This window comes from Phaenicophaeus curvirostris, chromosome 2 (genome assembly GCF_032191515.1).
Source record: "Phaenicophaeus curvirostris isolate KB17595 chromosome 2, BPBGC_Pcur_1.0, whole genome shotgun sequence".
Taxonomy (NCBI): domain Eukaryota; kingdom Metazoa; phylum Chordata; class Aves; order Cuculiformes; family Cuculidae; genus Phaenicophaeus; species Phaenicophaeus curvirostris.
This window is the reverse complement of record NC_091393.1, coordinates 47,936,702-48,080,880: the sequence shown is the minus strand read 5'-3', so window position 1 is coordinate 48,080,880 and position 144,179 is coordinate 47,936,702. Positions and strand designations below refer to the sequence as shown.

The 144,179-nt window shown below is 37.7% G+C and overlaps 1 protein-coding gene across 2 annotated transcripts; it reads left to right on the top strand.

Annotated features, from left to right (window-relative positions):
• Window positions 1-39,909: 39,909 nt before the first annotated feature.
• Window positions 39,910-121,356, top strand: AHI1 (Abelson helper integration site 1). 2 transcript variants are annotated; one of them, XM_069851947.1, is made up of 24 exons: window positions 39,910-39,981; window positions 40,797-40,918; window positions 47,398-48,008; window positions 48,587-48,744; window positions 49,771-49,978; window positions 50,693-50,885; window positions 52,521-52,616; window positions 53,954-54,139; window positions 54,710-54,862; window positions 56,766-56,898; window positions 57,473-57,596; window positions 59,841-60,070; window positions 61,040-61,143; window positions 61,748-61,866; window positions 64,022-64,152; window positions 65,402-65,542; window positions 68,119-68,321; window positions 76,211-76,328; window positions 96,618-96,676; window positions 102,086-102,151; window positions 104,394-104,556; window positions 105,991-106,088; window positions 115,220-115,299; window positions 119,041-121,356. In XM_069851947.1, exons 1-24 carry the CDS (start codon window positions 39,972-39,974, stop codon window positions 119,267-119,269), a joined length of 3,735 nt encoding a protein of 1,244 aa, XP_069708048.1. In that variant the 5' UTR covers window positions 39,910-39,971; the 3' UTR covers window positions 119,270-121,356. The 2 variants fall into 2 exon arrangements, with proteins under 2 accessions (XP_069708048.1, XP_069708047.1); XM_069851946.1 differs by having other exon boundaries at window positions 105,988-106,088.
• The last annotated feature ends 22,823 nt before the right edge of the window (window positions 121,357-144,179 follow it).

Below are 144,179 nucleotides of genomic sequence, written 5' to 3'. Positions count from 1 at the left end.
CAGTGGAATCCTCCCACAACTGTGAAAACTTACTCATCTTTTAATGTAATTTATCCTTGAAAGGATATTTTTTCATTTTTCCTGTAGAAGTTTGGCCTTTTCACAAATGATTGTGAAGGACTTTGTGAAAAGTTTTTGGAAATTCATGTACACTCAGCTCACTAGATCACTCATTCACATGCTGTTGTCTCTAAGAACCACAATACACAAGTAAGAGTGGTTTCCCTCTGTAAAATCTATGTCACTTTTTCATCTGTGTATTTGGTTATTATTTCTATTCATTATTATAATTCATACAGTTTTGGCTGGAAATGGAGTCAGACTTTTAGTCTGTAGGCTGCCAGAGCACCCATGGACTTCTAAAGTTTGGCATCACATTTACCTCTTTCACCTTCTCAGATACAACAACTGCTAAGATAGGCATGTTACACACATTTCTTAACTTGCTATTGTCATAGCTGAGCTCTTTTAAAACTTCAGGGTGGCTCTGGGAATCCAATTATTCTTATTCATCATTCTAAAAAAACCTATTTTACAATACCATAACAGATTGGCATAAAAAAACCAAAGGAATATATCCCATATGTTTCCTGTGTAATCCTATAGATACCTGTACTATTCTCCTACAGAACTGTATCTTCCCATGGCTTCTTGATGGCTACCATGGTCCCATGGCTAGGGACTGGATTTGGTATAGGTAGTTCAGTAAAACTGTTTTCTAAGATTGTAAAATGTGAACATGAAATCCCTTCGAAAAGCAACTAGCCTAGGTCTTAAGAGAGCTATGTCTCTTTAAGAAAAAGACTAAGCTGATCTTGAATCACTGACTAAAGAAGCTAGAAAAGGCTGTTGTGAACTGCAGTGAAACAGCAGGTATGGGCAAAAGCTTCTATCCTGTCCACATCCCACTGAAAGCAAAAGAACTGCTAAGGATAGATAGCACCAGCAGATTAATACACTTTTAAAGGTAGCACCTTAAAATTCTTAAGAGCTTTGTCATTGTGGCTAAATTTCAAATAATTTTTTTTAGCCATAAAGAGGTTTTAGAGGAGGAACATAGAGCATGGGAACTGACAAAACAGATGAGAGAAGATGATCAGACAAGAAGCTGTGATCACTACGCTGTTTGCAGCAGTGCTCAGTAGACCTGCCACAGATTCAGTTAAAAATTATAGCAAAGTGCAGAAATTGTATCTCTTCTTAGCTTTCTAAATCTTATCCTTTTTTTTTAATATTCTCATTTTATACTGTCTTTAATCCTCATTATTTCTAAGCTCTTTGCCTTGTGGAAATCCATTCCACATATTAAATTTCAGTTTCACAAGTTTTTAAAATCTATTTTAAAAATATCACCTTAAAATGCCATTAGCATACCCTAGGGTCTGTATCGTGAACAAATATATATAAAGACGTAGCTATCTCACTTACCACTTTAATTTAAAATCTCTTAAATGTAATCAGTTTGCATGCTAAATTTCAATAAATCATTATATATTTCATATAATTTTAATTTCACTCCACTCATACCTTTTTTTAGCTCTGGTCAGAACTAGACATGTCAGTACAGCAGCAACTTGTATTCCCCAGAAATTCTAATGAGTACATATTAGTATAAATTAAAAGAAAGCCTATAAACATTTCTGCCTCAATGTTTTAGTGTCCACATTTTCAGATATTTTTGACCAGATTTAGCAAAGTGTGGGATCTTGACTATGATTTGCAAATTAGGTTTCTGAAACGTTCACCTCCATTTCCATGTAGGAACTTGCTCTTCTCTCTACTCTCCCACTGGTCCAATTCCTTCATTTCTCTCTTGTTCATGTTCACGTTTGACATTTTCACTCCACAAGCATGCATTCAGATTTTCACAATGTACTTTTTTTTTGTCACTTTATAAAAATCCTAGACAAAACCGCAACTGTAAAGACCTTTATGTAACACTGTAATAGACACCCATACTAACAGCATCATCTGTCATCTTAATAATGGCCCTAGTGCAAGACTGCAGCAGCGCACATCACAGCCTGTAACAAATCCTGTCAGACAGTCCTGATAAGGTTCTTTCAGCTGGAGACCATTCAGACTCATTTAGAATCAGTCACACTGTGCCTGCATACTGTCAATTTTCCCTGGCTCCTGTAGGCGGTGAAACTGCAGGCAGACTTCCCATGCCTGCTCTAGAATATTTCCTGTACCTAGATTTTCTATCTGTTCTCCAGATCAGTCTTCCCAAGCTTTCCAGGAAGGGGAAAGCTTCCCTTTGCCCCCTGAGGACTCTAGTGTTACGATTTATCCTTCAAGGAGTTGTAAGGTTGAGGAATTATCTGCAAGCATCTCCTTGTTGTAGGTGAATTTTAAATAAATTTTAGGCATTCTTTCAGGTGACGTCATAGGACTCTCAGGACACAAGAAATCTGGTTCAAACCCACCCTGAATTCTGCCATGGGCTTTGCTTCCAAGTCATGGGATCTGACTTCCATGCAGCATGTTTCCTCTTTATTGGCTGTCTCCGCAATGAGTCCTTATCATAATAAAAATATTGTCCCTGTTTTTCTGCCTTTCCTATCTTAAAGCCCAAGAGCTTCTCTGAATAAGTTAACATAAGGTGTGACAGGCTTCTGCAATTATGGCCTTAATCATGACATACTCTGCATCTTGTCCACCTTCTACTTACACAGCTGTTTGCAAGTGGTCTGTTGGTTGTGCCACTTAATACAGGGACATATCTAACAGCCTCCTGTACCTCCACTGAATTTAGAATTGCATTTGGAGTTCTGCTGTTCTTAATGAACAAACATTTAGGTTTGAGGGCGACTGTCTAAAGGCAGTGTAGATAAAACCCCCATCTACTGAAGTTGTCACCAGCGCTGTTTGTAGGGTTCAGCATTAGACTGTAACTTCTTTGTCTTCCTTTCTGGGGAATTTCCACATTCAAACCACCATCCCAGCATTGCTGCTGGAGGAGACTGACTTCATGAAGGATGTGGCTGTCTCATTGTTATAAGTCAGGACAACTCAGCCTTTCATCACTGTAGACAAAACTCAAAGCTGAGCAGAAAGGAGGCAGAGCAAATGCCCTCGGCTCTACACCCCACGCCATCACCACTCTGTTAGCTCACCAGCAACACAACTTCTCCTTTTGGCTGCAACAAGTGAGGATTTTGCTTGAGCTACTAGGTGAGAACCCTGCCTATGAGAACTGTTCTGCCGCTATCACCACTTAAAAGTAATGTGGTTTCAGAGCTGAACAGCAACTGCAGTCCAAGAAGATGAGAATCCCTCTCAGTCTTTTATTTAAGGACATGATGTGGCCGCTTCACTCAGTTTATCTCTGCAGACACCAACTTTAATTTGGCTATGCTTATACTTAGTCAGAGCTTCAATGTCCTCCCATCTGCATCTGAGAGACTGAAGCCCAATGATCCTGCACTGTCTACCTCCAACACAGGAGCCTGGAAGCTCCTGGCTGACGCCACACACATGGAATTGTTCCCCTATACAGTGATTCACAAATGGTAGTTCCCCAAATTGCAACAGCACTTCTTACAACAGATAAAATGTAAAATCCAGAGCTAAAAGCAACAAGACACTGAGTATAATGCTATTTATTATTTTATACAGTACATGTATGGTACTATATTGCGTATTCTTAATACACCAATGGAATGAGAAGCAGGCAGAATATGTGCTTAGGCAGAAAAAATGTAAGTTTTGGAATTTAAATCCATAATCTTTAAATCTTAATTTAAATCCCAGAAGTCTTTTTCCTAAAATTGAACAGAGCTAAGCACAGCAGCCTCAGGTTTTATTTTTTAAGTTGATAATAAAACAGTAGAAGTTGGATGGCAAAGAAAAAATGTCAGTCTCACTCCACAGAACCTCTCAACAATCCACACATCTGCCTCTAAAAATACCTATTTATCATCATCTTGTATATTACACTGAGATCAAGGGACGATAATGACAGAAGACTAGAAAAATGCAGGCCATATTATCTGTAATTTATTTGGTGGATAAAAGACAATCAGAAAAAAAGACATACGAAGTGCAGTTTCTTATCTTTTGTATATCAACCCACTTTCTGTCAGAAGGCTAAGTTCTGTGGAAAGTGTATTAGAAGCAATTCCATAAAAGATCATAATTGTAACAACAGCTAACATTTCTTAACTAAACTTGGGGACTCTTCAGTAAATTATAACATCCAGTAGATGACATCTCTCTATTAATAGATACAAAAAAATGTCCTGCTCTTCCTATTACATCTGTATGCCACATATGGAAGTAATTTCCTGTTACAGTATTATCTGAACTATGAAAAAGAAGGCATTCACTTCCACAAGACCTGACTGACAACTTTTCTTGTCTTTTCCAGCAGGCCTGGATACAGGACATGAAAGCTCTGAGGTACAGAGATTTTACATCCTATTTATTATGTCTTTAACAGGAACAGATTTGTAGCATGATAAGAAGTATTAGCATGGTCATATATGCGTTTCCTTAGTAGAAGACAAATATTGTTTTCCACTGCAACTACACATGTAACAGCCAGTACTTTCATTCTTTCAAAGAACTTTTGTTAATGAATATTGATTAATTAATATGTGAACAGTCTTTCAGTTTGTGAATATAATTGCTCTAGTTTGTAAACAAAGTGTAATAAATTAATCTAAGGTCATTTAAAGCAGAGCACCAGTCAGAAATAGATTGGGGAATCTTGATGTATCTCACACTGCCATAACGTTAAATACTATCAGCCTTTCAGATCAGGTTGTGTCTGCTGTTTTGCTTGTGTCATACTTTTTAAAAGAAAACAAAACCTGGAGATTCAAAAAACAAGGTACGTTGAGAATATTACCCTTTCAAACATAAATATGTGGGAGAAGTATGTTCCTCCCCTTCCTAGGAGGGAACTTAGTTAGAACAAGCCATACACTGGTTGGAAACTGTTACAATCACATTTAATAATGATTTATTTATACAGAATAAGGTACTTGAAAGACTTTATAAAACCACACAGCAGAATAAACAGTAACTATTCTGAGAAAAGAGGTGGATAGTTCTGACCAAGTCTCCACTTCACTCATGCTGGCCAGGCTGTGTCTGTCAAGGGAGCAGTTTCCAATACTACAGCTGCACAAGGCAAGAGTCTCACTTCAGGTGCAGTTACACAGGCAAACCTGGACCTGGGCTTGAAGATCTTATTTGCCTGGAAGTAGGAGGAAAGCAGGACAGAGCACCACGTGGAACAAAGCTGCATTCACACTTAGCACAACTAACGTAATATGTAGCTGCAGTAAATAAGCTAGCAAAGCATGCCCAGTATAAATCCAGATGAGATGATGCTCATGCTTCCAAGTGTCAACCACACAGTAACAGTAAAGCACTACATATACCCTTAAAAGATGGATAAATTATTGAAAATAGGAAACTGAGAGAGATAACTCTAGCTGCAAAGGAAGTGATTGTATGCATTTAATCACCTAATAATAAAGAAAAAAAAATTACAGGACTTCAAAGAGTTCTATGGTCTCTTCTGTGAGTATACTTATGGATTATTAAATAGCATATAAATAGGAAGGAGGTCATTGGAGTACTTTTCAAAATCAACAAATGCTAAGTCTAGGACACACTGTCTATAAAACTAATTACAAGCAGGCTGTACCATATTCTCTCTCATAAACTTGCACATTACAGAGCCAAATTTAGGCTATTTGTGAAGCTGGAGGCAAATGTTAAAGTATTTAAGTTGCTGAGAAACGTTTCCTTTTACTAAAAAAAAAAAAAAAGAAGAGGAGAGGAAAAAAAGAAGCATCTCCGGAGGTTCACTGCTAGCTTAGTTTCTGGTTTGTGTCAACTTGTTTATATCAGCTGCTGATTTGCGTCACTGGCTTGGCTTTGTGGTTGTATCTGGGGCCTGATGGACACCCTGGTGCATTAAGAAACTCACCACAACAGTACAGCATGTTGAGATCAGATAGCACAACTTAATGTTGTTTTCTTAAGCACACACACCACACACAACCCTAGTAAAAAAATTACTGGAGCAAACTAAGAGAGGTAGACTATCAGTTTAATGCAAACCATGTTTAAATTCAGATAATGAGGAAAATGTTCATGTGGCACCAAAAAAGTACAGGCCAAATATTTTTAAGTGTAACAAAAAGCTATACATGTATTTTTAAAAAGCTTTGTGTTTCTAGGAATCAAGATATATCACTTCTGCTAGGTTTTTAGTACAAGCAATTTGAATCACTGCATATTCACTGTGTTGTGCAGAGGAATATTTTAATTTGAGATGTAAAGTGTTATTTTAGCTTCATCTTTAATTAGATCCTTGGAAATTAAAATCCCAAATCCTGAATATTTAAGCTTGAGCATCTATCTAATCTTATCACTTGGAATAATGAGCATGGCATAACTTAGACGCTCTGCTTAAAACACACATATCTAATAACTTTATTCATGCTATATAGGGTGCCCATGCAGAAATCAATGTTACATTTGAAGTTTTGTGCCCATGATTAGGCGACACATGTTCACACATAGAGAAGTGCTTAATGAAAATGCCTATCTAACTCAGCATTCCAGATATGACTAAAAAGTAGTGCATGATGCCTACCAGATGTATATAGCTGAAAATGCCAGGCAGGGACTACCACAGTTCTGAGGGCAGACTTCAGTAAAACTAATAACTTTTTGCTTCAGCTGATGTTTGCTTCACATTTTCTGTGCAAGTTTCCACAAAAAAAGCCTTACAATTCTTTATAGTTTTGTGATAGTTCATAGATAGTCAGTGAATAAATGAAGAGTACATATCTGTAATCTTAATCGATATATTTCATAAGAGAAAATAAGATGTATCCAAAACCACATTTGTTTTATGCATCCTTCCTTTAAGAAACACTGAAAGTAGTTCCAAGAGCCTCAAAATCTTTGATGAACGTGTTCCTGAAATAAAACATGGATATTCTGTTTGTAAATTATGAATTTGATCAAATTTGTGTTCAAGACATTAACATTGCTGTAGAAAGATAAACATTACAGTTGAAATGTTTTGATCAATCTGGTTTACTTCACTTTTTCTTTCTGAGAATTTCAAAATACTTGGCTATTGCACAGTTTGAAATGAAGTCAGATTTTGAAATCTCAAATTCTTGAGTAAAGTAGAATGATTATCCCCTAGGTTGTTCTGATAATATCCCATATTTTAGATGGAGGAGCTGAAGTTGTAGAGAGTAACCAATGAATCCAGGAAGGCGCACATAAGCAAAAAAGACCTTACAAAGAACAATAATCCAATTTTAAAGCAACAGGTCCAGGACTAATCCAGGAAAAAAGTATGTCCCATTCTGTATAGTGCGGATCTGATTCTCAGAAGTATATGGTTCATTCCAGCAGAATGTGATAACAGCTTGCCTGCACCTTCTTTTTCTTGTCTTGGTTCTCACGAGGAGAAACAGAAATGGTGCTGAGGCCTGCACAGAAAATGGAAACGAAGGTCAGGAAAGTTGCTATAGTACTTTTACACTTCCCAAAAAATTCTATGGTGCATGAGTAAGGAATAAAGCCTTTAACAGAGAGTACAATTTCATGGAGGCTGGTGGTGCAGTATTGCCCCTGTGAAGTAAGAAAGCTGACGTGCATATCTGGCCAAATACACAAGCCTCATCCACATGCTAAGGATCTTCCCTCTTTCTCCCCTCTCCTGAGTGTTAATATTAACACAGACCACCATATGGCATCCTGACTGAAAGATATTAACCTACAGACATCACTCTCATTGGTTACTGAGAGCTTCAAGAGGTGCTGGAATGTACAGTGTCAAACAGAAATGTATCACTTGGCAGCCTGGTTTGCTGTGTTTGACCTGCAGTAGGAAGTAAACTGCAGATTCTGTGCAGGGTTGTTATGATTTACCCTTTCAGAAGTATAATGAGAAAGCAAGTATTAGAGAAAATTTTCATTGTTGTTTTGGGGTTTTTTTTTATTTTAATGTGTCAAAACACAGTTGAAAGAAGAAAAGGAGTTTTTATTTCATTCAACACCTTTTGTAAACATTTCCACATCTCTATCTGTATCAGAACTCCTCAGCTCTGGAACTGGGGGCTTCCAAAAACATTGTGAAGTGTTAGCACAGCTGGCAGAGTCCACCACACCAGCTAGAAGAGGCACACTGAGGCTCTGACTACTATGAGTGAGGCAGAAAACTGAGCTGGAGTAGCTCTGTGGTTTCAGGGCTGTGGCACAGACCTTGGGCTTTAAGGTGTTCTGGACCTGGCAGCTCCAGCAGAGGAGGGAAGGAACAATAAGGAGCAGTTTGCCTACAGCTTGGAGTGTGAAGCCTATACTGAGGATACCAGCACTCCCTGGATGCCCAATTCCAGCAAACAAAAGAGAGAAATACAAAAGGCATGAGCAGTGGTCTCCAGTGCCAAGATCAATAGGTCTGTGCACCAAAGAGCACCATCACCTCATCCATAGGGAAGCTGCTTCCCTTGGGGGCTCCTTTGTTCTCCACCACTACAGTAAGTCAGGAGTTTTGCCTTGCCCATGTTCTCAGGTCTTTTGCTCCTCATTCAGCCATCCCAGACAGCTTCCCAAATTCCATCCTTTCAGGCCTCCTTAAAAACAGCAGAAGGCCCCTGAAGTTTGCCATTATGACAGTCAGAGAAACTTGGAAAGAAGAGTTTGCAAAAATATTTACTATGTGAACTCCCTTCTGCCTGTCTTCATAGGAACTGAACTAAGTGACCAAGGGGGAAATTTGAAACCAAAAGCTTCTAACTGAACCCATAATTAAACAGAAAATCAACATGACCTGAAATAACTACTGAAGAACTATGTCAAAAGCTCAAGTCTTCACTGCCTTCATAGCTCTATGATCATTTTTTCCAATTTAAGTATGTACTAATTGGATAAGAAACACAGGAAGATGACTCTCTGGTGTTTTGCTGACAGCTTGAAGTACTTCTGTTTTGTTCAGAGGTTTGACTAACAGCTTACTGTCAGTTCTGACTGTTAGTCACTTGCTTTAATGTAGCAAAGTTTGAAAATCAGAAGTTAAGTCAGTCCTGTAGTCCGACAATCCTCTCTAGATGAGATCATAATAATATGGAATTTTGGCGGTAATAGTTACATTTTATTTCTTCAGCCACTTCAGTATTACGAGATAATTGTTTTGTTGTAGGAAGAAGGTGTTCTTTAAAAAAACATACAAGTAACCACTTTTGAAATTAACGATTGTGAAGCAAACAGTATACATAAAGTTGTTCAAATATTTTCACTTAGTTTTTCACACTCCTACTTAATTTTCTGTATGATACCACAGGAAGACAGAGTTAGCACAGTTAGATATTGTGATAGACATGGTATTGAATTGCAACTATTCCTCTTAAAAATGCCATGCTTAGTTACAGATTTATATACTAATTAATAGACACATTTTTCCCCAAGGCTGTATTTTTTTTCCACACTCATTTTTTTTCCATATTCATAAGGTATACAGCCAACCTGACCTTCCCAGCATGCTACACCACCTGGTCTAAAAGGATGAGCTACAGCCCATGCCTGCTGTGCTTCTCAGCCTCAGAACTAGAAAACTCTTGAGTAATCTGATGGGGAGGGCTAGAAGGGTGATTGTGAGTGTACGTATAGATGAAATATCTTAAAGAACCATAGATGGCCACCTTTCTCCCATGAGTGCTTGTTTACCAGTATTTTCACACCATGTGACTCCATGAAAAACACTTAAAAATTTATTATTAAACTCAAGAAAGATTCCAGATTTTGAAAACAAATAGAATGTCTTCTTAAGATGAACTTCAGGGATGGAGATAGATTGCAGAGAGGTCAGTGATGGTCACTTCAAGAAGAAAATTGTTCTCAGCCAAGAGTCACTGCTTGGGATCAATGAAAGCTGCTCTGATGATAAATGAAAAGCCACTTCAGTGGTTACAGGCACACAGATTGTCCAGGAGAAAGAATGTTAGGTATTGTTCAGAACAGACTTCTGAAGCCAAATGTTAGAAAGAGAATCAGATAATTTCAAAGAGAAACAACTAAACTTTCACCAAAAACAATGAGTGATACAGATGTAAAAGGTAAGACTTAAGAGGTTGTGGAGAGTAAAAAATATGGAGTACTTACTCCTTTACTCCAAAGGGTGTGAAGTGGGGAAGAGCTTGTGGGCATGGTTTATCAAACAAAAAGTTCTACCATGGCAAATGTTTGGCCACATGTATAGAGGTAGTGTGAATGCAGATGGGAGAGGGATAATATGAAGGAAAATATGGTTTTGCTAAATGGCCTGCCAAAGACTGGGCTCTCTAGGGAAACTTGTCAAAAAATTAATGTTTTTAAGCTGTTGCAGATCAGAGAAAATACAGTTTTGCGAGAAATATGTAAACAGGCCAATATTACACTCATCATATGAATGGATAACTCATTTTAAGACAGAGTCAAAAGCTGTAATACAGATATTGCTCAACTTACGTGTTTAACTGGTGCCAGTATCACAGAATGAAAACAAAGTTTAATTTTTTACAATATCCAACTACTGGCTCAGTGACCACTTCATGTCAAAGATTCAGTTTGTTTTCTTGCTACAGTTTAACAGAACACAAGAGCAGAATTCTTTTTCTCAGACTGCCAGGTGACCTTCAACACATGACATCAGCATGCCACAGTTTCCATACAAATTAAATAAAACACAATACTTGTGATGCTTAGCAAAGTCATTTCAAAGCAATTGAGCATAGAATCATAGAATCGTTAGGTTGAAAAAGACCTTAGAGATCATCAACTCCAACCATACCTATCTAGTACTGAATTGTGTCCCCAAGCACCTCACCTACTTGCTTTTTAAACACCTACAGGGATGGTGACTCAACCACCTCCCTGGTCAGCCTGTCCCAGGGCTTGATAACCCTTTCGGTGAAGAATTTTTTCCTACTGTCCAATCTAAACTTCCCCTGATGCAGCTTGACGCCATTCCCTCTTGTCCTATCACCTATCACTTGGGAAAAGAGACCAACACCCACCTCTCTGCAACCTCCTTTTAGGTAGTTGTAGAGAGCACTAAGATCTCCCCTTCTTCAGGCTAAACAACCCCAGTTACCTCAGTTGCTCCTCGTAAGGCCTTCTTAAGCTTCATCCTATTGGCCTCAGCCCATCAATCCAGCCTGTTCAGATCCCTCTGTAGATCGAAGTTCTATAAACTGTTCAAGTGCCATTACTTGTGCAGGTTTATTTGAATGTACCTCTGGTGTGTTAGTAATATTTAGCCCAATATTTTTGTGTAAACAGATACCTGCTTTCACACAATTTATTAATTTAATGAATACATTCATATAAGTTACCACAGTTGCCTTTCTGGTAACTTTTAAACTCCTTCATGACACAGATTGGGGCTGCTCTCCTCTATCACTGTTTTTCAAGCAATCTCTATTTCTCCATTTAATCTTCATTTAAACTTGTTTTCCTAAGACAAGGGGAAAGTATCTAACAGAGAAATACTGGTACAGCTAGAATAGGCCATTTAATATGCTAACCCTTTCACCCATCCCTCTCACAACCCCACTGGAAGCCTAACAGACTTGGTAAATTGGAACAGTCATGTACTTTTCAACTATTGCTGTGCACAATCCACCAACTCAGAGCAAATCTCCCTCCCTGCTGTTAAAACCAAGTCTCCAGGCAGAATCTGAACAGCTAATACCTTCATGTCTTGTTCCATTAACTCTGCAACAAGATGTTCCAAGAAAGCAAAGGCACAACATATAAATATTCTGGTGTTCATCAGTGAGTTTACTGGCTCATTATTTACATTCATTGCATCATAGGATGTTCATATTATAACAAGAGAACTTAGGCTGGAATGGACCTCAAGAAATTCCTACTCCAGCCTCCTGCTCGAAGCAGGATCAGCTGTGAGATCAGACAAGGTTTCTCAGAGCTTTATCTGTTCAGGCTATGGAGAATGCACAGAACCACTGGGTACATTGTTCCAGTGCTTGATTGTCCTCATGGTGAAAAAGTTTTTCTTTACATCCTGTCTGAAACTCTCTTGCTTCAGCTTATACTTGCTGTCTTTTTTTCTCCACTGTAAAGCACTGTGAAAGAACCTAACTCCGTTTTCTCGATAACCTCATCATGGCCAGGACAAGGCTGCCATTAGGTCACGCCAAAGCTTGCTTTCTTGTAGACTGAACAAGCCCAGTTCCTTCAGCCTTCCTTTGCAAGAAAAGTGCTCCAGCCTCCTGACCATCTTGGTTGTCCTCTGCTGAACACAATCTAGTTTATCAATGTCTTTCCTAAAATAGAGGGGCTTGAAACTGGACGCAGCCTTCCAGCTCCCATCTCACTAGTAGTGATGTCATGAGCAAAGGGGAATAGTTCCTTCTCCTGATCCTGTTAGTATAGTTCAAGAGGATGTTGGTTCTCTTTACTGATAGGGCATGATGCTGCTCATGTTCAGATTGCTGTCTGACAGGACACCCATTTTGCAGAACTCTTTCACCATCTCTGTCTAGCAGTTCCTACTGTCCAAAGTGGGTCTTAGGCTCATATAAGACAAATTCCTGTCAAAGATATCAGCTGTGCAGCCAGACTTTGGCCCATGAAATCTGTCTGCTCCTTCTCAACCCTTTCTTCTGCCTTGACAGGACTCAAGAGAACATTGCCTGGGCCTCCATGCTTTTGACCCTCATTCCCAAAGCCATCCAGTCACATACGCTCAAGGTTCCTGCCCCAGAGTATTAATGCTGCCACTGTAATTAAGTAGTAAGAAAAATGCTACAGGGGCCAGACAAGCTTTGGCAGTTTTGTTACAACATGCTGGCTTGGAGCTCCCAGCAGGCAACAGACTTCCCCAGACAGTAAGTCAGATTTTCAGACTGAGTCTTCTGTATCCCTGCTGCTATCACTCGTGGCTTCCTCTTGGTGCTGATGAACGGCTCAGCAGGCAGATCGTTTGCTTCTCCAGGGACGGCTGTCTCTCTTTTTCCTGCTACCAGAATGCTGAACCAGTTCTGGAATTGCGTATCTGTCATTCTCCTCTTGCCAGGAGTCAGAACCTTTCTACTTTTCCCTATCTGTACTCTCTACTTGCCCCAAAACAGACCATAGTCGCTGGCTGTCTTTCTTCTGTCAGTCATAGTTCCAGGCTTTTGTCTGTGCAGGATCCCTATAAAGATGCCATCAACATCTTTTTTTATATTCCCTGGCTGTGCAGTTTGCCCTTTTGCTCCCATAGCTCCTTACCTTGGCAAAATATCTCCTCACCGAGTGCACACCTTATCCAGGCAAGGACACTATTTTCTCCTGTTCCAGTCTTTGAGAGGTACTGGGTACTCTCTGCAGTCTGAGATTTGGAATGCTTTACGCTCCCACTGGAGCTGTGACTTGAGGAGGGGCCTCTGCTCCATTTGGTGCTGCAAACTGCGCCCTGTGGTACAACACTATTGTTGATGAGTCCCAAATTGCCTTCAGCAGGTTTCTGGCCTCCTACCACATACCTTTCTAAGCAAACCACTGCTTCTGAGAGTTGTGCCCTGGGACCTGTGCTCGGGAACTCCTAACACTAGCTGAATGGGTACCTGACCCTCCCTAATCAAGATAAGCCTTTCCTAGCAAGAGAGGCTGGATCTGAGCATGCCATAAAAGAACCTCCCAGAAGATCTAGAAGCAAAGCCCAGAGCTACTCAGCAAGCAGCAAGCACTGGCAGAGAACAAGAGCCCAAGAAGCACCCCAGCTCCTCAGCACGTGCCCAGTCCCATGAATTGCCAGTCTGAGTGTCACGTCCCTCTTCACAGTTCCCAGGCACTGCTTTCTCTTAGGGACACTACTGCTGCAGGATTAGGCTGGCTCCACCACAAAGTCCCTTCTCATGACACTGGAAGCCCACCTGAATGCTTCCTGACACCAAATCATTGTGCTTACGAACTCAATCCCACTGCCCCAAGCAGCGAGAAGCCGGGCAGAGGCAGCAGCTGCTCCAGGATAAGACACTCCCCTTGCCTCCTCTGGTTGTGCTGCTTGAAAGACTACAAACCTGTCAGAGAGCACTGGTCACTCCTGGAGGCCATCACCACTCACCCAAGTCACCTTACATGCACACCGAAAGGTAGGCTTTAGGTTAAAAGACTGATATCCTGCTTAGACTAAGACAGATATTGTCAGAAATGATAGGGTAAAATGTGACCAAATATTTTTCTTGTATCTTTTTACAGTGTCCATGTAATTCTCTGGGCAGGAGGGTCAAAACAAAATAAAACTCAACATTTCAAAGCTCTATGTAGACTAATAAAATAAAACAAATGCCAACAATCATACGCTGTAACAAACTACTATGAAATAGACAAATTCTGGTATGAAAAATATTTCTAATGGAATATGTCAAATAGACTTTCATAGATGGTGATGGGGAAAAAAAGACTAAGTACAAGAAGAATGTGCTTTAAAATAAAGTAGAATAATAAACTGAAATATATAAAATAGAAATATAAAATATAAAGCAAGCAAGAACTAAGATTAACTAAATACGCCATGTGAAAGGTTATGAAAAGACTGTGAAGGAGGAACGGTCTTTCACAGGGGTATGTGTGGTTCTCATGTTTGTACATATCTATCAGTTCATTGTATACAGCAGAATTCATAAATAATGAGAAAAGCTCCACAATGTGGAGCAAAGACTTAACCATTACCGTTCCTACAGTCCTCTGACCTTACCTTATCCAGTTTGCATGAAACTGGAGGTGTGTGTGGTGAGACTGAGCTCATAGTCTTTGCATACCACGAGGAGGTAGGTCTGGAGTCATTAATTGCCTATGACAGATAAAACTATTGCCACTGCATCCTTTCAGGTTTAAGACTTAATGGAAAGATTTGCAGAAAAAGTACTTTCTTAAAACTAGGCATTCTCTCAGGCAAAAAAAGCAGTGAGTATTTGCTATCGACTTGCCACTAAAGGACTGAAGACTTGAATTTGAACATCCAACAGTTTTGAACACACCACACTCTGTCCAAAAGCAAAGTATTTGGGGATTTTAGTGGGGTTTTCACAAATGGGTATGTTATTGACATTTTGTCCCAGTGTGGGATTAAAAATATTTCTAAATCTTGAAAATTTCCATAGAATTGAAATTAGGTTTGCCAGCTTGCACTAGTTGGAACAAAAGCCATTTACAAAGGAAAAGGCAGTAATTTCATGCAAGTTAGGACAAGAACACATATTTTAGAACACAAAGAGCTAAAGTAAACTTAAGCTGTTTTTTTTAACAACAAACAAATATTTCTGTAGCTACAGGGAGCGAGCCAGAGGACCCTGGCCACTCTGCATGTACTGGATGCAGTGTTTGGAATTGCCTCCACTTGCAGATTCATCAAATCCATATCTCTCCAATTTAGAGAGAAGGATGTTGTGGAGGACCATGTCAAAGGCTTTACAGAAGTCCAGATAGATCACATCCATCGGTTTACCTGTGTCCACTGCTGTGGTTACCCCATCATAGAAAGCCACTAAGTTGGTCATACAGGACTTGCCCCTGGTGAAGCCATGCTGGCTGCCATTAATCACCTCCATGTCCTCCATGGGCTTTAGCATAACTTCTAGGAGGATCTGTATCATCATCTTCCCAGGCACAGAGCAAAGGCTGACAGAATAGTAGTTCCCAGGGTCATCTTTTCTACCCTTTTTAAAAATGGGCACAATGTTGCCCTTCTTCCAGTCACCAGGGCCTTCTCCTGACTGACATGACTTTTCAAATATCATGGAGAGTGGCTTGGCAACCGTGGCCACCAATTCCCTCAGGACTCTGGGATGCATCTCATCAAGTCCCATAGATTTATAGATGTTCAATTTCCTCAGGTGGTCATGAACCTGATCCTCCCCTACAGTGGGAGGGGTTTTACCCCCTTGATCCCCTTCTTGTTGTCCATTGACCCAGGAGGGGTGAGGGTGTTAGGTACCTCAGCCTTCTCCTTGTCTGTTGATACAAACTCACCATTTTCATCTGGGGGGGGCGGGGGGGGTCACCACATACACTTTCTTTAACCTTCCTTTTCTAATTGACCTACCTATAGAAGCCCTTCTTGTTAGTCTTCACTGACTCCATCTCTACACAACTTGGCAGCATCCCTATACTCTTCCTAGGTTCCCTGCCCCTGAGCAAAGACCCTCTTTCCCTTTTGAGAAATGTGGCTCCCATCTGATACCTGTAAACCTGGTGCCATGTAGGCCAACCCAAAGTTATTGCAATGACACCAGCCATGGAGCCATGTATTAATAGACTGGGCCCATCTGATTCTTCCAGTGCCATGAAAAAAAATCTCCTGGGCCCGAGATTCCCTCACTACCTGTCCCAAGCCCCTACAAGTTCTTTTGATCACCCTTGGGCTAAGAACTGTAGCTTCATCACCTCCTACATGGAAAAGCAGTAACGGGTAGTAGTCTGAAGGCCTAGGAGTAAGAACAAAATTTCCACTAAACTTTTTATTCAGCTTCTCTATTTAGCACAGTCAGAAAGTAGTAAGTAGAAATCAATGTGATAATCATGAGAAAACAGGACAAAAAATTATTCAGGAACTTAATAAACCCATCAATACACTTTTGTTCAGAAAATAATGTAGCACTTCATGAATAGGGCTGTCATTGAAACAAAAGCTGTACGCATATGAAGCAATGTTTTAAATTTACAAAAAGGTGGTAATCCTTTCGGTTTGACTGTCACATATGGAAGTTGGAAATATATATATATATTATTTTTTTTAACAAAACAGCATTGTGTTTTTAATTACTGCTCATACAGAACTCCAGGTACACAAGAGTAGCAATGTTGTTTCCTTGGCTTAGACTTTGAAAACGAGCATTACTTCTAAGATTTTTAGCTGCCATTCAGAGTATAACACTTACACAGAATTTGTTTGTTTTCAAGTAAAGATAGGTGGTTGGGGTTTTTTTTTACCAGTGCATCATGCATTTTAGTACAAGATACAGCTGTACAAAGTTGTCATAAATTCGAAATAAAACTCTTGGCCTCATTCCTCTGAGAAAAGGAACATGGAGAAGATCCAAAGCACAGGTGAGATCAAAGCTCTACTAACAGTAAATATGAGCATATCTTATTCAGTTTCTGTTCAAAACTGTAGCAGTTTTAAACAAAAACTACATAAGAAATGTTGGCTTAGCATTCTCCTCACCCAAGAGGAAAATTGGTACCTTTATGGTTTAATATTTTTGTGAACACATAGCTCAGCTTACCTTCCTGTGTTTGTGTTACGTGACAAATCTGAAGAGCAAAGCTTCTGCAAAACAACTGAAAGAGATGAAGTTAAAAGCCTTTACGTGATCCTCATGCATGGAAGGAAAGTGAACTACCAGCAAAATGTTCTCTCTGCACCCTGAAGAATACCTTAATATCTTAACATCTTAACTAAGGAGGTATTACAAGGGTTCTGGTGAAAACTTGCTTCATCTCCCAATACCAGGTGGACATGGAAGCTAGGAACAAATGAAAATTATTCTTCCTCCTGTTATATCTTCCCATTCTGCAAAAAATCTTCATACAGTAACAACACCCACTCAGCCAATTTCTAGACCATTCCTAGCCTCAGAGAAACCTACATGAATCCCTGACTTTTCCATTCTGAAAGCAATCACTCCTTCGCTGTTTGACAAAGAAAGATTGTGTTCTTCAGTCCCTAAAATGCCATCCTTCCCAGGTAAAGCGAGCATATTCTTTCTATCAAGTAAACCATCTCAAACTCTTTTGTATATGTTATCCAGATCCATAAATGGTCCTTAACTTGATGATTTCTCAATAATCATTCCGCGAATGTTTCTGAAACCTTATGGACTCTGGAAGTGTTCAAATATTACAAGAGAAATTTTATTTATGTGTTTATTTTAATAAATAACATTTACTGCACTCTGATTTTGGGGATCTGTCTTTGGATGAAGTTTTTTGCCTCAGTCCCCTTGTCCCTGAAAAATAACTCATTACCTTGCCAGCTTTGCCCAAAGTATGAACAGGACAGTCTTAAGACAATCCCTGAACATCAGATCCTCTCTCCCTAGAGACAGACTTTTACTCATACTCATTAGAGAAGCTTTTTTTCCCCAAATCTGGCACCCAAGTTGCCAGCCAGTGATCAAGCCGTTTCATTACACTTCATGTTCCCACCAGATTCTTCCAGACTTCCCAAACACTATAATGGCATGATGCTCCAAGAGGAGCCAGAACATGCTAATGATGTTCCTACCCACGGAGGGAATGGAACATCTACTATTTGCCACTGTGAAATCAGATGCAGGATCAGAAAGGCAGTAGGACAAGATAAAGTAAGTCTATTTCAATACATTACGAAGATTACATTACAAAAACCACGCTACTACATTTGCAGAAAAATACAAACAGAAATGACAAAAATACACAGTGTCCTTTGGATGCTGTTTGGAACGTCTCTGCTCTGCCTAGCTGGCAAAGCTAAGACTTGAAACAAGTGGAAAATTTTTGCAGTGGTTAACAGTATGACCCAGTTCTTGGAAGGACTGTACCCCAGGCACAGCCCTCATGAGTAAGAACTGCTGTTTGGAGTAGGAGTAAGGAAACTCCCTCGACTGTAAATATACCTTTGTATATTTCCTGTAGTCTTTAATCTTGCTAGTTATTTTAATAGAGATAACAAATTCCATTTGTTGCCTTAAAAGCAGCCTTTTGCTGGGTAGTTCTAGACATATTTAATGCTTCATTTACCAATAAAGAAACATGCTTTCATGGTAGTTTTTCTGTGTAAAATGAGCACAACAGGTTATTTTTTAGGACTTGCACACATGAGCTCATTTCACTACACAATTTTTCTTTAATATGTACATTTGAGGACTAGTTATTGTATAATATTTGCATGATAATTAAGAATGCACTTTTCTGTCAACTTTTTGCAACAACTACATGTAATCTTGAATGAGAAAAGTTATGGAGGTAATGTATGTTTGTATTAGGTGCATCTGAATTACAGTCTTACTTGAAAGATGACATTATAGCAAAGAAAATTCCTGCTTCTGCTACAAGGGCTCATAATTCTCTAGATGTCAAATCCCTGGGTCCCAAAGCAAACTTGCCCACAAGTTCATTCTCATCTTCTCTGTCCCACTTCTGCTTTCTCTGTCCTATCAACTTAGAGCGTTTCCTACACCAAGAGGAGAAAGGAAAGAAGGAAATTATTCTATCCATCAGTCAAATATTAAGAAAAAAAAGCAGAACTCCCTCAAACATCTGGACTTTTCTACTTCGTTCTTTCTGGCCTTAAGACCAATCCAGACTCCTGAAGTGGTAAGGAGACAGCATGGCTTGTCTCCTGAGGCAGCACTGTCACCAGAGAGATGTGCAGGAGAAGCCTGGACAGGGTCTACAGATGCTTTTTCAAGCAGCTCGGAAGACACTGGCATGGAAACCACAGTTTCAGGTCAAACCCTCTGATTCATGAAAACATGGTAACAGTCAGTGGTGGGGATAATGGCAAGTTAAAATGTGATTTCTCTCTGGTTTTAGACCTCCATGAGGTTTGTATAATCACACATAAGTCTATGAAATGCCTAACTAAATGTGAGAATATTACCAATAAAACCAGTCTGACACAAGGGCAAAAGTTATCAATGTCCCTGTCATCCAAGTTGCCTTACACTACAGCTGAGTAAAGCAGGAAAAAAAAACACATAAGAAAAAAAGAAATTCCTAGATTTTTTTTATTGAAAAGATATTAATATATAAAGATACAACTGAAACAAAGTTTAAAAGAATAAGGTGTTTTTCACTGAACAAAAGCCTCCTTATTTCTGACGTATTTTTATATATCTGTGTTACTAAAAAAATAAGCAGTGCATTTATTCAAAAAGCAGTCTAACTTTTTTTTTTTTTAATCAGAGAGAGAAACCTAAGTCTGAAACAAGTAAATGCTGTTAGCTGTAAATCTCTTATGGGCCATGAGAGCAATGGTCTATGATAGAGGACAATTTAGTCCTCCTCTATGGCTGAGAAACACTTTTAATTCTGCACTGACCATTTTCTTTAACGTTCAGAGAGGACCACAAAATTGAAGTGTCTTACCTTCAGCCATTTAGGGTTGACAGCTAACTCACTAAAAAGATACAAAATCCAATGCATTTCTATTTTTATGTAAGTGATCTGACAAATTTTCCTTCTCAGGATGCCTCTAAAAGACATGAAGCCAACTCTCTCATTCCAAAAACAGGGCTTTGTGTAGTTGCAATCCAGTGGTTACAAGAAGGTAAAGTATGCCTCTGGAGTTATTTCTCCAGCAATTCTTATCAGATTGCCTATCAAATAGTAAAAATGAGAATAGAATTCAGCTATCTTGAAAATATCCCAGCAGTCAAGCTTTTTTGTGTAAGAGAAATATATTGCCTTTGTGGCCAAGAAGGCCAATGGTATCCTGGGATGCGTCAAGAAGAGTATAGTAAGCAGATTGAAGGAGGTTATTGTCACCCTCTACTCTGCCCTAGTGAGTCTGCATTTGGAGTACTGTGACCAGTTCTGGGCTTCTCAGTTCAAGAAAGACAAGGGACTACTGGAGGGAGCCCAGTGGAGGGTCACAAAGATGATTAGGGGACTGGTGCATCTCTCTTGAGGAGAGGCTGAGTGAGCTTGGTCTGTTAAGCCTGGAGAAGAGTGAGGGGGGACTTTATCAGTGCTTATAAATATCTAAGGGGTGGGTGTCAAAAGGTTGGGGACAGACTTTTCTCAATGGTGCGCAGCCACAGGACGAGGCAAATGACACAAAGTGCAATACAGAAATTTCTGTCTTAACATGAAGAAAAACTTCTTTACTGAGAGGGTGACAGAGCACTGGAAAAGGCTTCCCAGAGAGGTTGTGGAGTCTACTTCTCTGGAGATATTCAAAACCTGCCTGGGTGTTTTCCTGTGCAACCTGCTGTAGGTGAATCTGTTTTAGTGGGAGGGGTAGACTAGATGATCTCCAGAGGTCCCTTCCAACGCTGACCATTCTGTGACTGTGATATTTTCCAAGTTTAATATTACAATGAAGTCTATAATTGTGATTCAGCTACACGTAAAAAATGACAGTTTTTATTAAATGAACATCTAAAAGGATAATTTTGTAAAATGAGCAAGAGGGTCTCTCAGTTGACTTGAGCCAGCAGAAACCAATCTAAATTATTATTTGCCTCTAATGGGGAACTTGTGTTGCTGAAGTATATGACAAGAATTACCAAATCAGCAAGCCACAATTATAATTTGGCAATATGTGGCTTCATATCAGAAGCTGTGATGATGTGTTTGTTTTTATTCTGTGAAATATGGACTTCTTCCACCAAGAAGGCTGAGGTACTTAATGCCTTCTTTGCTTCTGTCTTTAATAGTAAGGAAAGTTGTTCCCTGTGTGTACATCCCCAGGAGCTAGAGGAGCAGAACAAAGCTCCCATGATCCACGAGGAGGTGGTTGGAGACTTGCTTGGCCAATTAGACACAAGTATATAGGACTGGATGGTACTGAGGGAGCTGGCGGACGTGCTTGCCAAAACCCTTTATATCATCTTCCAGCAGTCCTGGAAGACTGGGGAAGGTCCACTTGACTGGAGGCTGGCTGATGTTATACACATTTACAAGAAACGTCAGAGGGAAGATCCAGGAAACTACAGGCCTGTCAGTCTGACCTCAGTGCCAGGGAAGGTCAAAGAATAGGTCATCTTGAGTGCTATCATGAAGCACATGCAAGAGAACCGGGTGATCAGGCCCAGTCAACATGGGTTCACAAAAGGCAGGTCTTGCCAAACTAACCTGATCGCCTTCTATGACAAGCTGGCCTGCTTACTGGATGAAGGAAAGGCTGTGGATGTGGTCTTCCTGGACTTCAGCAAAGCCTTTGACACAGTTTCTCACAGCATTCTGCTTCAGAAACTGTCAGCCTCTGGGCTGGACAGGCGCACACTCTCCTGGGTGGAAAACTGGTTGGATGGCCGGGCCCAGAGAGTGGTGGGAAATGGTGTGAAATCCAGCTGGAGGCCAGTGACAAGTGGGGTTCCCCAGGGCTCAGTGCTGGGTCCGGCCCTGTTCAATGTCTTTATCAATGACCTGGATGAAGGCATCGAGTGCACCCTTAGCAAGTTTGCAGACGACACTAAGCTGGGTGGAAGTGTCGATCTGCTGGAGGGCAGGGAGGCTCTGCAAAGGGATCTGAACAGGCTGGACCGCTGGGCTGAGTCCAATGGCACGAGGTCTAACAAGGTCAAATGCCGGGTCCTGCACTTGGGGCACAACAACCCTATGCAGTGCTACAGACTAGGAGAAGTCTGTCTAGAAAGCTGCGCAGAGGAAAAGGACCTGGGGGTGTTGGTTGACAGCCGACTGAACATGAGCCAGCAGTGTGCCCAGGTGGCCAAGAAGGCCAATGGCATCTTGGCTTGTATCAGAAACGGCGTGACCAGCAGGTCCAGGGAGGTTATTCTCCCCCTGGACTCTGCACTGGTAAGACGAAACCTCAAATCCTGTGTTCAGTTCTGGGCCCTTCACTACAAGAAGGATGTCGAGGCTCTGGAGCGAGTCCAGAGAAAAGCAATGAAGCTGGTGAGGGGGCTGGAGAACAAGTCTTAAGAGGAACCACTGAGGGAGCTGGGGTTGTTTATCCGTGAGAAGAGGAGGCTGAGGGGAGACCTTATTGCTCTCTACAACTGCGTGAAAGGAGGCTGTAGAGAGGAGGGTGCTGCCCTCTTCTCCCAAGTGGCAGGTGATAGGACGAGGTGGAATGGCCTCAAGCTTCGCCAGGGGAGGTTCAGACTGGATATCAGGAAAAAAATTTTCCCAGAAGAGGTCATCAGGCACTGGCACAGGCTGCCCAGGGAGGTGCTTGAGTCACCATCCCTGGGGGTATTTAAAAGACGGACAGGCGAGGTGCTCAGGAACATGGTTTAGTGACAGATAGGAATGGTTGGACTCGATGATCCAAAAGGTCTTTTCCAACCTGGTGATTCTATGATTCTGTGATAAAATCATCTAATCAATTTATGGAGATAAGAGGATATTAGGTTTTATCCAGGTACATAAACCTTCGAGACTTTAGAAAAACTGTTTCATTCTCAGAAGATTAAGCTGTGTATCCCAGGCAAAGATAAGGGTTTGGCTCTCAGTAATGACAGGTGCTGACTAAGTCAAGATGAATAATATCAGCAGGCAAGCCACACTGGCAATGGCTAGAGGAAGCAAAAGTTCTCATCAACCCAAATCAGAGAAAAAACTCCCTCTCAGTTCCAAAGTTAAGGACTAGTATGAGTCTAGAAACCACTTAAGTGTTGTAAGTACCTCAGCACAACTTTCTAATAAACAATATTAGTCCTACATCTTAATTCTTCTGCAGTTCTGTTTTTGTGATCCTTCTTTGGACCGTCTCTAGGAATTTCCAAGGCTGAGCAAGGGAAATATAAAAGGATTGGGAAAAGATTAAAGGCATTCCTTGGAAATTACCTACCCATCAGTTTAGCAGCAGTTCCTATTAGAAAAACAAAAATAAAATCATGGAATGAATAATGAAACCACTGCATGACTTGAAGTAACACTCATCACAGCTGAAAATTAATTGTGTGAGATCATAATTTCTTTTTGCAAGACTGTAGCAAGCTTTGTGCATAAGGAGGAGACAACAGATGCCACAGATACATCTTTTTAGAGTTGACACTGTTTCACTTATTTCTGTCTTGCTTATGCAAATGTTGGCTACTATTGAGGAAACAAGCACATAAATGGTATAAAACTGGTGGAAAACCTATTTAGAAGTAGCTATCATTATTTCACTATCAATACAGAAGGCTGCCCTGGGTCTGATATAATTTGATGCATTTGCTATTGAACTGGGTACTATAATAAAGAAACTTTTTAAACTGGCAGTTACACAAGTCCATGTCACTGGAGGTTTTCAAGATGCAACTGGACGGGTTGCTAGAGAAGCTTATCTAGGCTCCTTTTCACATGAAAATTTGATTTAGACCAGATAATCTTTTGAGATCTTTTCCAACATGAGTTATTCAATAATCTTTCTAAAAGCAAGGCACAGTGGATGAAGGAGTTGTGGAAACTCCAGATCTGTAAGATTTTTAAGAACAGCATGTGACGATATGGGTATAGTTTACCTTGCCTTACAAAAGACAAACAGACTGCAAATCACTTTGGAGTACTGTATTCTACAATTCTAAGCCAAGTATGTCAGAGAGACTTTTCACAGCTCATTTGATTAGTACCAGTTGCTGTAACTACTAAAAGTGGTGGGTAGAACTAATTCAGTGAGCTAGCCTGAGACAAGCAGGCTCTATTAGGTCATAGGAAAAATTTAAGATCAGGCGGTGCAAATAAAATGTGAGAGGAAGGAAACATCAGTATTATAAAAAAACACAAAGTACACTATGCAAAGTACACTAAAAAGTACAGTGAGAAATGAAAATAATTTAATGCCTATTCACTAGAAACTGGATTTATATATGTTACACAGGAGAGAGGATTCAAGTGTTCTCCAGCTTTATCCAATAACACAGCAAAGTAGGCTGCAATGTGGAAATGGAAAAACAACCACTTATACAAGAGGAGCTGATTCAATAAGCAGTATAAGAAAGCTTCAAAGACTTGAGGGAGAACAAAAGTTTTTAATCCTGAAAGGATCTTCAGGTTCAAGTCAGAGAAATGATCAAGAAACCAGAGACATGCAAAAGTAGAATAACTGAACCAAGCGGTTTAGTGCTGAAATGGAGAATGATGGACAATTACTGTGTCTGATGGGTATAACCTGACTACATGTGATCTTAGGAAAAGATCGGTAATAATACCATGACCATAGGCAAGAAATAGATCACAAAATTATAAAAACACCTAGCAAGACACTTTTCCAATGAAAATCCCAAAGAGTTGAGAGTAAAACTATCTAGTAAGTCTTTCAGGAGTAAATAAATTTAAATTGTTACCATTACTTTCCAATACATTGGTATTATGCAAAGTAGGTTTTCCATGTGACTGATTTATGTCTGATGTCTTTGCTCCTGATGTGATCAGGCTGCTACATCCTTGTTTCACAAGCCTTTTCTGCAGTGACAGAAATCAGTGGCAAAACACATGGGTATTAAATTCTACATCCTGAAGCAAAAGGCTTTGCTCAGGAAAAGAGTAGCTGCCTTTAGATTACCTTAACAGATTAGCTTACCAGAAAGAGCATACAGAAAGACCACAAGAAGCTGTTTCAGGCAAGAAAAATTGGTACAACCACAGAAAACGGAGCTAACACCACATTAAGTACAAATTCTGACTGCATTCCAAGAGCAGACAGAGAAAGCCTGAGAGAAAATCCGTCTGCAAGAAAAGAGGGAGTATCAAAGACAATTCCTACATTTCTGGTCTCGGAAACAAATTGAGAACCGAGGTAATAATTGTATACTGAAATCAGAAACCAGGGTGGGGGAAAGAAACCTATTTGCCAATAACTTCTTTCTAAATTAAGTCATGCCTATACTCAGAAGGTAACAGAATCAAGACAGGAATGTAGGTAGGAGTTAGAAAATGCAGAATTGGTAAAATGTACTCGTTATGCATTGTGACAGGGTAAACACATCTAAAAAACCTGCTGAGAGGGGATTCTTACAGATCTCTAGAGATGAGGAAATAAGGTGGTACAGCTAGCCAACACTGGAAATTGAACAAGTGAACAAGTATCTTCAGTCAGTTCCTGGTTTCTTGCTCAATAAAACAGGCAGAAATAGAGCAGAGACTTACATATTATCAATATTGAGTATCTGAATTGCAGAATTTTGTTAAACTACAAGCATCCTTATGAGTAATTTGTATTCTTGCTTTGTGCCTTACTTAAGGAGGAATGTTTTTTCAAAAATAATGTGTGCTCTTCATTTTGCTCTCAATCATCAAATCATTTTCATATTTAATTAGTAATTTTCTTCACTAAGTTTCATTTTGAGTTCATTTTTCTCAGAAATGAGTCTGAAATGTCAACTTACACCAACTTCTAAAGCTTCTTTATAAACCTTTACTTTGACATAACATTGTGTTTAAGTAAGACAAATTAAAGCTTAAGTTTTTATTTTTGCTGGGCGGATACTAAAATCTGACTGTTTCACAGCACTAGTACATCACCCTAATAAAGGCAGAATTACCTAATAAGTTAGTGCCTATCATTGTAGAAATAAACTGCATGTTAGGTGGAATGTAGACTAAAGTATTACTGAACTAAGATGAGACTTCTTAGGTTATTTGGTCCCAGATTGTTTCACAGTGAAGTGAAACCCAGTCAAACCTATCTTTCAGTGACTTTTAATAAATTTTAGATGTCACTGCAAGATATCTCACTTTTGACTCCTCTTTTAGACACACTCTGGCCAAAACTACTCTCTACAAAAATAATTTCCTTATATGTGTTGGCCAAGTGCAAAAGAGTCAACTGTATCACCTGGAGTCCACGTAGAAACACAGACTCTTTTACTTCAGTACAAGTCCAAAGTTTCCTTATGCCTTTGCTAATAACAAAACTATGAAAAAATGTAATGGCTTTGATATGAAAATATTAAGTTCAAAAAAAGTTATTTTTTATAAATATGGCTTGCAAAATTGCAGTGAAGGCAAATAAATTCATGTTGTTTCATTTACCTCTCAAGATGCCTTCAGTGAAGCTCTAGCAAGACTGCACAATAAATTGATTAGAAACAAATAACAAAGATGCACAATAGCTTATTTGCAATGGGTCTATTAAAGTATTTCCCAAGTTAAAAACCAGCAACTCTTTTGCTGACAAGAATAATGATTCTTACTTAAGAAACCACCTGAAACATGGAAAGAGAGGAACCTTAATAAAATACTGCAGGAGAAAATATCCCAGTGAGATTAACAGCAATGGTTAAGAAGATAGGCTTGAAGGCTTTGCAAATAGAGTTATGAGAACCTACCAAAGGTCGATGAACTAAAAGCCCTGAACTGACTTGTTAAAAAAATAAAACACTTTAAAAAAGATGAAATAAACCAACAATTATATTTTGAAAGAAATCAACAATTACTCTTTGAAGAATATATTACTTTTCTAAAAAAAAAGATTTTTGGCAAGTAGTCTACAAATAAAAAACTACTAATCATAGGACACAATAGGGAAATTCATGAAAGCCAAGCTCTCATCATTATTCTTTATTAAAACATTGTATAGATTATAAACTGTACAAAAGGAAAACAATGTAATTAAAATGTATGCAGATGCACTAACCATACACAGAAAACAATGATGTTTTCAAATGCTGAAAAGCGATAATGCTGCACTTAGTTGCAGGCAAATTCTAGTTCCAGTACCCAATGTTTCCTTCCATAACACTATAGAAAATTAGACTTAACGACATGTGCTGTTACACTGCCATCATGTGGCAAGGTAACGGCAGCGTTCTGTGAAGATAATACAGTATCCTGACGATAATCTGCTTTTAGAAAGAAAAGAGAGCATTCTTGTTCTGAAGCCATGAATATATCAGTAGGGATTTAGCTATACCTCAGGAGATGTTGCTGAAAAAACACTCACCCTACTGAAATCACCATTACAATTACACTTCAGCGGGATCATGACCTCATTGTCTGGAAAAACAATTTGAATGTATTATTTCTGAAACATACTTTTCTGGCAGCTAAAGGAAATGAGTGTATCCTATTCTTTCCCTCATGTTATAAAAAATACAACATATTATTATAAATAGATAATCTCGAATGTTGCACACATTGGTACATAATCGGAGATAAGAGGGTGTGTTGATATGATCCTGCTATTAATGTCAGCCCATGTGAAATAAAAAATAAAATTGCTCATTAAAAAGTTCAGAATGTTACATTTGCTGTTAACACCAGACCCTAGGATTGTGTTTCTTCATAGTTATAGCCTTGCTCCAAGTCTCTTCATTAATACAACAAGTAAGGCTTGAGTCTCTTAAAACATTTCGAAGCCCTATACTAGAAGCATCTTCAACTGGGGAAAAAAAAAAAAATTCTTTAGATGCCTTGCTGAATTTTAATATAAGATTTTTTTGCTCTTGGCCAACAAGTAAAAACTGTAGTAAACTGTGTAATAAGTCTTCTGCATAATGGAATTTTAGCTCTGGGAAAAACTGGCACCGACAAGTAGGTGATAGAAGAGAAAAATTCCATGGCAATAACTCTTTCTCCACTCAGGCAAAAACTTAAGTTTGAGAAAATAACAAAGCCAGTGAGGATAAAGGACATTCTTAAACACAAGAAAAAGTTCTGAGAAAGGACTGAGTACAACACATGCTTATGTAACCCCCTGAACTAAAGGCACTAATTTTAGGAATAGGGATTGAGTCGAGGATCGAATGAACATGGAAAACTTTTAATCTCAAGAGCTGAAGCTGTCTAAGAAAAGGCCACAGAAATGTACGCTGCCAAATAAGCATGTACAGACATTTACACTGCCAACATCTGCACATCTAGGGAACATCAGCTTTCCAAAACAGTTAGACCTTATGACTGACTTTCAAAGCACTAGAAATTTGGCATGCAAGATACAATATCCTTAGAATGTAGCGCATCTCGCACAATTGGTCTCGAAATTTATTAAAGAAGTTGGTGATGGACTTTAAAGACATTTTTGTGCTATTTCTTTTTCTTATCAGTATTATTAAAATTCCTCTGTGCATTGCCCCATAAATTACTGAAGCTTCAGCTTATGTCAGCCAGACCTTTTGTTCAGAATACACAATAAAAGAAACTGAATTATTTGACTAGCGAGAGAAAATAACCCACTGATCATTTAAACAACTAACTTCTGCCAAAATAAAACTGCATCTTTAGAGTGGAGTCACCCAACCCCAAATCCTGTTTCTATTTTGTACACTCAGTGACACCTACAGGTTGCCCCCGGCATGTGACAGACTTTACTCGACAAGCTCTGACAAGAACCTCGATCCTTCTAAATACAAGTCCTTGCATCTTTAAAATAAGAACACAACGAGCACAAGGTTTTCAATCTATTGAAAAGCTCCATGCAGTCATATAATTGCTCTGTCTTCTTCAAAAGTCTTGGTTTTCTTCTCCCAGCAGAAAAGGATTTGCACACTTGTATGCTTTTGGGCAGGATGTATTTTGGAATATGCTTTATTTTCTTTGGTCTGTTCTACAGGACATCAAACTACAGTGAAAACGCATCCTACTATTTTGGGGGTTGTCAAAGTTTATGGCTGGATTTCTTAGATGCAGCTCCTGACTTCCATTGCCTTTGCAAGAGTCTAAAGTCTAAACCTTCCTAAAACCAAAATTCACTGCCAAGAAATGGAACAAAGTATATTCATTACACTGACATTGGAACACACATCACAACATTTCTAGCTGTAGTGAAAGTGCGATTAGTAACTTTAAGAATTGCTTAATATCAGCAGATCATGTTATGCTGTATGCAAAGTATACAGGAAGAAAAATAAGACATAAGACGTCATAGGAAGAAATGTGGGAGATAAAAAATCTTTAGAACAGCATGTCAAATCTTGGCTAATGGCAGCTTTGCACCTGGCATATTCTTAATTCCAGAACAGTGATTTTTAACTATCCCAGGATAAAGGTACTACATTTAACATAGACTTATATTCTTGGTTTTATCACAGAATCTATTTCTGTGATTAAGAGCTCCAGTATTTCCTTCTGCCTGTTCCCCTCAAAAATCCAATTAAACAAGTCATCTGAAGAGGTGAGATGGAATTTTCTGATATGGAAAATGGGCCTGACTACTACTTGCTTATAGAACTCAGACTGCAAAAATACCTAATTTTTTCATAAGTTTAATGGCCACAGAACTCTTTCAGATGTTCTCATGAAACAAGTATTTCTAGAAACTTGACACGAGTTTGTATTAGCAGTAGGAAAACTTGTTGGTGCTTAGTGCCAGGTTTAAGCAGAAGGCCTTGTAGCCCATTACTGCTGATGACAGATCAAATCCTAAGACAATATCCAATCTGCTTTCTATGCCAATGATTAAAAATGACTGAGCCTCCCAGCTGCCATATGCCACTCACTCTGCTAGGCTCAGCTTTCATCCAAGCCTTGGGGGACTTCCATGATCTTACCTTTTAACAAATTGAAAAGTAGGATCTCTCTCCAGCCTTGTTGTCACAAAAGCTATTGACAATAGCCCAACACTTACACTTCTAAAAATTTCAACCCTACATATCTTGGGATTTTACATGGTGGACACCAACCCCTACCTCAGTCCCCTTTCCTGTGAGCCACAGAAAATTCTCATTTAACCCCAATCCTAATCTTCAAAGGAGGCATAATTTCAAGACTGACAGCATTCTCTGTAATTTACAATAGAAGATTCACCACTTTCCATTTCAACCTGCCTCACTTTCCACAAGTCTATTCGTCACATCCAGCAATATACTCTGCTGTCCAAACTATTAGAAGAACTTTAATCATAACCTGAAAGCTTCACTGCAGTGAAGAGAACTCCATCTTCTGTCTAACTAGCTATGAGTTGGCCCCAGAAAGCCTCCTTCCTAAATTACTGGCATACAGGGTCCAGCAATGCCATTAGCTTTACAGTCACTTCCATCTCAATGGTACACTAACCACACTGTCAACAAGACCAAGCTTCCAAAACCCCTGCCTCAGATCAGTTTCAGTTGTTATCTGCACTAGACTCAGAGGATACAGGATCACCTCTTCAAACTCTTACTCTTTAAAAGCCTAAGATTATAGGCTCTTCCCTCATCTGTAAGCAAGTGATTCTACTGTATGGTAGATACACTACTACACACCCTCAAACCCTGTCACTACAGCACTCTCCCTGGCACTGTGCCGTGGGAGAGTCCAGTAGTACAGTTCTCTTAGAGAACTAAACATGCTAAGCCATAAAAAAATCCACTGCCAAGAGACTCAAATAAACAGGATGAGGTGCAGCCCCAGCACACATCCGCTAAGGGGATACAATCATAGAATCACAGAATCATTTGGTTGGAAAAGACCTTTGAGATCATCATAGTGGACAGTTAACCATACCTCTCCACTACGAAACCGTATCCCTCAGCACCTCATCTATCCATCTTTTAAATACCTCCAGGGATGGTGACTCAACCACCTCCCTGGGTAGCCTGTTCCAGTGCTTAATAACCCTTTCAGTGAAGAAATTTTTCCTGATATCTAGTCTGAACTTCCCCTGCTGCAACTTCAGCCATTTTCTCTCATCCTATCACACGTTCCTTGGGAGAAGAGACCAACTCCCACCTTTCTACAACCTGCTTCCAGGCAGTTGTAGGCAGTGATAAGGTCTCCCCTCAGCCTTCTTTTCTCCAAGCTAAACAACCCAACTTCTCCCAGCAGCTCCTCATAAGACTTGGTCCCCAGCCCCTTCACCAGCTTTGTTGCTCTTCTCTGGACTTGCTCCAGAGCCTCAACATCCTCCTTGTAGCGAGCGGCCCAGAACGGAACACAGTATTCGAGGTGCGGTCTCACCAGTGCTGAGTGCAGGGACAGTTCCCTGGACCTGCTGGCCACACTGTTTCTTATACAGGCCAAGATGCCATTGGCCTTCTTGGCTACCTGGGCACACTGCTGGCTCATGTTCAGCCACTGCCAACCAACACTCCCACGTCCCTCTCCAACAGGTAACTTTCTAGCCACTCTTCCCCAAGCCCGTAGCACTGCACATAGTTGTTGTGTCCCAAGTGCAAGACTCAACACTTGGCCTCATTGAACCTCACACTGTAACTCACACAGTTGCTCCAACTTGTTTTCTCTTGCCCCCCACCTCCTCCAGCCCTTCTGGGTTGCACCCTGCGTCAGGAATCGCTTCACACCTCTCCTTGGCACAGGTGGGCGTGACCACCAGGGAGCAGGTTTTTGGAAGTTAGGTAGAATTTCTTTTAATAGCCTCTTGTTTTTTTTAAATAGCATTTTTCCAGACACTGTTACACTATTCGTTCTTTTGGAAATTATAACCTCTTCTGTTAAGTATGATCTGTGCTGAACAGATGTCTTCTTCTATAATTGATACAAGAAGTAGCTCCTGTTTCAAAAAGTGGAATATTTTTTATTTAAGCTAAGTTTTATTTAAGCTAAGTTAAGTTTCATCTAAGTAATTGTATTTTCTTGAAAGTTAGACAGAATGTGCTTCTGAGAGCATGTTTTCTTTCAAGGAGTGTTTTTCCAGGCACAGTTCATTCTTTGTAGACGATAACATCTTGTGTGAAGTATGATCTGTTCTGAACAGATGTGTCTTCTGTAATCACCTCTGTCTGAAGTCTGTCTCAAATGCAAGGTCAGGTGGAAAGCTGGAGCCAGCTCCAAATTAGCAAGAGATCTGTCTGATGAGCCGCTTATAATAACGTTACAATGAGTCCTTGGAAAGTAATAGAATATGCATATGTTTTCTAGGAAAATGTATACATATGCATGTAAGTGGGAAATACATTCTGTAACCAGCTCTTGTCTCACTGCACATCACAGAACTACACAATGCCAGGTTGGAACGGACCTCAGAGATCATCTTGGTCCAACCTTTTAGATAATATATAGTTTAAGTGAGATGGGCCAGGACCCTATCAAGCTGAGCCTTAAAATCGTCCAGTGTAGTGGAACGTACCAGTTCCCTGGGAAGATTATTCCAGTGTCAGGGTAAATTGGAGCTGTTAGTGCTGGAGGCAGAGCTGTGACACTGACAGAATAAAGTGCCAAGGCACAGTGGCACAAGTTAGTTCATTTGCTTGTTCGAGCACAGCATCCTCCAGAGCAGACAGCAAGAGTCTGATACAAGAAGTAGTTCCTATTACAAAAAATAGGATTTTTTTAATTTAAGCTAAAGTTTCAGAATGTCCCTCTGATGGCATGTTTTCTCTCTGGTAGCACGTTCTCTTTCAGACTGGTGTTTTCAGACAGTGCTCATACTTCGGAGAAGAGAACGTCTCGTGACCGCCCCTGCCTGCAGCCTCTCCCCGTCTCAAACGCGAGGTCGGGCAGAGCTGGAGCCGCCTCCAAATCAGCGAGAGTTTAGACTGTTGCGAAGTTCATAATAACGTTAAAATGAGTCCTTGGAAACTAATGGAACGTGCGTAAGATTTGTTGGGAGAATTTATGTCAGTGGGTAATACGTTCTGCCCCCGGCTCTGGTCTCGCTGCACACGATTGAGGGAGATCTCTCCCTCGCGTTGGCCAGGACTCTTCCTAAACTCCTAAACGAGCCTTACGGAGGTTCCAACAGGAGGCCGCCCCCCGCCACGCCGCCCCGGCCTGGGGCGCGGGCCTGGCCCCCCCGCACCAACCCGCCTCGCTCCCCGGTCCCGTGCGCATGCGCCGCGTCCGCCGTTTCCTTGGCAGCCGCCGCTGTGTTCGGCGAAACCACCTGCGCCGGCGGAGAAGGGGGGGAGCGCGAGGCGAGGGAGAGACCACTGGCGTGGCGGGGGGGGGGAAGGCGGGGCAGTCGCAGCGGCTGCCGCGGAGGCGGACGGGGCCGACGTGAGTGATGCCGCGGCGGGCGGGGAGGGGGTGCTGATGCGGGGCCAGCGCCTCGTGCGGGAAAGTCGCGTACGGCCCCGGGGTGGGGAGGGTCCCCGGCGCGCGGCTGCGGGCAGGCCGGGGCACGCCTCCCCGCCGCTCTTCCCTCCCCCGGTTCCCCTCTCCCGCTGCTGGCCCGGTGGGCCGGGGGGGAGCTTGGCCGAGGAGCGCGCGGCGGCGCGCGCGCGGGAAGCCGACGGCGCGGGCGCGGGAAGGCGGTGGCGCAGGCGCGGGGCCGGCGGCGGAAAGCGACCCCCGGCGGGGCTGCGTTCCGATGGTCTCGGTGCCGCCGGAAGCCGTAATCCCTCGGTTACCGCGGGTTTGGGTCCCCGCCCCGTCCCGTTACCCCCGCCCCGCCTCCTCTCAGCACAAGTTTTGTAGTTGAGGGAGGTGAGGTCGGTCAGACCCCGCGGGCCCTGAATCGCAGGGTGGCTTGGGTCGGAAGAGACCTTAAAGATCATCTAATTCCACCCGCCCTCGCCATGGAGCTGCAGGGCTTCTCCATGCCTGACGCGTTAAGCCCCAAAGCAGCGATACCTCCTCGCTTCTCTACAGTAAATGCAATTAATCCTGTCCCTTGGTCCGGTTACGGCGTCTGCTGGGAATGTTTGTTCCTATCTCTGTTGTTTACCGTTGCTTCTCGACATGAAGAAAAATGCCACTTCAGAAATTAAAATGCTTAGGTTGGTCCCGGTGAGAACCTAGAGAGTTGGGCTTGTTTGTTCAGCCTGGAGAAGAGAAGGCTCCGAGGAGACCTTACAGCGACCTCCCAGTACCTACCTGAAGGGGCTCCAGGAAAGCTGGGGAGGGACTGTTCACAAAGGCTTGTAGTGAGTGATAGGACAAGGGGGAATGGCTACAAATTGGAGAGGGGCAGATTTAAACTAGACTTTAGGAGGAGTTTCTTCACAATGAGGATGATGAGGCACTGGCACAGGTTACCCAGGGAAGCTGTGGCTGCCCCATCCCTGGAGGTGTTCAAGGCCAGGTTGGATGGGGCCTTGGGCAGCCTGGTCTAGCGGGATGTCCCTGCCCATGGCAGGGGGGTTGGAACGAGGTGTTCTTTAAGGTCCCTTTCAACTCAGACCATTCAAACCCCTTTCCATCATCTTCCAACAGTCCTGGAAGACTGGGGAAGTTCCACTGGACTGGAGGCTGGCTGATGTTGTGCCCATCTACAAGAAGGGTCGCAGGGAGGACCCAGGAAACTACAGGCCTGTCAGTCTGACCTCAGTGCCAGGGAAAGTCATGGAGCAGGTGATCTTGAGTGCTATCATGAAGCACATGCAGGAGAACCAGGTGATCAGGCCCAGTCAACACGGGTTCACAAAAGGCAGGTCTTGCCAAACTAACCTGATCGCCTTCTATGACAAAGTGACTCGGCTGCTGGATGAGGGAAAGGCTGTGGATGTGGTCTTCCTGGACTTCAGCAAAGCCTTTGACGCAGTTTCTCACAGCATTCTCCTTGAGAAACTGTCAGCCTCTGGCCTGGACAGGCGCACACTCTCCTGGGAGGAAAACTGGTTGGATGGCCGGGCCCAGAGAGTGGTGGTGGATGGAGTTAATTCCAGCTGGAGGCCAGTGACAAGTGGGGTTCCCCAGGGCTCAGTGCTGGGTCCAGCCCTGTTCAATGTCTTTATCAATGACCTGGATGAAGGCATCGAGTGCACCCTTAGCAAGTTTGCGGACGACACTAAGCTGGGTGGAAGTGTTGATCTGCTGGAGGGTAGGGAGGCTCTGCAAAGGGATCTGAACAAGCTGGACCGCTGGGCAGAGTCCAACGGCATGAGGTTTAACAAGGCCAAATGCCGGGTCCTGCACTTGGGGCACAACAACCCTGTGCAGTGCTACAGACTAGGAGAAGTCTGTCTAGAAAGCTGCCTGGAGGAGAGGGACCTGGGGGTGTTGGTTGACAGCTGACTGAACATGAGCCAGCAGTGTGACGAGGTGGCCAAGAAGGCCAATGGCATCTTGGCTTGTATCAGAAACGGCGTGACCAGCAGGTCCAGGGAGGTTATTCTCCCTCTATACTCGGCACTGGTGAGACTGCTCCTCGAATACTGTGTTCAGTTCTGGGCCCCTCACCACAAGAAGGATGTTGAGGCTCTGGAGAGAGTCCAGAGAAGAGCAACAAAGCTGGTGAAGGGGCTGGAGAACAGGCCTTATGAGGAGCGGCTGAGAGAGCTGGGGTTGTTTAGCCTGGAGAAGAGGAGGCTGAGGGGAGACCTCATTGCTCTCTATAACTACCTGAAAGGAGGTTGTAGAGAGGAGGGAGCTGGCCTCTTCTTCCAAGTGACAGGGGACAGGACAAGAGGGAATGGCCTCAAGTTCCACCAAGGGAGGTTTAGGCTGGACATTAGGAAAAATTTTTCACAGAAAGGGTCATTGGTCACTGGCAGAGGCTGCCCAGGGAGGTGGTTGAGTCACCTTCCCTGGAGGTGTTTAAGGCACGGGTGGACGAGGTGCTGAGGGATATGGTTTAGTGTTTGATAGGAATGGTTGGACTCAATGAACCGGTGGGTCTCTTCCAACCTGGTTATTCTATGATTCTATGAGTCTGTGACTGAAGTTAAGACAGTGGTTTAAAATGTAGTAAGCAATGAAAGTCATCTGTATTTCTTTGTAGAGAACGGAAGTCTATAACAATTTTGCTGTCGGGGCAGACAGACTGTTTGCAGCCTCCTGACCAACAAAAGATGCCAAAGATGGGGAAAAAAATCAGCAGTAGTTCTGAAGCTAAAGCTTTCTGATACCTTACTATTGGAAAACTCCGGTGGGTAGCACCAGCTTTTTTTAAACACCCTTTTAAATAGGTGTGAACCCAAGGTTTTTACATGCTCTGCTAAACTGGTAGAAAACTACAGCACTTTTAGCAGTGGTTATTTGACGTGTGAGTGCATAGGTAGTAATGAGGCTGATACTAAGTAATAGGTAGTAGTGAAGTGCATGGTAATAATAAGGCTGACCATCAGTTTTCTGTACCTAAATATTGAATTTTCATTAATAAAACCAGATTGTTTTTTGATGCTGCATCTGTCATTAGTGAAGAGGAACAGTTTTGACTCAGTGTTATTTTTCTGTATAATTCTGGGTTAAAGCTTTTTCAAATGTTAAAGTAGTGATACCTATAGATAGCTGTGTTGGAAACCTACTAGTAAAACCCAAGACTTCCCAGTAAGATGACCAATCTAGTCTAAAACATGAGAATTAAATAAAGCTTAATGTTCTACTTGTTTTCAGCCACTGAAGATTAAATTCACTTTTTGTGATAAACGAAAAATGAGGGATTTAGTTCATGAGAATCCTGAAACGTGTAATTATAATTTGTCAGTTCAGGTTCCTAAATGGTGCTAATTAGATAGGAAACATGCCACTTTCCATTTCGTATGTTCTGCTCTATTATTGGGTAAGTTTGATTATATTATTATTTAAAATAATAATTATAATAATGAATATTGATCTGTAGAAGCTTTTTTTTGTGTGAATAGTGGGCCTTGTGGCATGTTTTATGTAGAGAATTCCTATGCTATAGGTGCAGAATATAGCAACTTGGTATTTTAAAATATTGTGGAAAGAGCAAAAATTTCATGTGGAAACACATTTATAAGTAAAGATGGAATATTAAAGAAGAGCAAATTAGGTTATTTTCAGTAAGCTATATAGTAATTCTTGGAAGTTTGAGCTTCATGATTTTTTTTTCCTGGTTATTCCTGATTGGTGGGATATGCCAGTGAACCAAGTACATATTTTTGTCATTCCTGGATTGCCTTATATTAACTAACATGGAAGAGAGCAAGCAAAAAATTCATCTTACAAGATCAATCTTAATGATAACTGAGTTTATTCAGATTGGATCACTGTGACTGCTGAACTTTGAGATATGATTAAATCTCGCCTATTTTAAGGTGAGATTACACTGAGTAAACAGCCTTGTTCTTATCCTTGTTGATTAATGATCTATATTTACACAAGTCTAATAGTTGCTTTAATACACCATGTCAAAAGTCATGTAATTCTAAATTTGAAATGTATATAAAATAATAGCACTGCCATTACAGGACTTTCCTCTTGTGGCAATTGATTTAATAGATATAGACTTTTATTGATTAAATAGAGGTTAATAGAAAATTATGCACTCCCTGGTTAATTTGGCAAATCTGTGCATTTTATTGAGTGCTAGTAGACATGAGGTAAGCTTGGCCTTTGTAACGCCAAGCCTTTTGTTTGTTCCATTATAAGAAAAAGGATTTGCAGAATTGATTTACTGTTTTTTTTTGGTGGTGTGATTTATTTAACCTTTGACCATAAAATTATTTCCATACTCAGAAGAGTTATGCGCTTTATTTTGCTTTTGTCTTCTATGTTGTCTCTCATATTTTTTTGTTTTGCACTTAAGAGCACTTCAGCATTTCATTTACTGTTTGCAATTAGTTTTTCTGCGGAGGGGTTGAAATCACTCAACTAGCCGTAAGAGACTTTTCCATGTTCCTGCCATCCTTAGTGAATGATTAAAATGATAGAATCTGTTGTACCTTTTAACTATATTTCATTTTCTACTCTTTCAGATTATATTTTTTTAGCCAATTGTGATGACACTACTTGAAAAGCAGCACTTAACAACTGTAGTACGTTTTAAATGGCCTTTTGGTATAACTAAGTACAAATTGCAAAAGCAGATTTATTTTTCAATGTTTTCTGTTTTCATTTCTTCTAAGAAGTGTTATTTTTAACTTTTAATGTCTTAGTAGTGACAGTAAAGATTTGCTTTAAGAGTCAAACACATCTTAGTTACTGACAGTATTGTTACTTTGTCAGTGACCTGATGAAGCATAGTACGGAACAAAATTTTTTTTCTTTTTTCCTTCCTCTGAAGTTCCTTCTGGATTCTTGCTCATTTCAAACATCCTTGAATTGTAGGATACTTAGTATCCAGGCTTTGCTTCATATCTGAAATAAACTAATAACACCTGGCAACTGCCTAATCAGCATTTCTGTAATCCCAAACCAAACCTAAGGCTTTGCCTTTCTTAACTTGCTTTGGTTGGCTAGCCGGCAGACCAAAATCTGATAAGTAATAAATGTGAAGGAACCTGGAAGTATGTAGCCTGTGGCTTCTTGAAGAAGTAAGAATAGAAAGAAAGCAGAGGCATCTGAGGGTAGGGTGGTGCAGGTAGTTGAGGATATAAGTGTAGCCTTGGCTCTTACATATTCTGGTAAGGTGTGGGCACCCAACAGTGATCTTTAGTGTTGAAGCCAAGTGGTATATTTGGCCTGCTTTAATGCTATTAGACTCTCTTAGCTGCAAATCAAAGGCCACGTGCAAATTGGCTGTTATGTAATAATCCCTACTAACTCCTAAATTGTACCCAGGAATTGCTTGGGTGGGTGTTAGGTGGCTTGGACCAACGTGGTGCTGAGGACAATGCAATCATATAGCCTAGCAGCATTTAATGCTACATCTTAATTTGTTAGGAAAAATGTAATCTGTGTGTGCGGTGGACGCGAGTTAGTGGTGCCTAACAGGAGGTGATACCTGGGGAGAATTTGGGAGCTGGTGCCTCATGGGAGGTAAGTAGGATGGTTTAATGTATGGAAGGCTAAGGGGTATATTACACATTCATAGAAAGTTAGGTTTCATTATTTCTACTGTTTACAAAACAACTTTTGTTATTGAAGTTTTTTGTAAAACATTCTGAATTTTCTGATGAAAAGATAAAGCTGTATAAAGTGTTTATTTACCTTCAAGCCTTGTTTGCGTTGCATTTGTAGGCTTTTCTCCATAATCAGGAGGACCTAACATTTGTTTTGTTTTCCTTTAGAGAAATGAGTTTCATGTGATTGCTTGTCTGCTTTATGTAAAATATAACTGCTTTATGTAAACATAAATATTTGGAGTTCTGTAATAAAGTTATATTTGCTAGTAGGTTTTAATCTTTGTAGCCAGCCGATAGCTTTGAGTACAATGTGACTTCCTTGGTGATACTGTCAGGATGGGAACCCGATTAGAAAGGCTTTAATATAGATGGCTGCATGGATCATTATTATTTAAATAAACTGTAGGGTTTTTTAGAAGGCTGGAGGACTACAGTACTGAAGTACTTGGCTGTTGTCCAGAAATATGTATCTATTTAAACTGCTGTGGTGTTAGCTTTTGTTTCCTCTAAAATAACAAGTATTAGATGGTGAGAATCTCAGGCTAAGAGTTGATGGCAGAGAACTTCTAATAATTTAGACAAATAGTCTAAAAATAACTATTTCCCTAAAAGACTTGTACTCATCCTTGATATTAATTACCGTGCATTCAATTGTTAGCTTTCTGTCTATGGACCATTTATGTTAATGAAAGTTGTTAATTACTTTAAACAGAATGGTGAATTCTGAGGAAGAAGCAGCTGGTGTGTTGAGCAGCTTCTAACCGAGGACTGAAAATGCCAGCAGGTAAGAATAGTTTGTGTTTCATTTTCAAGACATATTTTATAGTCAGAACTAGATACAAATTATAGGACTTACTCTGTGTATAATTTTTTAATGTTGCATTGGTTCTGCTTTGAGTTCATGCTTATAGTTGATTTTCAAAGTGTTATGATGTTAAATTTTGCAGTTTTTGTAAAAATTGTAATTACAGTGGTAAATATGCTGCAGCTGAGGATTCAACAGCCTTTTTCAGTGGTGTGCCAGATTGCATTTTTAATTCTTTGTCTACAAATTAAACATTACCTCAGAGAGGCTGGAACACCTACTGCTTCAAAGGCTGAAATGATTCACAGAAAGACAGGGACTCGCGATTTCTAATTTGTGCCAGCCTCTGCCTCTTGCAGACCTGTTTCAAGGGGGTGCTCTGCTGGGTTCCAGACTTAGTAAGAACCCAGAGCTGCTACTTCTAGAGGCACTGTGTCCACCTCTGTTATAGTTGTGCTACTGTTCATAAACAGCGAAGGCAAAGACCTGTCCTCTGCTTTGGCTGGCCCGGGTTTTTGCTGATCCTGATTTGTGTGCTCTTCTAAATGTACTTTCTTCAGGAAACAGAGTAGATTTTGCTGACCTCGGCAACAAACAATAGTTCTACAACATTGCTGAGTTATCGTAGTGTGGTTTATGTTGTCAGTGGAAATTAACTGAATACTAAGCAAACTACTTGGTAAATTTTCCCTGATGAAATAATTGTCCTTTGCAGTTTTAAAGTGTGATTGTGCACTTTTTTAGCAATGGTGATGGTTGAGCTAGGGAATCATATGCTAAATTTCTTTTTGCAGTTGAAAGTGAGGCAAAGGCAAGAACCAAAGTTCGCTTTGAGGAGATCTTCAGACGTCATGCTGACCTAACAGAAAGAAATAAGTCAAAGAAAAAGAATTTTCACTCTCAAGAGAATATTGTGGTGAGTTTGAACACATGCAAGTTCTTTTTGGTTTCCTTACTTAGTGGAAAAAAGATCAGGAAAATATATTGTAGAAAGCACTTTTTAAAAAGTAAGTTTAAAGTGTATTTCTGCACATATGCTATGTTTTTGATGTGGCTTTTATTTGTTGTTTGTGTACCAGCAATTCATCCTTGTAATTTGGAGGTATGCCCAAATTATGTAGAATATAATACTAATAAAAAGAAGGTAGCACATGTACACGTGCTCATTTGAAGTCTACCAGTACTTTTGTTCTGTTAATATTTGTCAGAAAAAGATTTTCAAATTCAGTATTGACTTATACCTAATGGTGTAAGAATAAGACTTTATAAACCATGTTAAACAACAATTGAAACTTTTTTTTTTTTCAATTTGATCTCAGTAATCAGCGTAGTTCTGGATGTGCTGAGCTTTGTTTGTCTGAGTGGTCCCATGTTTACATATCTGCTTAGGCAGTACACATGTATAAAGATGTGTTTGAAAAGATTTTGGCCATAGCTTGTGACATGCAGATTAGGAATGATTCTATCACCCTGACCTTGTGGTTAGATGACATTTTTGGTTTTGACATATCCCTCATTACAAGAGCCTCAGAGTTTCCTCTGAGTTATGGTTCATACTGTAGCTTTATTTCTGAACAGAAGAAGAAATGTTTAGTATCAGTCCTATATATACCAATTATTGACTTAGAATTTTTGGAATTTCAAAAGGAAGCAATTTGCTTAAAAGACAACTGTTCTATTTTTTTATCTTCCTCCTGTTAGGTTTTATGTTTTCAGTCTTTTTTTTTTTATTATTTCTTAGATCTATGCCAGGTGCTGGAAGTGAGTGTTGATTTTTATTTTACATAACATCAGAATATTGCACGTGTTTATTTTATATATATTTGTAATAGTTATATTAAACTTAGAATTGTTGTGCTGAAACATAATTTTGTCTTTAGTTGACAATTTGAAGTTGATATTTGTTTGGATTCTTTCTTATTCTGCATTCCTTGAAGTATATGGTATTTAGCTGATAGTCTGTACGAAGAATCAACGTGATGTCTAAAATACAGGATAGGAGAGTTAGAGGGTGGGTTTTTTTCCTCTCTTTGTAAATAAAATTTTTCTTTAGTTAGGTACATTTTTGATGAAACATGAGTTTTCAAATTTATACTTTATGAGTCTTTTTGAGCATGTAATTGTATGTTCATATGCAACTGTAACTCAGAAATATTTTAAGATTGATATGATTTTAATTTTAATTTTTAATTTTGGTCTCTAATGTAAAACACAAGTTTTTTTGAGTTATCTAGAAAAAATTAGAATCACGGTGAACTGAATCAAAAGTTAATGGTATACGCATAAATTAAGAGAAGTTTTTAGCATGAGTGTGGAAGCCTAACTTTATGATCTTGTTGAAGCCATAGATTTTTACCAGTCAAACCAGTTAAGAATGTGAGAAGAACATATATTGAAACCTAATATTGACTATTCTGAATATTTCCTTCAATATGTGGCAAAGTTGCAAGAGTTCAGATTGGTATTTTCCATGCCAGTTGCATTCAAGTAGAAATTTCTGTAAAAGCTTCAGCAAATAACCAGTCATTTCTTTGTAAGAAATAAATGCATATGGGAGGAGATGGAGAGGAGGTAGATGGAGGAGATTGGCTGGTTTTGTTCTAGTTTTCTTCACTTTATATAATTCAACTGTGTTAAGTTTCACATATCTTGAAATAATGTGAAATGTATCAGTAATAATTGTCATTGTGTCATGGACTTGCCACAAATGGTCTCCCAGCTTTGATCAGAAATAGGTCATCGTGGTTGAGATTATACTTCCACTGGAGATATTCCCATCTTCTTCCTTCTTTTGTCTTTACTGAATCTAGCCTTTCTTAGATTAATAAAACCTTTTCAATCATGTTTCCTTGAAACCTGAGTTCTGGAGCTACAGGAGGTTGCTGCAATTTTAAATTATAGAAGCAAGAGTAAGCAGATTGCCTACCTGCTTGCCTGCTCTCCTCTGCCCATGGCCTTGAGAGAAGGGAAGCAGCCTAACTAGAAGAAGAAAGGCTGATGTCAGTAGGTCAGAGTGGGTTTGAAGTCACGACTGGTAGGAATGAGGGCTTGTAACAGAGAGAGAGATCAACATTAGATGTGGCCAGTGAAAGGTCTGCTTTTTTGTTCAATAGCCACAGATACAGTGTGTATGAGGCCCAAAGGCATGTCTGAAAACACAAGCAGTTGGGACACAGAAAGTGAATTTGCTAGTATCCCTTCTGGGGCTAAGTCACCATATTTACTTTTAGCAGTTGTACCACCTATTACAAGTGGTTAGAATGAGGCAAGCCTCGGACAAGGCAATGTCCAGACTGTTTTACCCAGATAGATTTTGTCTAATATCAGTGTGAAAATCATCTGCTTCAATCTAAATTTCATGGCAGAAAATAGAGTGTTTAACTCAGAAAATGTCAGTGAAGTTTTCTGCCAGGTGAAAAGCAAGAATTTCCTCCCTAGGCACTAGTCTGACCAGCCTGCAGTATTGGGGTGCAGGTGCATTGCTAGCTAAGGTTTTGTATTCAAGCCAGGACTGCAACAGATTTACATGTTTGAAGCTTTTTACATCCTACTTTGCTGAATCTGCTCCTTCCCTTTCTTCATAAGGCCATGGATGACAGGATCAAGCCTCCAACAGGTTGGAGCATCCAGATTCCAACCCTTTTGCGAGGGTACAGGTAGTAGGAGTCCATCTGCAGATTTGGCAGGTCTTGTATTCTTCTGAATAAAATGGAAGTTTTACAGGTTTCTTCTGACTAATTCAGTACTTTAGCTTCTGTCTTAGATGTAAAATACAACCTGTAGAGCTTTGAGGTTGTAAAATTTTTCCAGGTTCTGTTTCATAGCCCATTTTTTTCATAAGCTGGCAGGCACTAAATAATTGTTGAGACTTCCACTGGTTTTAAAACAGGAAAACTGCTAGTAGTTGATACACCTGACCTACATGTTTTCTCAATGTTTTCTGTTAAAACTTGGTGAAACTTATCCAAACGTATCCTATCTGTAAATTAAGGTTGTTCTAGTTTTTGGTATCTATACTTTGTAGACTTACATGAGCAATTGCAGTAAAATTGGTTCACTGTATCTGAAAATTTTCTCAAACATCCCACCCAGCTAGCCCACATGAGAAGTACATTCATTACCAATCCAGTTGTCTTTTACAACCAGTACATATCAGCCCTTTCGTGAGCTGGCAGTGTCCATTCCTAATTTCTCAAGGTCTGCCTGTATTATGGGAACAAGTTCAGGTACCTCTTCAGGTACCTCTTGAAATCTGGTTATCTGAGTTTCCAGGTGCCCTGGGCAAATCACTCAATGTGTTTCCAGGTTCCATTTGTGCATATTTGAGAAGCCTTTTTAAAAAGGAGTGTGATTGTTAGGCATTGTCCCTGCTGTCAGCTTTGGAACATGAATGGCAAGTGATACAACCTGGGGTACTCATTGCGGTACGATGCCTGTGTGCATCTTGGCTGGCTCCCATCTCTTGCCTCGATCAAGCCACTATTGCAAGTAGGTTTGCTCTCAGGAATGGGTGCTTCCTCTGCCCTGTTATTGTAATGTAGCCTTGGACCTGTTTTGAGAAAAAGCCTTCTCATTTGTTTCATGCTTTAAATTGAGGAGGTCAGGTTCAGGTCAGCAACTGTCTGGAGTTACTCCAGAGACAGGCCTATACTCTGAGCTGCTTTTCCAGCCTAACTGCTTTTTCTGACTCAGTTCAAATGTGTTCATATATAGGTGATTACTCTTAGCTGATCTCTTTTAGTTGTGTGTTTTAGATTAGACTGGTGATTTTTGTGAACTTCTTGGCTTTTACCTTTTTGTGACTCTCTCCCATCTTTCCTTTTGTTTTAATTACATCATGTAATTGAACAGTACGTGTGCAAAAAGTGGCCTGAGTTAAGATCAAACAGGCAATGTATCTGAGGAATTTGTGTTTGAACTGCAGAAGCAGCGTTGTGCTGCCTGCATTCTCTATGATATTCCTGGAATTTGCTGTAGTTTGTGACTGCATTCTGTTTCCTTGTGAGAATATTCTGGTTTTTTTTTCTTAAGAGTAAATTTGCTGTAATTAAGTGACTGTGCAGCTACTGTTCATGACACATATTTGTAGATACATGGATTTATTTATAGGTGTTATAAATAACAAATTCTGGTAAACAGAATTTTCTTCAGATTTTTTCAACATCTACTTTTCTTTAAGGAAATTATTCTTGAATATCTGAGTTATTTCAGAAACTCTTAAACAAGACAGAGATAATGGCTTTTGTTTAGGATTTCTCAAATGAATACTACTTCTTGGGCTTAATATTCTGTCAAAGGCAAAAATCAGCATGATCTTAGCTATTGGTTACTTTTGAGTCTTATATGCCAGTATGTTTTAACCTTCATTTGTTATACTCTAGTTAAAGTTGTCTGCAGAAATGCAGATAAGAACGTGAACAATCTTTAAAAATCATTACTTTGGGTTGGTTTTTTTACTTTGTAGAAAATTTGTTGCTTTTTTTTTCCCTATTCTGTTTCAAGTTATTTATATGTAATCTTCCACATCCTCTTAAATCACTGATTTATGAATAAAGAGGATGTTACTGGTCTGTTTGAGCAGGTAAAAGATGAAGGTACAAGGATAGGCTCTCTCATGATTTGATATTGAGATAATTTAAACTATTTATAGATATAGGATGCTAAAAATAAGGATACCTACTGAAAAGGTATATGAATGGCTTTAGATTTTTTCCTGATGTATTAGCTAAGCATACTTGCATTAAATTCTAGGCACTTTCTTTTTTAACTCATCCTTTATTAGGATAGTGTTTAGTACGAGGCATAAGTAAGTCTAGTTAGTGCATTTTTAAGCTTTGTTTCTAGTTTGAGACTTCAGCTTCTATTTATGTATTAAGCTTTGTCTTGGTGTATATTGCTTTTATTTGACAATTTTTCTGTTAAAAAAATAAACTTCCTTGATAGTTTGTTTTTGGTTTTTTTCTATTCTTTGGCTTTACTTGTGTACTTCAAACTTACCTTTCTTTTTCCTGCCTTCTTCTTCAATACTTATAATACTTCTCTTGCTCTCCATGTCCTCATTTCAAATATCAGATGGTGATGAAGGTTTTCAGGCTCATGTAATTAAGGGATTGTAACATGGAAGCAGATGACTTGCACATTGAGTGTTCTTTTCTTTCTAGTCGTTGACTATTACTTTTGCAGGTGAATATTGTAAAGTCAGGATCCATACTCCAAAGCATGATAGTGGTTGCAATCTCATTTTCTGCCCATACGAAATTTTTAATCTTTTTCTTCTTACGAGACTGTAAATTTTGATGATCAGTTATTACACACATTGTTCCTTTTAAAAAATGTTTGAAACAAACATGATTCTTTAACTGGGAGAGGTATCCCAGCTGAAACCAGGACAAAGGGAAAAAACGCCTGTGTGTGAGGGAGGAAGTTTGTTCTGGGAAAGAAAAGATTATGTACAGATACTTATATTTCTCCAACATTTTTTTTTTTAATTTACTTTCTTTGTATCCTGAAGTCCGTTCTAATGTTTTATGTGGATCCTCCAGAGCGTTTTAGTTAAGACAACAGAGTAAATGAACCTCAGCAACTTTATGGAAGCTCCAGCAGGGAACAAGAAACCTGTGTGTTATGTTCCTCACAGAATCAGGCCTGCTGTGGTTTTTTTTGAGGTACGGCTTTTAGTAACCAGGAATACAAAGCTGAAAGAGGGAGGAAAGTTCACAATTTATTTCCTAAAAAACACCAAAAACTAGCAGAAGGAGCGTGTAGGCAATTGCATTAGCTGAAATTTGTCTTTGCTGATTTTACTAGGCTAGTCTTTAGATCAACTCTTTGTCATTCTACTAAGAATAACATGGGATTTTTTTCAACTTTATACTTTTTTTGAAAAAAAAGTCTTAGTGGAAATCTGGTTTTCAGTTTTAGCACTTTTTCACAATGTTTCCTTGTCAAACTTTGGCAAGCAACTTTCAGTAAAAGAGACTCCAATCAACTGAGCCTGAAGCCTGTCTCTAAATTGCTTTTCAAATAGATGAAAATATTTAATTGGTTATATGCCACACGTAATCTTCAAGTCTTCTGTAGCCTAAAACATTGGCATTTGTTTATGGAATAGACTTGTTGATTTCATTTGTTACTGAATATACATAGAAGTCACTTAAACATAGTGAAACAAACTTGAAGATGAAGTACTTAAACACAAAATGTTTGTGATTTTTTTCAGTGTGAATTAACTGTTGCCTTTCATTGTGTCACTTGTTAATTTTAAAGAAACTAACTGGATCTTTGATTTTAGTATTTCTTTGTCTAGTATTGCCAAAGGAATAACATAAAGTACTATGTTTATCCTTAGAACATAATTTTTAGTACAAGAATGTTTTATGTTCTTTTCATTTGTAGCTTGAAACCTTCAGAAGTAATATTGACCTAGCTAAGGAAAGCGTGAATGACGAAGCAATTATAAACAACACATACAATCCTGAACAAGAGAGTCCTCGATTTACAAAAAATAAGCTGAGAGAGAAAGCCTCAATTGCAGAGAAAATAAACAATGATGTTATTAGTGGAGAGGAGAGCAAGCAACCCAAGTCTAACAAGAAGAAAAAGAAATTATCATTACAAGAACAATTTAATGAGGAGGAAAATTTATATGAAGCTAAATTGGAGAGTTTTGAGAAAAAGATTAATGATTTTCCAAAGAAGAAAACAAAAAGTAAATCACAAACAGATGTACCTCATGAAGACAGTCATAGAAAGATTAAAAATTCTTTGACTGAAGCGAGAAATGTAACTGAATTAGAAGAGGAAGAAGAGCTAATTCAAGCCTATCAGCTGCATGTGGCTGAGGATGAGGCAAATGCAATTAAAAAGAAAATAAGAACGAAACTTAAGGAACAGATGTCTGAATTTACCTTTAATGTTCAAAGCCAGGAAGTTGTATTGAACGATGAAGTGGGCAAGAAGAAGAAAAAGAAGAAAGAAATAGCAGTTTTAAGTGAAGCTGAAACAAGGTATTGTGATAAACTGTATACCATGTGTCTGTGAATCTTAAGCAAAATGTTTCAACTTATTTTAAGATAGTCAGAAGCTTTCTGGTAAACTGTAGATATCCAGTTCATTACTTAGAAAAATGATTGTGTTATGAAAAAATACTAGCAAATACTTTTTTAAAATGCTGTGAAAATTAATATTTAAGTTGGAGATTGTTTAACTTTTTAAAATAGATCCTCCATTACTTATCTGATGTTTCTTTTGTGTGAAACTCTTAATGAGATTAAGATAATTTTGTGTGTGTTTCTTTAGTGATGAATAGTGGCCCTCGTCCAGCAGAAGAGTTTTAGCTAAGCTCTGTTCACGTGAATGGTTCTGCAATTATCTGGAAATTAGGGAGAAATGAAAGCTGGGGGGAGGGGGGAGAAATGAGAAAGGCGGGGCCCTGATGTTGAGGGAGGGTTGCATTTCCAAGATACAGAGATGATAAGTTGCAGAACTAAAGGGGTCATTGCAAGTGGATTAGTAATGGTAATGAGCGGTTGCATCTATATATGTTGTAGAATGCAATTGCTGACTGTAATGCATTATGTTGCAGTGCAATGTCCCATTCTGAGATGCAGCAGCTTCCAGCAGAAGATGGCAATGAAAATCAGTCAGTGGAAAGACAATGTACATCAGAAGGACAGAAATTGGAGAAGACCATGGAAAAACAAAAACCTAAAGCAAAAAAGGTTAAAAAGAAACCCAGAAAAGGTGTGCCAAAAAAATGTTAGAATGGTGTACTGCTTTGCTGCTTCATTCAAGCCTTTTTTCTTTTGTGCTACTGCAGAAATATTTATCCATAGTAGTAACACACAAGTAACAGCTGTTGATGTTACTTATGTTTTAGTTACTTAATTTTAATTCTTCTGATTCTAAGACTAATTTGTAAGGAGATTTCATTTGATGTCTCCATCTAAAATATTTAGAATTCATTTACTGTAAATAGTTTTGAAATGTATAAATCGTTAAACAGGTTTTTTTAAGCATAATATAATAATATTATACATACCATCTTTACAGTGTATTGCTTAGATGCATATTCTAATTGTCTTTTTATTATTTTAGCATTTTTATTTACTTAAGGCTATAAATGGTGTATTGCCATTGTTTTAACCTGATTGAAACATAAAGAATGTTTTTTTTCATGCGGCGTGTAGTCAAATTGGAGAATTCATTTCCTCAAACCTTGTGGAAGCCAAACTGTGAAAATAGTTTAAAAAAATGAAGATTACAGACAGTGATGAGGAGTGGATCTTCTGTTATCTGATGGGGATCTCACTGTAACTTCTAAATAAAGAAATTCTGAAAACAATATTTGATAATTCAAAGAAAATGCACATGGAGAAAAGATCAGTTTCTGCTTGCCTTTTTTTTTATGTTTTCCTTTAAAAAATGGACCAAAAAACCCTACTATAGGCAGTAGTCTGGAGCAGGATATTGAACAGTGTGTTTCAAGTTGTGAAAGAGAAGAACCTATATCAACCTAGAGAAAGACCTCTGATTTTAAATACAAATGTTTGTTAGTAGGACTAGATTATATTAATTAATATATATTCATGTGTATATTCGTACATTTAAAATGCTGCAAATTCGATAATCTTATTTTAACCTATTGCATAAAGAACAGGTTAAATATTATTTGCTATTGATTGCAAAGACAATATAGAGCATTTTTACTCATCTAAACTCTCACTAGTGGAACATTATAACCTCTGTTTACTTTGTTCCTGTTTCTAGACGAAAGCACAGAAGTTACTGAAGAAAATGACAAGGAAATGAAGAATTCAGAAATTTCAACTCAGTCTAAATTTGATGATAATCTTGTGTTGGGAGTGTATGTCCATCGATCTGATAGACTTAAAACTGATCTCCTGGTGTCTCATCCTGTGGTTAAAATCCATGTCGTTGATCAGAGAAGTGGTTTATACATCAAGAAGGATCATAGGTGACTTCTAATAAACTGTTTCTATTGTCAATGATTATAAATACAAAGATTCTTCCCTAGAAAGTTAAATTTGTAAATTAAAACGATGCTGAATTTTAAGCTCGTGAAGTCATTCATTAGTTTCTACATCTATAGCAATACGTATATATACCTACAGTAATTTAGGGTGGTATTTTTCTCTTCTTTTGGGAACTTCTAAATGCTTTGCACTACTGTATTGCTCTGGAGGTCTACACGTTTACAGCCCAGTTCATTCTGTATTCTTTATGGAGTGAGAATTTCCCAAATCTCAAAATATGTAGAAGCCAAGATTAGAATAACTAAGCAGAACTGCTGTAGTGTAAATAGTCTCTGCCTTTAAAAGAACTCTTAAAAACCTGAAATGAAGTTTAGTTCTTCATATTTCTAATCACTTCAGTTACTTTTTTTCCCTGAAAATCTGATTTCAGTAGTGTTTAAGCAATAGATTCTACCATGACCGCTATGCATAAATTTGGTAGCCAAAAGCTGATTGTTAGAATTTTGAACTTCAGCCTATAGCTTTTCTATGTACATTACAAATAGCTTTCAATTTTGGTTGGGTTTAGAATTTTTTCTTTCTAAAATGAAACAAATGGTATCTTGCTTCTTTGCTTTCAGTAACTGAAAATACTGATAACAGTTTTTCTTTTAAGAAGCTATAAAAATTGTAACTGTTTGGTAATTTTTAAACAGCAAGAGTAAAGTTTCATCTTCTAATGAACAAGAACAAATAGACCATGTTCTTCCTGTTATGACACAACCATATGACTTCAGACGGTCTAAATCGACAGTTCCAGAGTGGGAGGAGCAAGTCATATTTAATGAACGTTTTAGTTACTTTATTCAAAATACTGAAGAAAGTCCTCGGGTAATTCTGTTTTTTGAGGTAAGGTTAAATATTCTACATCACATTTCTGCGTGTTATGATTTTCACTTTATTTCTTCAGTGGTATATACTTGGCTGATTCAGGTGGTTTATTTCAGTTATATTGGGATACAGGCATAGTCTTACAATACAGAATTAAGTGGAGATACAAAAGAGTTTTACTAGTGATTGGTAATACTAGTACATATTTTTTTAATTGCCCTATCCCCCCGTTTTGGTGAAGTTGGTAAGATTGTTCCAGATCAAGAGGGATGGCAACACATATAACAGATATAAGTTATTCTTTCCAACAGTCTTGAAATCTGAAAACAAGCTTAAGTACCAGAAACTCAGTGGTGGAGTTTGCCTGCTTGTAGCAACACCTCTTCCCTTGTACCAATGGGCAAGCTATTGCATTGTTTGCCATTAACATTTTAGACATCTACTTCTCTCCCATTCTTCACAAATAATTATTAATTCATCCTCCAGTACAATTATATTTAAAGGACAAATTGTAAGGTGTATAGTCAACATGATTTTGAGCTTAAGTTAAAGAGATTCTGTAATATTAACCTGAAAATAAGAACTTAAGGCAATAGTTTTTTGTTCCTTGTTTTTTATATTTCAAATGGATTGTATATACAGCATCACCATATAGAATCTTAGAATGTTTTGGGTTGAAAGGGACCTTTACAGGTCATTAGTCCAAACCCTTTACAGGAGCATGGACGTCTGAAGATATTTATATGTCTCTTTATGTTCTGTGGTTTTCATACATGAACGCATTTATAGAATTAAGATATCCTTAGTGTTTTTTAACAAAGAAGTAGTCACAATTGTATGTAAAGGTTCTTCATGGAAATAATTTTAATGTCGGGACTAGAAGTCCTAACTTTGGGACTGAAATGTTGGGACTCAAAGTGTGCTGTTTGACTTCAGCAAGGTTTATGAAATGCTAGTTTGGAGGTACCATGATTCCAGAGGGGGTTTTTTTGTATACTGGATGAACCTCCAGGAGTGACTTAATATGAGAAGACTCTGGTCATTGACAGGAAAAAAAAAAAAAAATAAAGAATCTCATGGATATAATTGGAAGTGTTCAAGGCCAGGTTGTATAAGGCTTTGAGCAACCTGATCTAGTGAAAGACGCCCCTGCCCATGGCAGGGGGTTCAACCAGATGATATTTTAAGATCTCTGCCAACCCAAACCATTCTGTGGTCAATTTAATGACATAAGTGATAAGGCTAGGAAACGAAAACTAACTTTTTGACTGCCCTTTTCTAGCTAGATTAACATGCAGCTGGATTTGGCTGTCAGGTTTGTGATCTGTGTGATTTGTGAACTCTACAGGATTTATGAAAATTGCATGTGAATGTTTTCTTTTTTTTATTGTATGAGAAGGGAAGCAGGAATAGATTTTTAGGGTGAGACTTAAGATGTTTTTTAAAACAGATCATAGTCATCAGGTAAATGCGTATGGTCTGTTATTTCTAATTATGTGCTTGTGTGGAAGAAGCACTCCTTTTGTAATTCCTTAAAATCAAAATCCACTTAATTTAGTGAATTGCATCTAGCATATTTTCAGCAGTACTTTTTAGTTACCATGAAAGATATACTAAGTTGAAATATATTTGTATTCCTACAAATATTTTCAGATCCTTGATTTATTACGTATGGATGAAGTGAAAGCCAGATGTGATGTACAGACTCAGGAATGTGGTTCCCGAAAAATTTGTTGGGCATTTCTAAAGGTATTGTGAATATGTAAATGAAGAAAAAAAACTATAAATCTTTTCATTCAGTTATCTAAAAGACACCAACCTTACTAAGTGGGAAAACATTTTTTTAATGTTTTCAGGCAGCAGATATGGAAAAACAAATCCTTGCCTGTTTGGCTGTTCTCTCCTTTCCGTCTTTGTTTTCCACATAAAATTCACGGTAACAAGCTTGACAGTAAAGGATATGTATTTTTCAAGAAAGGATAAAACGTGTAAGAATTTTTCTTGTTTTGTAAAGTATAGAAGGAGGTTGTCTTTGAAGGTTTGTGTTTCATGAGATCACTTCTGTCTTTGAAAGAAAAAGATAAATCTGCTAATTTCTGTACCTTGGCTATTTTGTATTCTAGTGGCATTTTCAGTTGGCCAGTCTTTGAAAAGACTAACTAGCCTAATTATAAAATGCCTGCCATTTTTAGTTGCAGAATTTGAAATGCTGCAGCAGTGAAATATAGGTAATTTAGCCAGTACGTCATGTACCATTTTACCCTTCTGGGACTGATTTGAGTGTGCTAATTTGGCCTTTGAGAGCTGACAAGGTATTCCGTACTTTAATTTGCCCGAGGATTGTTCGTTTATGCATACCCCAAATGGATGATAGATCTTGACAGCCACTGAGCAGTCTAAAATATGGAGAGGGTAATGGACTGCAAGTTCAGGGGAAGTGAGAGGAACTTCCATATCCTTTCATACAAAGTCTTTTTTTCAGCTCTTCCCAAGATGAATCTACGGAATTGGAAGTCTGGTGTGCTGTGTCTGGTGTATAGCTGTGCAGCCAGGCATTCTGCACAGTCAATGCCTGAACAAAAGGAAGGAAGGCTTTCCAACACATAAATACAAATTGTGGCCTTTTCTTCATTCCTACTGTGTCAATCAGGACCATCCTTTCTGCTGTATAAAAGTAGAAATGTCCTGATAAACAGTGGTCAATATTAATGGCAGTAGGTACTCACAGAAAGGAAAATATAAACACTAATTTCGATCTTGCTCTGTAGTTTAATAGGGAGAACTCTATCTTCTCTGCAATTGCAAAGGTTGCTGCTTTGCTGAATCTTTTGCTCTGAGTCAAAGCCTTGCCAATATCCCTTGTTCTAGTGTTCAAAGGGAACAGATTTGGAAGAGGCTCTTTGTGGATTGACAGTCATTTGAGATTTGGGCAATTCCAGCAAGTAGGAATTAATTTAAAATATTGTATAGGAAGTGGATTTTGTAGTTCATACTGTAGTTGTTTAAGATACAGGAAATCATCAATGATTTCTATTACTTTTGTGTTAATGTAACACTTTTTTTTTCCTCTTGAATTACCCTTCCAGCTTGTAGGTGCAAATGGAGTTCTAAATGTTGATGGAAAACTCCGCCTGCAATTATATTACCCACCTCCAAGGACCAAGTTACATTCAAATGTTGTTGAGGTTTATGAGTGGTGGGTAAAATGTCCTAGAAACCGTTACCCATCAACTTTATATGTAACTGTAAGAGGCATAAAACTACCAGATCATGTAAGTTAAATATATAATGTATAAATATATTTACAAATATACAGACTTTTCTGTAAAAACTAGTAGCTAGCTAGTGTATGTGTGTTTGTATGCATGTATATAAAAGCTGCACTTGCATGCGGTATATAAAATAGCTACTGTATTACTTTAGTAAGAACTTCGCCTCTTAAATCATGTATTCCAAACTCAGCCCTTCATAGGTATCTCTGAAAAACAAGCGTTCTTTCCTATCTGCAACTTTGCATATTCTGCCATTGGCAGAAAACTTTCTTTAAGATTGGTAGTCTTGTCATTAGAAATGCCATTTCAAGTCAATGGAGTAAATGCAGGTGAGTAAATTCTGAGTGAAGGTGTAAGTCACTTAAGGGTTGCATTTTTCTTCTCAAATGAAAACTGAGGATTACATTTGCTATGGAGTTTTCATGTATTAAGGTTTTTCCAGTCTCTTTATTTTTCAGATGCAAACATGCAATGCATTTGAGATCAAAAGTACATTTTAATCTCTTCAGGTATTGCATTGTTCTTTTTAAAAAATGTTTTGTCCTGATACTTAGTTTTGTTTATTGTAAGGTTGCTCCTTCTTTCCACTCTATGGTAGCTGTTCAGCAGGAACAAAGTAGTGCAACACTCTGTGAGCTTCAGAGAGAGGGATATAAAAAATCATGTGAACCTTTTCCAGAGGAGAAAAAGGAGCCATTTAAATGGACAAGATTGCCCGGACAGGTGAAGTGTTTTTCTATTCTTCTTTTAAGGAAAATAATTTAAAGATCTATTATGATTTTATAATTTTATTTTTATAAGTGTTAGGAAGCAAGTCATTCATTAGAACAAATTAAAAAAAGTAAACAAAATACAAAGCATAAGTAACTCTCAGAAATAGTAGAGGACACTTAGCTTCTTACCAAAATAATCAGGTATTTTTATCTTCGGATTTCTCTAGAACTTTGAAAGAGTAGGGCTAGTCAGATAGTAGAAGTAGGGCAGGAAACCAGTTCTTAGATTTCACCTTAACTGGAAATATGTTTTCTTGTTGGTGCTGGGTTATTTGGTTGTTTTTTTTTATTTCCTCAGTTAAAGTTTTTTTATAATATAACAAAATTATGAGCAGCTAAGGGAAATTAGCAGTTATAGAAAGGGAGTATTTTTGCAGCCATTTATAGAAACTCCATGTTAGCCTGCGTTCACAGTTCTTAAAGAATTCAAATAATAACATAAGATTTGTTAACAAAGAATATTGATTTTTATTTTGATTGCATACTGTAGTCCTTTCTTTCAAAAAGAAGTCTTAAATATACAAGGACCTAATTTTGTTTCCCAGTTACATTTGCTAATAATAATAAAATAGTAAAGTAAAGATGAGTTTTTTACAGTGGAAATTTTCTTACCAAAATGGCAGGATACCTAAAAGGTATGTTTATGTTAGTGTTTGTTACTATTCAGAAAGTTGCCATTCTGAAAATGGGTGTAGTCAAATCCAAGAGAAACATGATCTGAGAATATTTGCCTGGCATCATACAAGTAAGATTTGGCAGCTCTTTTATTTCTATGCTAGTCCGTGTTCATACTGAAGAATTCCAGTAGCAGTGGTGATGGATTTTGTAATATGCTATCTTGTGAAAAAGCTTCAGTAAGGTGAACATGAGCTGGTTTCTCTGCTTGGCAAAGAATATTAAAATGGCTATGCTTGTTTAAAAATGAATAATCACTCAAAATTGTTATTTTCTTTTTATAGATTTAAATTATTGTTTTACCTTTAAAGCTGAATTATCTTTTTAAAGAACGAAAGTATATTTACATCTGTCTTCCTATGTATAGATAGCTGGATGACATGTTATTTTTGCAAAATGTGCTACAGAGTTGTGAATTAATTGTTATGAAATAAATATTACATTAACTTTATATGTGAATTGTGGCTACCTGACCTGTTAAAAAAGGAATTTTGTTATGAGTTGAATTGTTAATTCAGTGTTGTAATGTATTATTTTAGAGAGGGGTTAAAAAGCAAAAGAAAGCTTAATTGCATATACAGTTTCTAACAAGATGTGTTTACCTTTGTTCTGAAGTGAACAGTGTATGTACAGTTATTTCAAAAGTAATACCTGTGCAATTTTTTTAAATGTGTCATCTCTGGTTATGTTTGAAACAAAAAAGTCAAGCAATGAAATACAGATGGGGAATGCTAAAAAGTGATTTAGTAGACCAAAGGTTTGAGTGCTTGCAGTTAGTCTTCCAAGTTCACACAACAATATTAAGTTACTAAAAAGTTGTGCTAAGACTCCTTAAACAAGCTTGACTTAGTCTACCTCTACAGCTTTTATTTTTTATGATAGTTGTGATTAAACAGTTCTTAAGATTAAGGAAACTATTTAAATTGTAATTTTTCTTAGGTTTTAGAAACATGCTAGTTGTCTGTAATAATGGGGCAGAAATGAATGTATAAACTAGATGTGGCCGAAGTTATGCAGTAGAACTGTCTTTGCTTATAATGTTGAATTTTTCTAGTGAATTGCCTTAAGATGTTAATAGCTCTCTAACACTTCTGCATGACAGAAGCTAAGAATGTGTTTTAAGCATTGGGTATTCTGATTTTCATAACTGTAATTCAAATTCTTACCTGAAAAGCTAGGCTTGCCGCATACCGAACAAGCATCTGTTTTCACTGCGAGGTGGAGATATGGGCTGTTTCTGTATTCGTTTCTCTCATGATGGGAAGATTCTGGCAGCAGCATGTGCAGGAAGGAATGGCTATCCCATTGTTTGTAAGTTTAAAATAAGTTTTGGGTTTATGTTTCTTATAATTCATGTAGTTTGAAATTAAAGGGCAAAAGATGTTTTTAAACTGGGATTTTATTTTTTGGGGGAGGGAGGTTTTGCTTTATAATTTTGACTTGTAAATTGTTCTATGCATTGAAGAGTATTAAGAAAAATGCTCTTTCTGTACTAAAGGGGCTGGAACTGGCTTTTCATACATGTTAATATGTATACAATTTAATTATATGAAATCACAGTATTTCTGTGCAGAAGTCTAATGGGAATACTAGATCAGTTTGCATAAGGAGCATATTCTAAAAATTTATAGCACGTACAGGTTTTGTTAAGGGTGAATACATTTGTGACATCCGTGAACCACTAGATGGAGGTATATGCTTGCTGTCCAAGCATATCTAGGAACTATGTCATCTTATTTTCTGAAAATGAGATGATAAGGAAAATGAGTTGGCTTATCCTAGCAGAAACTCTGTGTAAGGTTAGGCTAAACTTTGTACTAATAGTTGCATGTGATTGATTGTAAATACTCAGAAATTTCTTATTTTTCTATTTAAACTTCACTAGTGTATGAAATTCCTTCCGGGCAGTTCCTGAGAGAATTTTTTGGTCACCTTAACATAGTGTATGATCTTTGTTGGTCAAAAGACAATCAATACCTTCTTACGGCATCCTCTGATGGCACTGTCAGGTCAGTATGATGATAATGTTCTGGCAGATAGCATCAGAAGCACAAAAAAAAAGTAGACTGTGTTATAAAGCTTAATTAAAGATTTGATTGCAGTGTGCCTTACTCTGTTATGTTATAGAAATTGTGATGGAGTTAATCACTTACACTATATTTGCTGTATTGGTTTCTAATGTATACGAATTTGAGACCAAAGCTTTTTCAAAAACTGTGGTGTCTAAACCTATAGTGCAGCAAAAAACCAAAAGGCTTTATAGTTCAAAAAGTCATGGAGACGGCTGGAATATTCTGTTCTTGGAGAAATTGCCATATTATGGATTTAGTATTAAATTTGCAAATTTGAACATGAGGCAGGAAATTGAAAATTTAAGATTGAAGTTATGTGTATAAATTGGCCACACTGCGCTTCTATATGTGGTGTTTTTTTTTCGTTTTGGTGCACTTAGTTAAATAATTCAACTTAAATTCATTAAATTCCTGTAAGTGAAATTTGATAGTAGTGCTTCAAGATTGGATGTGTACACTTTTTCTCTTACAATTAAAAAGTGTACTTCAGCACAGTGTTAATATTAAAATATTAATCTGTCCAAGATTTAAAAGCAAAACTCTCAAAACTGTAGAAAAACATGAAAGTATGGCTGTGACTGCTCAATTTTATTACCAGCAACTTCATAAGTTCTCATAAGACTTTTTTTTTTAGCTCTTCAGATCGCTGTCTGTTGTTTCTGTTATGCAACTCAGTAATGCTACAGGCAGTTGCATAATTAAAATGTCAGAAGAATTGTTACATGATATATTGTATGTGTAGAACTGTGTTGCTTTTGTTTTTTTCATGCTAGTATGAGGGTATTAAAAGTATTTTGAGAGCTTAGTCCTTGTCTTTATTTTTCATTTGGAAGCAGATTAAATAAGATTGTTTTTATACTGAAGTAAATATAAATTTCAGTAACTTATGTTACCTATAAGAAAGCCCAGCAGTTCCTTAATTTTTGACTTTATAGCAACAAGATGAAATTGAAGTAGTCTTTTCTGTGTTCTGTGCATAGTCACTGCACAAGTTGCCTTAAAATTTCTGCTTAGGCTAAGAGTTTCTTTTTCACTTTTGTATTGGAAGTGTTTTGACATTGAAACGTGGTAGAACTGAAGGATATGGACCACTAGGCACCCCATTCCTTAAAAGTCATTATCGATTTATTATCTGGATCATCTCTTAGACTGAGTTGTAAGGCAACGTGAAGGGAGATGTGGGAACTTAAGTGAGTCCTTCTTATATAGTGTTTTATATGTTCACGCTTGAGCCTTCCCAAGCTTTGGTCCCACATTATTTGTGAGCATTAAATGTTTTTATGTTGTTAGAGCAAAACTGTTCTGAAAAATAGGTAGACTCCCTGTGACCTTACTACATTAAGTTGCAAGTTAATCGCCATACTCTAAGGGATTACAATTTTGTAATGAAATCACCTGTGAGTAAGCTTAGAATTCTTCAGTAGCCGCCTCACCTGGAAGGCTGGCACTCAAACAGTTAAATTCCGTATTGTAGCTGAGCACTCTTTGAAAGGTGCTGCCTACCTAGATTTCATGATCCAGGTACCATTCCATTCTTTATGGACTCATTTTGGGGAAGCCTCAATAATGTATGCAGTCAACACAAAACACTTCCTAAAAAAATCAGGTCTTGCAGCTATGAGTGGTGAAGGATAGGAAATAAATAATAAGGACTGAGTTTATCTAAAGAAAATATCCTTGAGATCACAGTTGCTATGTGGTAGGTAATTGCTCTTTAAAAACTTTCTGGGATTTTACATTTAGCGGTTCTAAGTGTTACTTTGTGGCTGTTTGTTCTAGCTTGTTTGGGGTTTTTTTTTGTTGGTTTTTTTTTTTTTTTTAAATGAGTGGTAGCCCAGAGGGTTTTAGTAATTTTCTTCTAACTCCCGAAAGAAACAAACTGATCCATTCCATCGAATTCTTTGTGTATTTTAAAATATGCTCATTAAATGAGCAAGTAGTCATGAATTTACTTTGAAGACAGAGTAATATGTAAAGTAGTAAATGTATCTTAATTCTTCTTAGAAAGTACCATATTAAAGGATTAAATATAGGTGCAACAAATTGGTAAGTTAAACAGGTGGTGTTGAGTATTTGCAAGCATTTGTTTCTAAACCACTAGCATGAAATATGGTTTCAGTTTTACCTGTGTTTTACCTGATTGCTTTATACAGTAGATATCCTAACATCCTTTCCTTTCAGAATGTGGAAGATAGAAATGCAGGCAGCATCTGCAGCAAGAGTTTTCCCTCATCCTTCATTTGTTTACACTGCAAAGTACCACCCAATTGCTGACTCCTTGGTCGTGACGGGTTGTTATGACTCAGTAATTAGAATCTGGAATGCAGATGTGAAAGAAATCCATGGGCAGCTGCTACAGGAGCTTGATGGTCACAAAAGTTTTATCAACACACTTTGTTTTGATGCAGAAGGTATGTGCTTAGAATTACTTCTTCAAAGAGTCTGCTTTTTCGTTGAAGACCAACTTGAGTGTTACTCGTTTGCTTTATTTCATAGAGCCAATGTGAAGTGCTGTCATAGAATAGAATAGTTTTAGCTGTGTTTGCAATTAATATGCTAGTATGATGTCTTATTTGGATGAACAGAAAGGTACTTGTATTCTCTAATATGAATTGAGAGTAATCAGAAAATATAAGTGTAGAAAGGACAGGCAAACAAATGTGTAGTGATCAGGCAATGATGACTGGTCAAAGTTTGGTCATAGTTTAGTTTTGATTGTTCCTATAACTAGTTGGTTTTAGTTAGCTAATGTTTTGTACTTATTACAGCAAAAATTAGCAGAACATAAAGCATGATGCTACTTGTTCAGAGGAGACATGTGCTAGTGGAAGGTGGGAAGAGTTGAAGATGGCTGAATGAGTAAGATACTCAGAATTATTTGAGTTTTTGTGGTGTTAGTGATGTAATTACTAATTGGGTGGTTCCTTTTTGAAGATATTCACTGGAGAGGAAAGAGTTGCATTTTTCTAAAAAGTAAACATTTGTGCTTAATTTAAGAACAACTGTTGGAAAGCTGTATTCTTGTTCAAGGAGCTCTCAGTGAATGTATGGGTAAGCATCAAGCTATCATCTGAAGCTCATTGAGCTATAAATGCTTATTTTTATCTGGCTGTAGACTATGAGTAAAAATGAAAAATCTAAGAAGAATATGTAGCACTCGAGTATCTGACATGTTCTGAATTCAAATTTATGGAATTAACTTACATCACATAGTAGGGGCAAAATGCATTTCCAATGAGTCTATCATAGCAAAAGAAAGGGGAGAATTGATGTTCACTTATTCACAAAAATAATAAAGTGATTTCTTGTTCATGTGTGGCTTTCCAAATTTGTTCTTCTGTATGGTATTCTTCTACTTATACGATGTTGTTATTTCACAGGGCTCCACATGTTCTCAGGAGATAGTTCAGGAGTTATTATAGTTTGGGATACATCCATCAAAGGAAATTCTCAACACCTGTTTCAACACTGGAGGATTAGTAAGGTATACAGGTTGCTTAAAGTAGCATTGTAATTTTTATGCAAACTGTTCCAAAATTAGTTATTTGATTTAAATTCAATTTTTTTATACATTTATTTTGTTTAACTGGAAAGTTGTATTTTCTTTAAATAACTGTACAAAAGAGCTGATAGAAAATGCTCTGATTCACTGACTTAAATTTTTTTAATTGTATTTCAACTTAGGGTTTTTTTGTATATAAGGACAAAATGCTTGGCATTTAATAGCACTGCATTAACAAATAAATGTTAATGCATTAGGTTTGTTCTGTAGAGAAAATAAAATAGACCACACCTGATTTACAAATCGCCTTTCTTCATGCCTTAGAAGCCTGATGTTCAGTTAGCAATTCTGTTATCAGCTATGTTTCAGAAGTTCAGAGTTACAGCAAAATCTGCCCTGTGGTTGTGAAAACTTCATTGCCTAGGATGTAATGCCTTAATATAGGAACAAATTTTTCCTTAATCAAATAGAATGAAGTGGGCAGAAAAGGAGTAGTGCAAGAGAAAAATTAATAATAATGCGTAAAACATGAGTTTTAAAACAAAGTTACATTTTTTTTTTACTTCCTTTTTCCTTCTTTGTATAGGAAATAAAAGAAAATGATATTAAAGGAACACCAATAAATCATTTGGAGGTACATCCAAATGGAAGACGTTTATTAATCCATGCCAAAGACAGTACCTTGAGAATCATGGATCTCAGAATGTAAGTAGATTTTTGGTGACAAATGCATATTTCTTTTTTGTTTTAAAATTTACAAGGGGAAATAAAGTACCTTAAAACTCTTAAATGCATAGTTGTGGAAAAGAAAGATGTCCTAATAATCAAGGATAGCAATATTAGGGTTAGGAAATGGTTTCAAAAGACTGCTGTATTACAGACCTTTTGTGTGATATTGAGTAAGACTTTTAGAACAGAATATCAAAAAATTACTAGATTACTTGGGACCTTAAAGTGGCATGAAGGAGAAGACATTAGTCTCCTAATTCACTAATTCAAATGACCATGCTAGAAGGCTAAACTACCCACTTAATCGAAGCATGAAGTCAGTGCGTTAACAGAAGGAACCTGTAGTTTTTGAAGCAGATGGTGTTTTTCTATAATTAACATTCTTAAAAAGTGCAGAGAGTTTTAGCTTGAGAGAGAAAAATGGACATGCTTATTAGTTCTAAGAAAGGGTTAAAACATTGTGCAATTTCACAATTATTTTAAGCCAGTTTATCCATAGGACACATCATCTCCTATCTCCCACACCTTTGGCCATGTATTCCTAGCATTTCCTTCTTATCAGTTCCAAAAATCTTTTGTTGCAGGTAAACTCAGATCAGTGAACTAATCCAACTAAAAATCAGCCTACAAATACAAATGATTAATTTTCATTTTAATCAACTGTCTGATCTAGCTCATCTGATAGCTGTCCAAACACTACAGAAGAAATGAAGGAGAACCTGGGAAGATAAGGGTGAAGAGGACAGCAGCAGGACTGCTGCTTTGACTGCAGCCCACAGTTACATTGGCTTGAGTCAATAAACCACAGGGTCAGATACCCAGCAGTGATAATTTTACGTGTCAGCATTAACTGCTCATTCCCTGCATGAGAAAAGAGGGGGTGGAGGTCACAGATCAACACAATTCACTTTGATTGACAGCTAGTTGTTCTTAACTTGCCCCTTTCAACTCGCTTTTTTTTGATCTATTTGGATAATGCTGCTCTCTTGTCAGTCAGGTATGTAATCAGGGATTTGGTTTTGGTTCAGATATCTCCTTAAGAGTTTCATATACAGGTTAGTTTTACATCTTGCAGAGCTCTTCTACATGACATCTCAGAGATACTATCTCGTTCACACAGCTAGAACTCTTTGTTTGGGCTAATATGGTCTTGCATTGTGATCATTAAAGCATCCTTACCCCTTCCTTGCCAAATAGAATTGTATCTAAGGAATATGTATTCAGAATATTGTTGAAAATAATTTTCCTATCAGACTAGCTGCACTGCACTTCTCCTGGCATACGTCCATTGTTTCTGCCTCATAACACATTTTTAAAATTACTCTGTTCTGTCTTTGAGGGCTTTTGTGGCCTGTTGTCATTCTTGTTGCCTTGAATTCTGCATTGTAGTATTACTGCTGTATTAATCTCCATTTTGAACTTCTATATCTTTCCAAGCTGCACCTCATGTTTGAGATAGCCTTTTACAAGGTGGCTTAAGCCTCTTTAAATCATTTCATAGTTCCTCTCTTACTTGATGCCAACAAACTGTTTTACAGTAGTTTATTAGTAGGTCGTTATTACTATGCCGACGAGTGGTGTTTCACTGAAAAAAAAAATAGGGTACCCAAGTTGCAAGATAATGTTAAAAATATGAATGTTAATACTAAATCAACATTGATGTCTGAAATTTGTTGGTTCTACTGCTGGTTTTCTACCAGCAGACATAAGTCTGAAGAGGTAGAGAGAGCTACTGGATAAATTTAAACACTGCTGGGATGTAATTAAGCTCGTGAAGTGTAGTGAGAAGTTTTTTGGCAGAGCTTGGGTTAATAGTGTGAATTAGCCCATTTTTTGCAAATCTCAGGATCAAGAAAATGCAAATTAAATCATCTATATTCATTCTCTAAATCTGAGTATTTCCGTTTTCTAATGAAAGACAAGGTTGTACACTTTCACGAGTAACTTTAGATGCATTGTGAAAGCCAGGGAAAAGAAAGGGTAAACATTGCACTTTGAAAAAGGTGGGTACTTTTTGGGATGCAAGATATGTTGACTTTTTTGAGAAACAGAGAGGAGGACTGACACATAAAAAGTTAGATTGTCTATTCTGAAAGTATCTGCTACATTTGCAAATTTTCTCTATCTTTAGCTTGGCTACAAAGAAATATGTAGGTGCCACAAATTACAGAGAAAAGATTCACAGCACCATAACACCATGTGGTACATTCCTATTTTCTGGAAGTGAAGATGGAAAGGCTTATGTTTGGAATCCAGAAACAGGTAACTAATTATTTTATGGTCTTAAGACAAGTTGTCAGGGCTGAAGGAGAAAGGGTTTTCTAAGCTTTATTGAAACACTTCTGATGTGGAATAAAGCTTCAGTAAGATGTTCTTAAACCCTGAAGCCTTAGCTCTATCTTTTAAATAGTTATTATCAATCTCTAAGATTTAATTCTCTGGAGGAAGTTAATAGGCAGAGGTGGAACTTTGAATGTCAAGCAGGAATGGAGCACCTTAAGCTCAGCTGCAGTTCTTGATGTATGGTTGAGGGTCTTTAAAACAGAAACCACAAAATTAAGTCAAATCAGTCTTCTGTGGATTTTGGGATTTGGTAAATTAGAGAGAACCACTTAATCTGTTTCCCAAGGGTGATCAGAGACTCTGAGTATTTTTTGCCTTTGTAATATAAATTTCTTCATTAATAATTCCACAAACTGAGTAGTTTCCAAATAGCTACCAAAATCTTTCTGGAAAAATGTTAATCAAGTGTAAGATAAAGAGTTTGTCATCTTTATTGTGCATTGAGGTGAAAGGGACCAAAATAACAGCAGAAGGCAGCTAAATACACCTTTTTGGTTTAGATGACTTCAAATTATGTCTCCAATTGTGATCGAAATAATTTTTAAAAACGAAGAAGTATTTTAAATCTGGCAACTAACCGTCAATTCTGTTTTGAATTTCTTTCCACATTTCCAAATAAATTAGCTTCCATGTATGCCACTACATAATTTGTCTGAAAACTTTACAGAAGAATAAAAGGAGGAGGAAGAACTTTGTTAGTAGTATGTTTTCACTGGGCTTTGACTCTTGCTTACCCACTGTATTTGCATTCCTGCTGCCATCAGCTGAAGAGCTGATTTTATTGATTTTTATTGATTTTTATTTTAATTATTATTGTGCTCAACTTTCACTTCTTTTGTCAGTATTATATAACCGAAATCCACAACTAAGATACCTATCTCTGGTAAAATGCAAACGCAAACAAATACTGTGGAACGCCACCTTTCCAGAAATTGCTTATCAGAAGAAGAGAACTCGACTAACCTGATGCATCCTGTGGAGTTTTCTGCAGCTTTTGCAACAGCATTAACTTCTCTGACTTACTGAATAACTTCAATAAGGAAATCGACTGAAGCATATTTATTTAGAGTGGCGGTTACTACACTGTAGTAATACAGTCTTTAATCAACTTATTTTGCTGTATCGAATGTGGTTCCATGATACTAATAAACATGTTTCACTACTGTAGGAGATCAAGTGGCCATATATTCTGAACTCTCCTTCACATCTCCGCTTCGTGATGTTGCCTTTCATCCACATGAACATATGGTGTCATTTTGTGCCTTTGGTCAAAACCAACCAATACTTGTATACATTTATGATTATAAAGGTACAGTACAAATTTTCTGGATCCACACTTATAAGTATTTTATTTTCAGAAATTATTTGCTATTGGTTTTACGTCTTTTGAATGAAAAAAACCACCATTCATTTGATAATACATATCTTTATCCTGAGAGATGTCGAAACCTAACTGGACATGACTCTGAGCTGCCTGCTCTAGGTGACCATTCTTTGAGCAGGGGCTTAGGCTTAGCCAGTCACCAGAGGTCTCTTGCAACTTCAAGTTTAAATGTGGCTCTGTATGGAATTCTTGTATGTAATTCTGTGTGATTCTTACAGCACTTTATCATATAAAGTCTGCTTCATACAAATATTTAAAAGCCCCTTTTCAGTATCAAAGTGGACTACAACAAAAAAGTACTGTTGTTATGAAAATTAATGAATAACTTAATACGAATCTCAGTATTTTGTGCTGGCTATGTTACAAAAGTGGAGCTCTATAGAAGTGAATTCATATGACAGAATATAGATTGTTTTAATAAACAGATGTTATGTCTGTGGTGTGATGAAGTGAGAGATTTATTCCTCATCTTATGTTAAAGAGAAAATACTGAAAAATACTAGCTTTGAGTTTTTGATTTACATAATAAATTCAGGCTGTCCTTTGTAGGCTTTTCTTATGTTGTGTTTTTGTGGTTAACTTCAGCAGTGTCATTATTTCACTTACAGACAGCTTTAGATGTAATGTTACATCTAGACAGTAGATAATACAAATTGTGCAGTAAATTTTGCATATATGTAACGATTTTTTTTTCTATATTTGCAGTGAACATAGCTTTGTTAAGCTCATCTTATTGTTATACGCTTTCTTTTGAAAGAAAATGTACTAATGAGATTACTCATATCAAGTCTCAGTTTAGGTTATTTTCTGATGAACTGGTTGACTTTTCAGGAAAATGAAGTGGAATGATTTTTACAATTAGTATACAGTTCTAAACTAGGTTGAGTAAGATAACTGCAACTGCATTCTAGAGAGTAATGGAAAAATTTTTGAGTGAAGGATTTATTTAAAATATTTTGACTGTTCAGCAGACAGTGAGTCTTTAAAAAGCTAATAGAGTGGTTTAATAGATATATATGTCTGTGTGTGGTTTTAGAGATCACAGAGATAACACATTGGTAATTATTTGTATCATTTGACTGCTTAACTAAGTTACTGCTGACGGTAATATTTTAGCATAGGTTGTGGTCTTTTCTACATTGTCTGTTACTAACTTTTTGTTCCTTTTTTTGGTTAAAAGCACACACTTCGCTTTCAGAAGATAGTCTTATTACTACCTTAGTGTCATAGGAGTTAATCATATAGTAAAACTAATTTTAGTCACTTAAACAGCTTTAGAGATTCCAACAGTGTGTGTTTTTCGTGCACCAAATTTTATTAATATCCCGGACAAAACTTTAATGAAGAATTCTTTTAACCTTTGTTGACTGGACACCACTGTACAAAAAAAATGCAAAATTGAAACAATTTGTTTAGATAACAGCGAGAAAAACTTTCATCAACTGTATCCTATTTTAAAGCAGATTACCTCCTAAGAATTCCTCCTCTGCCTGTATGTACAAGGCCCAACACAAAAAAAAAAGTAATTAACAGTGTCTATAACTCTTTTTAGTTAACAAATTAAGAAAATCAACCATGATGACCTTCAAAATAGTTCGCTTCTGAGTTGACATACAGTTGCATACAATGCTGCCAGCATTCCACAGGTCATTTTCTGAAAGGCTGCTGAGGATCTCTGCCATTTTTGCTTTTGCATCTTCCGCCAACAAAATATGGGTTCCTTTGAACATTGACTTGGTCTTTGGGATCTCTTCACCATAAACCTCAGCCAATAATTTTAAAGGTTCCATTTTGTATTTCTTCAGTTTCACAAGAAACTTGATGCTAACTCACTGTTCATTCTTGCACACCAACATTTTCTGACCAAGGCTAAGTAAACGTCTGTGTTTGAACATGCACCCACTTGTACTGAGTGAAGCGATCGAATTGAGCCTTTTCTTGTCTCTCTTGCCATGTTTTTTTCTTTCTCCTCCCACTCTTGATTCCCAAGCTGTAGGGTTAGTGTCATTTTTTTTGTTGGATCTTGTGTCTATCAGATGCTGAAATTTTACCTAAGTATAATAAGCTCACTTGAACTAGGCTGAAAAAAAAAATGTGAAATGTGTACCTAGTAAAATAGCTGACTTGAGTTCAGTGCAAGCTCTGTAACTTCCTTGCCTTTGAAAAATTCCTGGTTTTTTCATCCCTAATATTGCTGCATGGAGAACACTTATTTATAAGCAATACAAAAATATCAATTCTGTGTGAAAGGATTGTTACTGTGTTACTGATGCAAATATTAGAAGGGAGATATTGTGATCAAGAAGAGGTAAGGGGAAATGCAGTAATATGTGGAAAATTTCATGTCATTTTCAGGTTTTCACCATAGCCCTAGTAGTACAGATTCTGGTGGTGCTTGACTGAAGACCAGGCTGACAAGATTATAGTAATCATTCAATTATTTTTTTTCCCTTGGCAATGTAAGGCATCACCTGACCCATTAATATTGTTTTTTTCTGCAGTTGCTCAACAGGAAGCTGAACTCATGAAAGATCTCAGTTCATCACTTAATGCAGCTGCACCAAGAGGGCCACAGCTCCTTAGCAGTTTTTCTGATGTTCCTGTACAAAAAGGTTCAGTGATGTCTCCAGCAGATCAGTTTGTCAGTGTTGCAAGAGCATCAATGAGAATGCAGAAGGTGAAACAAAAACTTGATTCTGTTACAGTAAGTCAAATTTAACTACTTTCCAGAAGTGCATAGTCTTCTCAGCCAAAGTTCATATGTATATCTCTGTAGTTTTGGGATCTGTTCTGCAGAAATTTATGCATCTCTCACTAGTATTAATGCACCTGTAAGTAGCTCTTTAGAAGAGATTAATCACATAAAACAAAGTTATTTTTGTTTGTCAGGTATTTATGACAAAGGATGATTTTTGTCAATGTCCATTACCATTCATGTGATTTATTCCATAGATCATTATGGCTGAGCTTTAGAAAATTCTGTTTTATTTTTTTGTTTGTTTGTGGGTTTGGTTTTGTGTCTGGTTTGGTTTTTTTTTCTTTCTCCTGTTCACTTTTAGAATTGTATGTGGCATGAATGGCAGGGTTTTTTTAGCGGGAGGGCTAAAGGGCTGACCTTTGTGGGAGGACCTTTATGTACTGTCCTGTGCTGGGACCAGCTGTTTTCAGCCAGCTCTGCAAAGGACGATGCAGACCCACTGCATAGCTGAAATTGGAACCAAACAGAAAATCATATGACACCTGCTAGACACAGGAGAGACCAGAGCAGAGGAGGAAGCACAAAAGGAAAAATGCCAGGAGGTACAAGTGGAGATACAGGAGGAAGGATGTGAGAAGACACAAAAGTAGGCACAGAAGGAGGCACCATGGTGATACACGAGATGCAAAGCGATGTGCAAATGGAGATGCTGGGGGAGATAACAGAGTAGGCATGAAAGGAAAGACAGGAGGTTAGTGAGGACACGCAACAGAAAACACAGACGGAGATATGCCTCTGAAGGGACTGCAGCCCATGGAGGAATCCGCACCAGACAGTCTGTCCTGGAGGAAATTTCAGCTGATGGAGGACGCACACTAAAGCAGTTGAAAAGAGTAAGAAACAAGGAGAGGCAAAAAGAGTAAGCCGCTGTGCACCACCCATACCCTTACCAAAAGCAGTAAGTGTAACATAATGGCAAAAGCAAGGAGACTAAGGACTGGGAAAGAGAAGAGAGAAGTGTCTGAAGTGAAGTTGGAACAAACAGGGAGAAGTATTTTCTGTAGGTGCTTGTATGACTGTCTTTTCAATACCTGAATCAGTAATAAAAGCTTTTGTAATTGGTAATAAATTTAATTAGGTGAAATCCCCAGTGAGACACTTCTGCATGCAGCAAGAATACAGAATATTCCTGATTAGCACTGTGCAGTTATAATTACTGTTCACAATAGCATGAACTTCATTTGGGTTTGCACTTACTATTTTTCATTTTTAAGTACTTTTGAGTGTATAGAGGTTTTTTGTTTTGGTTTGATTTTTGTAATATTTGGCTTTGTCTGCATTAATAAGCAATGAAGAACAAAAGAAAAAAAAAGAGGTAAGTGGATGAAAGCAGTTGTTGCTGAGCATAATGTAGCTACTGTCATCATGCTTCGTGAGTTTTGCTTTGGATTAAGGTCTAGTTTGATTGATTCCCTGGCCTGATCATCGCCATTAGGCCTGTGCTTCAAAACTATCCAAAAGAAAGCTATCCTACAGTCCTTTACTTTCTGGACTGTGAGGTCCTCGTGGAACCCTTTAAGAAATAACCACACTGTAGCTTGGATGGATAATGTGAGCATGTTGCTGCTACCTTTACAATTATATGTGGCCTCACACAAGGAAGCAAGCCTTCTTCCTGTTTTCTGCTTATTTTGTTTCTTCTCATGTACAGGTGAGCCCTGGTGCCTTCAAGTTGTTTTAGCAATTGGGGAGAGGCACAATATGGAGGGAATGGAGCATGTAACCTTGTGTCTGGGACAAGTACTGCAGGGATAGTGAATTTCCAGGAGTCTGTCGTTGCAGCTGCTTAGTCTCTGATTAGCCAGGGGTTCTGGGCTGTGGGAGACAAATTTAGTTTATCAGAACCAAGCAAAACCGTGTAACTAGATAAATAAGACAGATAAGCCTACAGCTGTGTTTGAGAGAATAGCTTTCAACCACTGGAGTTATGTAACCCTGGGCTCCTATTGCTTAATGACTAGTTTGGGGTGAGTAAGTCTGCTGTGAGCGCAGTCATGATCAAGGTTTTGAACAGCATTCTCCAAGCTCCCTACTCATAGACTGTATATATGGCAATGTCAGAAAGGTCATCTGAGTCTTTGCACCATGTATGTTTCTGAACAATACAAGGTGGTGGTTGAAAGAGTCCATATCCAGTCTGATTTCTGTCACAGAGCAGTGATGATTACACTACTGACATATTGGGAGGAGATGTCTTCTCCTTGGAAGAAGTCTTGATACTCATCTTTTCAGCCATCCAACATGAGATGCAGGGGGCAGTGATACCTCCTTTCTAATCAGGGATTAGGATTATTTCTTGCATGTGGGTACAGTATTGCCTTCCTGCATTGTCAGAAATTCTGGACAGTCTCAGTATAATATATGCAATTGGGAATTACAGTTTTGGAATACAATGTATGCATTTACATGTGTGGAACTCCCTTTTTCATATGAAAAATGATGCATGTATCTAAGTGTAGGCTTTGTCGAAAGGCTTGTTAGAATGCATGCTCACATAAATGCTTTGCTAAAGTGTTTGTAAAGTAGGCTTCATAAAAGTTGCCATTCAGCTGCATATGTGAGAATGTGCCAATAGGTCTGGTTACAGACAAGCGAAAACCGAGAAATCTTTATTAAGCGAGGTTGCCCTGTGATAAGGTTGGAATATGAAAATTCTTATGAGAATGCAGGTTTTATCTTGTATGTATTTGTCTGACAGGAAAAATAAAAGGGAATCATGGAATCATAGAATGGTTTGAGTCAGAAGGGATCTTAAAGATCATCTAATTCCACCCCCATGCCATGGGCAGGGACACATTCCACTAGATTAGGTTGCTCAAAGCCTCATTGAACTTGGCCTGGAACACCTTCAGGTATGGGGAAGCTACAACCTCTTTGGACAGCCTGTTCTTGTGCCTTTTCCTTTTTTATCAGCTGAGGAAAACAAGTTGCTTTTCATTCAAATAAAAAATTTTAAAAAACAACTATATCTTTTCTTCCAAAAGTGCTGCTTGTTAAAGGCAAATCTGTTCAGGCTTTATTTACCTTTCTCTCTTCATGGTTACATTGCAGTTAATTTCTGGAATAAGCAAATGAGGACTTGTCAGTGTAAGAAACTAGATTACACTTTTTGCGTAAGTGCATCATTTTTTTAAAAAAGTGCAAGCTTGGCTATGCTACTTTTTTTTTAATTAATAGGAATTATAATGACATTTTCACAGAAATATAACTCTTTTTTTTAACATCTCTGTAAAAACAAAGAAACAGAAAAAAATACCAAAACAAGATCTTTTATATGATGGGGAAAGTCTAGAGTTTAATCAAATACTTGTGAAGGGGGCAGAGAGTGGTTATGAATGTCTGAATAGTTACATGATTGCCTGAAACTTTATACTGTTTTTAGAGTCATGTCCTCATGTCTTTTACCAGCAGGTACTGAGGAAGACCTTTCTATATGTATTTGACAAGATGCGAGTCAGAAAAATTTCAGGTGTCTATTTTCCTCCTTTAGTAGGAAGAAGAGTAAAATTGTAGGACAGGTATATTTGGGTGTGTTTCATATTTGACAGAGATTACATCCATTTTTCATTTGTACAAAAAAAAAAGGCATTTTAAAAGTTCAGCTACTGAAATATTGAATTTATTTTCTCTCCTTCCACTGGCCATGTGTTCATTGATAGCAAGACTCAAAACCAGCTGCAGAAGATATCACAGTTCACATAGGAATCTACTTGGCTCTTACTAAGTGAGACAGGTCTACATTTTGCTGTTATTAGTGTTGACTTTGGCCAGTTCTGCTAAAATGTGTATATCCAGGCAGGTCCTTAAGCTGAAATGCCAGCTTTATCTAATCCAGGAAAGGTTTATATTCTCTGCTTAATGGCTGAGTGTGTCCATGCAGCCTGTGTATATCTGAACCTGTATTTGACTTCTTTGTGTCTTGTACAAAGAATCTGTTTTTCCTTGTGGTCAAAGATAGAAGCTTACCATTCCAAATGCTTATAATAATTTCTTAAATTTTATTTAAAAGGGAGGAAAAAAAGGAAGGAAGCTTTTGTGGTAAGCCTGTAATTGAAATGATGGAACTCTTTAGCAGAAGTAAGGAATCAAATATATACGATTACTATGTGGTGAGACCCATCATCTGCAGACAATGGCTATAGCTAAACTGTAGGATCAAGCACCTTCTAGCTTCAGTTTTCATATGTATGCCCTGGTCGTTTCTGGCTTCCATGTGGAAAAACAATAAAGCACCCAAGTTATGAGGGAACTGTATTGCCATCTAGATGCTTTATTGATCTGGATGATCAGAGTAAGAGGACTATAGGGAGCATCAGGGAAGCACACTTGCTTCAGACAAGCAAAGTAAATATGTTTCAGTTTTGGCTATGTGTAATGGCATGATATTTTAGCTGTCTTTGATTTTTCCCATTTAGTCTAGAAGTTATTTAAGAGCAGAATACATGAGTCCTAAGTGATTGCAGGACACATATGGCAACAGATTCCCAACTTCACTGGAGTCCTCCTAATGCTACTATCATAGAAGTTATTGCATTTTTACATAGCTGTAAATTTGATTCAAACTTACAGTGTAGATTTAAAAGCTGTAGTACTGTACTCCTACTTTAAGCATTATTCCTATGTATTTTCTTTTAGCTTTGAGAAAAACAGCAGAATTTGTGTCGTCATGTCTTAAATTCTTCATAATTATGGCTTGATTATGATTTTAAACCGTCTTACAAAGTGTCTTACAGGCCTAACATTTCAAAAAGGGCATCTGAAACTTAAAGAATAAGAAGTAGTATAGAGCTGGCCAAATTGATTTGACTTGCAAGTATATATGGAAATGTCAATTATATTGCTTGCAAAGGTCATAAAATTGCATTCTCAGGAAAAACAAGAAAATATTCTTGTCAGCTTCTCAAGTCTTGCAGTATTCTGGTTTTCATCTCATGCGGTTCACTTTTAATGTGAAAGCTAGTTCCACTGAAAATGTGTATTTGCATAATTTGCATAGAGCTGCCCTAACACAAGAAAGAAAATGCAAATCATCTTTGTTTGAACTTGGCAAAAGTTATCTCGGTATTCTTTATCACTAGAAAAACTTAATGGATGTTATAACTCTTAGTTTTACTCAATTCAGGATAGTAGTAAACTGCGTCTTTGATAAAGCTGTGGTTTGTGCATGAGGCAAGTGGAGCCTGTTGTGAAAAATAAGTGGACTGATGGTTGGCTTTCTTAGCCAACTTTACTCGTTGTGAAGGTATTTAGCAATGCCTTCCCACAGCATGCATTTCAAAAAAAAAAGATTGCTTCACTCTGTTCTGTAGGTAGTCTTATGCCCATCTGTTGTAGGAGAATTAATTATGCTTCAGAGGACAGCGTACTTCACCTGGAAGCAGTTCTGCTGAATTTTTAGTCCTCACTTATTAGCTTAGTGGGTCCTTCTGTTGTAATGATGTGGAGGGTTTGCCTCTTTGGGCCTTTTAGATATTTAAGTAATACTGAAGAGCTAGTGGCAGAAAGGTCATTAAAACTCTGATTTTGTTAACTTTGGGCATTTTTTTATAGCTCACCTGTGCTGAGCTTCTTTGCTTGTAATGGAGGGACTGGATCACTCCTGTAGGACTGCCTAAATTGAAAGCTTTCTAATATTTCTTTTATAGACATGGGTTTTATCTTGTTTTTAAGGACTTGTGGAGGAAGGAAGAGTTTTAAGATAGAACTTTTTTTAAAAATGCCAAGTGCACATTCAGTCTTCTGAGTGTGTCTCTGTTGAAATTGATTTCAGAACATGCTATTTGGTATATATGCTATTTAGTAATATAGCAGGAAAATAAAAAATCAGTTAAATGCCACACAGGAATAATTTACATATGAAGTACCATATCCCTTATGTAATTCATTCAAGCACCACAATAAAGACAAGTTTCTCCTGATATGTTTTTTCCTCCAGGATGAACCAGTGAAGGGTCTGCTAAGTGCCAGTTTTGAATAGTTTACTCTGCTGTATTTATTTCCAGAGGCTGATATATTCAACCTGTCTTCATTATCTGGTAGAGTCTGAAACCAGCTTCATGTTAGCAAATTTGAAAGAGAATTCCATGAGAATACTTTACTGAAAAACATAAGTTTTTATCACTGGTGGTGTAGTGTGCACTCAGCAAGAAGTTCATGTGGGGAGATCTCATTTTTCTTACTGCATAAAGACTCTCCCCAGAGCTAGCAGCAGATAAAAGATGAAACACTGTGAAGCTGAGCTCAACATGTTTGAAGAACAGATTATTCTTCTGTGTTTCTGTAAACACAGAAGCTAATGGCTTTCCACCATATTTGTTTGTATTAGAGAAAACTTTATATTATTGAAACATAGTCACTTGCATCTGTAGAGTTTAGAAAAGCAGATTGATTTTGTTGTTGTTAGTAAAACAGGCCTCTCCATTCTGCCTACATTTCACACCCTCTGTTTACTAACATACTGTTGAATTGGTGCACTGCTGTAAAATCTAGCTGGTTTAATGCTTTTTTTTAAAATAATGTCTAATGTTTGATCTGATTTTCTTTACTTTCTGGTCAATTCTGGAGCTACACACAGTGGCTCAGAGTACTTGACTAGTAAAGAATAGGGGTTTTATCGTGAGCTTCTTTCAGAATTAAATCCATGTTGGTACACAAAAAACTGATACATCAAGATGAAGGTCTAGTGTAGAACAACAGAGGAGATGATAGCAGTTATCGTGTATGGCTCAGTCAAGTTACAAAACATTTTTAATACTATTTATACTATACTATATACTATTTTTATAGTGTATATATATATTTATATATATTATTATAAATATATATATTTATATATATTTATATATATTATTATTATAAATATATATATTTATATATATATTTATACTATACTATGCTATTTAATAATATTATTTGTATACCAGTACACATGCCAACGCTCAAATATTCTGCATTATTGAAAGCAGTTGAATTGTTTAACATTTATTAAATGATAGAAATATTAGTTATATAAATTACATCACTTCTGGGAATAAGCCACTGGTTCATTTCAATTTAGCCATCTCACAGAATTTACAAAGTTTGAAAACTGAAAATTTTCAGAATGTTGACTGTATTATCAAAGCAGCCAGTGAAAATATGTTTAACAAACAGCTGAATGTATATATTTAACTCAGCTGAATCACATAAAACCCAAAGACTGTAATAGTATATTTTTTACATAGGCTGTATTGGATAATATGTCAAGAGCAAAGCTTTGTAATAGCTGCATGTGTCAAAAACCTCCGTAGCAAAACAAATTTTAAATACATTATCTTTGTTAATGTGGAGAATAGGACTGCAGATACGTTTTGTGTAGCTTGCATAAGGGAAGTGTCTGGTCTTTCAATCTAACTATGCTTTATTGATTTGCAGAAATTGAGCTTGTGTTAGGACTGGTTTAATATTTTTTTTTATTTTTCTCTTATTCTAATACTGAGTAATATCTTTGTAGATGTAATGTAGTTTCAGTACTCAAAAATGAGAAGATGTTTTACAAGTTTATAATCATATATAAATATCTTTTTTTCCATACATGAAGATGCAGTGAGATGCCAATTCAGACAGTTCTGTTCCTTTGTTTGCACTGCTTGAGAGTTTGTGTGTAAACATGCGATTCTGTTTATAATTTTGTCAATAATTTTTCAAGTCTGTCTCTCCAAATAATCTAAAAAAAACCAAACACCAAACCCTACCATAGAAACTTACAGTAAGCACATATTTGCATTCTAGCCATTGCATCAATAAGTAACCCAGGAAATTACATTTCACTTTCTGATTTCTCTTTCCTATTACAGGCGAGCTCAAATCTCTTGCTTCCTGCACCATCGTCACTGTCGCCACACTCCAAGCTAGGACTGCCAGGCACTCTGAGCACTCCACTGAATCCTCTGTATTCTTTAACTGCTAAAAGTGGTGAGTTTCTTTCGTTATTTCTTCACTCTCTGTAGGGAATGAATAATAACTTCCACGAGGATTGGATTTTGCCTTTTTCTAAATCTAGCTGTGCAGCTCTTTCGGACAATTACCTGGTTATATGTGGTATTGTTGATAAAGTGCAGTATGGTACAGTACAATAGTGATGTGTTCCCTTGTATTGTTTTTTTTCTTTAAGCTGTACACTTATTTATTAGTGCTATAAGTTCCTAGAGAAAATATGAGATTGCCACCTTTTCTTAATTTAGTATTTTGATAATGTTTTAATAAATACTTTAGTATCTTAAACACAGACACCGAAAACCAGTGAAATATTTTTAAGAACATAGCGCTCAAATAAGAAAATACTAATAAGAAAAGCAGTTTACTTAAGAATCATAGTGTATGGTAGTCTATTTGCAGTTGTATTTTTAGGGGTTTGTTCATAAGACGTTTTGTATGCAGAAATTTTGAGCAAAAGGTAAGTTATAAAATTATGTATTTTTGTGATACTTTGCTAGTAATATCTGTTGCATTGCTAATAAAAATATTTAATAATAAAATTGGTCATTTCATGCTTTTTTCTCCTTTTGGGGCACCTGTAAAATAATATAGAACCTTAGTTTTTAAGTGGTTTGTTTTGTATCCTTGAGAAGAGTAAAAAGATGTCTGAAGGAGTGTGGAATATATTACGAACTAAAAGCAGGTAATAGAGATTTAAAATGTAGATAGTAAAAATAGGAGTGGTCTCTATAATTATACAGAATTATTTCCTAAAGGCAGACTATTTTCTTCACAAATCAAGCTGTGATTACTCTTTCTGAGCAGTGGGGGAAAGAGTCTTTAGCATGGACTCAAAATCACTCTTAGTCTCTAACTCATAATACAAATAGCCACATACAAAGTAACTTCCCATTTGCTACCTCAACAAAAGAGTCTAGAGCCATAATAATGTTCATCTATCATGCAACAGATGCATAACTGTTTCTGGAATGTGTAGATCTTCTGGAAACAGTAAAATATGTCTTACATATTGCTGTAATATGGCAAAATATGTTGTCCTAGGTATTATGAATATTTAAAAGAAATGGAAAACACTTTAAAGGGTTACTTTAAGTTGTTTTAAATGGCTGTACCTAGTATTGCTCAAACCTGTGCATTTTATTGTCTTGAATTTTACTTTATGCAGAAGCACAGATAAAATGTATTGATGGAGACTTCTTAAATAGCATGAACAAGCATAGGTATGTTATAGCTGTTCATGTGTGCCCCCAATGTAGTTGTTTCCAAGACTGACTAATAACTTCAAAACAATCCACAGGTACAGGATATTATTTATGCAGGGGAAATATGGTAAAGAAGAGATATTTTAGTGATCTTTCAATAAGCAGTGAAAGCAAGGAGAGAATGAAAGATTTTTAAGGTAAAAAGACTGAAAAAAAATGCTTAGTGGACCACAATTGAAACAGGTTTTCCTGTAAGAGACTCTTAAAATCTTAAATGACTTCTCTGGTATTTTTGAGGCCTCCAAGTTGTTCTGCTGTGATAGGATTGCTTTCAGTAAAACATATGGGAAATATTTACTCATCTATTTCATCTTTCCCCATTGGTTATAAAGTGTCTAGATAGGTGCTTGTGTTCAAAGTTGCTAACTGCCAGTTTAATTTTACTTTTGAATATCAGAAGATCTATACTTAAACAGACACATTCATTTATGAATTGTGCTGGAAGCACAAAACCTTTTTTTTTCTTTTCTTTTCTGTGTTGGTTTCATATACACAATATATATATGCTTTTCTGTACTTAAGTTATTGGGATGCTAGCATTGGGATGCTTAAGCATTGGGATGTTAGCAGCTGCCTGTACAAAGATCCATCATTTTTGTCCAGCAGACAGTTACATTTTCCTGAGGGGTACATTGGCAGTTATTCAGTCTTCTCACACTTACCTGTCACCTTTTGCTGTGTATTTCGTGCTTCTTAAGGCAAAATGCAGGATTCCCATTACAGTAAAGTCCCTATGGGCAGCACGTATAAAGCTCTGTTAGCAATTTTTTTAACCATGTGCCTGATGTATGTGCATGCATACATATTGACTTGATAAGGTTGTAGTCTTGTGATATGGACAGTGTAATAGCCTGGATACATGCAGAACTTTGTACTTTTAGCAAGATGGTTTAATTTAGGTCTTGTGTTAGGTAGGAATCAGTGTAAAAACAGCATACCCATCTCTGTGGTTTATGATTTCCTGACTTTTAAATCTTTTTCTGTCCAGATATGCCTGCAAAATAGCTGTAAGTGATTTCCTAATACTTCAAATCAGAGTAATATTCGCTACTTTGCCTTTTAAACATGCCTGTTCATTTAACAGGTGGGTTCTGTATACTCTCTAACGTATAGTATGTTTTGGCTTTTTGTCAAGTTCCTACTTTCACATACATACACGCTTTAATAAAACTTCAGTTCTTCTGCTATTTACCTTCCTTGCTTTCCTCAAGATCATTTACCTCATTGTCACTGAGGCAGTGATTACCTTTGTCTCCAACCAGTTCTGCCTTATTCATTATTAGCATGCTCAGGGGTGCAACCCCTTTAGTCAACATCTGCATCTAAAAGTTATCCCCAGCAAATTCCAGAAGTCCAAATTTCTTGTAGCCTGTGTTTTTTGTGTCTCAAGGAGATATTGAGGTGGTTAAAAACCTCCATGAGAGTCAAAGCCTGTGATTGTGAGACTTGTTGCTCTGTTTAAAGGAGGTTTTCTCCACTTCCTGGTTTTGATGAGGCAATTTTAGCAGGTGGCCTCCATGACGTCCGTATTTTCACCCACTCTTTCAATTCTGATCCATACACTCTTGACAAATCTGACACCTGCTCTGTAGCTCTGCACACCTGAGCCTCTCCTCCTTTCCCTACAGCACTCTCCATTCTTTGCTTCCCCATTGGCTCTTTCTAAAAAGCCTGTGTCTCCAGGTGCTCACAACGTTGGAATTAAACAGTAAGAAACATAAATATCTAAATATTGTATGTGAAGGAAAACTTCATAAAAAAACTGAAAATATGGCTTAATGCCATTTGTCAATCCAATATATAGGCCCTTCCCTCAGCAATAGTGTTTTGTGAAAGCAGACTTGAGTCATTTGGAAATCTCTTGGGTTCATGTGTCTTTGAATAGTGTGATAGCGAAGATGCCCATTCTTATTTCAGTCTTCCCTCTGTTCTATAATATTATAGAGGCTTACACTGAGTACCTCTTTCTGATTATTTTTTTTTTAAATAATGAACTGTTACCTTTATGAAATGGCTCCATATAGTGAAACAATCTGCTAGTGATTTGATTTTCTCTATGCTCACCTGCTGTAACGTTTTAATTTTAAACTGCTCTGAGATCCTTCTTTGTCTCTTTGAGAAGTTTCTTCAGTTGTAGGGTTTTTTATCCCTGATCTTGAGTTTTACATGTGATGCTTAGATAGCCTAACTTATTTTGTTCTAAATTAAATAATTCAGTGTTTAATCATAAAATAGAGAGCTGCAGCACCTTTCTCAACCACAAAATTTTTTTGAGAGATGAGTAAAGACAAGATCACAGGATCATTGAGGGCAGAAGGCACTGACCCTCCTCTTCAAAGCAGGTTCACTTAGAGCAGAATACTCAGGACCATGTCTGATTGGGTGTTGGTATCTCTAAGGATGGAGACTCCATAACATCTCTGGACATCCTCTTATAATATTTTTTTGTTCTCACAGTAAAGGAGGTTTTTTAATGTTTAAATGGTATTTTTTGTATTCAGTTTGCAGTGGTGCATGGGATTATTCCTCCCAAAATACAAGACTTTGCATTTCCTTTTGTTGAACTCTGAGGTTCTTGCTGGCCCATTTCTGCAGCTTATCAAGGTCCCTCTGAATGGCAGCACTTCCCTCTGCTTCAGTGCTAATTTTGTCATACCAATCCTGTAGTACTACTCTGCAGCACCATACTGTAGTGTTGTCCAGGACTTTGTCTTCGGCGTTCTTATCTTTTTTTGTTGTTGTGTTCTCATCTTTGTACCTTCTGCCAGGGTAACCCTTTTCCTTGTTGCAATTTTATAAACAAATGAGGAAGTAGCAAAAACTCCAGCTTTCAATTATTCATTCTTTAAGAGACACTAAAATTCCCTCCGGTTTTGTTTGCCTTCGTCCTTAAACTTGTGAGAATCTTTGAATGGTGAAATCACCTTTCTATACTCTTAGACACTGTTTTGCAGATCCGTGGCGTGTCATGAAAGAAATAGCTGCACTTTTAGGCTTTCACTTTCAACGGTGACTCTTCAGTAACTCCCACTGTTTTCAGGGCACGTCTTCTAAAATAAATCTTAGGTTTCAAGTAATTGTAATTAGCAGTGACCCTAATAATTAAGTATCTGGGAGATTGAAGCTCAACTATAAAAACTCCACAGATCTTTTGACTAAAATTTTGACTTCAATAAAACCAGTTAATTAAACTTACTCTTAAAAATTAATTACGTATCTGCTAGAAACGTGATGGTTCTTGTATCTTTAAAAATCTGAAAAACAAAAAACACAACACTTTGGCAGGACTGAGAACACTTAGAAATGTTCTCTTCATTACACAACTGACAGTCAAGGGTGTTTTCCACATACATGAAGTGAAAGCTTCAAAGCACTTTATCTCACTCTCTGAAGATATTAACAAAACTGACTTTGCATTTAAGTCCCCTGTCATATTTGATAGACTATTTAAATCTTCTTTTTTCAGTCTCAAGCAAACAAGATAGGTTTCTATGTCCAAGATATCGAAAATAATTAGCCATCAGCTAAATGCTCTTAAAATACTATTTTGAATCTCATTTTTAGAAGCAGGGAAAGGAGGTACATCAAGTAGCAGAATCCACATTTTTGCAGAGATACTACAGAAACACTGTCAACAGTTACATTGTGATATGTATGTTGGTTCATTGATTACATTTTTCAGTATTCTGTCCTCAGTACTAACGTAGTCCTGTAGGACTTAATTGGGTTTGTTTGTTTGTTTTAGGGGTATTTATCTTACTTCTGACATTATCCTGTGCTACTCAAGGAAGAATGTGTGTGGAAAGCTAGGTCAGTGTGGCCTCACTCTTTTCATCTCTTAGTAAGAAACTGTTAGGGGAAAAACAGTCATGTAAACTTTGACTGAAAATATATCAAATAGACAATTTAATTCAGTTTTACTGAATAGGCTAGAATGGCTTAATTTTCTAATTTGAGAATAAAAAGTAATAAAATATCCTGAGGAGATATTAAAAAATATGACTTGAGTATATATTAAAGTTGTGTGTATGTATGCTATGTAGTACAAGTATAACATGAAATACAATTTTTGTATTATATCTCTAGCTATGTTTGGGTACAGGTTGGTGGCATTTTCAAAGAGGGCTGCAAGGACTGATTAACAAACAGACAAGAACCAAGAGAAAGCATGTGGTACAGTCAGAAGTGTTACTGGCTTTCCCATACTGCTGTGCTGAAGTCATATAAGGCTGAACTTGGGGGATTATTTTCATTTAGTGGTAGTGCCAGTAGGAGCGCCATTTGGAGAGATCTCTTTAGTAGGATCCAGTCCATGCAGGTGAATTTAATGGCACCCAGATAGCTAAATACTCATTTTTATTATTATTGTAAAAATATAATTACATATTATTGTAAAGACTCTATTTTATCAAATTTTAAAACAGGAGTGAAATCTCTTCCTGTTTGTATTTAAGAGAAAATAACTTGATTGTGTGTAAAAGACTTCTTGAGGAGAAGATAAAGATAAGAAGTCTCAATTTTGTCTTGAAAGAATCTGGGTATATCTATTCCCTGTTAAACTGTAGTATGTGTTACCTCATTAGTGCATCCAACAGCTTCATTTAGATTTGCTGTGATGGGAAAAGCAATTAAGCCTGCAAGGCTACACAGATCAGAGCTATGGAAATGGTGTAGCAATTTGCCATGATGTCAAAGTTACTTTGAGATATTTCTTTTGAGCCCCACATCATCTTAAAATTGGGGCAGGAGCATATTGTGGTGAAGAGGACCAAATATGTACCTAAAATTGGTTTAGCATCCACACTGTTAGTTGAAAGTGCTTTGAGTGTAATAGAAGCTGCTAGGAGAAATAGGTGATGATAGAAACTAATTTTCATTGCTCTTTTATATAAGAGGATACTTACAAAAGGAAAGTAGGTAATGTTTAATAATTTCACAAATGCCATCTCTCAAATTCATTAGTATTGGTGAGTCTCCTTTCATCTTTTTTTTTTTTAATGATGCTAATTAAGAAAATAATGAAATGACAGTATGATACCTTCTGCAAAAGGGTTTTAGTGTGTTTTTTCCTGGTGGCCTGATATGTTTATCTTTGCCTATTTATCGTTGCTACTACAGAGGAACAAATGCAAGTTTCTTGTTCACCACAGGGTAGTTGTAATAGCTTCAGTGTGGTCAGGCAATCCAGTGGGGGAAATATCTTCGATTAGTAATCTGCTACTAGTTGTCGGTATAGAAATACAGAACACTGTTAGCATGCCTTGTAGAGTTGCTGCCAAAATAGGAATTGGTATAAGAATACATTAGAAGAAATGTTTGCAGGATGGTTAGCTTCCTGCAAGCTACAGTCTGCTTGTAGTAGATTATCTCATGTGTTTGAGAAGGGTGAATGTGCATTAAGATGAAAGAAATGTGCGCCCAATACTTGTCTCACATCTCAGTTACATTTCTAAGTTTTTATGCAGTTTGCTGTTTTACTATTCTGTCATGTAATTTAAGAACTGATCCTACTTAACACATTTTTCAGAAATTTAACCTTGTAAAAATTTTCAAGGTAATTCTTCTTATATTTTTATAGGCATGGATTTTTTTGTAAAATGTGGCCTTTTCATTTAACTATTCTAATGAGGCAGTGGATCTAAAAATTGGAAATTTTAGCCGGTAATTTTTTTTTTCATTCTTAAGCATAAAAATATGCATTGGTTTTTGTTATTATAACAAGCATCCAATAGCAGCTTTGCAGAATTCTCATATTTAGTGTAATTTGTAGAACTCAATTGCTTCTAACTTTTTGGTTGTATCAAGTATATGTGCTTTCCTCCTTTTTGGAAACTGAATTACTTTAAACACCCTCACCCCCAGATTTTGATAACAATAACATTTGAAAATTGTTATGAGAAAGTGCAGAAAAGCAGCACTTTATAGGGGAATAAACTTGGCTTTTTTTATTTCTAGTTTTTTTAATATATTATTTTGTATCGGGTTTTTTTCTCCTGTTAACCAAAGATAACCTTCATTATAAGGCTTTATTTTAACTATAAAGCACTGCGTAGTCACAGAGAAATTAAGATAATGGGTTAAATTTTATATCCAATTACCAGAATTCCTCTTTATTTTTCAAATGAGGGTAAGAGAACTGAGTAGAGACAAAGTACCACCTGAACACCACAGATCAGTTCAGCTTGTGTGAACTAACTTAATTACACTGAAATTAGGTAAAAATATTTTTACCAAAAGCAGAAGAACATTAGGTCTAAATTTTTTATATAAATATATGTGTGTATTGTTTGCTCGTAGCAGAATGGAAGATCTGAAAAATACGACAAAATTTTTTCTCAAAGTTAATTTTCTTCTTAAATGCTAGAAATATCCATCACAAGATAATTCTTTGTGGCTCTTGTGTTCTTTTATAATCTATATTACTACGCAATTTGCATTTTGAAGGCAAGATACTTGAATATTGTCTCACTTCCTTCAGTGCAAATAGATGGCAAAGGCTCAATTTTCATCTGTAGCCAACCTCTGCATGTACTCCCCTGATCTTACTGCTTCTGCTCAGTCACTAGAGCCATTTCTTGGATGTTCCACCTTAAAACTGGCCTTGGCAGTAAATAAGAATTAAGGGTACTGGGACACAGCTGTGCCCTCACGATGGGTTACAGGCAGCTCAGGTGATTCTGCAGAGGAAAGAACTTCTTCAGAGCTCTGTGACCCTACTGTACTACCAACATCACTAACCAATGTCAGAGTTTTGGCTCAAGGCATGAATACAGGACTTTGTTTTAAAGCAGAAGAGCTGAGTGTTTACATTTATAAAATGAGTAGTAAAAATGAATTTTTAATTTGGAAACAAAAGATATATGAACGGATTCATCTAACCACAAAAATGTTCCAACAGAATAATAAAGACATAGAGACAAAACCATTAACATTAATGACAATATAGTTCTTCTGTTTTAAAAGGTTAGTTATCCAGTTTCCTCTAGCTGATTGATAAGATGTTATAAATGTCAGAAGAGTTTGTATTTTCTAGTTGAACTTGCTAGAATTGTTTATATTGAGATCAAAGATACACATGTTCCTTTATTGTATGTTCTTTTTCATGTTTCTTCTAGGCAAGTTAATTAAAATATTTCACTAAAAATTACACTAAATACGGAGCACAATAACAGAAATCTTTGAAGATTTTAAAAACTTCATCAAAAGAACACCATTGATATTTACTTGAAATTGGTGTATGTTAGGGTAATCACTGCTGTGCCTTCAGGGTAAAGGAAGTACTCTCAGCCAAATTATACAAGGGTGTGGATTAAATGAAGCATTACTCTCTGTTTGGCAGCAGTGGATATAGATTGCAAAATCAGGGTGTGACGTAGTACTGTGGAAAGACTCTGCCAAAAGTGATTTGGCCTGAATGTGCCCTTACTTTCTCAATTATGTGGATCCTAAAACAAGCAAATCTAATTAATTCCTAAGTAGAGAAGTCCTGTTAACTGTTTTCTGTCTGAGCTTGTCTTTACTTTATTAAATAAAGCTTGTCCATAATTTTTTCGCTATTGAGCCACAAAGCTGCAAGGGTTGACAAAGTGCATCCTTAAATGCAATTCTAGCTGTTTTCAGAGCTGGAAACAGTTTTTCTGCCCAAGGACTGTGAAGTAAATATCAATTCTCTGTCCATCAGAAAGTTCAGGACAGCAAGTATGCTGTCTGTACAGCTGTAAGCATGAGTCAGTAAGATGAGCAAATAGAACTTTTGTTGTCTTGCTCCAGTCCTTCTGTTCCTGTCATTTTCAGAGGAGCTGGGATCACTGAGCAAAAGATTCAGTAGCAGCTGCAGTGCATGGGAGGGAAGGTATCTCCCTCTCCCAAGAGGCAACCTGGGTCCTCTGGCTTCATACCTAATTTTGACAAGTGAGCAAAAACCAAGTACATAACCAAAACAAAAAAATCTGTATTTTTAAGGTACATTATCCATCCTTTTTTTAGTAAGCATATATACTTTTTTTAACTATTTAAAAAACTCTGCTAATTTTGGAGATAGATAGATTTTTATCTGTGTGAAACAAACTTTCATGGATTCCTATAGAATCGTACAGTCACTTGGTTGGAAAAGACCTTTGAGACAGAGTCCAACTGTACCTGTCCACTACTAAACCATATCCTTCATTTACCCATCTCTTAAATACCTGCAGGGACGATGACTCAACCACCTCCCTGGGCAGCCTGTTCTACTGCCAGGTAGCCCTTCTGGTGAAGAAATTTTTCCTGATGTTCTAATTTGAACCTCCCCTGGTACATCTTAAGGCCATTCTCTCTTGTCCTATCACCTGTCAATTGGGAGAAGTGACCAACACCCACCTAGCTACAACCTCCTTTCAGGTAGACAGTGATAAGGTCTTCCCGCAGCCTCCTCCAGGTTAAACAACCCCAGTTTGCTTAGCTGCTCCTTGTAATTCGTGTTTTCCAGACCTTTTACCAGCTTTGTTGCTCTTCTCTGGACACACTCCAGGACCTCAATGTCTCTCTCTTGGTGAGTGGCCCAAAACTGAGTACACTATCCAAGATGCGGCCTCACCAGTGCCAAGTACAGGGGCACAATCACTTCCCTGGTCCTGCTGGCCCCACTGATTACAAACCAAGATGCCACTGGCCTTCTTGGCCACCTGAGCAGAAGCTAATTCATATTCAGCCACTGTCAACCAATTTCCCCCAGGTCCTCCTCCCTGAGGCAGCTTTCCAGTCACTCTTCCCTAAGCCTGTAATGCTGCATGGGGTTGTTTTGTCCCAAGTGGATGACTTTGCACTTAGCCTTGTTGAACCTTATCCTGTTGGTCTCAGCCCATCGGTCCAGCCTGTTCAGATTCCAGTGTAGAGTCTCCCTACCCTCAAGCAGATCAACACTTCCTCCCAGCTTAGTGCCGTCTGTGAACTTAAAGTTACATTCAGTCCCCTCATCCATATCATTGATAAAGATATTGAACAGAACTGGACCCACCACTGTGTATCCCATATAAATATTTATTCCAGGATGTCGTGCCTCTATAAATGTCTGTAGATATCATATCCTCTTTTTCTGTCCTGTCAGTATCACCTGTTTTGAGTGTAGTGCAGCTGTTTCTACTAGCTTATAGTACCTCATTGACTGGGGTTTCACTGAAGGGTGTCTCAGTGACATATGTTGATTTAGGTCTTTCTGGAAGCCGTTCAGAGCCTGACTGGTCAAAGGAAGCAGATTACTGCAGCTAATTTGCCAAAGAATAAAATATAGAAAATTGGAGCTTATTTAATAATGTAGGTTGCACATCTTTTGATGTGATTTGCCTAGTAGCAGGAAATGTTTTGAGAATTCTTTCACCAAACTTCGGTTATCACTGTCCACGAGTAGGGCGTAAGAAGTGATTTTTCTAGCTTTTTTTTATTCCAGCAAGAACTGTAACTGCTAAGATTCACGTTTAAAGATGTTGTATTTGCTGCTCTTTTCAGGTGAAGATCATAAGTAGGCTCTGTTTTCCTACTCCTTGCATCTTTGAAGTTTCATTTTCGGATAACCACATTTAAGCAGAGTTCACCTCTCCAATAAAAAAGGATGGTCTTGTCCTTGAAGCTAAGTTGTTTTTTTTAGCCTGTCTCAATTCAAAGGAGGTATTGTTGAGGTCTGTCACCTCCTCTACTTGTTCATGAGAATCTGTTGTAACAGAGGTCTTCAATCTCTGTATGGTGCACATTGCTCGTTGAAGAACTTCTCTTGTGAGCCAGGTATAAGTTAAAACTGTGTTGGTGTTTATCTCTTTTAAGGACTCCAAGTCACACTCATGGAATTTTTCATTTTAGAAATACATTCAGAACTTGTGTTTTGAACGATAGATAGATTAATTAATGGTAATTTTTCATCTTTTGTGTCCAGGTGTTCAATCTAACAATATATTTGGCCCAAACATATTTGCTTCAGATTTGGCTGCTTCTTTTTAAAAGGCAGAACCAGCAGGAGAAGAAAGATAATTGTGCTACTGTTATTTGGAAAAATCTAAAGTGTGTTGCCTGCTTAATACACATCTGTAATAAACCGCATCATGCGTACCTTGATAACAGTGCTTCTTTGGAAAGTTGTTTTCCTTGTGCTAAAGAGCATAAAGAACACTTCCATCTTTTTTTCACCATTCATACACATAAAGGATCTTCAGCAATTGCAATTGTGGTTTGAATTAAGAATCTCCCTGCAAATCAACTTTTCTTACCAAAACAAATTGTTTTCAGGGTAAATTCCAGGAATCCTGCAAAGAGAACAAGGTGTGTTCAGAGCTGTCTGTATTACCGGTGCTTGAGTTAATAATTTGGCACATGAGAATGTGCAAAAACCTTCTAGGAAGATTTAACAAACAACTGTGTGCTTTTATGTGAACAAGGCTATTAAGGGATATGCTTTGAGAGTCTCAGTCTTTTAGAGTGTTACTAGGCAGTTTTCTGTGTTTTGTATGGTGTTTCGATCCTTTTGAAGAAACAGATGTTTGTGTAGCAGTTAGCAATTAAATGAGTTTTAAAGAAACCTAGGCTATCTTCCACAATGCATAATGTATAGAAATGGATTATTTTCATCATCAGCTTGGAGAAGAATTTCCTGGCCTTGAATATTCAGGCCTTAATAATGGTCTTTCTCTTCCCAATGAGTATAAAACCTTTGCAGTTGCTGCTTTCATCTGGATTTGGTGTTAGTGGAGAGGTAGTATGAGCACAGTCAATAACAATTTTAGCTGCTGCTGTTAGTCAAACCAGTGAGGATGGGTGATGTAACTAGGCTTACAAGTTAAAATACTGCAGTTTTTATCAGTTTGGCACTACCTGTGTGATAATGGGAAGGAAACTCTCATGATTATATTAACTACTTAAACTGTATTTTCATAGAATCATAGAATCAAAGAATAGAATCATAGAATAACCAGGTTGGAAGAGACCCACCGGATCATCAAGTCCAACCATTCAACAATTCATTTTCTTGTACTGTAGAAAATATTTAGTGAAATGGTATTTCTGTATTCATTTTAAGTTAATTTTCATTAATATTTTGCTATGCAAATACTCTTGTTTATAAAATTCTCATGCAAGTAAGATACAAATTCACTGCATACGACTGTAATTTCTACTTAGTAGCTCGATGCTGAGATAGTGTAGAGTCTTATTTTCTTCCAATACCGGTTGCAGTGATTTGGGTTGCATTTTGAACCTTGGAGAGAAGTCTGTTCTCTCCATGATATATAGAGTTCTGGAAATGTCCCTCTCTGTGAACATGCTTGTCTTGCTTTTCTATCTTTTACCTCTCCTCAGGTCAAGTACCACTTTGTAAATGAATGGGAATATTGCCTCCTAATTATGTTCTTTGCAAACTTTTCGTACTTATGTCTTGCATATTTTCTACCTAAGACCCAAGAAAAAGTCTATCTGGGACAAATTGCTTTTCAGCTCTTTCTCAAGTAGTAATTCAAGCTTTCTACCAGGATCTCCTATACTAGAAGGCAGCCCTTGATGGCCAAGTCCTCTTTTTTTACTTTCTCCACAGCAGCATAACATTTGTTATCCACATATTTGTATGACTGGTGTAACTTTCGCTAGAGTACTTGTGCAGTGGCTGAAAGCTGAGAGTATAGCAATAGTGATATTTACTAAAAAGCACTCCAAAACTTCACTGCTGTAAAAGTAGTAGCAGTTTGCTATTGCATTCTGGAAACCTTTGTGGATGTTGTAGGTAAAGGAAACTGAAAAATCAATATAATTGAAATCTGTGCCTGATTGGATCTGCAATATATTGCTTTAATGTTGGGCTTCACTTTTCAGTATATTTTCCTGTATAATGTATGATGCCAGTATGAGTCTCAAGTGCTTTGCAATGTATTGTTTGCAAGGAAATATATTCAGATTTTGTTACCACAGTTGCTACAGGCCATTATTTTCCTCCCATAGACAGCTGGAAACTGATCAGAAAGGACTTACCTATTCATACATGTTCCAATTATCAGTACGTATAAAAACTCTTCTTAGAGTAATTTCTTTATAAATTCTCTGAAAACTTGGAGGTGTGCATGCACAAAATCTCACATGGTAGGTCAGTTTCACCACAAAATTGTCCTGAAATATCTGACCATTCTAGTTTCAGGACTACAAAATGGAAAGTAAACTTGGGAATGTTACTTTCTATTTCTGAAAACACAATAATAAGTGTATCTTCTCTGAGGTTTTTTTTTCTTACTCTTTTGAGTTTAGACCATATTATAATTCTCATATAATGGTTTCCTGATTTAGTATCTGTCAGTTGTCCTGCGTTTTTCAGGTTTTATAATGTATGAATCGTTTGGCAATGACATGGTATTGTCTGGTGATATTTTCTCAAAATTAATTTTCAGTACTGGCTGAAAGTATTAATTTAATGGAGGAAGTAGGCTTGGTACAAACTAGTGGCTATTCTGTTTACGATAAAGACCTGAAATATCCAGCTGACTTATTTTTTCCAGCATATGGCGTATGATGTTGCTGATACTATTTTTCCTTGAATGCAAATTTTAGAAAAATGCTACTTGTGGTATTCAAGCAGCTACAAGATTTTATGGGTTTTTTTGTCAAGATTTGATTTGCATTGTGAAGCTACTGGGTAATATAGAAACTCAGTAGTCATGCAGTCACTAGCTATTTTTTTCTTATCTGAGGAGATTTTGCATTGCAAAAATGTTAATGGCTTATTTTGAAAAATATTTGTGGTATTCTAAGCATATTTTCTTACTTACAGCTTTCCATTTGTAAAGCAACAGGCTAATTTGGTTTAAGTAACTGAGGGTCACTAGGCATTGCTGAATTTCAGTTGTGAGAGGAACTATGAAAAGTAAAGTACTTCGTCCTCCTTCCTTGCATAATTTTCATTATTTGCCTTTTATCCACAGTCAAGTATTGGTTTTGAGGACACCAGTAGACCTCCTGAGGTCAGTAGATCCTTGATTTTGAGAGTTGCAGGCAGAGTTAAATTGTATTTAACTGTATTACATAGAAATTAACTGTATTAATAAATAGAATTTAACTGCACTACCTATTTTTACTAAAAAAGATAAGCAAAAATCCTCCTCAAGAGTTCCGTTTCCTCTGATTCAGGGAGGATAAGTTAATACAGAAGCAAAAATATAAATATTACCAAACCCCAAAGTGAAGGTTACTATTTCACTATTGGGCATCCACAGCTCTAAGGGACTGCAGTTTCTGTATTTCATGAGGTATTTTTTATAGAGTGATACTACAAGCTTTATTTAATATAATACAAAGTAAGTTTATTTTCAAATTTCATTTAGTTTGTTTGCTTTTAAGTAGCCCTGTGATCTTAGCAAAACTAATTATGACTTTCTCGCGATAGCAGCACTAGAAGAAAAATACCTCTTATTAATACAAAGTATGCGTCATAGTCTGCATTTTCCTTACATCTTTTTTTATCTGCTATCTAGAACTTGTAAATAATATTGCTAATCTGATTTCAGAGTGCTGATGATATCTGTGCAGGCTTATTGTTGTTTGCTGCAGAGTCAGTTTCTGTTCTTTACACTGTAGAAAGAGACATCTGGATACTATAACCCCTGCTTGCTTTCAGTTGTATCTACTGCCATTATGATGTAACGTTAGAGTTTGTCATAAATTAGCACGTTTCTGATTAGCACGAATTCAATAAATGTTCTTTACTTCAAAAGAATGATTGGGACACGTGCTACTACTTGTATTGTTTATATATGGTACTGTAGAAACTTAACATTTGTAAGAAAAATGCAAGATGATGATTTGATAAGATTACTCAGAAATAATTAGGTGGGTGTGTAGGCTGCTAAATGTATTTGATTTTAATCTGTAATTAAAAAGTTGGATTTTTTAATTGTTTTTGTGATGCAATAGTTTTTACTTCATTATACCTTTTGTAAATAGTGGCCAAATTCTGACTGTTCATTCTGCCTAAGTACAGGATACATGTGTTGGTATGAAACTATTCTCCTCATAGCTAGTGACAGACTATCTCTATTGTTCCTTCTGGAGTATTATTCTAAAATGCAGAGCAAATACATGTTTGTTCCCTTGTTCGCTTTGAACCAAGAGTGAAAATGATGGCTAAGCCTGAATGAATAGCTCTATGCATTCTTTTGACTGATGGTAGATATAATTATGTTGTGGGAAATGGCACTGCCAGAAGCATAATGTTTTTTTCATGTTACTGCTGTCTGATTCTGAGGTCTCTTCTATGAGGACTGGAATTAGTTGATGTTACAGTGAAGGTCATCTCTTTGTGGATCTACAGGTGTGAATTCAAGCCTTGCTCATTCCACTCCACCAGTGTTCACTTAGCTCTGCTGTAAAGGTGTACTTGGCCATTTGAGATGGAGAATAGGAGACAACCAGATGCGGTAGCTGCAGATAACTGTGCAGGTCCTTGGATAAGAAAGTTACTGTGTTTGAGCATACTCAGTCAGTTTGTTTCTCAATTTATTAAGAACGTGACTGATTCATGGTTTGAGAAGCCAGAGTTCATCTAATACTTGAAGTTGGGGCATCTACTGGAAAATCAGGTGCTGATATGAAAGAAACTGCAGCAGTATGTGTGAAACTGCTTGGTATTGGATTGGATAACTCCCTAGAGTTACTTTTCTAGATAACTGATTTTAATATCAGCATTTAGTAAACAGTTGAAAAGGTAAATATTACATACTTTTTATTGAAAGCCTATCTGTGCAGACTTTTCTGTGCAGTATAATATTTTGGATAGCAACCACAGCCTGACTTACTGCTATAAGCTCCCACGTTTCTTTTATTTTGTTTAAAATAACACAGGTTTCTCTATATAACTTCTATAAAGTAAGACAGTAAACAGAGAAGGATTTTATTTGTCCTTTATATTTTTTTGGTGGTTTTAAGTGGATAGATTTAGGTTAACAAATTGGAACCCCATTTAGAAAATTAAAACACTTAGGAACATAGTTCAGTCTAAGGTAGGTGCTCTGAGAAAAAAAAGTGGGGAAAAGACAAGGAGAGGGCTAGTAACAGCATGGGCTAACCTGGTGTTGGGTAGACTTCGGTGAAGACAGAATACATTGCAAGAATCTTTTGTGTTTGTAGAAATCCTTTGCATATAGTAGTAATGCCATCATAGAACTTTTGTATATACACTTAAACATGGCATGTGAGAACTGTCTATTTTGAGAATACACATTTTAAGTGACTTACAAGGTACAGGCTCTCAAGAGAATTTACCATTTCTGTTGGCATCATATTAGTTTCAAAGTGAACAGTGTTTTAGAAAGAATGCTAAAAATACTCCGTTCCTTGTCTCACTTTGAACTGCTTTTGAATGTAGTTTTCTTTCTGTATGGCTTCAGCCGTATGTGTTCCAAAGTAAGTTGGATATGATACAGATGAAATTTCATTAAAATTTTAAATTCCATTAGAACAGTTTTTGATACGCTTTGGTCCTATCAATACTCATTTTCAGTTTGGAGCATGTTAAAAATCATGCACACTAGACTAAGTTATGCATAGCAGAGTTTGAAATGAGTTTTCACCTAGAGCACTGGGTATTAATAAAGCATGTGTTTTGCTGGTGGAACAAAAAGGTATGTGTGTTTTAAGTGGGTGCACCCATTCCTTTAATTTTATGTGAACAGCATCTGAAAAAAAGTTTGCAGTGCGTTTTGGACAGGAGGACAACTAGTTGGTTTTTGTTATGTTCTTTTCTCTTTAGCTGCAATTATACCAGCAGAGAATACATTGCCAGAAGTGACTCAGGGAACTAGGAATAGACTTTCAGTTCACTGTTGAACTTCTGCAGGAAACTAACGTAGTTTCAGACTCCCTCTCAGGGCAGACACCTACACTGTTTCTCAAAAGATAGCAATTCTTTGGCAGATACTTACCTAAATCAGCACATGCTTGGACTCTCGAAATAATCATAGTAAGAGGATTATGTGGGTCATAAAGAAGAGCCATTCTGCTGTTAAATTGTGACAGTGTGAAAATTCTGATCATTTGAGAAGAAGCAATAGCATCTATCATTTTGATACATCCAGCATTGCACGTAGACGTTAGCAGTAGATGATTCTAGAAATAATTTATTCTTAAGTAAAATTCCATATAAAGGAGACCACTGAAGAATCTGTGCAGAGTAATTGGGAATACAGTGGTTCAAATGTTGTATATGTTTCATAGGGAAGATTAGCTTCTCAACACATACAGGGTTTTGAAGGTGAAGACAGCAAATGCTGTTAAGAAAGAAGATTGTGGGAGAGCTCAAGTAAACCCTCTGAATCAATTCTGAAACATCCATTAGATAAAACAGTGGGGTTTGGGTTTTTTCCAGGTTTGATCTTACAAGGGATTTAATGCCCTTTAGATAAGGTCAGGCTTAGTAAGAGTCCCAGTAGATCACAGTGTCCTGTAAACTTAATTTTTGGATGAAGTGGAAATATCCCTCTGCAAGCCTGACCTCAATTTCAATACCTCACCCTTGTAGTTGAAAAGTTTGCAAAGCCTGGATCAGGCATAACCAAAACAAGCACTGCTGAGACTGTTTGTCACACCTGCTCAGTATCATTTACATGCTTCATCAAGCATGGAACCACGTCAAGCCAATAGCTGTGTAAAATTGCTTTAAAAATATACTGCATCATTTGAGAAAGGAGGGATAGATATTCACTTGCTTGCTGGAAGGACCTTGTTTTGTGAATGAGGAGGTTTTATGGTTGGACTCAATGATCCAAGAGGTCTTGTCCAACCTGGTGATTCTGTGATTCTATGATTTGAACAGTTGTGTGGGGTTTTTTATTTAGTATGACTGTTCTGAATGCAGGGGCTACTAAAAGAATGCATGACAACTGAAAACAACTAGTGGATGACACTGAAGACTAAACACAAAAGACTAGTTTGGGGTAACCAGTAGGCATGATCCTTAATGAATATAAACAAATAGCATTGGCTCTGTGGCACATAGAATATTTGGACCCAAGTGTGCTTTGGTTTATTTAGTGTTTACACCTCAAGCAAAGTAATAAGAATTTCCTGCTTGTTTTGAAAGAAGGTTGTAGTCATGGAAAACAGTAAATCAAAACCAATGCAAGCTGCTAGAGTTCAGTACAGCACTCCCTGTATCCTTGAGCTTACATGTCTGTCTCTCTGCTACACTTGCAACATAACACGTCTACACTGCCTTTTATTTGGGCTTAATCAGGGATATCAGTCTAGCTGTAAAGTTTTCACCTGACAAGCAGCTAAATATAGAGACTGCACAAAGTATTTGCATATATAAACATACGGTATAGAAGTACCTGAAGATAATAAACCTTTTCATTAGGAAAGCAAGAGAGTCAATAATTACTGATAAAAAATCTAAATTACTGTACTTTTTATTAAATTTTGAAGAATTTTACAAACAAGCAATTGTTTTCATCATGTAGTCTATACAGTTTTTTTCCCTCAAATGGGTTTGTATGAACTGGCATAACACTACAATGCTTAAATTGAAAATCCTGTGGTAGAATACTTAGATGTTTAAAGAAAAAATATTTTTTTTTTTATCATGCAGGTATTTTGTTGGTCTTGAGTTTGCTGGGGATTTTTTTTGTTCAAAGAGTTAATGTGACACTTGAATGGAACAGGCTATACAGATGTAGTATCATATCTGTGACAGCTTGTTTTGTAATTGTATGAGTATGTAGGCAATAATATTAATATGTGTAGAAATGCAATAAAGTAATAAAAATCAAGGCCAGCCTTCAAAATGAAGTATTTTGGAATTTATACAAGCTTTTTCAAAATTGTTAAAACCACATTTTTAATTCATGCACAAAACTGAAAAATTGATTATTGCACTTAGGTTTTCTGATGAGTACAAAATCACTCACATGCAGAAGATCTGCAAGATCATGGTTTAACTATGATTGTTTGAGTTTGCAGATTTTCTTTTATTCAGAAATATCTAAATATAAATATGATTAAACATTTATAAGTATATCTCCTGTGAAAGTCTAAATCACTAGGCTTTAGAAAGTATACTGTGGAGTTGGAGTTGGGCAAGCTTCCTTGTGGAGATGTGCCAGTACATGGAAATCTGAATCTGAAAAGTCCTCTTTATTCACATACATGACTCCCCAAGAGCAGGGTTTTAGAGTGGCAGATGAAAACGGGTTTTCAGAATATATTCTTCTTTGAAAACAAAACTTGTTTCAAATCTAGTGTCTCACAGAGAAAATCCAGTGAGTTTAACTCTGTTGTCTGGCATCTCTATACTTGAGAAACCGTTCATGAACGAAGCAGTAGCATTTTTCACTGTCATGTTCAACAGTTTTCAGATTTTTGTATCTTTTATTTTTAAGATCTTTTCTTAAATATACAGCTGAGGAGACCAGTAACAAAAAGATAAATCCGTAGATGATGAAAGGATTTTCCTGAGCGTAGTAGTTAACATAATAGTTTGAAAAGAAAAGAATTTACAAGTACTTGTTCAAATGCACTATGTAGAGAGTGAATAAAATAAACAGCAAGATGTGTTGTGATAGAAATTCAGATGATCAAAGGGAACTACTGAATAGACAAGTTATTCTTTCAGATAAAATAAGGAAGTAATTCCTTTGAGCGTTTTTGTGATCATTTCTGTTGGAAACTTTGTATGCATTACTCAGAAATTCAATGAAGAGAAAAGCAATACAGCCTAGATAATAGTGTCAGCTTTGAGCACGAGTTGGCATGTGGACATAGCTTGAGCTATTTCTCCAAATCATTTGAATGGAAATATTGGATTAGTTAACCTTGTGTCAGGTCTGTTAGTTAAATAAACCCTCCAACTGTTCCTCACTGAAGGATGCATAGTTGTGACTGAAAGATGCTGTTGCTTTTCATTAGAATTTTGTCAAACATATCCTGCTAACATAATGATTTTTAAATAAAATGGTTTATTAGATGGAAAAAGGATAACAAGCAGAAAATTCACAGCCTTTTCTTTTCACAGGGTGTTTCAGCCCAGTAGGAAATCCTCTTAGCCGAACACTATTGGGTAGACTGCAGACGGTAAGGAATTCTATCTTTGCTTTTTTTTTTTTTAAATCTGTGTTTAACTATAAAAATGTCATTATTCACAAGTTCTCATTGTAGAGGTTTTTTTTAATCTTGTCTTTACTAACAAAAGAGTTATCTTCAAGCAAATTGTCCACATGGCCAAATAAGCTTTTGCTGCAGCCAGCTGGTAACAAGGTCAGATACCTGCAAATTAAAAGCTTTATACTTTTTCATTATTTACTATTTTTGTTTAGAAATAAATAAGCCAAAATTCTCAGTCTTTTGGTTTTGATTATGACTAAGAATACAGGCATTGATAAGTAGGGATGAGAAAGCTTGGACAGTAACTTGAAATCAAATCCTGTTTGCTGCAGTGTGTTTTCATGGTTTACTAATACTTCACCTTTTTTGTAATAAATGGAATCACAGCTATCCTGTTTGATTCATTGTTTATCTGTTAAATAATGATTGGAAACTTAAAATAATTATATTTGTTACTTTCTTTGTTTCCGTTTTCCTGATCATCATAGTAAAAATCCAACAGAATCTGTAAATGCCGTTAATTCCTACTATGCAGTCGATAAACCAGGATTAAACACAATGCGTATGGAGAGACTAGTGATGGAAGAATGAGTGGTGCTTCTGAATATTGAATGTATGTGTGGCTCTAAGAAACTGGGCCTGTTGTACTGGAGATGTAATCCTCCTGCTCCTGTGGACAGAAAGTCATGTTTTCAGATTCTGTCTTGGTTGCATGCTAACTGTGATTTTTCAGAGACTTGTGAGGAATATACATAAATTAACTTGGATCATTTATAGCTGTTTTACAGTTTGGATTTGGGTTTTGGTTTGGGTTGCTTTCGGGGTTTTTTTGTTAGTTAATGGAATCTGTGAATAGAGCTGTAGAAGGCTCGTAAGATACATGGGATTCACCAAAAAAATTTTGAAAGTACTGGTTTATATTCCAGTTTTGTTAATAGCTAAGCAGTTCTTGTTTTCACATTTTCAGTTTTTTAGACAATGATATGTAGTTTTTAGGAAAAAGTATAAATGCTTCCACTGGGATTTTAATGTTCTACATCTCAGTAAGCTCTGTAAATATTTACAGAATCAACTGTTCTGGAAAATACTAAATAGCAGCTAATTTAAAATATTTTTTGAGGGGGTTAAATTAAGGTTTTGAATTTTTTTATCATTTTTTTCTGTTATAAATGCAGTATTTTGTGTTAAGTGCAGGTGAACTGAGTAATTTATATCAAGAAAGTAGCATATGTACAAATGATTAAATACATGAAGAGGTTTTGAATAATTCAGGAGCTGGAGTCTTTTACATGCTTCTGAATTGATTTTTTTTTATCCCTATAGGCTTTACTGCAGCAGCTGTGTTTGCATTTCTATTTTTTGTTTATACATTGCAGGTTTCAATAAAGTAGCCTAGAACAGTATTGGTTTTTTCCTCTAGGCAGATTATAGATTCCCATGCTCATTAAATATTGAAGGACTATAATCAAATAAGGATTGTAGTAATCTGCAGCTAAAGGAAGCAGCTTTACAGTATTTACAGACATATTAATTGAGACCAAAGAAGAGTACCTTATTTTTAACAATTAATACTTCTAGATTAATTTTAATTTAGCTGTTAATACTGTCATTGTACTTCTGTTTCCTGTAAACTAAATTTGTACATTTAAGTGTCCAGAGCTAGAAGTGTGTTGACAATTAATTGGACCAGAGAACAAGAAAAATATGATTATGCTAACAATATTCAGTTATTTTATGCTATGTCTCAGCTTCTTTAGCATTTCATTTAAAACTTGAATTACTAGGGTAAAGATATTTCATTACATTCTTAGGGAAGGAAAGGATTAAGTAAATTTCTAACCCACAGGTTCATAAGGAAAAACGAAAACAGTGGAGCAACTGTAAAAGCTCCAATTGGTTTTGTAAAATTTTTTAAATGTTTTAAACATTATGTCGCTTTTAAGCAAGTTCTGGAGTTTTTGAGCGCTGTAAGTTCATTTCTTTTCTCTCCTTTACAAAAAAAAAAAAAGCAAACACCAAAACCACCACCAAAAAAACATAAAACAAAAACAACAACAAAACCCCAAAGGGTAGCAATTGCAGAACCTAGGCTGCTACACACTGAGGCACAGATTTACTGAACAGATGAGAAGCTGTAACATTTATTCCCTGTGTCTTTACTGCAGTGTTTGCACAAGTAACACTCCAGTTTCTCTTCCATTCTGGCAGTTAGCAGGTATGGGGAGGTGGAGTGGAGAGAACCAATGGCACTGTGCAGAATCCAAGAAACAAATGTTTGTCCTTGTCACTGAGTCTGTCACTCGAATAGTAAAAGGAAGGAAATTCACTTTGGCCTTGTATGCACATGTACTTGGATTCACCCTGATAATGTGTAGTGTCTACCTAAGATTAATCTTAGAAAAGCTTATTTTCCAAGTGTAGTTATTAAAGAGTTAATGACTAATTAGAAGTGGAACTTAATTTGTATGCTTATTCTTTTACAATGAACAATATGTTTACATATAAGGAAGAAATATATGAAACCACTGATAGTCTTTACATTTTTCCATATATTTTTCTTCAAATTTTGATATTGTGTTTTAAATGTATTTGTTCGGTAGTAGAAATGAAAGGCTAACATGGCTAACATTTTTACAAAAAGGCAGTAATAACGTATCATTTGTTCTTGCTCTGTGCTGCTTCTCCTAAAGGAATGAATGCCCAAGTCCTGTTGACTGCTATACATCTGCATGAGTAAAAGCAAAAGCTCCATTACCACAGCCACTGAGCCTGCTCAATTAAAAAGAAGCCATAAACTTTTTAATTAATGCTATTATTAGGAATTGGTGATGCTTGGTACAACATCCTATTTATCAGTTTACTCTTACTTGCAATGCTCTCTTTTGTATTAATGTCTTCAAAAAATTTTTGTTTGTTTTTGTATTAGAAATGTGAAGGCTGTCTAGATGTTTTAGTTGTGGATAGCCAGCGTGCTATTCCATGGTCTAGAAGTCTCCATCAACTGCTGGCTCTATCTTTTGCTGAGGATGTTCCTAAAAGCTCCTAATAATAGCTTTATTCAACCAAAATCAGTGTGACATGGAGGGTTTTTTCAGCAACGTTTTGTTTCTTGTTTCTCACAGATGGTCTGCCTTCCAAAAAGACCAACTCCTCAGAACTTAGTGATAGCCCTGTGCCTGTTCCAGTGCAAGAAAAGGATTAACTAGTTTCCATCTTGCATTACAGAAAGGAGACATTTATTTTGAATTAAGAATGATTGATTCATACACTTTAGTAGGTCTGTCGCTTTTTTGGAACTCTGAAAATGCGGCTTAATCTTGTAACACAAGATTAAAAAAATATGTTTCTAAACTGAAAGGCCAGTAGCTTTTGCTGGGTGTTGCTTGCAGTGTAACTGATGGTTGGCGTTATTTGAGAAATGACATGGCATGCCAGAGGCAGCTCTGCTGCCCTGGGGTAGCTGTGTCTGTAGTAGACAGCTGTGGCAATTCCCCCGTCCCGCTGGAGGTCGGGTATGTGTGCAGCCCATGACACTCTCTGAGTATTTCTTTAAGAGAAAAATCTTTGAGTTGTTGTTGCCTTAAAAGTTTAATGCAGGGTCTGAGAACATTCAACATAGTCTCAGGATGACTCATGGATTTCAGCCTGTTATTTCCAAACAGCTCACTCTCTTCAAGCTCTTTTTACTTTGAGTATTTGAGAGCGCACAAATACCTCATTAAAAAGAGAGACAGATTGAGACACAATAATGGGGCAACGTGAGTACCTGAACTAGATACCTAAATAATGCTGCTAATAATTCTGATGAATCATTTTTGAGCAACAGGAGGCACTCCCATCCCACAGGCTAAGCACATTGCCTGCACAGTTTTCTTAAGTCTGAGAATGGAAAATGAGAATTAGCTGAAACCTGTAAGGCAGTGCTAACTACTAGTAGACCACTGAACAAGCCACATAACTCTTAACTGCAGCTTTGCTGGTCTTTGTTAAAAATTTGTTTGTCAAATCAGACGGTTACTTTTTTTTTGTCCCTCTTTTATATGTACATAATTATTCGGAACTCTTTACGTGGTAGGCTTAGATGTTCTGGTAGATGGTAAGAACTGAGTTCAATTGTTCATTTTTATACTAGGTTCATCTCTGTGTACTTTGTGTATCTGCTTTGTAACTACTGTGGTGTTAGTGAAACAATCTGGAGACGGAATGGAATCTCTGTGTTCAGGGTGGTCAGCTATTTCTTTCCCATATGGGATAAGCATAGCTAAGTTAGGAAAACAAGGTTGAAGGCAGGGATTTCTTTTCTAGAGAATGTCAAGTATTCTGCTGAGGATTGCAGTAATGATGTGCTTTGGATCACTCAGGAAAAAAAAAAAGCACACAAAAAAACCATTAACAAGAAAACCCTAAAACACAAGAAAATTAAAGGAGCAATACATTTCAGATATAGGTTCTAAAAAAGCAAGAGAAGAGAAAGAAGTTCATGCAAAAGACAGTTAAAGGAGGGGCTGTAAAATACAAAATAGGTGAAGTATGTTGGATAGAAATTCTCAGATTTAAATGTTGTTTATAATGTGGTGCAGTGTGTTATGATTGGAAATGCTGTTTATTTCACGAAGCTTGCATTTGAGTCTTCTGTTTTACTTGCTGTGTAATATTTCTGTCCTACATTGTAGTTTGTATCCTTCCATGCACACAACACCTAGAGGAAACTGGTTTCCCCACTGTGGAACTAGGCCATAGAAAATAATGAAGTAATACCGGCAAAGGACTTCCGTCTCTTCCTTTATTCGAATTTGTTGTTCCTCTGCTAATTTTCATAATTTTTCTGTTTTGAATCTTCTTCCAACTGAAGAATTTTATTGTTTGACAGAAATCAAATTTTGTAGGTACAGGCAGATCCTGGTTATTACATTATATACCCACTATTCCTTTGACTTCATTTGAAATCTGAAGAATAAGCGGTAAAAGTAAAACAATTAGATTTAAATGGAAACTATTGGTTATTAAGACTAAAGTGAAATTCTCCATTACGTGAAAGTGGCATCTTTTGCATACTGGATCACAGGTAAAGTTTAGTGCAACAACTTCTTAAACATCCACTGTAGTGTTTGCAATGCAAAAAAGCTTAGACTGCTACATCATCAGTCCTCTGTCTTCCCTCATGTTCTCTTTAGTGTAGTGGACATACTTAAGAAACTTATTATCTTTTTCTAAACGTCTGCCTAGCCAGTATTACTCAGTTTGCTTAACATCACTTCTGTTTTTCTCTTTTTTTAAAGAAATATTTTATTACAGATAATTCTTACTGTTTTACAGTAGACATGAAAATACAGTTTATCAAAATATTTCATATTAAAATTTTCAAATTATTTCTTCTAGAATGATGACTCCCTGACTGCACTGGGGATGAGAGGAGAAAGCAGTTGTCCACTCGGGCAAGAGACAGTGAGTATTATGTCATATTTGCAGTGTCTTCTATACCTGTTACACTGTATCAGCCCTTCCAAAAGCATGTTCTTTTTTTTTTAGCATGATCCCAAAATATTTTTGCTACCGTAGATACTGTAACTCTTGCAAAGATATTCATAACCAGCATACCCACATTACTGCTGTTTTTATATCACTCTTGAAAATTTGTAAAATTTTGATGAATGTAGATTTTTTTGCTTGAACTTGGACCCAGACAGAAATTAACACATATCTGAATGTCACACCAGAAGATGTTCTAATTCTTTGCGCATAATTGTGAGCAGTTTATGTTCTTCTTGGGTTCCAAGTTCTATTACCTGTATCCCCTTATGCTCATTTTCTGCTTATATGTCTCCAGAGAATATAATGGCAATTCTCAAATTCTGTTTGAATTGTCAGGCTTGCTAAACCAGTTGTATTACAGGATCTGTTGGTATTTTGTTTTTATATTTTTGGGCGACAGACAACGGGGCTTTTCTTGGTTGGTTTGAACTGATTGTTGACAGTGTTTCCATGTTACTGAATTTTTGTAATTTTTTTCAAAAAGCAAAACATTTACACCAGAACTGTCTTACAAAAGACACTGCGAAAAGAAGTATTTGTGGCTCTGCCTTTCATAGTTTTTAATGCTGTGTGTTGGGTTTTTTTACCTTAAGTGGCCTTATGATTTTCATAGTACCATTGCTAAAGAAACCATTGCCACTTAACTGAACTGGGCACTATTTGAGGACCCCTTACTGAACGTGATCATGCCAGCCTCCAGTTCTGTACTGTTTCTCTATGGTGCTCGTCAGTGTGTTTTAGTTTGATTCTATTCTATTGTTTATATTTCTATATTGTCAACAGCACCTATAATTTCTGTATTAGCTTTCCTAATGCAGGGAGGAGGGTTGTGATAAAGGATGATGCTTCATTGTTTAGCATCTTTATGTAAGTTCAGGATTACTGAATGCATGTTTAGATAAATTTCCTTTCTACTGCGAATTGTGCTGATACTAATTCTTTGATGCTGAGCAGCTCACAAATTACCAGATAGAATTTACAATGGTAGAATGATTTCCATCTTTCCCATTCATAACTGATTTAATCTGTTTAATTGGTGACATGGAAGTATGAAAATACAAGTCATACTGCCTATATTTTTACAGACGTAACTCATAAGCGATCTAACTCAAAATAGAAATACAAATATAAATAACGCTGTGTAGTTTTGCAGTCTTAGGATTTAAATGCATGCAAGAGTTATAAAAAGAAGGAATTTTTTTCTCTGAATTCTTACCTTCAAATAACTTCACTGTCTCCTTCCGTCCCTTATAACCTCCTATCACTCCTAATGATCACTGCTCCTGACCTCTTTACTTACAATTTTGTAGAGGAATCTGAGGTGACGTGGTGTAGGGAAGCAGTGTTCTTTGTGTAAAACAGGTCATCATTTTGCTCTTCTCTTATGATGAGGGAAGTGAGCAATTCCCTTATTCTTTCAGTTCACTTATTTTTGATGTTTTCTACTCTGAATTTGTCAGGACAGATTTTTGTTCATAGCACATAGTAATAAGAAATAATACTTGATATTTTCATGTTTGTATTCTATGCATGGTGCTGACCACTATTAGTACTTTTTTCCAGAAAAGTATCGAAAAGTATTTCACTGCCGAATGTGAAATGAAATATAAATGTAATTTAGCAGATATTTATAAAGCTATATATGCAAATATTTGTTTCTAAACAACAGAAAAGGAAAAAGTGGAATGATCAAAGCAAAACTTTGCAGTGACTTTTTTGTACTAAACTTTTCCTTTGGTAAAACGGTCATACTGTTGAAGTATTTGTTCGAACACATATGCTTCATGAGCACACACAGACTGGGATCTGAAGGTGGTGTAACAATTCTGAGAAAGTGAATGTATGAAGTGAGGTTTTTTTTTTTCCTTTTGCTTCACAAGTAAATTGCTTATAAAACTAACAGCTGCTGTTTTGAAGCTAATCTTAGTGAATTGAATGTTCTTAACCATTTCTACAATCCCACAGTCCTTTATCTTGCCTCTCCTGCTGCTTTCCCACCACCCCTGATCCCATTAGCAAAACTTGAGACAGCCTCAGCTTTTACCAAAGTGCAGCTTTGGTTTCAGCTGCTTTTCTGCAAGAGGAAGTGAATGTTGCGCTTTTTTCTCTGTGGCATGGTTGTGATAAAGCTGTGGTGCTCTTATCTCTCTTTTAGGTAGTGGCTCTTTATGACTACACAGCGCATCGATCAGATGAGCTAACCATCCATCGCAGTGACATTATCCAAGTGTTATACAAAGATAATGATAACTGGTGGTTTGGCAGCCTAGCAAATGGACAGCAAGGCTATTTTCCAGCTAATTATGTGGCTGGTGAAAGTAAGTTTACTGCTGTCTTCTTGGTATACCGGTGTGGGTTTAACTGATGGTCCAAGATTTTACCGTGTTGTACTGCTTACTGTTCTGAAGATATGAATTTATGTAGCACACGGATAGTGTAACTATGACTCATTGTCATGCAGAAATTGTATAGAGTTAGCTAACCACTTAGCAAGCTACACCTGACTTAGGAAGGTATCGGCACTTAGTTAAACATTCTAACTTATATAATACCAGCTTAATTATCAGTCAACTGGATTGATTCCTTGGCTCTTCTTATGTATAGCCACCTAGTTCATGCCCTGCCTTAGCAACATTTTAGGACACATCAAAGCATTTCACAGACATCTCAGATTTTTCTTAGGCAATCTCTGTTAGTTCTAACCAGTTATTTGTGTAAACGCTCTTGATTTTACCCATACTGTAATGGAGAATGCTCAGTTCACAAATAAGTGGATTTCAGTATGAAGTTTTAGAAGATTTGTAATAGTTAAATTCTGAGCATTGAACTTCCTACCAGATCCTTGTCATTTAAACAGTTTTGATTAAGCTAAAACAAAAAAGCCTAAATGAATCTGAACAAATAATATAGGAAGCATCCTACTGAGTCAATTGATATAAAGATGCTCAGTTGTCCTGAGAGCTGGTAGTATTCAATTTATGGATATAGCATGTGGTTACATTCTACAAGAAATTTATTTGCCTTCTTAAACTATCAAGCTATCAGTTACACTGGTGTTTAGAAATCTTTCAGCACAACATATCTCAAGATGTTCCCTCATTTTCTAGTTCCTACCTCTGTCTTTCAAGTTAAGTCTAGTGTTTATGCCTCTTCCCAAAAAAAACCCTGGACGCAACACTATACTAACTTGGTTATGGAAATTAAAGTTAGCTTAACTACTGCCCTTCCCCTTTATTGTCCCCTTGCACATCCTGTGCTTTTTCTTCTTCCTTTTTTCCTTGCAAAATAAGTCAGAGAGCAGTTTGTTGGAAGAGTGTACTGCGATGGCCTGTTGTTCTTAACAAAACAAAAATTTTGAAGGCAGTTGTCCAACTGTGCAAAAAAACCCACTAGTATTTAATTTATTTCAGTTGGTGACCTTCATATTACTGCATCACAAGATAGCATTTGTTAAGTATCAGCTACATTGCTGACAGTATGGACTTTGTTCTTAGTCATGTAGATATTTGATTGTTTTTATTTTATCTAATTGCCTATACGCATTAATCTGAGTTTACTAATATAAAGAAAAGTTAACGGGCAAATTTTGATAGATTTTTATTTAAAAATCGGCTTCAAAAATTGCTCTCTTTTTTAGTTCACATCCCGTTATTGGGTACCTCATAATGTCATGGTAGTTCACATAAAATAGATACTTTCATAATTCTTTCATGGCTCTCACAATGGTGAATTATGAATTCTGCTTTCAGAAGAATATGAAGAACAACCTTCAGGATTAGTACCAGATTCTACTCCTCTCCTACCCGGAGGACTAACAGAAGCAGAGGAAGGCTCTCCAGCACTACATAAGGTAATAAATTGAGAAGGAAGGATTCTCTAAGTAGTGGTGGAGTATGCCCTTTGTATGCCAGGTGGACTGCCAGGATTTACCATCCTTTTGGAAAAATATCTTATGTGTAGACCTCATTGCAGGCAAGCAAGTATATTTTCAACAAACACCCAAAGTTTGTTTCATGTGGAACCAGCTGTTCCATCATGTAGCAGTTGAATAGTCTTCCTACTCCTTCACCGTTGTTATGAGAAACGAAACTCCCATTGACTGCAAGGTTGACGGAAGTATTTCTCACAGCTACCTCATGTTAATAATGGTTTAAGAAGCAACATAGACCTGTCAAAACCTGACATACTTTCAGGCACTTGACTGTCATTTTTGGAATATGCACTGCCCACAAATTCTGCCTTTTTTCCACCATGAAATCTCCTTTTCTATCAGGTTGCGTAGGAAAAAGATGTGATGTTTTTCTCTCAAGAGTTTTTCAGTCTGTGTAATAATACCCTAATTAAATATATACCATGTAATCATAAAGCCTTATTACCAGACCATGAGATATTCTGCATCTAAACATGCTTACTTGTAAATGGATGTTTCTGTTTAAAAGCTGATGATGATTCTCTGATTTGAATGACTCCACCCATCCTGTATATTGCTCCAAAGGGTGAACTACAGAAACTTCCTAGTTTGGAGGAGCAAAAGAATAGCAGGCTTTTGTCTTGATTATATCTAATATCTCTCCACTCCAACCGAATACTTATATTGGGTTGCAATTGCATGTGGTATTATATTGTTGTTTGCACCTCATATACTACATTGTACACAGAAACATTCCTGTTTCTGTGATTTTAGTTAGCAGTCAGAATACAGTGCGTACAGAAGAACGAAGAAATAACAGCCAGTTTTTAGTCAAGGAAGTAAAAATTAGCATTTGATTTTTATTGTATTTGTTTCAGATCCTTGGAGATGCTGCTATGTGCAGTGCAGGCCGAATTACTCTCACTTCTCCAGGCAGAGATTAGAAATTTTACGTAGCTTATATTCCCATTCTGTGAAATAAGACTGATGGTTGTCTTAAAAAATGGGATACTTCGTAGGCAAAAATGGCTAATAGAAATTAGTTTGATAACTGTTAAAATTTTTTTAGACTATTTTATTCCAAAATGTTTGTGCCTTCTAAATCCTTCTAAAGGGCACTTCCGACAGCTATTCTCTTACTCAAGTTGTACTAACATAGCTATTTGAAAAGTTACTTTTCTTCAGGTTTATTTCAAATTACTTGACTTTTCCATCTACTTTTCTAGAATTAAATCTAATATTTTGCATCCAATTTGCAAGAACAAAATGTGCGCCGTGTTGCTTAATTACAATTTTTTTTCTGATGATTTATCTAATCTTTGCTATCATAATGTATATTGCAATGTTCAGGGTTAAAACACTCCAAGCTACTTCTATCAACTTTTTCTGTGTAGCTTTTGTTTTCCACAGGTGAATAGAGAGAGTTAGTATTAAATAAGTTATTGAGTATGGATTTCTCATTGGCAGCACTGTTGAAGCCAACTGCTATGATTGATGTTGCTAACACTTACAACCAGTACTTATTGTTCAACTTTGTGAGACATATAAGTGATCAAAACTAATCAAATGTTATTTTCTCAAATGTCTGATTGACATAACTTTCTAACAATACTTTTTGTATTATTGGTAGCACTTTTTTAGTAACATGTGATTTTAATAATATTTCATCCAAATATACTTTAATTCTACTGACACTTTGAATTAAAAAGGCTACATTTTTGATAATTACTTGGAGTTTGCAGTAGTCTGTATAGTACTTACAGATATTCAAAAGGCACAAGGAATGAAGTGTACTGTAACAATCCAAAACCGGTTGCTTTCTATCCTGCATAGCATCCAAGGGCCCTACAAAATGTTAGAAAGTCCAGAAAAAAGTAATGTAGCCCTGGAGAAAATGGTATAAGAGTGTACTTACCAGATTAAACTAGCAAAGACTGAGCAGTGAAGAGAGTGTATGAAAAAAGTACATGAGATAGAGTGAATTGGATGCATTCTTTTTCAATTTTTTCTCCTCCCTCCCCTCAGCTTAATACTGGTAGAAGGAAGTTTTTGTTTATACCATGGTTAGTTAACCTGGTGAACCTAGCTGCTACAAGACATTATTAAACACTCGGGATCAATTTTTTTAATAACACATTTTAGACTGAGGTAATGCTTGGGATTCCAAAAGCATTTAAATGACTGGGAAACTCAAATCTGGCTGCTTGCTGGGGTTTTTTCATTTAAAGTTATATTAGTACCATATAAATCACCAAGAAGATAGCAAGTTGAATCGAATGATAAATCAAATCTCTATGTAAGACTTGCAGTGCCTTGAAGTGTAATGGTTTTACAAAAGCTGCAGAGGGCTGCATAGAAGAAACAAGTTGTCATTCATCTGTTTATCATAATGAAGGAAAGTTCTACAGTGCTTTGACTTTAGGCAATACCACATATTTCTGAGACAAAACTACTAAGAGGACCACTGAGGGGGCTGATCGGTTATGGCAGTTTCTGTGTTGCAGCAGTGACACAGCAACTTTTCTTCCTATTAATTTCATATTTTTTTCAGTATAAGAGTGGATGAAAGGAAATGCCAGTTTCTTTACGTGGGAGAGATATGAAAAATCATTATTCTGTAATACCCTATGATTTTTTTCCCCTTGGCAGAAAATAAAGCTTTTTTTTTTTAATACAAAAGAATGTATAGAATAGTTAAGTTGTTGCTTAAGTCATTACCACAAGCAGGAAAATATAACTGAATATTTTGGTTGCATTTGATTTTTGGCCACAAGCATGTTTTCCTTAATACCTAATTATATCCAGGTTTGCTATATCTATTTTTCTTTCTAGGTTTTTTTTGAGGAATATGTAAATATTTAACTCTGTTAAGACTGCAAAAGCACAATAACTATGAAAATCATCATAGCAGTTACTTGTGAGATTTTGCTACCATATGAGCACTTACAATGTAGAATAGCACTATGGTTTTAATTACTGAGACTAAGATAGTCTAATTAAAAATGTATTTCCAACTGCAGATATTATAAATGCATATCTAGCTAATTGTCAGAATTTTATGTTGACTGAATAAAATGGAATCATTAACATTAGAAGAGGCTGTAATATTCAAGATCCAATATTAATCTTTGCAAATAATAATAAAAAAAGTTGTAGTTCAAAGAACCTGCTTTCAAAATGCTTTCTACCATAGCTTTGCATTCATAACAAAATAATTTTATGCAAACCTTGTTTTCCTGCCTTATGAGTTACTTAACTCCTGAGCCACAAAATTAGGTCATAATCATCTTTAATTACAACATACATCTAAACTGCCAATAGAAATTTCATGAAGTAAGTTCTCACTGCACTGATGAAGAATCCCAAGAAATGGATATGGATGTGTCATCTGGCGCTACAGTAAGCGTGCTGTTTTCAGGCTTCTTAAGATGAAGGCAGAAAAGACAGGAATTCAGATAAGGTTCTATTAGAAACCAGAATTTGGATTTTGCAGAATTTTAGCAAATTAGAAATGTTCAATTGCCTATAAAATCTTCTGAATATGTTTTATAATGAAAAATGGCCTTCCACTCACTACATAAAATGCATCTAATTAGCTTCTGAATGTTAAGTACTCAATTCCACATTATGTGAGAATATTAGGAAGTAGTAATACACAAAAACAAAACAGTAATTTAAAAATTCCATCAGAAGTGTAAGAAAATACTCTTTCTAGCATATCTATCTTTGAAAAATTATGTTAAAGTATAAAATAATGATCATAGGCATGAAAAGTTTCACCTTCAAGAGTTACATCATTAATTTACAATTTGGATAACCCACCCAGAGATCATCGAAGCTTGATTCCATGTGTATTTAAGCAAAGTTTGGGATTATCACTGTTCGTGTAAATAATTAGTGTTCTCATTCTTCTTCCCGTAGAGTAGGTTGTTGTCACATATTCTGAGTACTTAGCCTAGTGTGTCTGAAACTAACCTGCTGCTTTTCCCCTGGGCTTGAGCTCTTTTGATGTGGGTGGTTTTGTGGATGCAAAATTTATTTATTAGGTGTAAAAATTTAAAAACATAGCAAACTTGCTCAGAAATATTTACCAAAATACTAGCTAGAAATCTTTTTATTAGTTACAGTAAAAGTTTTATTTTATAGTTTGTGCTGTTTCTATTTTCCCCTTTAATAGTGTCTTTCTTCAGGTTACTAGGAAACACTTCAGTGACTGATTACCTTTTATGAAGAGGAGGGACTAAGAAGATATGCTAATTCTAATGAGGGAAATATTAAAGAGTTAATAAAATGTAACTCTTGTAGTGAATAAAGCTGAAGACTTTCAGCACATCATCAAGTGTGTTCATTCTGAAGGTTCAGAGAGGTTGCAGACCCACAAAAATATGATATTAAGCTGAATTGGAATGTATTATAGTGCAGCTTATAATTCTGGGCTTCGATTGTCCCTAATATGATTACAGAACTCTCTTTCTAAAGGCATTGGCATCTGGGCTTAAAGAAACATCTTTAGATTCAGTCTGCAGAGCTGCTTCCACATGAGCTGTTGAATAGGCATTATAAAATAGATAGATCTTTGCAAATCCTACTTTTGAAGTAGTAATTACTTTAATTATTCTTGAAGAAATCCTTCTTCCAAAGGAAAAGTTACTATGGTACCGTCTGTGATTAGTGGACTGTTTTCCTTAAATGTTAGCCATCTTTAACATATTTCAGCTTTTTAGTTCTATAGTTTCCTATTCTTAGGTATTCTGTTTTCCCTTTAAAATGCAGTTTGTACTGTTCAAGTTGAATTACTCGCTCTTAAGCATATTTTGTGCTACTTTATATATAAGCTGGTAGCTCTTTCTTTCTCAACTTCAAAAATACCTCTGTGGCTCCTAACGCATTCTGTCTCAAAAAATGTTTACGCCTGTGTCTATAATATTATTTGGGTTATAGAAAGAAAATATATCTGGTGTATAAGCGAATTAATATATATTGGGGAAAGAAAAAAAAGATGAAATGGCATCCATAGTTATTTGCTGTAAGTGACTGGTCTGTTGAAAGGTAGAAAGAATCAGTCTGATACACGGAGCTGGTCAAGCAGAACCAAAAATACTACTGAAGGATGTTTATATTAGGTAACTCAGGAGCTAGCTAACTTCTCTCTTTCTCATTGTTTTCTCCTCGGGTCCTCATAGCCTCTTTCTCAACAGGATTGAATTATTTTTATGCAAATTTTAATGCAAAGCTGTAACCACAGATAAATTCCCAGAGGCCAAGTCTTCAAGAAAGCAGCTGTTCTAAACCATACAGCTGAAGTACTTTGTCTCCACTCTTCCTCCTCAATCTTTTTTGTCATCCTTCAAATAGTCGTCTAGTTGATTCAATTTCTGACATGCAGTATTTGTCAGTGCAAAGCCATGACTACAGTTTTCACCCACCAGATTTCCTGCTGATCTCTCCTAGCCTTGAACAGGCCCAGGATGTTGTATTTTTGAAGACTAGGCAGTGCAAAGTCATCTCTGCCTCTGGCTGTAGTGTTCATGGATGGGGAAGCTAGTGAATGGTGGCTTAGTCCTAAACACCAGTGTTTTAGCTGGTATTTATGGGAAAGGTAGAAATCCATGTCAATGTTTGTGTCTCTTTACATAGCCCAGTTCTGCTAGATACTCACAAGTACACTAATGCTGTTATACCATATTATAACCCTGTGTCTATCTAATTTAGATAGGTGGCTTCTTTAAAAGAAACTAGGGCAGGGGTTAGCGATTTTAAGTTAATTGCATTTTAAATAGGAAGGTCATGGCAAAAGAAATCTGTGTAACTCCACTGGCAAAGCTCCCTGCTGGCTGTTCATTTGATAGGGAAGTTGTGGAGGGATACAGAATAGCAGGAAAGAAAAAGATCTTGTAGTGTCACCGCATTTTTTCAAGCTTGACTACTTAGAAATGTTTTGACAGGAGGTATCAACATAGAATCATAGAATAGTCTGGGCTGGAAGGGACCTTAAATATCATCTAGTTCCAACCCCCCTGCCATGGGCAGGAATATGCTGCTAGATCAGGCTGCCCAAGGCCCCATCCAACCTGGCCTTGAACACCTCCAGTGGCATGATTCTGGGGAATTAAGGACATTGCTATAAATCTTTTATCCATGGACTATGTTATAGAAAACAAAATACAAACTTTATACCGAGTATAACATCTTAAAGATGAGTCTGAAAAGACACGGAGACATGTTCATTCTTGTTGTCTGTGATCCAGTGAATCTTTAATTAGATCAAATTCTGCATAAACAGCTTCAATTGGGATAGTTCCTCTGTGCAGACGAGGGTAAGCACATTTGCTGTCATTACTTGAATCACCTAAATAGATGGCCTGCACCCCTCCTTTCTGTCCGTCTTCCTCTTAGTCTTTCAGAGTACTTCTGCTGACTGTTGCTCTTAGAGACAGCCCTGCACAGGCTAGAGTAAAGCACTACCAGAGATGTAGGCTTGGGATGAGACTTGGTCCCCAGTATCTCCTTTAGATTCCTTCTGCTTCAGATCCTGCAAGGAAGTGTGTCCTGGTACATATGATTGTTTCCACAAATTCCACAGGGAGGATTTAGGGCTTGATTCACAGCTGTAGATTCTACGGCAGGGATCAGGAACTTAAATGCTTTTAAGTATTCAGCCTTTAATTGTTTTGCTTTGGCTGCTAAGACAATAAGTATCAAAAAATTGAGGTCAAATGAGCTGTAAAGCAAGCAAGTCTTCTAGAAAATAGAAGTATATATTTTATTACAATTTTTATTTTCATAAGTAAACAAAGCAAAAGAAATTCAGAAGATCTAAGCTTCTGCAGTTTATATAAACTTTCAAAGAATGGAGAATTAAAATCTGGCAACAAAATTGAATGTTAGTGGCACTATACGAAGTGTTTCAAACAGATTAGTTAAGCAGCTTAATTTAACAAATATACTTTTACACATAAAACAAGGATAATTTTCTGTGTTTTGTTATCTATAAGTATTAAAAAGTTTAGTCTGTCTTTTATAAGATCAGTCAGTCTTCTGTAGTGGCACTACGGGAATTCTATCAGGCTGTGCTTTGGAAAAGTCCATATTTGGTTATGGTATTAATACAGCATAGAAGTTCTGTTGTATTTACTAAAAAAGAAGGGTAAGAAAATGTATTTCAATATCCTTTACATAAGATTTTCAGAAAAAGATTTTGTTTTGACTGCAAGTGAAGTGAATTCATGATTGTGTATGGCAAGGAACTGCAAGATTGTGAATGCTGATGGAAGTATTAATTACTTAGAGTCGTTCTCTTTACAGCACTCTTGTATTTTCACATCGGTGGCATGATATTTCCTTCTTTTGTGTTTACTTTTACCATTGACTTAGTCTCAAGTTTATTACTGTATTAACAGGGGTTATGTGTATGAAGTAGAGGATTTTTCTTCCTAGTCCCACCAGTGCTACATTGTTAAATTCTAATAAGCTAAATTTTGTTTAACCTAATTCAACAATTTGTGTTATTTCACTAGGCTCGTACTAATGACTAATGTTTGAACATGGTTGTTGTGGGCAGTATGCTTGTATGAACTGAATTAGTCATTGAGAGCTTGATCTTGTTTCTTCCAAGTCAGCAGAAAAATAAGATTAAACTAATAAAAGAGTACTAGGGAGCCAGACCAAGACAAAAATGTCCAAATTTTATTCAACTACTAATACTGACTAGTTGTTTTTTAATTAATTCCATTTAGAGTTTAGGAAAGTAATTAAAATGTTCAAGGCCTAAAACTGAGATTTGGGAGGTATGGGTTCTTGTTCCATAGGAATTCTTATACTTAATTCTTTATTTTCTCTGTTTAAGTTGAATGCGAAGAGACCAACATGTGCCTTGCCTGTGAGGTCACACAAAATGAACAATTGGCAGACTAGAGGGTCAAGAACCGTAATTCTTTTCTTCTCTGTTGCTTCAGGAAAGCTCCTGTTGACTTTGTGGTTAGTTTTTTAGATACCATATTGTTGTTAGGCACTCCTGAACTGCTGCACGATACTAGTACTACTCATTTTTAAGTGGGGTTTTAAAAACAGTAGTGTCAGTAACTGACTGTTTCCTGGAGCAGTTCAGGCTGATAGCAGAACATTTAACATCTTATTCACAAGCAGAGAGGTACCTCTGTGCTTGGCAGAACTGGATGGGCTGATTTTTTTTAACATTAAGGCTATTTAAGAAATTCAGAAATATTGCAGATTTTGCTTTAGGCTGCCTATGTATCAAAAATTCAACAAACAGTCTTAAAAGAATCATAAAGGTAGGCCAGGTTTTGAGGGTTGAGTTAGTTTCAAGCCCATTCTTCTCCCTTATTCCCTGAAAAAAAAAATCTGATATTTTGAAATTACCAGATCTAACCTCTTCCTCCCTTCTCTAGCCTAGGGCTCTGATATCCTGTAAGAGACTTTCTCCAGCTTTCATGGGAACACAAACATAATGCCTGCCTGATATAGCTACTGTTTTTCTTTCATGCAGACCATACCAAACAGACAGTTGCAGAACATAGCTGTCCTGTCAACTTGAACTAGAGATCTGCAACAGTGGAAGATAGAGAATTTACATAAGCTCTTCTAGGTTTATTAGGTTGTTTGATTTTAGCCCTGAAGTATAAAGTTACCTGGAGCGATATGAATTGCTCTTGACTGAAACTTGCAGGGTTAAAAAATAGACAGGTTTCTCTTGTTGAAATTATGCAATTAGATGGCTTTTAGCATTTTCTCTTTACTCATGCAGTAGCAGAAGTAATTTAATCTTTACAGACTGTGCGTGTTTACTTCAGACAGAGTCATAACTTCTTGTTTCTACACATACCTGAAAACTGTCTGTCTGTTATTTGCAAGTATTTTTTTTTAAAGTATGGTACTGTTTCCTTGTTTGTGACCACATAGGAGTTAACATTTTATGGCTGATAGACATTCTTTTTCAAACGAGGTATATTCTCTCCTTATTCAGGAAGCTGGTGGGTTTTCTATGTACATGTGTTGGCCCCATTGCCTGTCTGTCTTTTTATCTTCCTGCTTTTTTTTCTTTTCTCTTACAGATGTCACCAGTCATCAGTAAGTCAGGGGACCTAAAATTCAGCTCAGAGCGTGACACAGATACGGACTTATCTGCAATACAGTAAGCAAGAAATACTTAAAACAATTTGCAGTGTTATGGAAATAACTGTTTTAGAAAACTGTGCAAGCTGTTTGGAAGGATTATTTTGTTTTAGCAAGCAAAACAAGAAGTTAGCTTTAAGATAAACATTCAGAAAGTGCTTTGCACCTGAAATGTGAAGGAAGTAACAGCTTATATACATTTTCTCTCCCCTCAAAAAAGCAAAGACTGTAATGTACATGAGAATCAAAACTCGGGGATTTAGGATTTTCCTGGGGCATGCCTTAGCTATGTATTAGGCTTTATTGCTAGAAACTGCAAACTATTTTTGCACCTTCTAAAAATTAATAATTACAAATTGCAAACAGTTATCGCATACTGAGAAGATGCAAGCTGGCATCTTTGATTGCAACACTTGCATTTTTAAAAAATTGTATGTATTCATAGCATGAAAGCTGTAAGCAGATAAGGTCTCAGCATTTTGAACAAGAGCTTCCACAATATCTTTAGCTATTGCAACCATTTATACTTAAAAAAATACATCTAAAATTACTTCCTGTGTTTGCCATTGCAAGTATCTGTCATCTAAGCAAAGTTATTTCACTGATTATTTTCCAAACTGGTCCCCTCCACAAAAAATTATCTCTGCATATAATGTTGATGCAGATACATATCTAATTTTAATTTATCTTTAAATCTTAATTTTCTATCTCCAGCTGTATCTGGATTTGCAAATAAATTGTGAGTGGAAAGTTTAACCCTCATGTATGATGAGGAAAGGGCTATATAATTACACATCGACAGAATTCAATGTTGAATTTTGAGCATGACTGTTCTCATAGGATGTACATTAAGGAAGGAAATGCCCTAAAAGCACAGTTACTGTGACGGTTGATATATTCTGTTAGAAGCCAGTATCAAAATTTGGTATGACCCAACTCCATTACTAGAACTTCAGGAAACATTTATTTTGAGTGCTCTTCCCAAGCGTCCACTGAAAAATGTAGGACCGCAGATTTACAATGTGGAATCACAAATGATTTAATCAAATTCAAGAATTTTGAGTAATAACAAATGCAAAATGTTAATTTAATGGGAAACTAAGGCTGTCCCTAGTAAAGGTCACACTGAAGTGGCATGACGAAGAAACAGAGACCCCAAACTGCCTCAGTTATGTTTTAAAACGGTGAGGGAAGACACCTACATACCTGCGTTGCTAGAATGTGTTCCTTCCTCCTGAACTATAGAGAGTAGGAGCATCATGGAGATACTAGTCTGAAGTCATGCTTCGGCATTGCTGTCCCATCTAGGCAAAGAGCAGTGTCGCAGAGCCTCAATCACAAGCTTTCACATAGTGAGGTGTTTATACCTCGTGATTAGTGAAGGGGAATGAAAAAATGCCATGAGGTAGCATTTGATGCTATACCTTGTCAGGGGAGAACCAATACGAAAGGGAAGAAGATAGACATGCCAGTCTTACATGTTACTCTATTTTCCTTCCATGTGTGGGACATTCTAGACTTTATTATGTTCTTGCTGCATTTTTCCCCAGTGCTTGTGTTTTGTCTGATGTGAAGTCAGCAGTTTTCAATATCACAATGCAAATCTGAGTAATACCTATTCCTGGTCTAAAGTTTGAATCTAAATGTATATACTTTTCAAGCTCTTCCATGAGCTAGAACATAACGAAACGTGATTGACTTGTGTTTGTAATTGTAGCAGAGACTGCATATACCAAGGTTTTTGGAAAAGACTACAAGTTTTTGCCTTATTCTGAGAGCTTTTAAAAAAGAAGGATCTTTGGCGTTTCTGGCCACTAGTTTGAAAGACCATTCCACATTTCTGTTTATAAACTATCTATATAGTACAGATGAGATGACAAAACATCTCAGAAACATGGTTGCATATTTTTCATGAAAACTCTTACTTCTTGGTACCTAAAACTATGACCTGCAGGGGCTGTGACAGCAGTATAGCTTTCTTGTTCGCTGCAGACGTTGTGTCTTGAAATATCCTTAAAAAAAGACATGCATGCAAGTATTGTGATCTTAACTGGAAAAGTTTTCTATTTTAGCATCTAAAAGCAATATCAACATGACTTTGAGGGCCAGTCACATCCATTCTTAAGTAGTTGCTCCACCTAAAACATTCTTTTCCTGTGTTTTGTGAAAATACACTGAATATCTACGTCACATGCTAGTATATGAACTGCACTGTAAATAAACTTTATAAGAAACAAGTTAGATGTGATTGCAAGTATGCACTTTAACTACAGAGAAGTGAAACTGTTAGCACCTGCACAACTCACTATGCCTTTCTTTGAGCTTCCAAATTAATGTTTGCTGTTTTGCCTATTAATACAGTATTCATTATGGCCACAGTACCTGCTGTGAAAGAAAGTTAATGGCAAGTCCTTGTGACATGTTTATCTTTAAGAATTTCTGAATGGAAATACAGTTTTGCAATAGGAAAACAAATTTTATCCAACATGGATTGTAGTAGATTTCCTTTTAGCCAAGCAATTAACCTGTCTTCTGCTGACTCTGGAGGAAATAGAGAAACATCCACATAACGGATGCTAAATGAACTAAGTTTTTATCTGCATATCTCAAAGATTCGATACTTCATCATATCTAGGAATCCTGATATAGAGGGTCTTAAAGTCCAGAACTTTTTCCTTCAGGACGTGCCAGTGTTAGAGCTGCAGTAATTCATGTATTTACAAATACGCAATTTAGCTTAAAAAAAATATACAAGTTATAAGCAGATGGTCATCGGTCCACTAGCAAGGCTGATGTGTATTTTCATCTATAACATGTGATTACATCAGGGCAGTATCCCCAGCAGTAGTGCACTTACAGCACCCTCTCTGGGGAAACTGCACACATCTCATTACATCCTTTGGCCTTGATTCGTCCACTTGTTTACGTGTTTCAGCAATGTTCAATGTAGCAGTTCTGGTCACTAACCAAGACCTCTTTGTGCTAGGGACAATATAAATTTTGAATGACCATACCTGTCCTTGAAAGGATGGAGTCAAAGTATTATTACATATTTATGGTTAAAGAAAGTTCTTACTTTTGCCATGAGTGGGAATTCATGGTGGAAGTGGTGTGACATCTGCATAATCTCTGGCATCGTCTGCAAGACCAGTCTAATTCCCTTGCTCAAAAGCCTTAACTGGGAAAGATACAGGAGCTTGACTGATGCTTTTGGATTGCATGAAGTCTGATAAGCATAAATAGATGGTTAAATGATTTTTGATTCTGTAAATCCATTATAGTTCGGGTAAATCAAAATGAGAAAAATAATCTTATACATATTGCCTGCCTGTCTTATTCTTCTTGGATAAATAAAACGGGAATCTCTCTTCAATTGCATATATTTTGGTGTTTGAGCTTAGGAAAGAAAAAAAAAGTGAAATTATTTTTATGAGAGGAAGAGACTGGTAATTTGTATTTTTTAATTACATCTCTTGACTGTTGATCAAGACTAGCTGATTTTTAAGATCATGAGCAGTTCTTTTCAAAGCAATCCTATGATATGTTTGAAAGTACACCAGTGGAACGATTTCATATTTTGTCTTCATGGGTTTTCTGTCTTTGTTCTGCTGCAGAACAGTAGTTTTGTAGCTGTTTCAGTATTGTACTCAAGAGGGACAGGCAGACAATTGCTCTAACACATTAACTGTGGGTGGAAAAAGCTCTAAATTTGGGCTAACTTTGTGTTTCTTTTTCTCTTTTTATATCCACCTTTCTCTAGAGGTGCAAAGAAAAAGAAAAAAAGGATACAGAGGAACGAGCAAGAAAATCAGAACAACTTAATGGGTCTCAATACTCTTGCATCATCAGTTACAGCTAATGGTGTTGAAAATGAACCTACAGCCCATGGGGTGGAATTGAAGAAGAAGAAAAAAGCAGTGAGAGGCTCAAGCTTAAGCACAAAGGGAAAGACAAATATTGCCTTTGAGTCCGAATGCTGTGACACGTAGTCATAATTTAATTCCAACTACTGGTGTGATATTCAGTATACACATTGAAGTCTGCAAAAACAATCTCATTTCTAAGATTAACAAGAAACAAATGAAGATACTCAGGTATGCAAAATGACACCAGTTGTGACTTACCAATGGTGTAAACCCATTTTGAAAGATTTTTGCCCTGGGTTCCATAAATCAATAGAACTTGAATGTTCAGCTCCTTACTAGACTGGTAAAACCTGAAAATAACTATCCTATTTCATGAGAACCCCACTGATAAATAGAATGTGAACTAGTTTAATATCTGATTTACACCTTAACTTGGGCATTTCTGTAGACTGCAGATCAGTCTATTGGGAGCAGAAAATCAAGTGAAAAAGTGTGATCTAGAGCAAAATTCCTGAGGGATACAGGACGGGTGAGGAGTATAGTCAGGACCCTAAATTTTAGGAAAGTGGATTTCCAGCTCTTCCTGGAGTTACTCAGTATGTCCCCCTGGGACATAGCCCTCAGGGACCAGGGAGTGAAACAGAGCTGGCAAATATTTAAGGATGCTTTCCATAAGGTGTAAGAATGCTCAGTCCCCAGATGTAGGAAATCTGGCAGGGAAGGGAAGAGACCAGCGTGGCTGAGTGCACCCTCAGCAAGTTTGCAGATGACAAGAAGCTGAGTGGTGCAGTTGTCACATCAGAAGGACAGGATGTCATCCAGAGGGACCTAAACAAGCTGGAGAAGGGGGCCTGTGTGAACCTCGTGAGATTCAAAAAGGCCAGTTGCAAAGTCCTACACCTGTGTCAGGGCAATCCACGGTTTCAGTACAGGGTAGGAGATGAAGTGATTGAGAGCAGCCCTGCAGAGAAGGACTGGGGGTGCTGATTGATTGGAAGCTCGACACGAGCCAGGAGTGTGCTCTGGCAACCCAGAAGGCCAACAGTATTCTGGGCTGTTCTAAAGAAGCGTGGCCAGCAGGTTTGGCGGGGGGATTCTCCCCCTCAGTTCTGCTCTGGTGAGACCCCACCTGAAGTATTGTGTCCAGTTCTGGAATTCTTACCATAAGAAGGATATGGAGCTGTTGGAAGAGGTCCAGAGGAGGGCTGCAAAGATGATCCGAGGGCTGGAGCACCTCCCATATCAGGACAGGCTGAGAGAGTTGGGGTTGTTCAGCCTGGAGAAGAGAAGGCTCCGGGGAGACCTTATAGCGACCTTCTAGTACCTAAAGGGGGCTACAAGAAAGCTGGGGAGGAGCTTTGTACAAAGGCATGTAGTGATAGGATGAGGGAGGTGGCTATAAATTGGAGAGAGGAGAGATGTAAACTAGGCATTAGGAAGAAGTTATTCACAATGAGGATTGAGGCCCTGGCACAGTTTGCCCAGGGAAGCTGTGGCTGCCCCATCCCTGGAAGTGTTCAAGGCCACATTGGATGGTGCCTTGAGCAGCCTGGTCTGGTGGGAGGTGTCCCTGCCTATGGCAGGGGGGTTGGGACTGGATGATCTTTAAGCTCTCTTCCAATGCAAACCATTCTACGATTCTGTGAAAACAAGCCCAACCACTATGTAAGTTATTAAATTAGAATTTTAAAATGTGTTGTAAGTAAAACAGAGGAGTGCTCAGAATGGTAAAATTGTAAAGGAACACTGGCATTACAGCATATCTGAAAACAGAGGCATTTTAAAAATATTTTCCTGATGCCATATTCTCTTGGACTGCATTTTGCAGCTCCGAAGTGAATTGTTGAGTAACTACCTATGCAAATGCAGTCTTCAGTGTGGCTACTCATGCTTACCAATGTAAATAACTGTTGTAAATTTCAGACAGCTCTATTTTTCAAATGAGGTTTTCTGCACATAATAAAGGTGCATTGCATTTTTGTCACAGTTTCTGGCTGCTTTGGCAGCAGTCTTGCCAAATATACTTTCTTTTGTCTGAATGAAATATTTCATATCCTACACTGCTGTTTTATATGTAGCCCTTATTCTGTTGTGTCATTAGTCTATATTTTTACTTGAGTATTATGTTGTGAACATCTACTAATGACTTCACTAATTATCTACAGTGCTAAATAATTTATGTTTTATATTAAAGGAAACACTTCCTATCAGTTAATGTTGGTATTTTTTCTGGCTGATGGTGTCCAGTTTATTTTTACTCTGCTAGGAAATTCTTCCTCCCCCCCCTCTGAAGCAATAAATAACATAAAATTAGAAAGCCCTTATTTAGTAGACGGGGCACTTGATTCCATTAAAAAAAGAAGTGAGAATAACAATGTTGGGCACTGATGTGTGAAATGCACCCAGATGCAGAGGACTAGCTGCTATATATTGCAGTATCTTCCCTGCACATGTTTTAAAACCAGAATTGGTAAACTTGTTTGAGTAAAGCACTAGAGCAAATACTTTTTTTTGCCCCCACCTGTAGTTATTCTTTGCTAGCAGTCCTAGCCTTGTTTTGCCTAGAGCGTGTATATGGAGTTCTCCCCTAAATAGGACTCGTGTATATGTACTGGAAACTTATTAATGTCTCTTTCCCCAGTCAGAGGTGGTGTAAAATTATCTTAGTCCTGAGACTACCTGATTCTAGTGAGGCTTCTAGCCTCTTATCTCTGCTTTTGCAATATATTCCAGCTCATCATTCTGCATGACATAGGGGCTTCAAAGTTTTCATAAAAGAAAAATCTCAACGTCTTATGTTTCTTAAAATGTCCTGGATCACATTTAAAATAAGGGCAGAGCATGACATCAGGCTCCACATCAGGGAGAGCTGAGCAGTAGCCAAGATCTGGGAGCTCATTGGAAAGCATTGTAAAATGTTAATTTGGCATTGTGGACACTGAAGACAGAAATAACACTTCAGATAAACACCACCGAGAGATGGTAGTTCTAATCAAAGGCACAGCACCTCCTTTCATGCTTGCGAACTAGGGCTCCAATTATGTTCACTGCTCTGAAGCTGAATAGAGCCGCTTTGCCACACTTTCCAAATTGAGAGGAGAGGCAGCAGTAGTGTCTTCCAAGGCACAGTTCCAAATAACAATTAAGCAGAAGGAATCAGATAAGAGCCAAACATGAAAATGCAGAGAGTTGAAAATAAACTTTCCATGATGTTTTCTTGTAATTACAATAGCTTTTGTTTTTATAGTTTTACTCCCTCAGACGTGGTTGGTCTTCTATCACTTTATACTATGTCACTGTGGTACTACAGTTTTCTGCATTCATTTGACTGAAAAAGAACAAAAAGATCTGAAATTTAAATAAAAACAGGTTAAGTGATTCTTCAGTATTAAAATTACAACCTTCTGACTAAAGTCTCTTCAACAAATTATTAACATGGCAAAAGGGCAAAGACAGTTTTTAGCTTTTGTTCAAAAATATGGCTGATAGGTTCATTTTAAGAAAAAAAATTGTGTTAGTAGATTTTTTTGGTCTTCAGACATTGCTGTTGGGATTTTAAACTTACAAGAGAGAATAAAATTTTTAAACAGTTTAGATCAGACCAGTGGTTTAGAAAAATAAGTTTTTTAAATTAAATTTTATATAATGTTGCTTGTTTCTGTGTTAATGCAACCTACAAGGGCTTTTTTTCAAATAATTAAAATTAACATTGTGTATATTTGCTGAAAATTGTCCAAGTATTCAAAGGACTTAAATTTCAGTGGAAGAAAAGAATTCGGAAGATTCCCTACTGAAAACTGGCCTTATTTTTTCAGTTGAAGCAGCACATTAAGTATCCTAGATCTTGTGTGCCCTGTAAAATTGGTTCCTGAGCCATGATATAAATACAAGAGTTATAAAAATCTATTTGAGGTCTTTTTAGGGGGTGATACATGTTCATTGTAACGAAGGAGATAAAAACCTGTTTTAAAAGGGTAAGTATTAGATGTTTATAACTGATAACAACATAGCTGGTCTGTCATTGCTTTAGTGTTTTTAGGTTTTGTATGTGGTTGCAAAATACAGTTCATATTACATTTTTTATGATATGGCAGAGACATTGAGAACAATGCATAAAGTAACAAAATAGAAAAGAAGGGATGGCACATTTTTCCTGTGTTTCCCAATAGTCACCAGATTGCAGGTAGTTTTTCCTTAAAATAATTTGAGGAACACATATTGTAAAACACAGTAAGTGTATTTGTAGCATCACTTAATTCAGAAGGCGGGAGGGGATGGATCACAGTCAAACAAGGGCTAATGAGAACACAGAGGAACATGACAACTGAAAGTCTCTGTTGACTAGTGAACTAAATCTGCCGGCTGGACCCGATTGTCTGATAGAGAATTGAATGTCAGGATCATTTAGGGTTAACAATGGCCCATTACAAGCAAAAGCAGACAGCTATGAAAAATAGCTGGCATGGTAGCCATTCTGCAGAGACCGTGGATACAAACTTGATAATGAGGCACTTCATTCACTGCATCCTTCTGCTCTAATTACTAAGGTGAATAGGAAATACTTCATTTAAGGCGGGAACAGACTAAAGCAAAAACACTTGTTTGGTAAACACAAAGAGTGGTGGGGTTTTTGATGATCCTTTTCTAGCACATATGAAATTAGTATGTATGCAGTGCAACCTATTTTATGGATATGGAAATGGGGTGGGGATGGAAGTGTTTTCTGAATAGTGGAAGCAGGCTACAAAGGTTCATGTTCAAGTTTGTACTGCGGGTTTTTTCCTTTAACATTCTGTCCAATGACTGTCCAGAATGTTTTGGACAAATTAGTTTATGGAGGCACACCTGCACTTGTAGAAACATATTGTCTTGGTTCAAAGAGTTTTATTGCTTAGAGTATAAAATACATGCATTAGGAACAAAACTACTGCATGTAAGGAATAGAAACAAGAGGAGGTCTCAGAGAGGGAAATGAGCAACTTGAGTAGAAAACTGCTGTCGGGGGGGACTTGAAAGAATGTGGCAATTAGAAATTGGAACTTAAGAAGAAGGAACAGAATACAGTGACAAGGCGTGTTATAACAGAGCTTTGGTGGCTTCAGTCGTGTTTTTAAGACCTTAAAAATTAAGATATTTAACCACTTCACTTGTTAATACGTTGAAGTTTTGTGCCATTTACAGGAGTTTTTTGGATGAACTCTTAGAATCCTTGAGGAATATTCTTCTGTGTCTCTCCAGTTAACTTATGACTTAGTACTGTCCTAAATCTGTGCTACAGCCCGGGAAGGTCCATATCATCTCTGGTTTGCAGTGCTGTTGGGATAGATGAAGCTTTGTTCCCCTAATTTCTGACACAGGTCTTTGGAGGACACTTTTATAGTTGTTGTCCCTCTGCCTTGATTCAGTCCACTCCAACCTCTTCATCCAGCTCGAAACAGCTGGAGCAGAGATGAGAATTTCACACCAAGCATCTAGCTGCTGTTTTGAACATTAAATATCGTATGATCTTTTTCTTGCATGTAGATGTGCTCGCAGTGGTTTTGGCATCTGTCATTTGTTCAGTCTGTAGTCTGCCAGTCTCCTTTTCAGAAGGATCCGTTCTCCAGCTAACAGGTATACATAGAGTCCCAGCCCTACAAGCTCCTCAGAGCAAATGGACCCATATACTCAGAGCTCCAGCAAAGTCAGTAAGGATTAGCCTGTCAGCAGCAACATCGTGGCTGTAGCTGATATATTAACATACACTAACTTTAAAGACTGGAAAAATATTTTCTAGCTTGCACTCATAAATGAAAACAATGGTTCTGCGTTTCATCTCAAACTCTAGCCGCCTGATTTTTTTTGTGAGAACTATGTTAGGCCAAATGAGTTTTCACTATGTTTGGCTGTGGCAAGCAAGTCTACAAGTCCTGTTTAATGCTCAAATGCAAACACTCGGAAAAAACTGCAGATGCCACTTCTAGCGGAAAAATGTTTCCACACCGGTAAAGCAATATCAGTAAAATCTATGCTCTGAGCAAACATCAAATTTTTGTTGCACTTCTATCGCTTGCACAGGCAAGGAGTATAATAAACTAATGTGTAGCAGCTGTAAATTTTCTGAGGATTTATCTAACCACAAATACATCGAAATGGGGAAATAGGGCTATATTAAACTGTGCAAGATGCTGCTGGAACTCAGCCATTTCTGCAACATCCTGTAATTAATTTATTATGACAGGTCTGGCAAACTGAAACACCCAATACACTTGCGACAGACTTATGATATAGCTGTTTGAAAACTCTGTAGTCACATAAAATGCAGGTATAGCTGGAAAGAAGAAAAAAAATAAAGAAAAAAGATAGAGCCCAATATTACTGTTAACTCTCTGAATCTAGAAATTTTTCCCAGATTCATGGTCAGCAGCATCAGGGAGTGTCCATGGCAATGTCAGTACAGGCAGAGGTACTAACTGGAAAGGAAACTGTTGCAGAATATATTGGCTTAGATCCTACTCTTCTGAGAGTCAGGGGAGTTAATGAAGTTCCATGGACATGTTCAACTGAGGAAACCCTTTTCACACATTTTGTGAGTCAGTGCAGGCCCTAGCCATTTGTTTTGGTGATGAAATTAAGTGGAGCTGAGACACTTGATGCCGGTTTAACTTTCTTCTTGATCAGTCTGTATTTTTGTTTCTTTGTCCATGTTAAAGACACTCAGTTGTGTTTAATAGTGAGAGAGTTCCAGTGAAAATTGTGTGGTGGTAAGAGTAAAAATTTCTCACAAATCTGTTTTTAATGTCTCTTACTGCTTAATTCTTACAAAGATTACTAGGGTGGGTTCTCCCTGCATTTAACTGCTTACTTATTTTTGTTGCCTAGGCTCTCAGTTAAAATGAAGAAATACTGAATTTCACCTTTTTTTCTGGGGATACATTCAGTCTTGAATATTCAGCGATTAAACCACAGCTAAATATAAGCAATTCAGCACTGTGCAACTGTATAATTTGAAGAAAATTTCTCCTTCTCCCCTCACAAATCTTGTAGGATAAGTATGATAGGTTGTTTTGCTTCCTTTCTGGTACCTCTGGTACCTCTGTTTATGTTTGGCACTAGAGATGCTCGCACGGTTGTTTTAATGTGCACAAGTTAAGCCTTTACACTGCTACAGGTGAGCTGTGCAGACTAAGTTCAAGTGGTTATCATCAGCAAATGTTACACATTTGGCAGTGGTTTTTTATAATAGACTGTAACTGCTCCCTTAGTTCCACTTCAACGTTTTTATTTTGCCATTGCATCATCAGTCTTTTTTTTTTCTGTGTATGTCATCGGGATTTTGACACCTTTGTATAGACACTGTTTAAAGCAACTTAATTTTATGTTCTGCATTAATTTTAGCACTTAATGGGGATATACACTTATAGGTGTAGTAGTGACATCAGCCCAAGGCTCATTAAACTAAATGCCATCTAAAACCAAGCTCTAGCAGCCTGCATAAGCCTATAATAAGCTTACACGGGGGTGGTTAATCCCCATTGTGACTTGGTATAATGTCATAATGAGAAAGTGACATCAGGGAAAGGGCAGAAGGGGCAGTAAACGCGCTCTGCAGTGTGGCCGAGGGCTCCTGCCATCCCCCATGCTTAACTAACAGCATGACTGGAGCTGATCAGGTCCGAGGTACAACAGAGGGTGACTAAAAATGGCTTTTCTGTTAAGTGAGGCAGGATGCTACAGGGCAGTAAATATCTTGGGGCGGCTTTCCTTGGGGATGCAGCATGGACGTGAGCAGGCGGACACAAGTTGTGGAGCAACACAGGGCACTCCGCTGCCTTGCTGACCAGTGAAGGGCAACAGGCCCTGCAAGTCCTGTTCACGGAAGGAAACATCCTGGAATCATGACTCCTGATTAAGACCCCGAAGGCCCTAATTTGTTGCCTGCACCCAAAGGTTTGGATGAGAAGCAGGTGGGCTGCCCGGGGCCAGGTCATCAAGCAGCAGGGCACTAGCACTTCTCAGAGCAGGAGCTGCAGTTTGGGCTGGGCAGGGACAGAACTGGGGCTTCCTGCTCCCCAGGGATGGGATCCACTTGCTAAGCCAGCACAGGGAAAGAGAGTGGGAGCTCTAGATGGTGCTTTTTGTCAAATGCTTGGATGTAAGCATTAAGTACAGCTGCTTTTTTCTTTGCATTCTTTCAGCTGGGGTTTTCTCTCTGAAAGCAGAAAACCCCCTCAATGGCAGCTCTTCAAATTCAGTGTCTCTGGCATTTTGCCCTTTGTACTCTTTAGCAACAGAATAGCATAGGTTTCCAGGTCATGCTTGGAAGCCTGGTTACCTGGTTCTTGCAGAGTATTGCTTGCGGCAGCATTTTTGGCACCAGGTTCATAGGCCAAGGCATACAGACCCAACTGCCTCCAGTCATAGAACCATAGAATGGTTCCAGTTGGAAGGGAACTTAGAGATCATCCAGTTCCAACCCCCTGCCATGGGCAGGGACACCTCCCACTAGACCATGCTGCTCAAAGCCCCATCTAGCCTGGCCTTGAACACCTCCACGGAGGGGGCATCCCCACTGTTCTTGCAGCCCCCTTCAGGTACTGGAAGGTCACTATAAGGTCTCCCCAGAGCCTTCTCTTCTCCAGGCTGAACAACCCCAACTCTCTCAGCCTGTCCTCACAGCAGAGCTGCTCCAGCACTCTGGTCATCTTTGTGGCCCTCCTTGCCCACCTCCAGTCTACTGGGGAGGGGAAATGTTGGAGAGGCAGCACTGATGCTGTGCGAGCACTGCTTAGCAGCAGCCAAAACACTGGTGTGATAGCAACACCATTCTAGCTGCCAATGCAGAGCACAGCACTCTGAGGGATGCCATGGGTGAAATAACCTCATCTCAGCCAGACCCTATACAGACATCTTCAAAGTACAGAGACAAAAAACTTCTTAGAAATGAAGTCATTTTGAAAGAATATTCTGAATTATTAAATGTAATAAAGGCAACCAAGCATAGTATCGTGTAAATGATCACACTGAAATATCTCTGAAGGCTTCCTGAAATCATATTGAGAAAAGATAATTCCCAGGGAGGGCTACTGTTTTTGGTAATACTTAGCATTCACTGGTATTTTTTCATGCCAGTGAAACAGGAGGCGAGCAACGAAGCTGGTGAAGGGGCTGGATTGCAGGCCTTATGAGGAACGGCTGGGAGAGCTGGGGTTGTTTAGCCTGGAGAAGAGGAGGCTGAGGGGAGACCTCATTGCTCTCTACAACCACCTGAAAGGAGGTTGTAGAGAGGAGGGTGCTGGCCTCTTCTCCCAAGTGACAGGGGACAGGACAAGAGGAAATGGCCTCAAGTTCCACCAGGGGAGGTTTAGGCTGGACATTAGGAAAAAATTCTTCACAGAAAGGGTCATTGGGCACTGGAACAGGCTGCCCAGGGAGGTGGTTGATTCACCTTCCCTGGAGGTGTTTAAGGCACAGGTGGACGAGGTGCTAAGGGGCATGGTTTAGTGTTTGATAGGAATGGTTGGACTCGATGATCCTGTGGGTCTCTTCCAACCTGGTTATTCTATGATTCTATAGGCCTGGTAACGGGGGTAGTCAAGTAATACCACTACAACAAAGATTTCCCCTGGGCCATGAAAAACTGGCAAGTTTGGAGGGGAAAGCTGTAAACTTCAAATCCCTTTCAGCCTAAGTGCACTTAGGCTACCAAAGATAATAAACCTACCACCAAAGATGATAAACCTAATGTTTAGCTTATTCTAGAAAAAAGGGTTTGTATAGAGAAGAAAGAGTGAGTGGTTCAGCACATTGGTTTTATACTCTGGTCACACGCTGTGAAGGTCTGCTCTTATTGTAGGCTGAGGTTGCTTTACTGCGTTATTTGAACTCCACCGGTTTCCCACGCTAACAGTAGCTCTGTAACATCTGTGAATGTTTTGGAGTATCTTTTTTTTCTGTTTTTGTTCCTTTTTTGAATGTGTGGTAATACATATTGGAAACTTATCTCTGTATCACTGAAGAAATCAGTTCCTGATTATTTTGATGTCTTTTTCTGGAATATGGACACATTTTCCTACACCTAGGAGAAACTGCATTTAGATACCTGCTTTCTTAGGAACTGACAATGAACTGGCACAGCTTCCAGACTTGAAGACACGTGTATTTGTGCATGAAACTGAAGCTGAACAGTGGTTAACCTCATTTGCAGAGTTCCTTCGTGACTTAGAGTTTCATGGCAGGAGTACATCTTGCAGGATCAAGTTGATTCCTGTGAATTTAGTAAGAGTTTAGAGAGAAAGAAAGAGAGACAGAGAGAATTTCCTTTTCATTTGAACCTGTGTAGAACCAGTGGAGAAGTGCTTGAGCTGCACACTGGTAGTCTCTTCACTGCACGGTGCAGCAGCGTGAAAAACAGGCGCTGCTATACATGGATTTGTAAGTAGTGGCAAATGTCACAAGAGATTAAGGGCTCCTAGAAAGACACGCAATTTGTCGTGCTGCTCCCATTCTCCCTCCCAGCCACCCTCAGTTCCCCGCTGGCCTCCCACCTCCTCTGTAAAATTCCAGCTGAAATGGAGAAATGGGATGGGCGGCAGTGTGCCAGGTGCCCAGGCACAAAACGCCACTTATCTCCCTGATAGATACCCTGCCGTCTATCCCCAGGGTGACTCACTTCTTCATGCACTCGTGCCTCCTATAACTCTGAGGACTTATTCACTCCTGGACAAATTTGTGCAAATATTGATATAGCTGCCTTGTTTTGTACTGGCGTTTTTGAAGGTTGGCTTTTTTGTTTAGGTTGGCTAGTTATTAGCCATTATCATTATAACTTTCTTGGACTAGAAAGGTGTAAGCAGAACTGGATTTTGCTACTCCTGTTCTGTGGCGCCTAAGTATCTGCTCTAGGATGAAAAGCATTTGGAAATGTTTTGAAAACTTGAATTCAAAGGTGTGATCTGGAAAGGTGTGATCTGATTAACGCCATCTGAAAACCAAGAAAATTATTTCTCAGAAGATTTTGAAATTATTCTTTTCATTTTGTTTGATTTAATTTACATCTGGCTTTGTGACTTTTAACTGACAGCAGATTAATTAACTTTAATCTGAAACTGTTTCCCAAATTCTCAATGATCTAATTCATTAGCCTAAATTATGCTTTGTCAGTATTTAATAAACAATACCAGCACTGATTTTATAATAATTTTGAAAAATAAGTGTAATTGCATTCTCATGGGAAATTTAAGCAATGTTGACAGTTTTTCACAGAGTACTGTGCTTATTTAAAGACCATTTTTAATGAAAAATCTTTGTTTGATAAACACTGATGTTGAATACTCAGATGAATTTTCTTCTTTGGCAGTGTAACTGCTCTAAGTGAATAAGATTTCATGTTAAGTGTGACAAATGTTCATTTTGGTAAGAATTTTGATAGTGTCTTATATGATATTTTTAATAAACAAAGAGGGAAATATGGTCTAGATGAAACTATCATGAGGAGATGATGCATAACTAATTAAAAAAGAAAAGCTGCATTCAAAAAAGAGTTACCAAGGTTTAGTTATCATACCAGGGAGATATTGCAAGTGAGGTCCCTGAGGTCAGTTATATGTCACTTCTATTCACTATTTCCATTAATGAGCAGGACGATGTAGCAGTATTTATAAAACTTGTGCGTGACACCAGGAGTTTGCAGGCTTCTTGAAGGATGTGATCAGAATAAAAAAAGATCTATTTCTGGGACCGTTTAAATTAGATGATCATATATTTAATTTCTTTCTAATAGTCATTGCCTTTTTCTTCCTGTAAAATAGCATCTGTAAGATCCACTACATCAGTGTTTGTGTTCAACAATCATTCTTTGAGAAAAAAAGACAGTGAAAGTGTTTTATTCATTATCTCCTCTGTCATAAATCTCTAACTGGAGCAAAAATCCTGACCCTGAACCTTTCTCCAAAACTCATGAGCCCATGGCTATTCAGTTTTAGTCATGCTGTTCTGATGATTTATGGCATTGCCTTGGGTAAATTGAACCTCTAGCTCAATTTCCCTGTCTTTAGCTGGAGATACTGATATTCCTTCTGCAGACAGCCTGAGAGCTAGTCCGTGTAAGACTGCTTTGACAATATACAGTCCTCAAGCCCTTGTCTAGCAGACTCTCAAAAGTTTAGCTGTCACGTACCTGTATGACTCAGTAAATAGTTGGCAAACACTGTGTATTTATGGTGGGACTAAATTATGAGGGCGTTTTGTAAGTACTTTCGTAAACTCATGTTTTTCAATTTTGTGGCTTGGACAGGCAATTTTGATTATTTTATTTTTGGGGCTGGCAATATCAGACACAAGACGAAAAAGTTCTGAAAAGGGCTTTGTTTGTAAGGGTGGATTATTCAGTTGTAGTTAGAGACTGTAGCTTTTTACAATACAGTCTCCGCTGGCAGCTATATTAGACTGTATAGCAAGCCTCACTGGAGCTCCAAAAATCAAGGATGGGAGTCTGGCCAGAAAAACTCAAAGCCTTGAAGTGTATTCCATGGCAAAGAAAAAGAGGTTACTTTTTCCCTCAGGTTTCTTGCATTCATAAGTGATAATTACCATCAAAACAGAGAGCGAAGATAAATGCTGGATAAGCTGGCAAGGGAAGGACTCAAGCTGCTGTCCCCTGCAAACAGTAATGCCTGCCTAGCATGAAGAATGGTGTGCTGATTGGATAACAAAGCAGAAATGCATTAAGAAGTAGTTGAGGAAACCATGCTTGTTTTACAGTACATGAAATAATAATGCCACAACAGAAGTTTGGAGAAGCATGATGCAATTCCAGTGTTCATCTCAATTGTAAGCATGTTCTCATTAAGAACTGGAAATATCTTTGTATGGAAATGGCTAATAAAGGCTGTAACCACTTAGGCTTCTGAAAAACAGGCAGCCTGATACTATGATAGAAGAGAAAGATATTCCTGGTGGGTTCTGACCTAAGCACCTTCAGTTCATTAATTCACTGAGAAATATGTTTAAACTAAAATAAACAACAGCAGTCGGATTGGAAATGTCTCATTGTTGGAGAACTTGGCCTTTTGTCATGTCCGTTTTTCTTCTTTTGTGATCTCAGTTGGTGAATAGTTTGTAACCCTCTTATATTTTTTTCTTGATGGGGGAATCTTTCTCCACATCTGAGAATTAACCTCTTTTTCTGTTCAGGAAATGATGTAGCCAGTGAATGCAACCATTTGGAAGAAAGAAGGGAAGCAGCAGTCAGTAAATTAACTACACCATGTTTTCACTGGGTTCTTTTCCCCACCCTTTCCCATTCTCATTCCCACATGACTCGGGAAGCACCCTATCTCTACTCCAAGTATTAGTCTGAGAAATCAGGTTTTGCTTGCAAGTAAAATTTGTTTATTCTAGCTTTATTTAATTTTATGCCACACAGAGTGCATATGGGTATTATGGCATCTACATTGAATAATTCCACTGGCCATTAAAATAATCTATAGTTTGGTGGCAAATGACAGAAGCTGGATATTCCTTCTAAAGGGGCTCATGACGTACAGCTGAATGCACTCAATCACTATATAATATTGTCCATAGTATGCCGCATGCTTGGCCTTGAGAAAGCTCCTCTGCTGTCTGCTCCAAAGTGCTCGAGCACCTTTAGGGTTTAACATCCACTCCACAACCCTTACCTAGGCTGAGTCCCTGTTAACTTTGAAATGTGGAAGTCCTGCAAACATAAATATTTACATACCTCATTACTGGGCAAGTCACATTGAGGTGAGAGGGAGCTGCTTGGCTTAACTGCTCTGGAATATCCTAACAAGGACAGTGATTCACCTCTGTGAGAGTCTTAGCAACTGCTTCTATGGGTCTAAATAAGAAAGAGGACCCCAAATAGACTGGACCTGAGTAGCACCAGCCTCTTGCCCAGATTTCTGCTTGCACAGCATTTCCTCAGTGCTGCTGAGGCACTGCCCTCACATGCCCCCGCAGTGGCAGAGGGAAAGTGTAACTTCAGACTCTGGCTTCTCAGTTGCTGGTACCTTGTGTAGGTCATGTTGACAGCACCTATTGTTCTGAAGCATTTGAAGGGCATCCAAGTTTTGGCATCATTAGATTATTGCCATGGTGCTTGGGCTGCAGATCCTGTACAGTAAGGGAGCTTTACTTTATATTCAATCACTGTGAGCTGTTATCTATGGCTTTCATCTAGTCTGCATCAATAAAAGAACAAATCATTCCAGGGAATAAATAGATGTTTGACCATTCAAGTGTATGCAAAGTGATATGATTTGTGAATGGGAGGAAGTTGTTTTGCAAGCCTAGAATTCCATTTGCTGTGGAATTTCAATTTCACAGTGCAAACCCAGTTAAATCCTGAAATATTTTACTTAAGAGCCCTTTACAGCCAGACAACAGGTTTAGTCATACTACATTACGAAGCAGTACTGCCTTTCAGCTGAAGGCTCCTAAATGAGTGGTGTTTCTAAAGCTTATTCCATTTCATTAGAGCGTGATTTATTATTAATACTAACTGTTAACACTGCTGTAAAGGGAAAAGTAAGAAACTACTCTCTATGTGTTTTACTGGTTGAAAAAGAAGGATTGGACTTGAACTGCAGCAAGGAAAACAGGTAAGACTTTGAGAAAGCATCTTTAAAGAACAGAGAGGCCTGGAGAAACTGGATGTCTCTATCACAGAAGACTTTCAAGAAGAGGTTAAACAAATCTATTGCAGGAATGCTTCTTAGGCTCAATACTGCTAAAAAGCATGAGGATGAACATAATCACCTCTTGAGATGCCTTCCAACTGTATTTTCTGGTTTTATAGCCAACAAAATGTCCAATACTTGCTGTTGAAGTGTCTTGACAAGGGAAATGTTTTCCTTTACACTGAGTCTGTGCATGGCATCCTTCAAAGTGAGGAGTATGGAAGGTACAACTAGTACAGCCATGCAAGCTTAACTACAGCACAGCTGGCAACTGCCAAAGCGTTGCATCATGGCCCACCTTTCCAGCAGTTCCAGCCCCACGGCAGGCTTCTACCTCTCAGCTCTGGAGGCATCGCTTTCCTTGACACTGCTCCCAAGAAGCAGAGTGGGTGGTTTCACTGAGGGCCAGGAATGCAACTGCAGCTCAGGAATCCCCAACTCTAGGCTGGTGAGGATTTTGGAACTGGCGAGGTTTGAAATTAGTCAGGTAGGGCTCAGCAGCTCTGACAACAGTGTTGAACTCCTGCTATATCAGCACAACTGAACATTTCCCCCTCTTGCGTCCTGTCTTGTCCTTTTCATCCCAGACCTATACATTACTCTCTGTTTATCAGAACTGCCTTTAAATCACAGCTACAGAAGCTCTGTTAGATCTGAGCTTGGGTTTTGGCACAGCTAGAGAACAGCCACAGAGTGTATTTCCAAACTCTCCACCCTGAAAACTGAGGCACTGAAGTCCCAAAAGCAGAAAACTTGGAAGAAAAACAGCGCAAGTCAGCAAGCATCTCCTTCTTCTGTCTCTCCTCCGATTGTAGTCACATCAAAGACTGGGGGTAAAAACAAGCCCAGATGTTGCCTGCCTGTTTGGCCTTTCTGTCCTGCCATCACTTGGCTTTTGGTGGTGGTTAGGAAGCTGTCAGTGTATTACTATTTACAACAAATCAGAAATGTGGTTAGGCCTAATTCAAGTTGCTATGGCAAGACTGATTTTGGGGGAAAAAGTAACCTGGACCACCTGGACCAATGTACTTTCTGCAAGAGAAGAAACTTCTCGGTAAGCAGAGTTAGACATGTGCTCATCATGTGATTGGAGAAAGGAAAAAAAGACCATTATATTTTGAGAGGACCATACTAGCTGAGGTATCAGGTGATTGTGGCAAGAGATAAGGATTTTTCCTTCTCAGCAGCTGTGATGAGCATAGCCCTGGAGGGCTGGAGGGATTTGGAACAGCTGTGCTGTCACCAATGAGTGGCTTCTACAGAGGCCGTCAGAGAACTAAATATACCTTGTCTAATGACATCAATTCAGCTAGAGAAAATGTGAAAATGAGGTAAATCTTTGGAATGATAATAATAAGAATGGACATTGTCTTGTTAAAGGAGGAGGTATAAGTAGCAAGAATTAGATGAAAATGAGAAGAAAAACTTAAGCTAACATGTAAGTGGAAAGATTTTAACATTGGGATTGTGGGATCATCTCCTCAGAGAAGCAGTAGAAACCCATTGTTTGGGATTGGAATGATCACATAGAAAAGGCAGGGAAAAGTGCTGCCTTTTGCGTGTATCATATGGATTTCCTCTGGCTTCTTTGAGGAAGAAAGTTAAAAGTCATAAGGCTCCTTAGCCACCACTTCTCCTTGAGGATCTGAAAGAATGTTTAATGTTGACAGCTCAGCCAAACTGCAGCTTTGGGAATTCTTATCTATCCTCAAATTCTTATCTTTACTTTCAGTTGTTTATATTTCCTGACTTCCCGTCTACAGTGCTTATCCAAGTTTATTGTTCAGTTTTACTATTCCTTGTTTAACAACTGTTCCTTTACACTCAGGAGTTGGCGGTGCTTCAGCAGTGGGTGATTTCTCTGTTTACCACCTCATTCAGGTGTTAGAAGTAACATGCCAACCTTGGAACAGTCTCAAGATGCCAAGATGTAAAGTTTTCCCTGTACTTCTGCTGTTTCTTTCTCACTTTTGTTTCAAATGTTTAATTTGTTTCACAGTTCTGGACTAGGCATGATTACTTGATTTCTGTACTTGTGTAATTTTAAGTTCAGGTGACAGGTTTGGTGTTTTTTCCCTCTGGTCTATCCTAGGCAGAAAAGGGTTAATTAGCCTCAGTAAAACATTGACAGTCACTGGGGACTGCTTCAACTGAGATGAAAAACAAGACTGCACCTGTATGCTGGCAATTTCAGATAGGTTCTGGTCAACTATTTTTCTCTAGCGCTTTGTTCTGCCAGCTGGCTCAGTGCTTTGGATGCAGGTGGAAGGATGGACTTTGCTATCTATAAAAACAATTTAATGGCGAAGACCAACTTCCGCCTCACCTCCCTGGGGATCAAAGTTATTGCATTGCCACATAAGATGGCACAGCACAAAGCAGGCAACAGGCTGCATGTGCCCAGCCACTGTGTGGAGGTCTCAACTCAAAAGAAATAGCTTGAGATTTTTCCTTCCCTCCCTTCTTTCCTTCTTTACTTTTTTCCTTCTTTTGAAAGACATGATAAATGTATTGAAGGAATCCCAAACCATATGCAGAAGGGACAAACCACTATTGTGTAACACATATCATGCAATATCATTAGGGGAGTTCCTTGACAGAGGAGCTGTTGTAGCTCTTCCAGTAATCCCATGCAAGGCAAACAATTGCTTGGAAGCACTAGCTGCATGACTTTATGTATGCTCACAAAAGAATTTCTTACAGAGATCTGATATATTTATGTCATAATTTGCTAGTGTACAGCGGAAATAAACTGCCCCAGTTGCCCATGAAGGTACCTTCATTAACCACAGTGGAACAGCATATAGTGCAGGGATGAGATCTGTTCTCACGACACTACAATACTCCTAAATAAGTTCCATAACAATAAATTCTGCTTGGCACAGTAGAAAATTCCTGGGCTTACACTGTGTCATACAATAAGGCTCTCCCTGATGTTTTTGACTGCTGTTGTGACAGAAATAACCAATAGTTTAATTGCAGTATTAAGAGCTGAGATATTTAACTGTGAGTGAAGCATAATACTTGTAAGATAACAGTTTCTGTTACAGGACTTTTAGCAGCGGAGGAAACCCAAAATAACCAATGGAAAAGTTAAAGAGCTATGCACTGTTTGTATGGGCTTTGAAAATACTATCAGAAGCAAAAGACATCTGATTTTTTTGCCTCTTTTTTTCAATTATATGAACAGATGCTTAATTTACGTTGTTTTCTAAGACTGTTGTTTTACATTGTTGCTCTATAAACCCACGCCATCAAAGTGCCATAAAAAGAGGGGAAAAACACAGAAGTTGCTAAATGGAGACTAATGAGTTACAGCAGCTGAAAATAACCCACAGGCCTATTGCAATGAAATATGTGGGGGCTCTGGAGGCTGTAGCTGGAGTTTTTTTAGACTTTATTTTGAGCTGCCTATGACTTCATCATGCTAATCTGCTTTTATACAGTGTATACTTATGTGCATAAGGTAGGTAGCTGGCTGCAAAATAACATTTGGCCTTAAGGAAGATTGACAAAATCTCACATGTCAAGACATGCAGTACCCCAAAAAGTATGGCTTTCCTTCTTCTCCACCACTGCAGAAAACACCTAGCTGGTTTGCAGATAGATCACACCTGTCTCTACAGCATCAGGTACCACCATCTACTGTGTAAGGCAAAACAGCTTAATAGTTGAACCAAGGGTCTTACCTGATTTAGTACAGAGTGTGCTCCTATGCGTTCTGTGACATTTGGACTTTCTAACATGTGGTGTTAATGCTACATTTGACTTTGTGTAGGAGAGTCTTGCCAATATAGTGGTCATTTTGCACCATTAGCTTCATATGTAGTCATGGGACATCACTTTGTTCTCTATGTGTCATGTAATTAATGAACGCTTTGTAACTGTGATTGCTCAAGGGTACAAGATTCTGTTATCTGCTACAAAGAAAATCAAAGTCTGTAATATCTTAGCATTAGTTCAACCATTGATCTAAGAAGCTGTATCAGACAGCCTAATAAAAATACTGCTCTCCGTATAAACCTTGCCTTACTCAGTTGTAAATGAGTCACTTTTTGTGATAGCTGATGAGAACTTGCATGCTGCATGGTGCTTGAATGGGTTTCTGAACTTTTTATCCACACTGCAGTTTTATCTTATGTTTGGCAGAATATTGCCATCATTAAGATAAACCACTCACTATTGTTCTTTGATTTGAAGAGTTATGTGAAGCAGCTACAATACTATTGGTATGCCTTATTTTGCATGGATTAATAATAGCTACTTATTGTCTTACAGACAGATTGAATTTAATGTTATGTTTACAGTCTGTACTTTTCATTGTAGATACTATTTGTAAACAGAGATTTTATGTCATTTTGAGCTCATATTTGGCATAATTTCAAATCATTCTCCCATGAAAACTTGCACATAAGTGGTATACTCTGTGTAAAACAGTGGAGCTGAGACCTGAAATACTGTGATCTGACAGTAAATAGTGGTAACTGAGGAAAGTGAATGCTGATTGCTTATACAAATGAACAACTTTTTACCTCAAATGGACTGAGTCAAAAGTAATTTTGTGAAGAGAACTTCCTTTTAAGATGTACAAACTTTGGATGGTCCAAGCTAGTGGAGAAGAACTGAGTTAGAGGTTATACTGTTCTGCTGTTAGCCTTTCACTTGGTAAAGCTTTGGGTTTAGTCCATATTGAATGGTCTTGTATGTGAGGGAGTGCTATCTGATTACAAGTGTTTGTAGTGTGAATACAGAAATATTCTTGATAGATGGGTGCTACTGAACATGCCTGAAGTTGGTGAGGGGTTTGGAACTCTGCTTACTAAGTATGTTAATGGATTCCCTAGTTCATCCATTTGTTCTCTACACATTTTGGTCTCTTTATAGGAAATATTGTTTTCTATACAGAAATGCCAGGTCTACTAATGTCATTCTTGCCGTACTGAAGAGTGGAAAATGTCTATTCAGCCCTGAGTTCCTGTATAAACCTATGCAAGTCTTTATGTATAATGAAATATCTGGTTAACTGTGTTCAGTAGATACCAGATTTAAGGGAATGTATGATTAGCACAATGCTGATTTCCAAAAGTAAAAATTATATAATGGATCATCATTTTGACTTTAGATATAGGGACTAGCATAGTTCTTGGGATACCCAAAATAAAATCAAATGAAGGTGTTGTATCATTTTCCCTGCAAAAGGTTGATTTTGGCAGTGAGAAGACACTACTGCGCAACAATTATATTTTTTTATTTCAATAGTACTCACCACTGAGACTTTCCTTGGTGTGGCAAATATATGTAAGTCTAAGTGAGATGAAGCTGTCTTTCAGTCCCACAGTATGGAGGTTTCTGAACTACTAAACCAGTATCAGTGTGCTGAAACAGCATAGTTGTTTGTGAATAGGTTTCACAGATCTCATCCCTATCTTTGCTCTATCTGCAGTTCTCTTGTAACGCTATTGACCTATTCCAGTAGCCTTAATGCATTCAGATATGAGGAAAGAATGCTGATCTTCATGATGAACTAAGTGCTTAAAATATAAATTACTGAGGTTAGTGAAGCTTTGCTTATATTAATATGCTTGTTCACTTAACTTGTGTTATACTCAGAAAGACATTCTGCATATCTGTTAATTAGAGGTATTTGCATCTTTTCAATTACTTTGCTTGAATGTAAAGTATTGCCGTAGAATGTTGCCCATCTTTTCAATAATCAAAAGGTAAATTATCATTTAAAATATAAATTAAGAGATCATTAAGGCTTGGGAGTGCAATACTTGAAAGTTAGGGGAGTCAGAATTGAGGTTCTCCATACAATTAATTCATCCTCCCCTCACTCCCCACATTTCTGTATATGCATGATAATACTAATCTTAATTACACAGTCACATTAATGTGTGTGCGCACACTCATACACACATTTACATCTGGCTCCTAGCCAGTAGTTGCCATTTTTTCCGGCTTGTGTTTACATCCACCTTGCTCTGTGTCCTTCCACATTCATGTCGAGTAACCTCCTTCTTTCCATGTAGGCTCCCAAGGGGCAGTGGGAGGCCCCCTTAGAGACTGAGGCAACTGAGCTGAGCTGCTGTGCCACACCACACTGGCCCCTAACAGCAAAGAGCAGGGTTGCACATGTCTGGCTGCAGCATCCAAGCTTCGAATGGATGGTGAGTGCTGCCCAGGAGTGGAGCTGCCAAACTGCACCGAGCCTCTGGTGCTGCTGTGCCAAATGTGATGCTCAGAGGCCATGACTTTGTCAAGTTTAAATGGATCTTCATAGGACTAAGGCCATAGACAACACTCCTGTGGAAAATTTCAAGTCCCTGAATCACAGGAAGGCAGAAGAGTTTCTTAATTGGAAGAGATGTAAAAATATTTCAACTGAATACCGTGATTTAAGGCTGTGTGTGGAGACTAGGTGTATTCTTAATCACAGATATATGCAATGCAAAACAAAAAGTCAGTTAAAGTTCATGGACTCATACTAGCAGCTATGCTAACTAGGCCTACCACGGCAAGGAAAAACTAGTTTTCCTCAACCTCATTCTCAGAAAGGACTGAACTGTTTTTGCTACAGCTTTTTTTTTTTCCTTCGACATTTCTCTTTATTTGTTTTCCAGTCTAGTGTGTGCTTTAGTCATTCTTCTACCTGTGGTTAGTGTTATTCAAAGAAGACGTACTAACTGAAAATCTGAGTTCCCTGCAGCTAATCCTGTACCACCTTGCTTGTCTGAGAATCCTGAAAATACTTAAAATAAACATGTTTTTCAAGGTGGACAAGGCTGCCTTTCTAAAACAAATGAGAACAAGAAAAAGAAATCTTAGTTAGGAAGAGTCTGTTTATTCATCAGAACTTCACACATGGCCAACTACCCTGAAATGTTTTGATAGTTTAAGTAAACTTTTTTTTCTGCTGAAGAACATGCATCAGATAGATTTTTGGCTGAATATCAGTGTCAGGGGATGATTGTACAAGGCAAGCATGAAGATCAAAGTGGCCTATTCTTCCCTGTGTGTAGAAGGAACACGTGCCTGGAATGTCATGTCTGGAGTAAAAGTTGTGATTTTTTCCAAATCTTAGCAGTAACTTGCACAAGCCTAAAATAACCAAGGCTCAAACTATTTGTGGTTTGTAATAATCTTAGCACCTAATAAGCAATCTGTGTGTGCTTTTTCACACAACCTTCATGAACAGTTCTGAAAAATAAAGCTGTGTAACAATTTATACCAATCTCAACAAAAATGCAATTGTTGTGTAGCTCTGAAAGCTGTGGATTCCCAGATCCCCGAACCACGATGGACATCCAAACACTCACAGGATGCCCTGGAGCCCACAATGTTTTCAGTCAAACTTTCTAAATCCTCCTGAAGAAGAGGCTGCGACACAAGTTGACCAAGCACGTTGTCCGATCAGCATGGACAGCTGTGGATTTAAACAATGACAGCCATTGTTAGGTCAATTTTAAAGTAGGTCCTTAAAGTTAATGTGATTATGCAAATGTTGCCCTAACTACCATGGCTGTCTTATATCCTTCACAAATGACTGCATTGTCACTTTTCATTACGTGCATACAGTTTTGGTGGTTTGGTGGTATCATTATATCTCTCGGAAATGGACCATGTAAAGGCCATTCACTGTTGGCACTGCATTGTGCTTTGCCTCAAGCAGACCAACCTTGACCCACAAATGAGGGTGGTAGGGATTTTTCAGGCCAAAACCTGCGTGTGTTATTCACATGATTACTCCCATTAACTTGGCTGGAAACTCTTGCATCAGGCGTGCAAGACTTAGGTTAAAACATGATTGTGAAATTAAGTCCAGTCCACTCTAAACTGTAGTATATCTGGACAAACCTCTGACAGCCTAAGTTCTAAATAAATGGCTTTGTATGAAATTGCTTGCATCATAAACTCAAAACTTAATTCATTATCTACTGGGTAAAATAAAACCCTTGGATGACTTCAGTGTATGTTTTTCTCCATGGTGCCTTCATTATTATTATTATTATTATTATTATTGCTACTTTGATTTTATTAATGAAATACCCCTTCACAGAAACCCATGATCACAAATGAAGAAGCTGAGAGATCTCAGGATCCATGTGATCTGGAAGGTGGCATATTTCAGACGACTCATCAGTTGGAGGACATGACTGATTTCAGACTCTTGGTTGCATTGCTTTCAATGAAAACCAGTGACTTGCAGTTTCAGTTCTCATCACAGAAGCTGTTCTCACAGCAACCTCTTGTTTGGATCGTTTTTTCTTTTTCTGAGTGGGGAGTCTGGTGTTGGTCTGAATTCTGTCTTTTCGATTCCTGTTCTGGTGGCCAAGAGTCTCCGCAACCCAAGCACACGACACACACAACCGGTGATAGATTCAGACTGCTTGTTGAGACCTGGGCCTCCTCAGTAAAACATCCTGCCTATTTTCTTCATAGGGTACGTAGATGTACATAGAGAGAGATACATAGATAAGTTTGCAAGCACTTAATGTAAGTAGACATAAAGGAAAATCATCACTTCCCAGGTAAATACATGTTCCACCTATGCTGAATTGCGGTGGCTCTCTTACAAATGCAAACTACCTCAGGAGATTCAGGGGACTCGGAAACTCCAAGGAAAGCAATTAGTGTTTCTCTGTTGTGTTGCTCTACATGCAGCTTCTCATAACATCCTTATCACTGTTAAGTTGTCGCTTAGCGAGGTTGGCTATGCTCTGCCGATGGCTGACGAGTCCAAAAAATAGCCTGTGGGGTTAACATGCCTCTCTGGCAAGGTTGATCAATGTAGCAACTGGTTTTTACAGTGAGCAGCTTGAGATGTTGTGGGAATGTGAGAATTTTAATGATATCTTGTGTGCTTTCCCAACTGTCAGACTGGTACAAAGCTCTTCTCATTCCTCTTTAACACGTCAAACCCTGAGCTTTCTGTCAAAGGGATTTTGCAAATAATTAGAAATCAGCTTTATTGCAAATCCTTTGACAGAAAGTCAGGGTTTGAGTGTTAAAGAGGAATGAAGAAGAGCTTGTACCAGTCTGACAGTTGGGAAAGCAAACCAAGATATCATTTAAAATTTCACATTCAATACATTCAAGCTGTCATGTAAAAACCTAGTTGCTACATTGATCAATTGCCAGAGAGGATGTTAACAGGTATTTTTTGGATGTCAGATGGAGAGCATAGCCAACCTCGTAAGCGACAACTTAACAGTGGGAGAGGATGGTGTGGAAATGGAGCAGCTTATTTTAATCACGATGCAAGTGAATTTGCTGCTTTGTGGTGCCTGTGGCAAGATCACAGGGCAGGTTTGTGTCAAATTGACTCCTCTCTTTGTGGCAATGGGGCATTTTTTTTTGAGATCCAAACAGTAGCTCCACTAAGTTTCTATTTGTCAAGGGGTTTTTGTTAGAGGATGTGTTAGAGGATGTGGCCACAAATCAGAGATGGTAAGGAAAGGATTACACTAATCTCTTTGATTAGAGAAAGTTAAAGTTGTGTCGATGTCAGCGCTAGCTCAAGAGGTCTCCCCATGAGAGCTCAAGAGCTCCCCATCCTGCCTATTCCTGATGGAAGCCAAGTCTGGGGCAAATCACCCCCAGTGAGAGGCTTTTGTGCACAGATTGGACTTGACTGGAGGACATTATTTGACATACAACCAGAGGTCGCTTTTCAGTGAAGGTGATCCTGAACTTTGAGGCAACAGGAAGATTGTCATGAATGTGTGGGGTCCTCTCCTGAGTGAGTGTGGCAGAGACCCATCAGCCATGGGCAGAAAAATGATCCATGTCCTTAACCCTCACAAAGTGTGGGCTTGGGCTTGCTGAGATCATTGAGACCAGCAAGATTCTTCAATCAATTTTCAGTGGGGTTTGGGCCAGATCCCATCAAGGGTGAGCGCCTTTGTGCAACAGAGCTGAGCCTGCCAGAAGTAGATGTGGGACTGGCAAGGAGGATAAACAGAGCTGAAAACAAAAGCAAAGTATCATCTTTATTCCTTTGCTGAAACATATTTTAGGCCCTTGACTGTAACAAACCATGGCTGTTTCTCTGTTGTATTCTTAGGTTCAGTGGGGCTTGGCATGGCAGGTAGGAGTGGCAAACCCTGTGCAGATTTCCATTTCCCTGCCGGCAGCACAGCAAGCAGTGCCTTTATCTGCACAGGAAGGTTGAGCCTGCGCTTCTTAAGTCTCCGCCTTGAGCTCATAAAAACACAGATACCGAAAACTCATCACTTAAATAGTCACAGCCTCCCTTCACCTTCAGATAACTCCTATGCTGATGTACGCTGATGAGAGAGTTAATGAAACATCAGAAGTAGTGGGGAGAGATAGTCGCGCGCAGGAAAGCA

What these genes read in the sequence shown, in the direction of transcription:
- AHI1 (XM_069851946.1), top strand. An exon ending in TAAAAAGAAACCCAGAAAAG is followed by an intron (nt 48,745 to 49,770) that starts GTGTGCCAAAAA and finishes TCCTGTTTCTAG; the next exon opens with ACGAAAGCACAGAAGTTACT. An exon ending in TGTTTGGAATCCAGAAACAG is followed by an intron (nt 64,153 to 65,401) that starts GTAACTAATTAT and finishes TCACTACTGTAG; the next exon opens with GAGATCAAGTGGCCATATAT.